The 131957-nt window shown below is 37.5% G+C and overlaps 7 protein-coding genes and 1 long non-coding RNA gene across 10 annotated transcripts; 4 read left to right on the forward strand and 4 right to left on the reverse strand.

The window, feature by feature from the left end:
- Positions 1 to 57848: 57848 nt before the first annotated feature.
- dsela (dermatan sulfate epimerase like a) lies at positions 57849 to 63326 on the reverse strand. The gene has a single exon (XM_082172863.1). It carries the CDS (start codon positions 62554 to 62556, stop codon positions 58978 to 58980), a length of 3579 nt encoding a protein of 1192 aa, XP_082028989.1. The 5' UTR covers positions 62557 to 63326; the 3' UTR covers positions 57849 to 58977.
- Positions 63327 to 63828: 502 nt separating this feature from the next.
- tmx3a (thioredoxin related transmembrane protein 3a) lies at positions 63829 to 74047 on the reverse strand. The gene is made up of 16 exons (XM_082172864.1): positions 73981 to 74047; positions 72642 to 72696; positions 72181 to 72220; positions 71943 to 72066; positions 71152 to 71197; positions 70990 to 71070; positions 70760 to 70859; positions 70414 to 70491; positions 70243 to 70309; positions 68756 to 68854; positions 68416 to 68473; positions 68281 to 68334; positions 68124 to 68180; positions 64649 to 64778; positions 64474 to 64542; positions 63829 to 64277 (listed from the first exon to the last, which is right to left on the reverse strand). Exons 1-16 carry the CDS (start codon positions 74015 to 74017, stop codon positions 64053 to 64055), a joined length of 1320 nt encoding a protein of 439 aa, XP_082028990.1. The 5' UTR covers positions 74018 to 74047; the 3' UTR covers positions 63829 to 64052.
- Positions 66664 to 67617, reverse strand: LOC309501008. Its single transcript, XR_014206754.1, has 4 exons — positions 67518 to 67617; positions 67092 to 67145; positions 66826 to 66894; positions 66664 to 66725 (listed from the first exon to the last, which is right to left on the reverse strand). It is a non-coding gene; the product is annotated as an uncharacterized lncRNA (long non-coding RNA).
- Positions 74048 to 74458: 411 nt separating the features above from the next.
- Positions 74459 to 103912, forward strand: tesk2 (testis associated actin remodelling kinase 2). 2 transcript variants are annotated; one of them, XM_082173872.1, is made up of 11 exons: positions 74459 to 74514; positions 78614 to 78910; positions 82829 to 82950; positions 86219 to 86267; positions 95704 to 95850; positions 97342 to 97424; positions 98188 to 98272; positions 98367 to 98450; positions 98601 to 98687; positions 99312 to 99453; positions 101936 to 103912. In XM_082173872.1, exons 2-11 carry the CDS (start codon positions 78686 to 78688, stop codon positions 102847 to 102849), a joined length of 1938 nt encoding a protein of 645 aa, XP_082029998.1. In that variant the 5' UTR covers positions 74459 to 74514; positions 78614 to 78685; the 3' UTR covers positions 102850 to 103912. The 2 variants fall into 2 exon arrangements, with proteins under 2 accessions (XP_082029998.1, XP_082029997.1); XM_082173871.1 differs by lacking the exon at positions 74459 to 74514 and adding an exon at positions 74521 to 75047.
- Positions 103913 to 104093: 181 nt separating this feature from the next.
- toe1 (target of EGR1, exonuclease) lies at positions 104094 to 108115 on the reverse strand. Its single transcript, XM_082173873.1, has 7 exons — positions 107595 to 108115; positions 107451 to 107491; positions 107264 to 107360; positions 107021 to 107179; positions 106672 to 106931; positions 106421 to 106583; positions 104094 to 104786 (listed from the first exon to the last, which is right to left on the reverse strand). The coding sequence occupies exons 1-7, from the start codon at positions 107706 to 107708 to the stop codon at positions 104142 to 104144; spliced, it is 1479 nt and encodes a 492-aa protein (XP_082029999.1). The 5' UTR covers positions 107709 to 108115; the 3' UTR covers positions 104094 to 104141.
- A 472-nt stretch (positions 108116 to 108587) lies between these two features.
- LOC309500607 (uncharacterized protein) lies at positions 108588 to 113039 on the forward strand. 2 transcript variants are annotated; one of them, XM_082172265.1, is made up of 5 exons: positions 108588 to 109355; positions 109478 to 109631; positions 110897 to 110941; positions 111090 to 111262; positions 111349 to 113039. In XM_082172265.1, exons 1-5 carry the CDS (start codon positions 109206 to 109208, stop codon positions 111721 to 111723), a joined length of 897 nt encoding a protein of 298 aa, XP_082028391.1. In that variant the 5' UTR covers positions 108588 to 109205; the 3' UTR covers positions 111724 to 113039. The 2 variants fall into 2 exon arrangements, with proteins under 2 accessions (XP_082028391.1, XP_082028392.1); XM_082172266.1 differs by lacking the exon at positions 110897 to 110941 and having other exon boundaries at positions 108595 to 109355.
- An 855-nt stretch (positions 113040 to 113894) lies between these two features.
- Positions 113895 to 116332, forward strand: selenop2 (selenoprotein P2). Its single transcript, XM_082172267.1, has 5 exons — positions 113895 to 114012; positions 114153 to 114401; positions 115074 to 115286; positions 115475 to 115583; positions 115659 to 116332. Exons 2-5 carry the CDS (start codon positions 114184 to 114186, stop codon positions 115911 to 115913), a joined length of 795 nt encoding a protein of 264 aa, XP_082028393.1. The 5' UTR covers positions 113895 to 114012; positions 114153 to 114183; the 3' UTR covers positions 115914 to 116332.
- A 1335-nt stretch (positions 116333 to 117667) lies between these two features.
- Positions 117668 to 121569, forward strand: elovl8a (ELOVL fatty acid elongase 8a; the record flags this gene model as incomplete). Its single annotated transcript, XM_082172147.1, has 8 exons — positions 117668 to 117681; positions 117853 to 117950; positions 118227 to 118414; positions 118576 to 118656; positions 118780 to 118836; positions 118937 to 119051; positions 120730 to 120857; positions 120946 to 121569. 8 exons carry the CDS (start codon positions 117668 to 117670, stop codon positions 121111 to 121113), a joined length of 849 nt encoding a protein of 282 aa, XP_082028273.1. The 3' UTR covers positions 121114 to 121569.
- Between the last annotated feature and the right edge of the window lie 10388 nt (positions 121570 to 131957).

A 131957-nucleotide genomic window follows, 5' to 3' on the forward strand; every position in this document is an offset into this window, starting at 1 on the left:
AAACAAGCATTCTTTTATCATTTTTTTCTTGTTACATTGTTTATAATTAATTAATTGAGGAATACTAAGAAGGTTGATGTCTTAACTTTAAAAAAAAAATTAATGAGGAGGAGGGTAGTAAATGACGTCCCTGGTCACAAAGACCATGCATTTAAGGGTTAATCTTTTTATTTTATTTTATTTTTTATAGTGTTTTTTCCATTTCCTGATAAGTACTATAGCGGTTTTAGACACACAGGGTTTCCGCCCGACAGCGACAAATTGTAAGTTCTGCATAATACTGCATAATACATTTTTAACAAGCAGAATAATACAGCATCATGATACACAGTCGCACTATTAGCTCTGACATTATAGTCTTTCGAAAGACAAAAACATGAACTTTAAAACTATTGGCTTTACATCGTCAAGTCAGCTGTCAAGCTGTAAGCTTATTGGGGAGCGAGGCCCTGTGCGGTACACTGTGCCTACACTTGGCACAACCCTTGAGACAGCTCTGGACAGTATAGTATGTAACAATCTACTGCTCTGTGTTTATTGTTGCTCATGGAAAGGCCAATTTAAGTCATCAGGGACAAAAGCTTTTAGTAGGCCTTAGATTTTAGTAGGCTTACTTCATATACTAAGCAAACGAATAAACAACAATGACCAAAAAGTTTCAGGATGACACGGTGGCAAGTTTGTATTCCTGTATAGACTTGAGATAAGTTAGTCTTTGATGGACTTGGAATTTAAAACCAATTTGCTTTCAGTAATGAGAATCTCCATTAGAAGCTCCAGCTTAATTGAGAGAAAGTGAGGGAGGAAAATAGAGGACTGGTGCAGTCAGAGAATGAGTCGAGGGGGGAGGGGCGCCGGCGACGGACACAGTCACATTTGCACATTAATTACCGGGCAGGTGCTGGCAGTCCGTTTTAATGGGCTGAGTGAAAGGTCAAGAGGGTTTAGCTGTCATTTTTTCCCTCCCATTAGATCCTTTTTGGTATTTCACAGTCTAACTTTCTCATTTAAATATATCAGCGTCGTATTAAGAGGTTAATGAACCGATTGCATGGGGAAGTTTGTAATCATAGTTTTATTTTGTAATCATGGTTTTATTTTTCAAAGGCAAACTTGGTCATTTTCTTATAATTAATTGAGCTTTACAAATGCAATCGAAATAGCGTGAACATGGGGTGTCAGCCATTCTCTCAGCACCTTATTTCACAGCTATTCCAGAACAATCCAAATTCTGATGAAATTCTGGCAGTACTGTTTTCATTTTAACAATGGAGCTTGAATCAAATCAGTCCTTGACACTCGAGCATGTACCCAGTAAAAACTCTTGGGTACCCATGACTCCCTTAGATGCATCTGCATTCTCTGCATGACAATGTTCCCGCATACAAATTGAAATTTCAAAATGTATCGTGTTAGTTGCTCAGTGGAGAGTACTGAGACTCTGGATGGCCAGACAATCTCATTGAAATAAGAAGGGCAAACTTGTTTTTGGGAACACTCAGAGCTTAATATGACACATTACAGCAATTATTTGATGTGTTTTCCACTATTAATAATTCAAGCACTGTCCTGCCGCTCTGAGATGCCAATCCATCATAAACAAAAGAAAACTCTCTGAGACGCCAGAGGGAAATTAGGATCTTTTGTTGCTCTCTAGCAATATTTCTAAAGCTAAACGCCACTCTACATACAGCGCCACACTCTAGCGTGGCCTGTTTTTCTTAACATCAGCGTTTTATTCTGCTTTGTCTTAGAGCGAGAATGCCATTTGGTAAGCAGGAAGTGTTTCATGAAATGCAGTGGAGGACAATAATTATGGTCCTTGAATAACAGCACTGGATGAAAGGCCTTTGAAAGGCTGACGAGAGTCCTCTCGGAGGTGTTTTGGATTGACGAGCGCTTTTGTTCACACAGAGGGAAATGCTTACACAGTGACATGGAATTCTTGCCAAATTCCAATTTATCGTCAAGGAATCCAAAATCCAGATCCGTTTATTGTATTGTTGTTTTTGTCTTTTCTTTCTTTTTGTTAAAGAGAACAACATACATGCTCTCTGGAATACTTCATTTTGATTGGTCTTGATTTGAAGGTCAAATATTTTTAAACAACCACCAGTTTTCCCTGGCAAACACTGAAAGACAGCACAACTATGTAGGAAACCGTTTTCCCCAATGAGGGTTCAGTTATACATTGCTGCTATGGACAGCATTGATTATTCTTAAATATTTGACTGCTATACTTTTTTTTGTTGACAAATATGTACTTGACTTTTATCTATGTTAATGTGTATGTTGTTCTGATTTTGTTCTGATTGAAAGGGATAGTTCACCGTAAAATTGGGGGATTTAAAAAAATATATCCTGCTCGTTCTTGTCCATATAATGGCAGTGAATAGTGACCAGCATCAAGTCTTTTAAAGAACGACGTGCGCATTCGTGAGACTATGTTTGCACCGCAATTCACTCAGTCTTGCCCCAGAAAAAGCACACAAGTGAGAAATCAAGATACACAACAAAAATACAAGTACCATCTTCTCTGAGGTGAAGAGTAATATAATACAAAGTGTAGTGTTATAGAATGTACATACATTTAAAAAAGAAAAAGAAAATGTAAAAAAACGTTGCAGGATTTACGATGCTGATGGCCGCTAAAATGTGACGTCATTAACGACAATCCTAAATTGTTGAACCAATGTGGTTTGAACGACAGTGCTGCAATGCGACCATGTTACGATGGTTTTGGAAAACACTAAGTCATGACAACGAGGACAGTTGTACATCGTACTTTGGTGGTTAAGCAATGACTTACGTTATTGTACGGGAAACGCACCCCTGGATGAGAGTTGACATGGATGTCTATTCCTGACACCCGTCTCAGTATAAAAGGTCGCCTTAGGTGAGTATTCTTAATATGAAGCTGGAGGAGTGGAGTGGAGTGGAGCTTTATGTGGGATGAGAGTCTGGATTGGCTAGGAATTCCCCATCAACCTCCTAGAAAATAATAAATGCTTTATCTCTGGAACTAACATTGTGCCATCCTTGTGAACATTGTCCTATGTACCTCCTGCCTTGGATTTAGATGTTTTCAGTTCTAGTGGATTGGGGTTGGGTGCAAGAGAGAAGGCAAACAAAAAGAACAGTGTATTGAAATGTTATCTCGCTGCCACATTTGGCTGGGGCCACGGTAATCCTCCAGAGTGCTAAACCGATCTTGCATTGTAATGAAACTCTAAGAACGACGTAATCTTCTCTCTGCTTGTGCACTGCAAGTCTTGGAGAACACAAGCCAAAGTCTGAGGAAGACAGAAGAGAGAAGAACCTTTCTGGTGGCATTCTTGAGGTAATTTCAATTTGAAACCTTCTGATCATGCAGATGTCTTCGGGAATTTAAGAAATTGTAATTCAGAATCATAAAAGATCACGCTTTTCAAAAGATTGTCGGGTAAAGACTTCTCTGCTGTGTCGTATGCCGGACTTCTCCAATCATTTAGTCTGCTTAAACCCTGCCACTGCTAGCTCATGTTCACCTGCCCCCACTTTTGAGTGCAGTGCTCACATCTCAAAATCCAATCAACAACCAAGTAGCCTATCTAAACTTTTTATTTATTTATTTATTATAATCCATTACACTTGGATGTACGTCACAAACCTAGGCTAATCAGTCTCCTGCACACCTGAAAATTACCATTATCTGAACATGGCTGCAACTAAACTTTGTTCGACTGTAGAATCATAGGTAACCACCCCTGAGATGCTGACTTTTGTTGTCGAATTCTGTAAGGTCTGAAAAGATGCTTTGACTTCAAATGATCATACCTGGTGGTTTTTAATGCAACACTATTACAACACTATAATGAGGTGTAGATGGTCTGATACAGTTGCTTATTTGCTTATGACACACACTTTTCCAGAAGGTAATGAAACATTATGGTCTATTTATACTGAACTGACTATTTTCTGCAAATAGCATGCTAGTCATTGTTCCAAGACTGCACTGTGTGCATTTATAATCTATAAGCATTGACTTTGTGAAACATTTTTAATTGTGTGAATACAGCTATTAACTGTATGTTGTTGTTGTTGTTTTTTTACAAAAATGATATTGATCCTGTTGTTTTCAAGCAGATGTTTGGACAACTTGCAAATTTTCCTCCCACCTTTTTCCAATTAGAAGGGAAACTTTGTCACTGGAGGCAATGCTAAGACAGCTAGGGCGATGCAACCATTATTTTTTCTCCAGAGGCATTGACTAACCTGAGGTCAGATGCTAAATCTCCATTATTGAGTCAGTTGGGGTGGATCACTGCTAGAGAGATGCAGGCACCGCCGAAAGACTGTCGAATGCACTCTGCAAACCAGCTTTCCGCCTTGCCTCTCGAGCTACAGCATCACACAGTTCTGTGAGCTGTCAACCGGACTGCTGTTCCTACAGCTTGACCACACTTCTGATTAGTAGTCCTGTCAATTTCCAACAACTTCAAACATAAAAAGCCTCAGGCAGCTTGTTGCAGACTGTGTATTTGTGTGCTTCTCTGTCTCCTGTAACATACAGTTACAGGAGATCTTGTGCAGCTGAAGTCAGGTGCTTGTTTCCTTCGCTAACATTCAGTTCTCTATCATTCTGCATTTTTCAATGCACTGGCCTAATGAGGTGTACATACCTCCTCAGGGGTGGAAAGACAGAAAAAAGTGGCATTTAAAAAATTCAAGTAGTACTTATACATAACTTTGTTTGCTTTTTGCAGTATATGTATACAAAATGTGGACATTTAGCTCAGTATTTGAATGTGCTTGTATGTTTTTTTTATATACTTATTTTAAAGGTGCATTGCGCAAGTCTCTGAGTTTTTGCAGAACTATGTCCCCTCTGGCGGCAAGCGAAACTGCAGCCAGAAGTGTGCACGCTCACGGACAAAAGTTTTCTTTTTTTTTATCTTACGTGGAGTTTGCGTTGGTGTTTGAAATGAACTACAAGCCGGTCTCTTAGAATCCATCTTCTACGGAGAATGGCGGCGAATACACAAACCTGCCAGACAGCCAGGTGAGCGTGCCGTGAACGCGCATGACGTCACGCCCAGTCTAAAATTCCGGCCCGAATCCCTCTTATTTATTTTACTTTACAGGATTATAGAGACAATCTCAGTGATCAGAGAAGGGCTCATTCAGCCCATCAGGCAATTGTTTAAGCATGTATGGGTTAGAAAACGGGTATTTTTAACAAGAAAAGTTGCTTAATGCACTTTTAAACATATACTTCACTTATAGTATTGTGTCATATACTTAGCACCATGCTAACCTCAAATTCAGTAGTGTGAGTCTTCCAAACGTATTGTGTTGCTGCATATACGTAGAGTATTTTCTTTTATTATTCGTGATTAGTTTTTTTCCCCAAACCAGTTTAGTGCAAAACCTGACCAACAGAAGAATGCATTGGTCATCCCAAAAATCATGGATAAATTGGATCACAACAAACAGTAAAAACTGTCTATCAGGATGTGCTTTCTTAAAACCCTTTCACACGTAAGTTTAAAATATTCTGCCTGACCCAAGCGACCGTTATTTAGAATGTGTCACTTTATGGTTTCCATGGTGATGTGTCATTGCTTGTCACGTGACACACCGCAGCAACAACAGAGCTGAATGAATGATGATCTGCTTTTATGTCATTTTTCCTTTTTATACAAAATATTCACAAATTTGTTAGATATGGCATGAAATATCTGATATTCCGATTGTCAAATATATGCAAGTGGAAGTGTTTTGTTGTTTAAACAACTTTATAACGATCGCGTTAGTTGAGCTGTATCTATGAGCTGTATGCGCGATGGGCGCCGCCATCTTAGTTTGTGCCGCAGACGCAGTTCAGAGAATCGGATCTGTTGGATTTACAACACGTGAATTCATCCACTTCTCCCGAAATACATAAAAGTAAGTGGCAGGTGAACTGGGAGAAGAATAGAGTAAACTTTAAAGTTAACGTTACTTACACAATGTGTACGATATGAATAAAACGAATTATAATGGAAAGGATTATTATTGCCTCTTCCTTTGACATCAGTGTGTATTTCACAAACTCTAACGTTAAATGTATTGTTTTTTTAGTACTTATATGTCTGAAACCTAAAATAAACATTATGTGGCTGAAAACACTGAAAAGTTGTGATATATGACACCTCTGAGCGCCTGTCTCTGGCTCAGCGCCAGCCAACGCTAAAAACATAGACAGTATATAATAAACTGGACACAGCGACCCCATTGGATTCAACGGAGACAAGTGAAGTCAAATAGAAGTACTAACTTCCTGATGGTCGAGCGTACTGCGCAGACTCAAACTGAGCTTGACGACGTAGATGTGACGTGAGCAACCCGTCTATTTACTAGTAGCTGTGCCGAGAGAAATCTGAATCATTACCTTACGAAACTTGCAGAGACGGAGAGTGTGAGTAGGAGGTGTCCATGAGCTAGAAGCAGGAGAAACTTTTGCCAAGTATTCTGATAAATTACTTTGTCATTTTGCCTCCACGTCCCCCCGATTGTGCATGAGCTTCTCCTCCTGTCCATACGGTAATCTCTCTACTGTGCGACAGAGAGTCGCGTGGTTATGACGCAATCGTTAGCCTATTTTTACAAAAACTGCTTCTACGGGGCCATAACGTAAGATACAAGGTAATGGGATCCTTTTATACATTTTCGTGTTTCTTTAGAAATAAATAATGGACAAATGGAGTCTTTAAACGCCTCAGATGTAAAGTTATTCGCTGTCAAAGTGACGCCAAAATGAATGGGAGTCAATGGGATGCTAACAGCAGGTGATGGTCCGCTACCCAATGGCGGCGCCCGGGGCTACTTCAAAATAATATGAAACCCTGCCCCCCTGGCTAAAAAGCACGTTTGAATTTAGCAGTTGATCACGTGATGCACTGACCGTTCTAATCACACCGGTGTGATCGTACGCTCCAGGGACCAGCCTAGACTGATCACACCGGTGTGATCGTATGTGCGAAAGGGTTAAGGCTAATGTTAGGTTTAGGGTAGGGTTAGGGTTAGATTTGTTTCAGTTTAGATTGTCAATTTAGATTGTCTTTCTTTCTTTCTTTCAGTCAGTAATACTCTTCTGTTTGTTTTTGTTGTCGTTCTTAATGATAGAATTCACCTGGTGCTCAATGTCTTCATCTATTCACATTCTCTCCTTCATTTCTTAATGACACAAACATTTATGTTATTGGATTTTTTTAACATCCTCTTTATGCTGATAAATATATTGTGGATTTGTTGCAGAATCATGTTAATTAGTATTGGTCAGGCCCTAAAGATATTTCTGCTTCAAAGCAACCATTATGAATTTTATCATGTAATGCAAAGTTGGCCATAGGAGTGTAAAATTAATAAAACAATTTAAGGAATTTACACTGGTTCAAACTAGGCTGCACTGTATGCTTGATTTATGTTGAAATCCTTAGGACACGGCTTTTAATAATGAGCCTTTTGTTTCGTAATCTGGCTCTGTTTTTTGTACATTCTCACCTCTTTTTCCTTACTCACAGGTTCATCGTCACGCTCTCTTCGCTGCTGCTTCCTTTCTGTGACCTCATCGACCTTTTTATCTGAAGTGACAATCTCTGTAGAAAACAAGTTTAATCTTTTCACAGAATTTGGTCTTGGACACTGGAAGTGAGCAATGACCCAAAAATTGCCCCATATAATCGATGAAGCTGTCCATACGTTGCATGCTTGCAGTATACAGCTTCGTTGATCATAAGAAGAGTGACAAATTGTTGTACAGGATAGGTTATGCAGAAAGCCCTTATATGGAGATGTATTTGTGCATGTATTATGGTAATTACCAACTGCACATGCGGCCCCATTTAGAATAATCTGGATTTATCCGGATAATAAAATGAGGGTGGGAACAAATTTGTGTGTCTACATCTGTTGTGAATTCATTACTATTATTAATATTGTGCATTTATAGCCTATTATTAATATATATATATAGACATATACAGTATATATTAAATACCTTTTCTGATCACAAGAAGGTCACTTTGAGATTGTGGACTGCATGGGGAAGGGGTTCGAGCCTTTGTGCACTTCACTGCACTCAACTCATTTCACCTTCTGGGCCAGATGATAAACATTTTTAAATAATGAAGGGCGCTCAGGGATGATCAGATTTTGGAAGTGATTTATGATGACGAAGGGGCAGAGGTGATGGCAGGGAGAGGGACGTCCTGTTTTGGCCAGGCATTGGCTCTTAATCACTCCCTGTAGTCAGATAATGACATGCATTATTTAACATCAGGCCAATATAATCCCACTTTCACAGCGCTCATGTTTCAGCTCTCCTGTGGCGCGTGCGGCACGTGCGGCGGTCAGTCCGTGTCTCTGATCCCTGCCTTATTAAATCTGTCCCTACAGCTCGGATGGGATTTAGTCTGACAAAGTGTGGTGCTGAAGGTTCTGCAACTAAAACTTTTCTGCTGAAATTGAACTCTGGAAAGGTGTTTTGTCAATCAAGGTTATGTTGGCTATTCCCCCTCTGCTTCAGTGCGAGTTTCAGACTTTGTCACTGATTTTAATGGTATTACTGGCATTTCAGTAACATTCTCTTGAACTTTTTGGTGGCACGTGTTTGCTGTTTCATTGCTAATCTGTATGCACACACAGTCCAGTGCAGGAAATAAATCTGTCTAACATGTTAAATGCAAAAATTTGGTGGTAGCAAGCACAAACCCACTGATTTAAGCACATAATGTTTATTTGAATGATATTACTCACTTGTGTTGCTGCAATGTACAGGTGTTTAGCTTTTTTGTTAGTAGTTTGTAGGGTAGCAAATAAGTTGCTTAACTGTATTTTTTTGGAAAAACCCTTCTAACATACATATAAGAAAGCATATGTATTGTACATAATTTGGGATGCAACTGACTTTATTCTGTTCCTGTATATTTCTCTGAATGCATTGCAACAATCTTAGTGAAACAACTCATTATATATGGTGGATTAAACTATAGGGACATCTCAACTATTAATATATTTATAATTCAGCACAAGTATCATTAAAAATTAAACAGTCTAATAATATGGATTGTGTAATATGGATTGTGACAAATTTGTTGTGTGTGTGCTATAGCTTGTGTATCTATTTTATGCTTATTAGAATATTGTCTCATTAGCCTATAACATGCCTAACTAATTTCAATTCAGTCACTTGTGAGGTTCAATTTTAGTCAGGATACTGCTTAGTAGACAGCAAAGCAGCTTTCTGGTGACAGAAGCTAATAAATGACAAAGAACTTCACTGACTCTCCAGTAGACGATATGGAAATTTCTTAATGACATAAACATTTATGTTATTGGGTTTTTTCAACATCCACTTTATACTAGTAAATATCTTGTGGATTTGTTGCAGAATCGTGCTGATTAGTATTTGTCAGGACCCAAAGTAGGACAAAGTTTTACTTCAAAGTAACCATTTTGAATTAGTTTATCATGTCGCAAGAATATTTTGAAGTACAGTAAATATTTGCGTATCTGCACAGGATTTTGCTAAGTAAACGAGTATGTTGTTGAATAACTATTCTGGCACACAAGTAACAACTCAAAGATTGCTGTAAATTGGTTGGTTTTCCCCCTGCTCATCCCTGTTTCTTTTGTGGCTTTGTTTATCTGTCCAAGAGTGGTGGGTTGGTGGGTGTGGTTTTAGTTTCTCATCATTAGGAAGGTAATGCTATCTGTCCAGACCTGTCTGAGCAGCAGAGCTCTAATTAACTATAATGGAAATGTCAATCACAGTAGGACGACAAGCTGTCCGCTGCTAGCCTATCTATTTTCAATTGCATTGCACTACCAGCAAACAATTCCATTCTAACCATTACAGGAATAGTTCACCAAAAATAAAAATTTTCATTTTTTTACTCTTCCACATGTCGTTTCAAACCTGAATCGCTTATCGGAATGGTGGAACACAAAAGGAGAAATTCAGAAGACTGTGCTGATCTCTCTTTTCCATGCAATTAGCTTCAAAAAGAATATAAATGTACCATAAAAGTGGTCATCAAATTAAGCCATAAGATAAGATTCACTAAACCTATTGCCATCCATGCTCATTCAAGAGAGACGTAGAAATGTACAATTCATTCTTTTTGGACAGATCTTTTCAGTGACTTAGTTTGGTTTACAAAGCCAGTGAGTCTTTCACAAGTCGGACTGATTCGGTTCCCAAGTTCAATTCACTGAATCAATGATCTGGTATCAGCAGTTAACAGTCCACTAGAGGGGAAGATTATTGGTGAATACAGATTTAAAATTCTCCATTTGTGTTCCACACAAGATATGAAGCCATATGAGTTTTGGAACGGCATGAGGGTGAATAAATGACGACTTTTCATTTTCATTGTTGGGTGAGCTATCCCTTTAATATAACTTTCAAGTATGCAGCACTGATCCAAAAATATTTATATATCATCTATTTCAGAGCAATAGCAAACACATACATTAGATAGCTCTCTCACAATAGCCTTGATTGTGATATTTGCTTTTCTCTGCATTCAAAATGGATCAGCAGCCAAGGAATATGCCTGAAAAAAAGTGTGAGTAATAACTTTAAGTAAAAAGGTTGACTCGTGTACTGTTCATGCGTAGTGTTATAACCCAAGGTTACCGAATCTGAGATTGACTTGCACATAATTTATCACATGCTTTGCAACTCTGCTAATTAGGGTTGAGGTCAAATAACTGATCTTATCAGGGAGAACTAATTAGTTGCTGGTTATGTTAGTGCATGGCAAAACAAACGACTCTCTTTAATGCATAGTACACTGTCTTAAACTGCATGGCTGAAGTTACCTCAGAATGCACTTTGTAAACGCACAATGCGAAAATGAGTCGAAAGAGTGCTTTGAATTTACATTTAAAGACTATGAAAAAGCAAGACTGGATATGACACAATATCTAGACGTTATTTATTTCCAATCTTCCAGAGTAGTTCCAGCCATGTGTCTTTACGGTATTAATATTAATATATTGAGTGTATGCGTCCGTCCGACCAGATATGTAGTATTCTAATCAAAACTATTTTTGCACTAAAACTTTAATATTTAAACACTATTTCTGTAAACTGGGCTGTTCTGAATAATTATTTTACAATTATTAACATTACTATTTACATTGGGTAGCCCTAGAAAGCCTACTATGCTTTTCTTTCAAATATATTAGGCATTTGTTTTGTCTGGATATATTCATACATTCAGTATTCATTATTTCATCATGGTGAATAAGTGGAGGGTGGCTGGTGCTTCACAATCAATTTGAAAGTTCTGTGCAATTGCCAATGGCGAAACATGACAAAAGAGTCATTATAAACATTGTTGCCATGGATGACGGCAAATATTAGAAAATATCTGACCACCAACTGCCCTTATTGACCAATCAGAATCAAGTATTCCAGAAAGCTGTGTAATAGACTCAAATAGCCATGTAGTTTGAAGTTTTGTAATGGTTCTGCCTTTGCGCTCATAGTATCCATATTCCTCTTTGTTCACAAAGACCTTTTAATCCAGCTGTGTTATGTTTTATAGATTAATCCTGAGAGAGGCTTCCTAGACACATCCTTTAATAAAAACGCTGGTGGGTCTGTCAGTTTTCAGACAGAAGCTCAATTTGAGCAGGTAAGGAGTTAATATAATCTGTCCTCACAAAGGGCAACGTGTGAGATGTCTGCATATTTATCTGTGTGTGTGTGTGTATCCGCTGTCTATCACTACACGTGTGTGTGTTTGCATTTCAATGTGCCTCAGGGGTTGAGGTGAGGACAGGGAGAGGTACAGGAGGTGCTCTCTATAAAGGGCAGCCTGGCCTGTGCTTGGGGAATGAGAATGACATGCTCAGGAGAGTGTGTAATTAAAGGGGCTGCCTACTCAGCATCACACATAACATTACACTCAGCTCCTCACTTAACGATTACTCGGCAAACAAGTGTGCAAATACCTGTCCATCTCTCACTGTTTTCCACTCTTCTTTCATGCACTGACCCAGGCTACAGATGACACCACAGGCACTGCAGTGGACCATACCGAGCTTGGCCTGGCCTAACTACAGAACAAGTGAGCACATTTGAGAGTGAGCACAGCGCTGTTGACGGCAAGTGGGGAATGATACTTCAATGTTACTTTCAAAATAGGCTCATTTGAAGAGCATGCTTCTACTTAGTTTTTTGTTTGCATATCTCCAGAAAAATAGCCATACATACAATTATGATTACAGGGGCAGATTATTGATTAATAAAGGTTATTTTCACACAGTTCCCTGCACAATACTAAGTTATGACCTCAAAACACTTTTACCATAGCACGATTCGTAAACTAATACATTTTGACATTTGGATCACGTAACCAGCGTCGCACGCATTGCTTTTCTGACATAGTGAACTTGCTTGGTAGTTCCCCTGGTACAGCGTTGCACTTGCGATGCAGATGGCTCTGGCATGAGTCCCATTAAACACTGGTTATAATAAAAGAGCTAAAAAATTTGTAGAAGAAAGCTAAACTGGCATGGTTACTTTAGAAAATGTGTTTTTATCTCAAATTTGATTTTGTTAACTCTATTGGTTAGGGTTAGTGTATAGACCTTATGTAGCCCCGCCCCTTTTCAGCGCTGCGCTCGTTGTCTTTTGACTTCCGGTCTGTATTTTCACAGTGATATTGCGTATTTATTAATGAACGGCTCGTTTTAAAATCTTCCCGGTCTACTGACATTTGTTAAGACATCTGCTTTAAACATTACAATCCTCATGATAACTTTCGTTAACTTTACATTAAGTAAATCCACTTCAAAAGCGAATTACTCCTGGACAGCAATGCCATAGGAATATACAGAACGACCGCAAAAACAGAAGTTCAAAGACAATATTCTAAAGATGGCGGCGCCCTCGTTTCTCTGGCGCATAAGGTCTATAGGTGGTACAAATGCGATAGATTTTTAGCGCGACTGTCTGTGTCATGTTCTGTTTGTTTTGGCTTTCACTCGTCACATGTGTTCCTTTGTTCTAGTTTCCCGCCACTCGTCAGTCACCACGGACACTAACTACATTAATCATTGCTGTCCGTCCTTTAGTTAACGTCTCTGTGTATTGAGTTCCTGCCTGTGCAGTTCATCGTCCGGTATTGTTTGTGTTCTGTGTTTGCACGCTTGTCTCGCTATTCAGTTCTGAGCTATATAAATAAAGCTTGTTGTTATTCGTCATCTCCTTCATCTTCCTTGGATATCTGTGACAGCCACTCACCGGACATATAATTTCCGAACTGCCGCAATACGTACTGCAACCAACGTAATAAAACATTGCCAGATTCATGTTCCTCTGTTTCTGACAAAACTGAAAACGCTTTTAGAGCCATTCACTTGACATGTGAAACGTGTATGAAGCAACTTAATATAATTTGCAGAAATGCCGCCATATGCACGTTTTTTCAATGATCCAATGGTTGGTGACTTTATATGGGTGGTAAGGGAATGATGAAATATCAAAAACTATATATATATATATACTATGTCAAATTTAGTGGGTGGCATAATATTCTCAGATGGCTTCAAATAGCAACATGTCTTTACTCATTACGTACTGTACAAGTTTATGAGTCAATAAATTCAGTAGAGATTCCGCTGCAAAAACCATTCTGGAATTGTGGAAAGGTGGATTGTGATGTTAACATAATTAATACAAATAATAAATTACTAGTCCGGTAATATACAGCTCACAATCAAATTTTTGTTTGCAGATCTGGAGAGAACAGATGTGGCTGGAAAATTAAGCAATGAGACTGCATCCGTAAAAAGAGCAATCTGTTGTTATTTGCTATTATTAGGCTTACAAAGCAATATGGTCAGCAATCCTGACATAATGAAAACTACCTGACATTTAACTGGGCCTAGCAGACACAATAAGGAAGCTTATATGAACTTAGCTGACTAAGCCTGATGTTTACATTTTTGAAAATAATTTCAACTGCTGTCATTGTTTTTATCCCTTACCCAGCTATGGAATAGTTTTACTGCACACATTTAGATAACACTGTCTACATCGCATGAAGAAATTGTTCTTTTTTGTTTATATTTCTTAAATACATGTACAAGTAGCATATCATTCATTTTAAATGATTTATGATTGTTTTCAAGCGATAATAACATAAATTATATATTTAATACATTCATGCATGTATTTTCATATATTATAAATAATTGTGTACTTTAAAGTATTCCAATTGTTACAAACCAAACATATTTAATTGCAAATTCTCTTCATTTGAGTTTCACTGTCTAATAGTGTTAATTTCTATTCAAAATTTAGTTCTTAGCTGTTATACTACAGTTGGTTTATATTTTCAAAGTGTTACCCAGGTTTGCTGTGGATCAATAGGTCTTGTGCAAACAATTTGCATCACTTCTTGTCTGTATAGATGTTTGTTATTAAATGTGGGGGAAAGGAGATCTCTTTATATTCTACTCTATGGTCCTCTGTTTGGATTCCTAATGACATGGAAGTTTAATGATTTCCTGTATAAAATAAAATGTCAGGATAATATTGCGGACAAAGGTAAGCCAGTCAATCTCTCAACAACCCCTACAATAATAGTCAACAAATGAAAACGTTCACTGCTGTTTCACAACTAAATAAATCTTGTTATAGTGGAAGCTAACTAGATCCTATTCTAATACTCTTGAGACTGACATTCAGTTATTTGAGAGAGGTTGCAGTGGCCGGGCTCTTTGTGTGCATGTTTCTCCACCAAACATAAATGTGAACTATAAGAGTTATTAGTGCAAAATTAAATATTACCCATTGTTTCTGCTTCCAATACCTGAGTTAATGACTCAATCCCTGGAACAACCTGGTAACATTGTACACTGTGTGGTCACAGACTTAATGCCGCCATCTTGAGGGTCCATTGGGACTGAGCTTTTATTGTTAGTTCTCCCAGCAGACCATGCACTGTTTGCCTGAACCCCACACAGGCTCTGTTCTCAGCTGGCTGCATAGGCTGGTAAGATTCTGTTTGCATTAATACTGACAGAACTTGTTGATTTGAACAGGTTATCCAACTCCACACAAATCTTAAAGTCGTGGTAGCTATCTGGTCCCATGTGATAACATCTGTGAAACATAATTCCATTAAAGGGAAAATAATCTGCGATTAAAATGTGCAAAATTCAGATGGTGTTATTTCTTCTAATTCATCTTTGATGATCGTGACATTTGATTTCTTAAAGACGTATTTTACAATGTGAATAATACCTGCCTGCAGAAAAGATTCAAGTTTTTACATGCTTAATGCTTTAAGACAAACCTTGTGCAAATTCATGTCAACACCATTGCTGAGTATTTTATCCTTAAAACTGCATTGAAAAAAAGACAGTCTCAAAAACGCGGTTTGAAATCGCTGGTGTTTCTTACGTCACAAACTACCTTGTAACCAATCACGTCAACATGCAGGCGGGCTTTTGCATATCATTAACAGCGAACTATAAGGGGAGTCTCAAGAGCAGCCAGACCAGGATATTTTTCTTTTGATATGAAAAATCTGGTAAATTTAGCAATATAGCGAGTGAATTATGTATATGATGTATATTACGAGGTTATGATGAACTATATGTCTTTCTCCACTGACGTTCTGAGTTGTTCAAAGCTTTGAATAATGTGGTCAAGTAAGGCTAATCATATCAATTACCGTGATGTGTCCGACGTAGAGAGCGATACATAAAAAAACATCAGCCTATCATTCTGATACATCGACTTGTAAACGAGCCTGTATAATTCACTCTTTCTCTTCTTCTTCTGAATCAGTTTCTGGTTCAAACATATTATATGACTGAATTAAAACAGTATTTCCACTTGCCATCATGCAGCTTTTACTACAGTAAAGTTGACGGGTGGATCAGGTATTCATCAAAGATGAACAATTTTCCCATAATATGTTTTTAAACTTCTGTAAAGAAATCTTAAAAAATTCTTAAAAAAAATCTTTAATGTTTCATGTTTAAATTAAAAGTTTAATGCTAGATTTCCAAAGTGACTCTACTGAACCTCATTATAATGTGTGATATTGTGCCTTAATAGTTGCCTCAGTCTACAGAACCAACCTTCAAATAATACACTATAGTTCAAAAGTTTGGGATCGGTACGATTTCTAAAATGTTTTTGAAATAAGTACCTTATGCTCATAAGGCTTCATGTATATGATCACAGATACAGTAAAACCTGTAACATTGTGAAATACTACTACAATTTAAAGAAACGGTTCTAATTTAAAATGTAATTTATTCATGTGATGGCTCAGCTGAATTTTCAGCATCATTACTCATTATCATTACATACCTTCAGAAATCATTTTTCAGGATGATAAATAGAAAGTTCAAAAGAACAGCTTTTATTTGAAATATAATGTTTTTGTGTCTAAATGTATAAGTCACTTTTGATCAATTTAATGCATCCTTGCTAAATAAAAGTATGAATTTCTTTGCAAAAAATAAACCTTTTGAATGGTAGTGTATTTCTATGCTAATTTTGTACCAGTAAACAAGCTTTTATAAATACATGCCAAATAGTGTAGCAATAAAACAAAACAAAAACACTCCAAATAAAGTTAGACAGTTTCAAACATTATTGATGAAACTTGTTTGCAGTATAATCAGCGCTTCTGATAAGTGCTTGGTAGACAATATCATGCTGTATGTTTTTGGACTTGTGAGTTTTCTCTCTCCCCCTTTCTCGCTCAGGTGCGTCTTTGGTTTCTCGAGGTTATCCAATAAGCTGGTGTGTGGTGGGCGTTCTGGCGCAGTATATAGCTGTCGTGGCATCATCCAGGTGGATGGATGAGGAGATTCCCCCTTCCATATGTAAAGTGCTTTGAGTACCCAGAAAAGCCCTATATATAAATGTAATTGTAATTTATTATTATTATTAATTATTAAACTCTTGGCTCAATTCTAAAACTGATGCTACGGCCACAACTGCACATAAATAGGCTATGACAACAGCCATATAGCACTAAGAGAACTCCTGCATAATGAACCCACAGGTAAATCTATAAAGACTACTGCTGAATTCTTCACATTCATGTAAAGGCAGGATGATTTCAGCTGTTTGCAGGACTGAAGGCCCTTATGAATGTGTCTTTCAGCAGTGCACTGCACTGAAGCATCCTTGTTAATGATATGCCAGTGCCAATAATTCCCCAACAACACTCTCGGTAGACAGTTGGATAATGAGTCGTTCTCTTGCCTTCCACAGTAGAACAGCTGTTAAGCTTCAACACTTGAACTTCCTGTTTAAGAAACTCTTAAATGGTTCCCTCTTTTCTGGACCACTTTTCTTGTCAAGCCTCGGACAGCAACATCTACACTACAAGAAATATACTGACAACAGTAACACACGAACAACCAAAAATCACTCTAGTGAAAAGGTGCTCATTACCACCATACCAGTGGTGTATATTTCTTATATGCTCTGCTCTGTTAGAAGTCGCTTGGCTGGGAGGAATGAGGAATGAAGAAATCCAGGGAGGATTTGCCGCCACTGCATCCTCAATAGTCTTTAAAAGGACTCATAAATGTGTTGAATTTATTTTGTTATTGAAGGGAGAAACCTTATTATATGTGTTCAAGGGGTGAATGCTTCCTGAAGGAAAACCCGAAGGAAAACCAAAGGAATGTGGATATCATATTAGGCTTACTAAATGTCAGTTTTTGGAATATCTTTTGATTTAGAGATTTAAACTCAGTTTCATTGTTCCCTGAGCCATATAAACTCACTCCGTGTGCAGTTTGAAGATAATTTTGGAACTGTTTCTAATAGCTTTGCATAATTTTAGTTTTAACAGCTAACTAGGTCCTCCTAAATCCAGAGGGATACATTTTGTACTTATTACAATGTGAAGGCAATTAATTGGGCTGTAAAATGCTTTTAATATCTCATGCTCATTTGAAGCAAGGTGGCTTTAAGAGAACGAATGCTCTGTTTGCTCTTATTGGAAACCTATGGAAAAGACTATGTTGTCAGCACAGTTGTGACACCACCTGCGTTTAGTTTGGCCTTGTCCAGGGTTTAACTAATGCTCTAAAGTGCACGGTTGGCAATATTCTCAGGGGAAAGTCACCGTGGCAATAAAAACATGAACCTTTATGGTCACACTGACCTAATTCTTCACACTGAATCAGCTCACTGCCACCGCTGAGGAAATGCGATAGCATCATGCTATGTTTGTAGCGCTTGCAGTGATACTGAAAAATCCCTGTATGCACAAGGCAAACTGATTGGTGACTATATGCAAATCGCATTTTTTTCTATCATTTTGAGTTGTCTATTCGGAGTCTCCTTTCTAAATCCACAGAAAAAGCAACGAGTCCAGAGAAAGGATTTACCACACACTCCCACCTATGACTCAGACAGTGGTATAGGAAGCTGTCAAAAGAGCAAAGCCTTTCTTAAAAAAACATTGGATATGGATATGAAAGTCTCCTAGACAGAGAAAAATGGTGTGTACTATGTTAAGACACTTACCTATTATTAGCTAGCTCTTCTCTTTCTTCCCTATATATAGGCCCTTGCTCTATATTATGCTAGAGATCTGTGGAAGTCTGTTTCTGCCTCGAGAGTACAACATAAAAAGGTTGTTGTGAGCTAAAGTTGAAAGGGAGATATAAAGTCACATTGTGAGATGAAGCGGCAATTATGAGAAATAGTAAATTGCATAGTTACAATAGCAAAAAAGAAATAAAGTACCAAATAAGATTTGCAAAATTGAAATTTTTTTTACAAATAAGGCGCAATTGTAAAATATACAGTTGCAACTATGAGAAATAAAGTGAACTTTAAAAAGTAATGAAGCCGTTACAAGAAATGCAGTCGCATTGTGAGCTATAAAGTCAAACCGGTGAAATATATGGTTGTGGATTATGTGAAATAAATCTGCAATGTTAGCTATTTTATTTATCTACTCTGAGGCAGAAACAGGCTTACATATTGACCACTCTCATATCACTGCATATCAACAGGAACATCAACACTTAAACAGCATGTTTCATCAGTTTTCCCCTCAGACTTATTGACATTCCTTTATCATGAACAGATTTCACACTTTGAGAGGACAGTGGTTTTGGAGGGAAAGACACACTTTATTACTACAGCATTAATATCCAATCCTGCGACCGTCCGTGCCAGCCGTGTTTTTCTACCTGGGATCCTTTCCCAGGATTTATGGGATCATTCACACAGAAAATGTGCACCATTAGGTTTTTCACACGCCGCAATTCAATCACGTCCTGAAATCCCCTCGCGGTCACCTCTCCCGGCGTGTGTCATTGTAGGTAGGTATTTCTCCCCACCACCACACCACCCCATACGAGTTAATTCCTTCTCGGACTCCAGCGGGAGAAAATCAGGCCTTGAAAAATCATTACTTTCCATAATCCCTGCCTTCCATACGCCACCACGCTAATGTGTGTATGACAAAAGGGGGGAGGGAATGAGAGCGATGTGCTGGAATAAAAGAAATTGGATTAGAATAAGTCAAGAAAAAGGGAGATCTGTCCCCAAAAATTGAATTCCAGGTTTTAAGTGCCCTTGCCTCGCCAAGGTCTTTCATTCCTCATATTCTAACTTTATTTTCCATCGCGGGGCTTTCCTTCTTTCTTACTTTTGACTAGAAAATGCACCTGTTCCTGCAAAACTCTCGGCTCTCTACTCAGACATTTTGTCACTGGCAGCCTGAAGATTAATGGCGCTCTTGACAGTGTGTCTGACTAGAAAACAATCTGGTTTGTATTAACCACACACCAAATTGATTTACCACAACCAGCTGATGGAAAGTCCTTGTCGTTGCATAAAGTTGAATGCAAAAAAATATGTTTTTGGGAAAACGTGAAGACATTTGACAGCACTGTTGACTGTTTAAACGTGAGGAGCATTTAGCTCAACAACCAGGACTACTTGACACACTGCTGGGAATATAAACACATTGCGGTCTCAGGTGTTTACTGAGAGAAATTGAAGCTTAGACTCTGTAATGGTCTTTGGCAAGCTGGAGCCGGTCGCATCGAGGTGGAGATGCAGTTCTGCAGGGGGGTAAACAGAGAGTACCGATAACCTCGACAAACCAAAGATGCACCTGAGCGAGAGAGGGGGAGAGAGAAAGCTCACAGGTCCAAAAACACAGCATGACACTGTCTTCCAAGCACTTCTCATAAGCCCTGATTATACTGCAAGCAATGTGGCCAAAATAGAGTCAGAAATAACAATGGCAATCAAAGTGTGCATGCACGTAGAGTGACTAGGTTTCAGCATTACTATGACAAGGGCACAGTGCACTTAATGTAAGTGGTGCCGCTCGGCAATTAAGACAGCAGAATGGAATCTCAGCAAAAGCCGAAGTGGAGAAAATTACGCCCTAAAGTGGTTATGATTCACTCATATATAACTGTCACCACAAGGAACTTTGGCGGCCTCCTTTGTCGTGCCAGATTTTAAGAGGAACATGAGCTGGAGTCAAAGACACTAATATTTTAGTGGGCATGCTTTCAAAGGTCATCGACCATATGTTGGATGCATCACCATCTCATCGTGTAAACAAAAAAAATCAACAATGCTTTTTTGGCTCTGTGTCAGTTTTTATGATGTTCATGCAACACTATTGATCTGTCCATTGAAGTGTATGACTGCAGAGGAAGTACCTGTTTTCATCAACCCATTACTTCACACCCGCACCACCTGTCATGCCCCCCTCTGCTGTATCAGGAAGGGAGTCTAATCATTATCACATGGCAAGTTTTACCTGCCTGCACTTCAGAATCTCAACTACACATCATATCACACAAACAACCAAGAAAGAGAAGAGTGGGAAGAAAGAGCATACAGAGATCGAAGGAAGTCATGCTTGGTTTTTTAAAGCACTATCTGGAACCAGTGCAGCAAATGGGATAGGCTTCAAATACTACAGGATGTTCTTTACTGAAAGAAAGTGCCCAGTGCCAGTTATTATATTTGGCCAGTAGTTACATATAAGAGTTCTATTTGAATGAGTTCAGTGTATGAATGCAGTTTGATTCTCTGGGTCAGTCACTGCACCACTGTATAAACATTTCACACTTATTAGTTGAATTTAACAGTTTACACAGACTTTTTAATGAGTCATGCAATTGGCTTGAACTATAAAAACAAAACAATACTAAACAAACAAACAGTTTTTTTTTTTTTTTTTTTTAAATACTTCTGACAAACAAAATGTTGTTTTAATATGAACAATCAGACAGATATATAGGCTTGCAGAACCTGATTTTACCAGATGCAACATGTTTCTGGATCAACATATTTTTTTGATCCCGAAACAACATTTAAATCAACCAATCAGATTTGAGGGACAAGGCTGCAATTTATACAAGTTTAGGCTGATAACCAGGGTTAGGTGCTTATGCATCAGTGTAATTCACCTATCAAGGTATGGTTAGGTTTAGGGGTAGAGATATGGTTAGGATTACATTTTCAAACAGGAATGTTGTTCCAGGATCAACAAAATATGTTGACCCAGGAATTTGTCTAACTCAGCAAAATCAGGACGTGCAGATAGGCTACTCTAATTGAAGTATAAGTTGTTTGTTCACTAAAATAGACTGGCTCATAAAAATACTTTGTTCAGAATCGGGTGACGGAAACTGGCTGCCTTCTGACTCACAGGGTCTCTACGTATTGTTCACTGTCTATTTACTGCATTCAAATTTGGAGCTCCCTAAAATGTCATCAGACACATCCCATCTGCATCAGAGGAAGAATGCAAAAACATCATTTGGTTCCAGAAATAAAAAAATAAAAAAAACCACAAAAATAGAACCAGTTTCCAACCCTACAAAACAGCGATATAAACTAAGTGATAGTTTATTTATTTACATTTAATCATAAAAAACAACATTCTCTATTTTTAAAGCAACATGCTGCTTACTATAACTCTTTAATTATTATTTGACCAATGAAATTATGAAGAAAAAAAATCCAGCTGAGGCTTTTTGTCTAATGATAAGAATAGTTAGAATGTCATAAAAGGTATGCATATCAAATATATATATAGTTTTTATTTCTATTATGAAAGCTCAGTGGTGTAGTTGCTAATTCTTCTCATTGAGGTAGGTATAAAGAAATACTGAGTGTCTCTCATTCTCATCTGGACACAGAAGAAAAGATACAGTATGTCTTAGCAACCATTGTGATAATACTCTTGCCGTCTTTGTGGTTGGTCGACAGACCGGTCAGTTTGCTCAAAGGACTGAATTTGTGGATCATTACCCACAGTGACCCGAACAGTCAAAGAAAGAGCATGTCAAGAGATGTGATGATTGTTCCACTGGACTGTGACTCGCGGCTCAAAATAAAATTTGATATTTGAAAGTCATGTATGCCTCTGTGTCGTACAATATGTTCAGCATTACTGCGTTTTGTGAGAACTGTCTCTTATTTCTGTATTTCTGGGAAGTACATCTAATATCAGTGGGACATAACCATGAATAAGTTCTTGAATAATTCTAACAATTTTTCTGAGAGATGTTGAATATTCAATGAAAGCTCTGTAGTTCATATCTAATTAATGCATTTGAACCTCATCTCAAGTTCTGTGTTTGATCTTATGCCATTTTGTAAATTTGGCTCCTCCGGAGACGTGCTTGCATGCTTGCTGAGTGCATGACTTGATAGTTCTCTCTAAGGTAGACATGAAAATGATCACATGCTTGATCGCAGAACGAGGTATGTTCTTATTTATTTAATTTTGTCAATTAATTTGTTTCATTGCCACTCCATTAAAATAGTCATGTAGGGGTCAGGGAGTACATGAAGTGTGGCGCTTTCGACTGTGAAAAGTCATAATGTGGTTCATGCGCTAAGTTTATGAGGTCAACCATTAGGATTAATTGTCCTGACTAATGATTTAAACAAGGATGCTAATTACCAGTTATTGTCCATTATGTCAAACACAAATGTAACCCTGATATATCGTCCCTCTGCTTTTTCCTCATTATACTTCACTCCTAATCCCGGAAGGTTTTTTTTTTTTTTTTTGGGAACGTCAAATTGTCTAGATGATACAGTATGTGACTTGGTCATCACAGTTGCTGGTGACTAGTTAGTTTGAACCTCAGCTCCTCTTAAGTGTTCTAAACATAAAAGAATAGCAGAGTCCACACCACAAATAACGAAAACGGTACAGAGAAACAATAAGAATCACTTTTAGAATTATAATTTTTTCCAGCTGAAGAACAATAAAAACATTGAGAGCCAATTAGAATCCATCTCTTTTAAAAATAAAGGTTCTTTATTGGCATCTGGTTCCATGATGAAAATTTAACATCCATGGAACCTTTCCAATACACAAAACTGCAGTGTGCGCCTAAACAGAACGTTATCATGTGTTGGTGTGAACGCTATTATAGTTGATGTTAGTTATCATCCTTGATGTGGACAGGCCTTTATAGGTCAGGTAGGTTGTATAACACTATTGTCAAAGCAGCCGGTATAGCCACACGCTGCTCTGTGACCAGCTGGAGGTACTTTAGCCCTACTTTCCATCCATACAAAAGAATTGCACCTGTGTTAACTTACAATGCACCTGAGCATGTTCATTGATTACCGCTGCACCTGCATCTACTAATCAACCCATTTCAGATCCTCAGGTGTCAGCAAGCACAGCCAAAGATCCCTAGTTGTGTCCTTCGGCTATACATGACCACCATCATCTTTCTCAGAAGCTCATCGTTTCACAAACACAAAGAAAACATTTTCAACTTTATCTTGAAGTATATTTTACATTGAAATGTTTAACAGAGAATGATTTAGGAATTTCTCTGAAATTTGTGTTATTATGATGTACTTTCTCACTAAAGTATGTGAATTATGGACATATTATTGTATGAAATTGAATATACCGAATTGAGATGATAAACGAAAGAGAAGGCAAAAGCTTATCTTTTATGAATCACGTAATGACGGATTAAAATAATACAACATGATAAATGTGAGCACAGTTATGTGGAGATAAAATACAAAACATTAAGCAGCATGAAGCTGCGATGAGGACAAAAACATTAATTTTCTGGATGAGTTTAAACATTAAAGCTTTTACAAACACAGTCAGCAGTCACAAATTAAACTGCTTCATAACTTAAGTTAAACTCCCTTAGCTAGCCAGTAATACAATTGTGATTTACACTTATACTTACACAAAATAATAGGATTCTTTTGTGTTGTTGTACTCTCACACAGTATTTCTCACATAGCAATTCTGTTGAACGGTGTTGGGGGTAACGCATTACAAGTAATATGATGGTTATTGTAGTTCTAGAATAGATGTGTGCAGGCATTTACTCATCTCACTTGCAAAAAAAAAAACAGATTCAGTATTACTCAAATTCAATAAAAAAGTGAAATGCAATCTCAGAATATTATGCAAACCTGCAATAATTAAATGTTAAATAACACAAATATACTCTATGTATTTAATCTCACTTTATTAACCAATGTTGCTGACCTTTGACAATCCAATTCAATCTTACCAATTCGAGTTTAATTTTTTAACATTTTTATTGCTGAAGTAAGTGTGTTGCACTTTCTTCTCCTGCATCCTATTCTTCTTCAATCTAGAATGGCAGAACAGCTTAAAGGTTTGTTTAAAGGTCTTCACCCTCTACTGTACATGTGTGAATTGTGCATTTCATTCAGCATGAGGTTTATTAATTTCACTTTTGATGTAAAAGGGCCTTTACATTTGACAAAAAATTTAACTTTTTTAGTTATTAAAAGACAACCAAGCCCAGCCCAGGTGAAAAAAAGCAACGCAAAAGTAATCTAACACTTTCCATTAAAAGTAACTAAGTAATGCAATTAGTTACTTTTAGGGAGTAATGCAATATTGCAATGCATTACTTTTAAAAAGTACTTTCTCCAACACTAGTGTGAGTTTATACACTTGCAGAGTTTATACACTTGCAGCAGGACATCGGCTTCCAGTAAGTTTATTCTATTTAGGGCCCGAGCACCGATGGTGTGAGGACCCTCTTGGAATTGCTCTGTTTATTATTATTATTCTTCTCCGCATTTAATTGCATTTTTGAGGGCCTAAACATGCTCGAAAACTCACGAAACTTTGCACACGCGTCAGAACTGGCGAAAATTTACATCTGATATAGGTTTCAGAATTGGGCGGGGCAAAATGGCTCGATAGCGCCACCTATAAAAGTTCAACAGAGTGCGCCTCCCGCTGTGTTCCACGTACGTGTACGAAATTCGGTACATATGTGTAATGACCTAATACCTACAAAAAAGTCTCTTGGAGCATAGCTCTAAACACAACAGGAAGTCAGCCATTTTCAACTTCCTCTCTGATTTTTGTGCACTTTTTGCCATTTTCAGGCCTCGTACTTTAACGAACTCCTCCTACAGTTTTAATCTGATCATCTTCAAATTTGGTGAGTGTAATCTTAAGGCCTTTGCGACGTTAAATTGCGAAGATCTTGAGTTTTCGTCGAAGGGCGGGCCCTCGGCGGCCTGACAAATTTTGATGTTTCGCCATGAAACAGGAAGTTGCTGTAACTCAGGCATGGAATGTCCAATCTGCCCCAAACTTCACACTTTTGATAAGCGTTCTGTCCTGAACACATGACCATGCTCATATTCAGTTACAGTCATAGCGCCACCTGCTGGCAACAGGAAGTGACATGTTTAACACTCTTGTGGACTCCTGATAACATATAAAAAAGTGCCAGCAAGTGCTAAACATGCTAACAACTTACTAGAAACATGCTAAAACATGCTAGCAAACACTTAGCTAAGTGCTAAAGCATGCTGTTACTGCAATTAAATAGGAATTTGCTGTAACTCAGGCACGGAATGTCCAATCTGCCCCAAACTTCACACGTTTGATAAGAGTCATGGCCTGAACACATCTACATGAGAATATTCAGTTATAGTAATAGCGCCACCTACTGGTAACAGGAAGTGTCATGTTTAACACGTTGATGCCGTTCTAGCAACATGTTAAAAATGCCATTGACTTCTAAAAATGCTAGAAACATGTTAAAACATGCTAGCAATACTTAGCTAAGTGCTAAAGCATGCTAATTCAATGAAACAGGATGTTGTTGTTACTCAAGAAGGCAATGTCCAATCTGCGCCAAACTTCACACTTTTGATAAGCGTTCTGTCCTGAACACATGACCATGCTCATATTCAGTTACAGTCATAGCGCCACCTGCTGGCAACAGGAAGTGACATGTTAAACACTGTTGTGGACTCCTGATAACATATAAAAAAGTGCCAGCAAGAGCTAAACATGCTAACAACATACTAGAAACATGTTAGCAAACACTTAGCTAAGTGCTAAAGCATGCTATTGCTGCAAATAAATAGGAAGTTGCTGTAACTAAGGCATGGAATGTCCAATCTGCCCCAAACTTCACACTTTTGATAAGCGTTCTGTCCTGAACACATGACCATGCTCATATTCAGTTATAGTCATAGCGCCACCTGCTGGCAACAGGAAGTGACATGTTTAACACTCTTGTGGACTCCTGATAACATATAAAAAAGTGCCAGCAAGTGCTAAACATGCTAACAACATACTAGAAACATGCTAAAACATGCTAGCAAACACCTAGCTAAGTGCTAAAGCATGCTATTACTGCAATTAAATAGAAATTTGTTGTAACTCAGGCACAGAATGTCCAATCTGCCCCAGACTTCACACGTTTGATAAGAGTCATGGCCTGAACACATCTACATGAGAATATTCAGTTATAGTAATAGCGCCACCTACTGGTAACAGGAAGTGTCATGTTTAACACGTTGATGCCGTTCTAGCAACATGTTAAAAATGCCACTGACTTCTAAAAATGCTAGAAACATGTTAAAACATGCTAGCAATACTTAGCTAATTCAATGAAACAGGATGTTGTTGTTACTCAAGAAGGCAATGTCCAATCTGCGCCAAACTTCACACTTTTGATAAGCGTTCTGTCCTGAACACATGACCATGCTCATTCAGTTACAGTCATAGCACCGCCTGCTGGCAACAGGAAGTGACATGTTAAACACTGTTGTGGACTCCTGATAACATATAAAAAAGTGCCAGCAAGTGCTAAACATGCTAACAACATACTAGAAACATATTAGCAAACACTTAGCTAAGTGCTAAAGCATGCTATTGCTGCAATTAAATATGAATTTGCTGTAACACAGGCATGGAATGTCCAATCTGCCCCAAACTTAATATGTAACATGCAATAAACATGCTAGCAACACATAGCTAAGTTCTAAAGCATGCTAGAAATGCTAAAGGAAGTTGTTGTAACTTAGGCATACAATGTCCAATCTACCCCAAACTTCACACGTTTGATAATAGTTATCTCCTGAACACAAGTCCATGCTCATATTCAGATATAGTCATAGCGCCGCCTGCTGGCAACAGGAAGTGACGTTTAACACTATTCTGGACTCCTAATAACATATAAAAAAGTGTCACCAACTGCTAAACATGTTAGCAACATACTAGAAACATGCAATCAAATACTTAGCTAAGTGTTAAAGCATCCTATTACTGCAATTAAATATGAATTTGCTGTAACTCAGGCATTCAATGTCCAATCTACCCCAAAATTAAAGGGTTAGTTCACCCAAAAATGAAAATTCTGTCAGTAATTACTCACCCTCATGTTGTTCCAACCATGTAAGTCTTTCGTTCATCTTCGGAACACAAATTAAGATATTTTTGATGAAATCTGACAGAATTTTGACTCCTCCATAGGCTTCCAGTGTGACCGAAACTCACCGGCCCAGAATAGTTATTAAAACATCGTTAAAATAGTCCAAGTAACTACAGTGGCACTACATTAAGTTTATCATGCGACGAGAATACTTTTTGTGCGCAAAAACAAACAAAAATAACGACTTTATTCCACTTTTCATTTCCTTCTCTCTGGGCCTCGTAGTGTGTTTGCGCTGCGCGTCTGTGTTGCACGTCATCACGCAACACACACATGACCGGCGTCGGCCAATAGTGAGCCTACGTGGTGACGTGTGACACAGACGCGCTGCGCAAAAACACTACGCAAACCAACTAGACATCCAGAGAGAAGGAAATGAATAGTGGAATAAAGTCGTTATTTTTGTTTGTTTTTGCGCACAAAAAGTATTCTCGTCGCTTGATATACTTAAGATTGAGCCACTGGAGTCACTTGGACTATATTAACGATCTCTTTAATAACTTTTCTGGGCCAGCAAGTTTCGGTCACACTGGAAGCCTATGGAGGAGTGAAACATGGCTCAGATTTCATCAAAAATATCTTAATTTGTGTTCCGAAGATGAACGAAGGTCTTACGCGGTTGGAACAACATGAGGGTGAGTAATTACTGACAGAATTTAAATTTTTGGGTGAACTAACCCTTTAATATGTAATATGCTAGAAACATCATAAAACATGCTAGAAATGCTAAAGGAAGTTGTTGTAACTCAAGCATACAATGTCCAATCTGCCCCAAACTCCACATGTTTGATAAAAGTCCTGCACTGAACACATCTACATAGCGATATTCAGATATAGACATAGCCCCACCTACTGGCAACAGAAACTGACATGGTTAACACAGTAATGCAGTACTAACCACATAACTATTGTGTACTAAGCATGCTAAAAACATACTAAACCTGCTAGCAACTACTATATATACCTCCTTAAATGCACATTGTCCAACCATGCTCTGTCTTCCTAAAGCCACCGGGTGGCGGCGGCACGGGTGCGAGGGCCCTTTCATCGCTGCTTGCAGCTTTAATTTTGTATGTTTTTGTGCACTGAGTGAACTCTTCCTCAAACATGAACATTACCTCATCAGCAGCTTTATGAGAGTCTGAGCATTCTGGGAAAACAAAATTCTCTTAGTGAGGTATTTTGCGGACAGAATAAACAGTTCTCAAAAGAAACAATTTTTTGTTTGTGTGTTGTCATTATTCTCAGAAGTAATTATTTTATTATTGTTAACAGAATCAGTAATGTTGTAGTGGAGACACTCAATCAGCGACATCACCAATCATGTATCCACACAGTTTGATCATCATTCATTAATGCATGTGGCTCATCCAGCTCGCTGTCGTAAATGACTAATCACGAGTAGATGGATGAGGAAAGGAGACTGCTATTTTCAGCAAATCACAAGACTGGGTGGCTTCTGAAAAAAAGAAAAGAAAAGAAAGGAGACATTTAGAACCTTATAAGGTTACAGAAATCTCCTGAGGTTTGGATCATTTGTGGTATTAATTAATGATTTTTTTTTCCTTTTCATGTTAATGCTAACTGTCACTAATTAATGGGTGGCTGTTTCCTTCCCTAATGAGAGTCTGGTGAAGTGATGCGGCCCCCCTGAAAAAAACCAGTGAGGTATTTTTTACTTGATAATACTGGTATATACTCATTTTTAAAACATGAAAAATTACACCGAATTTAAAGGAGGTGATTTTTGGCCTTAAATTAGATACTGCCATTTCTTTAAAATATTGCTTTAATTAATTTTCACTTTTAGAAATGCATTTAATATTCAGACCAAATGTACCCCACAGCGCTCATAATTTGGTCAGAAAATCTTCTAATTGTTGAATAAGAATGGCCTTGCAGATTCTGCTGTGGTTTGAGCTAAACCATTATTGGAATGACAACATTTGCACCTCTCAGCAATGGCAGCATCTGTTTAATCTCTGATGGTTTGTGTCCTCTGAATTGGTCGGAGTTAATTGCAGATTCACACTGAGGCAGAGTGGCTTCTTGTTGAATATCTAAGTGGGTCATTGTGTGTTTTGTTTTGTGGGGAGCACTACATCACTCGATGGGGTATGTGTCTGTGATAGCCACGGGGTCCCCTACAGATGATTTATGCGGATAATACTGTTGCTTGTAATAATAATAACAATGTTTTATTGGAATAAGAAATGAAAGTGGGTCAGCACTAACCGACTGATTCAGTGTCAAACCCAGGCATGCCTTCAGAGACCAGACGCATAAAGACTCATCCATCAATAACATCCACCTAAATATAGCTACTGAAATATAGCATCCTGTTCCTCTGCCCAAGAATGATGGAAGAAATATGGATTTTGCCTGCAACTGAGGTATTATTCATGAAGTCATACTTTGATTATATAACTCATTTTATAAAACCGTTGGTTCCTGCCTTTGAATTTCCTAGAGTGCTGATATGCAGTCCAACAGCACTGGGACTTTTCACTGTTTGTATCACTCCACTTGTCTGTGTTTGCATGCTTCAAACATGCTGTTAATCTGTACATTAGTGGTGGGATTTTTCCCATTCACCATTTTTTGGAATCATTCACTGAACCGATTCATTAAAAACACTTAAAGAAACAAGTAGCTGTGTCTTAAATGACATACACTATGCACCATATGCTGATAATAATAATAAAATAATATATGTAAAATATATACTAACAATATAAACCAACAATGTGTACTCTGCTGTCTAATGTGTCTAATGTCATTTATATGTCTACGTAATTAAACCATTGCATGAAGTGTCCAACATTCCATTCTTATTTTTTTTATTTAATTGCACTTTAAGTGCACTTCTTGTTGTTGGAATTTTCAGTGTGAACGACACACTACTCACACTATTTATACTAAAATGCACCTAGTGGCTTTATGAGTGAGTCTTTGAATCATTCACTTAACCCCATTCAGAAGCACCTGGCTTCGAGACGCAGCAGTCCTGCTTTGATTTTTCCGATTTTATTTCCTTTGAAGCCATTTTCATGGACAAAAGTGCAAATAGACAGCCTAAAAGGAAGGTTAATCAATATTATCCTACTTTTATTGAACTGTTGTATAAAAGCTGTTGCTTTGAATGCCAGATTAAATTGCATTGTGATTGAAACCCTATTCAGGCAGGGCTGCTTTTCACAGAAACTTCTTAGATTAATTTTAATATAAGCATCAGGGAAGATACATGTCTAGATTTCTCAGCTCATTTATGTGAGTTTATTTTAAGTAGCCTCTTCTATAAACTCATGCGAAAATAAGTTTATTTATAATACAATTATATCAAAAGCTAATTTATTAAAAAGACACAAGTCATACATGATGCACACAAGCACAGTACATAACCTTCTGTTATAACTACATCTAAAAACAATCAGTACACTCCCACCTCTGTAATAAATACTGAGTTAGTTCCATCTGAATCGGTATCTAAACTCACAAACATTGGGTGATAAGAATAAGTAAAACTAGTTGGGAAAACTAGTCCCATCCGAATACTAACTCTTAATGAGTCATTAGATAATACTTAATTGTAGGCATGTCTGTTGAATAATTTCTAAATGAATCGGTATCAAATCTCAGTGTCAAGAAGGACAAATTTGATCTTGTTATTGTTTGATTTTCATTCACTCCAGATATTTTGGACATATGTTCAATTCCCATTGCATCATGGGTTCTCATAGACTAAAGAGTAGGCTATCTGCATAGAGTCATTAATAATGGACAAGCTACATTAAATTTGTATTCCCTAGATGTTCATTTTTTTCTCTTATGAAGGTCAAAGTAGACATGATGCTCCATTTGACAACTAGTGCAAGACATTCATCTGTCTACAAAAGCCTGCCTGTGTGTGAATGCAGGCATGTGCGCATCGCTTCTGTTAGAAGTAGGATAGCTCGCAGGAGAGCAGCAGGAAGAGACTGGGAGTAAAAGGTTATGACAGACTCGTGAGGATGAAAGGGTCTAACCCTGTTAACAGCCCTACCTAAAGCCTCTAAATAAATGGAGTGAAAACTAGGTGACTAACTCAAGGAGGATAGCTTCTCTCTCTCTGCACCAGACCAGACAAGTGCAGACAGATGTATCACCAAACCCTCTCGTTTCATTAAACTGTCATCCCTCTGGCACAGCCCATCAGCTTCTTTGGATTAATTGTCTTAAGTTGTTGTCGCCGTGAACTGACTAATCTGAGTCATGCATGTGTTATGCTGATAATGAGTGCTTATAAACAGAACCTAGCTGTGGGAAGTGGGAAGAACTAAGCTTGCGTAGGTCCTCTGGGCAGTTGGGCTGCATCGCTCATGAGATCAACAATGGATATATGAATGAAGCTAAATAATCAAGGTCAACAGGCTCAGAGCACTGAGCACAGAGTGTGAAAAACCAATTTCATGAGGCCCTGATAGGAAGCTCAATTTAATATGGCGCACATGGCCATTGTGTAATAGTCTTAAGCCATCTATCACACTATGAACTTACTGTTTTGAATACAGCAACACATGTAAAGCTTGTCAATCCCAGCTCTCTGTCTATCCATCTATTTGAAGCCTACGGAACTGCGGTAACTTGCGAATGGTAAATGGCTCTCTCTTGACATTGTGGTCACGAAATGGTTGTGCTGAAATTGAGTAGGGCCTTTGCAACTCAACGGCAACATCAAAAAAGACAAGTGGAACCTCCAGGGAAAGGATGGTGGTAGGCTAGAGGTATTACTGACATCGCTCACCTTCCTTTGGTTCGACTTGATATTCAGTGCAAAATATTATGCACACAACATTTTATTACAAGCTTTGAGGCATGATCTTTTTTTTTTTTCTTTTTTTTTTCATTACCACATAATACATGATGTACCATAAAGGCGGAAAAGCACCATAAGGCTTTTTTGATTTCCATCAGTGTTTGGGGCAGGCTTACACAAGTCTGTGTTTAGATGTGTGTGTTGTACTGCACTCTTTTGTAGCTATAGTAAACACGCTTGGGGGGAAAACTAACAAAAGAAAAAGAGAGGAGAACTGGCTCAGAACTGCCTTTTTATAAAACATGAAATTGTTTGTGTTGCAGTGGCTCTGCTCCTCTGTGATACACATTTGGTGTACTTTAATAAAATAGAACACTCAAAGACACTTGTAATAGCAGCATGCTGGTCATGGTATTTCAAGTAAAATAATATTGTACTTTATTGTATATATATTTTCTCTCTTTTTGTCTTTTTGAATGTGTCTTTTTGAATGTGTCAGAGCTATTATAGGTTGCATGAACCAGTGCATGATCAATCATAAATGTATGTAACAAACCTCAGATACTCTGTCATCTGATGAACAGTTTAAAAGTCTCCAATGAAAAATTAGATTTGAATAACTAATATCTAACTAAAGCTGTAAAGAGGGTAAAATCATGCTATGTCTGGGCAATAATTTCTATTTTATTTTTATTGCTTATAACTGAACAAGACCAAATTTGTTATTTTTCTTCTTGTTCTTCCTGTTATTATAACGGGGGTGGGGGTGGGGAGGGGAGGGGTATTCCAGAAAGCTGGTTATGTGACATGCTCAGGTATGTTTTATATACATACAGTATATACATAATTCTCATCTCACACATTGTTGATCTGTATTTCGTGCTGTTCAGACAGAGTATTTTCAAAGTCGTAGTCACAAAGCTTAACACTAGTCAGCTTTTGTTGTCCTTGTCAGATAAAACCAGTGATTGAATAACCTAAAACCCACATTATGAAGTGCAGTTTTGCTTTGTTGGGCGTCTTGTTAGATAAATCAAGGACCAAATAACCACAAACCCACATTATGAAACAAATTTTTGTTTTGTTATGGCCAACCACGAAATCCAGATCTTTGTGTATATCAGTACTAAAGGTGACACTTGCTGTGGCAGAGCAAATATAGTTGAGCCTCCCTCAGGTGTAGGTGTATGTTGACCATGTCTGAGATCCTGTCCTGCTGTTTTCACAGCTAGCTCTAAAATCTATTAATTTAATTTTGCGGTGCAGCCTACACTCCTGTCAGGAGAAATATAATTAACAGGGTTTTGTTGCTGGTGTCTGAAACCATCTCTCTTACAGTCTAACTCACACATTTATATAATAAGCAGCCTCCTACATGACAGCTTGTGGTTGTGAATTATGACCATAAACAGCAGCCCTGTGGTTAAACTTCCTCACTGATATAATGAATGTACTCACAGAAACATGATAGCGTGTGGTCTTGAATTAAAGTGCTTGTTTCAGTCCAAAATCTGGTGTGAATAAACAAACTGGACAGGCTTTGTTCAGAGATGTAATCAGGAACACAGCATTATGGGATTGTTTTATGTGCTTGAACTGTGTTGATTTTTGTGTGCCATAATTGCTGTTACTGGTGAGCTGTAAGAAGTGCCCTGAAATATCAACACTTTCTTGAATTTCTCTATTGACTCCACCCACATATTTTCAGACACAAAGCTTTTGTTTTAGCCTGAGAGCTAATGAAGCTGGCTCATACATTTTTAGCATTTTATAATGTTAATCAAGGTTTCTTGCAACCAAAACAGTCTTGATTTAGTTTTATATGACCATTTTTCACCTTCTCCCTGACCCTTTACCCCAGTTCACACTTCCAGCGACTTGGCTGCCAATGTGACCTGAACTCATTCATTTTCAATGAGAGTTGGCAACATGACAAAGCTGAGAAAAGTGTAACTTTATTGTTTTTATAGTGCTTTGTTTTTAGAGCTTGACAGCCTTTGTTCACCATGAACTGTTGTTTTGTGGAAAAACATCTATGTGATGAATATAAAAAATAAAAATAAGATTTTCTGAAAAATAACATGCATTTGGAATGAGAGGGTGAGTAAATAGTGAGAGAATTTGCATTTTTGCATGATCCATACCAGCTTGAAAAATATTTCCTTAATGTGTTTAGGAACAATAGTATCTTCCTCATTACTTAACCATAATTAAGCTTCTGAACACCAAATGTAACTAATGTGTAAATGTGGGTGGTTCTGCTGATGTATTCATAATGTTTTCCGTTTTGAAGCTTAGGGTATGTTTACACGACAACGTTGTACTAAAAATAGATGACAACGTTTTCAAAACTATCCCTGTTTACACGGATCTGTGAAAATTACTAAAAAGGCTGTATTATGCATGCCAGGCCAGTAGCTGGCGATGTAACTTTGTTAAAGGATAACTGTTGCCAAAATGCAACCTAGGGTCTTTTTGTTAATCTACCCGAGGCAAACTTTCGTTTAAAAGTATAATTAGAATGGAAACGGCACTTTTAAGTTTGACTGTATTTTCGGTTTCGGTCAAATTGTTCAAAATCTTTCTTTTTAGTAAACTCTGTGTACACAAACAATATTCTCAATGCTCGATTTCATGTGTAGAGCCCCCGGTGATACTTCGAGCAAAGTTTCATGTTGTGTTGAGCCTTCTTAGTGTTTTAAAAACAGTGATATTTGATGCTATCATAGTAGTGCCCCAAGCACTCCCATTCAAAAGGTAATTTGACCGAAAACGAAAATACGGTCAAACTTAAAAGTGGCGTTTCCATTCTAATTAGGCTTTTAAATGAAAGTTTGCCTCGGGTAGATTAACAAAAAGACCCTAAGGTTGCATTTTGGCGACCGTTATCCTTTAAGAAACACTCCGTGAACACATAATACGCATGCTTGAGCATGTAATTTGCATTCGCATGACATCACCGTTTTCACAAATTCACGTTTTTGTTGTTTACATGGAGAGGGCACTGTTTTCAAAACCTTGCACTTTGAAACCCGTTTTCAAAAGCTTGCATTTTCAGGCCCCAAAAAAGCTGTTGTTGTTTAAAAAACGGCCAAAACGCATAAAAAGGTTTCAGTTTTCAGTTGAAAATGGTGTCGTATAAACATACCCTTACTTAAAACTCTTTCTTTTTATAAAAAAAAAAATTATGTCCAAGCAGTTTTTGAATTCCAAAAGACAATGTTTGCATTATAGATCAAGCTATTTTGCTTTAAAAAAATTATAATATGACACCTTTAAACACTCAAGCTCAGATACAGCCACATATACATGCTGGTGGAATGATCTGCCTAACTCTACCAGAGCTACTGAGTCCGTGGCCATTTTCAAGAAACGGCTGAAGACGCATCTTTTGCGGCAACACTTGATCCATTAATACTAACACTTTATGTTCTATTCTATATCTATTAAAAAAAAGAAAGTACTGCGTCAGATTACACTGGAAAGGGTCATAGCACTTGCATATTGTTGTCCTATTGTTAGTTTAACTGCTTCTATTGTTCTCATTTGTAAGTCGCTTTGGATAAAAGCATCTGCTAAATGAATAAATGTAAATATACTGTACTTTAGCAAAGCTTAAAACAGCAATTATTCACCTCCTGGAAGTCATTTCAAAATCAAACATGCTCATCAGGACATCAACAACTTTTTCCTATAAACTGCATCCAGAAACACATCTGGATATTTTACCAGCTGGTGCGATAACACTGTGCAGACATCTAGCACTGCTTGTCACATCACATATACATATGCATAGATTACAGGTGAAAAAGACAGCTTTGATATGATAACGAGTGTGCGCCACTGTAAGTGTCCCTTGTGTGAGTCACAGAGTATCGTTCATGCCAGTGCATTACATATTATGTTCATTTCCATTTCCACTTTAATTTGAGTTTCTCTTTGTATCTAGGAAATTCAATCCAAATTTTGGGAGACAGCCATCATGTTGGTAATTATGCTGAAGTCTGGACGTAATTAATTTTATTGGACCAGTTAATCGATTCCTGATGAAAAGGGAGATTAAACTGATAGCTCTCCTCTCCAGTCATCGGGGCTCCTCCCTCCCTGATTCGGGCACGCATACGCGCTTTGGCTAAGCCATTACTTCTAAATGAATCTGTAGCGTGTCGCTGGCTGTGAGCCAGAGCAGATAATGCTAAGACTGTCTCACTCCCAGCAGTCACGGCTTGATCTTTCGGAGAGCGACCCATTCGCATGACTATCAGTGGTGAATTCCTCATGCACAATGTCTAAACAGGTGTGGTGCATCTATTAATCAGGTGCGGGCATCAGTGTGCATGGCTCATAGTTTAATGCAGGTCATAATTTAGTTACTGGGTGAACCGGTGTCATCTTTCACGAGCTGTATGGTGAAGCAATATTGTGCTCCATTCGGTCTTTTCACATTGACTATGTGAACTAATTGGCAAAAGCGGCAATAATAAGGCCCCTAATGCGATAACATACAAATTAAACTTATCGCTCTGAATGATGAAGCACAAAGAGTCGCGAGGGAGCGAGCTAAATCAATTTAGGAAGAGTAGCGTGTTTGTGAAAAGGGAAGAAAATGACAAGGGAGATCACGGCGGCTACTGTTGGGGAAGTGCAGATCCTGTGCGAATGTGAATAAATCCGGCAGCTTGGTTTAATGATGAGAGACAGCATTCCGAGTGCCTTCTGGCAGTTTTGTATTACCTGCTAAAATGAGCTGACATTTGCATTTGAAAATCCTCCCTCCTGAAAAGATACAATTAATTCTCAACACCTAATGGTATTTGCTTGGCAAATCTGCGGTACGTCACGCTCAAATTTAAGCCCTCTGTTGAGTATCTTGGCAGTAGATTTGCTCTGAACATGCAAGTTTCCTGTCCAATCTTCCAAATGGAGCTCCTCGCAGACCTTTGTCTGAGGCAGTACACAAAATTTGATATTCCATGTTTGTCATTCTCATTGGAGGACTTTATGTATTAGTTCTTTTGTCAGGCTGTTCTCCAGGCACACAGGAGGTGATTCTTGGCCAGATTTAGCAGCATAGAAAAATGATGAAATGGCTGTGACATGTCAAGATGTTTCACTATTCTTGTAAACATCTGCTATCGGGCAATACAATGCCTGGCATGCAGCCTGGTTGTTTTCAGGGTTACGAAAATGGAGACAGCAATTCACCATCAGCCCATGTTGAAATGCCAGTAAACTTTTATTTATCTAATACGTTCAGTTGCTCAGTAATATTAGAGTGAATGGAAATTTGCATTTAGTAAAGCCTGCACCGATTGTTCTGCAGTCTTTGTTGGATGAAAGAAAATGAAGAGACTTTCAGAGACGATTTCTTAATCATTACAATTAGAGGAACTTTGAGAACCATATCTCAGTAGCACAGACAGTCAACAATAAGATTGTCACACACAAAAACTTCACACAATTTCTTTAAAACAAAAAAACTTTAATATCTCTTAAACAGTATATGGAAGTAGAAACATCAGAGACTTCTTTTGACAAGAACTATATATGCCGTTTACAAATATGCTTACACAGGTTGGGGAGGTTGTACCAGGTTAGAAAGGAGTTAGAAACTGGGATGAAAATAAATTATCATAAATTATCATTATGATTTGATTGCCAAATAACATTTACTCAAATCTTTTTCTGAATATTAATGTCATGTCTGAGCAGACAGAGAGGATAATAATAATAATACTCTTTTTTGTTTGTTTTTCTAACTAACTTTTTGACTTTGTGGAAGTTGTTATACAAATCATTAGACATTTTAAAAGTAAATTTGATTAACAAAACCCCTGGTAGTGGGGTGGGTAGAAACAACAGCACCCATTGCACTTGATGTTCATTTTCACAGTTTAAGATGTAGATTTCAAAACCACTATAAATTATAGTAGATCAATGTTGAAAAAATATTACATAATTATGAGATACATCACAGCACATAAAAAGCAAAAAACAAAAACAAATTAGGCCTACTAAGAAGCAACAACAAAAAAGTGTCTCTCTATTGTGATTTAAAATGGGCAAAATGTATTTGATGTCAAAAAGAGCTGGATGACATTTTAAATGGGTAAAAGCTGAAGCAGAAAATTTGCCTTTGGTCGAACCAAGTCTTATTATTGAGATCTTTTTTCGAAACAGTCACAAAGCCAAACCGAGACATGTTCTTCCTCTTCTCAAACAACGTAAATCTACTGTCTTAATCTGTCCAGAACTCAACTGCAAACAAAAACTGCTCTGTAGAACAACTGTCGCTACCGAATATACGAACACTGCTGCCCTCATGTTTTTCTCTCAACGTCATGAAAAACAGGACTTATAGTAGCCTAGTTCTTAATAAAGTCGGCGAGAGGGGCAGGATAGAATTATGGGACATTTCTGACTCCTCGACTGTTACAGCGCCAAAAAGGTGTCAAGCTGATATCGATGGCAAAGGTGCCCACGAGAACTATGAATAGCAAATACATTTCTGCATTTATACTCTGAATTTGAATTACTTCTGGCAGGATGAGGTTGCAAAAAAAATCACATCTACGGCTATCTGTGTCCTGGGTTGTAAGCGTGACACTGCTCTGTAATCCTGCCAATCCATATTCATGCATCATTCTGCCAGGTTCTATCAGGACGAATTCTATTACCAGAGCCAAGGAAGCAGAGCCTCAGTAATACATTTAGATAGATCATCATTATTATGTTTAAAACTTGAATATCTAAGTTTGTAATAGCAACATATATTGTAGTTTAAGCCTGAACGGTGATTGTCTTAAAGTATCTCAGCCCATGGCTTCATCTCTTCCATGTTGTGTGGTTAATACTGCACATAAAACGCATTCATGGGTCAATGGCATGATACAAATACATTAAAACAATTATAAACACTTTACACTAAATACAAAAAAACATCACTTCTATATGTTTCTAATTGTACCTTAATTGCTTTATTTAAACTCATTTTACTTTTTGGTCGGCATAATTTTGCCTATAATATTTTCACAAAACAGCTTCACTACTTGTCAATATTTAAAAACACATTTATGTGTCAAATAAAAGTCCTGTGGTCTAACCAACATGCAAAAAAAAAAAAAGGAAAAAAAGAATTGATACCACTGACAGGACCCCTGCAGACCATCTGTGTGTCAATATCAATAGGTCTCATAAAATATCAGATAACTTGACCTTTTATTAATGATTTATAATTCATTATTAATTCACAATTAATGACATTTATGAATTAATTAGTCATGATATTTGTAAAAAAAAAAAAAAAAAAAAAAAAATACTGATCCAAATATATTTACAGTAAACACTTTTTATAAATCATTCAAAAATGTACACAAAATATAGATATGTTCACACCATATCATAATTATCATAATTATGATTAAATATTTTCTAAATATTTGTAAAAAGTATTAACATCCTTGCTGGTAGTTTCAACTTGTAAGCTGGGAATTTTCTGAGAGCTCCTACTTGTACCATGTGAACGCTGGACAGCTCAAAGTAGAACATCACTTGTTTTCATCTCGAAATTACGGTAATTACGACATGACATGAATGCAGCATGTGTTTATTTTTACTTGATGGTTACAATTATGTTTTTAAGACTCATTAAATGTTAACTTCTTAAAAATGGTATAAAAGTTTTTCAAAACCATATAAAGCCAACATGAGTATAAAGAGATTACATTTCTAAACTAGGTTAGAACTGTTAAAAGATGTTTATTTATTGTTGACTCTCTTACAGTATGTGCTGTCAAGGTCAGCCTGCTGCAGAACTTCAGGACAGTGTTAAATATTTCTCCAACAGCTCAATATTCATTTGAGTTCTGACTCAGTCGTGACCGCCAATTGAAACTCAAACTGAGCTTGAGTCATGACAATGAAGAATCCCTCACACACATGCACAAAGTGACTTTTATCACCCAGCTAATTTTGTAGCATAAGCCTTTGTTATGTGCTCCAATTCAAGTGTGTATGTGGCTTGATTTTTTATTGCTTAGGTCTTTTTTCCCTTTTCTTCTAAAAAGCAATTTGTCAAGAGTATGTGATAGAACTGTTTATGAATAGCAGATCAAATTAGTGTAATCAACCTTGCGGCTGCAATGCATCCATTTGTATTCATACGGTACTCTATCTGTCGTTCATTGGGATGTGGCGGTGCTGCGAGGTTTGAAGTTGTCATGAATGGCAATGCATGCTTTATTTGTCACTAAGCTATAGCTGCTAGCATGTCTTACAAGCATATAGTCTGTTTTACAGTTAATAGATTATACACATTCTTCTCTACTAACAAACAGCAATTTGTGTTAATAGAGTAATTTAACAGAGCAAGCTGAATGAAAAATAAAACCATGCAGTAACTAGCACTTTGCAGTAGATATTCTTTTTCTGGTAACAAGAAGCGCATACATAATTAAAAATAAAAGGGCTATCATAAATGTGGTGTGGTCTGTTTTACTTAATAAGCTTCCAGAGGAAAATATGAATAATGCATTACAGTTTTTCTATTTCTCTTTGTCTCAAGGTACCGATGGATAATTCAATTACTTTTTGAGGAGACCAGACCCAAATAATGCAATTAGATTTTAATCAGCCACACAGAATACAAAACCTGTCATAAACTTGTAATGCTGTGCGATATTATATCAAATGCAAGTTCATTGTGAGGTCTATTCTGAGAAAACTCTGAAACATTATGGAATTAATCGGTCAATCGATACACCTAGCTGAGGTGCAAGACACGCAGGCTCTTGTTGCTCTTTTGTCTGAAGTCTGCAGAGATGAATGAATAGTGAAAGTAAGCTTTGTTTGTCATCCTAAGTTTTTTTCTTTCTTTAGCTTGCAAAAGTGCAGGCATGAATTAAATATGTCTCCAGCCACAGTAGGGGGTGGAAACCAGAAAAATTATAAGTTGTAAGAGCAGAAGCTGCACTGGATTGTAGGATAAGAGATGGTGTGAACTAATCCTGCTGACACAAAGTAAATGTTAACCAGAACAACTATGAGCCACATTATAAAATGTATAATGTTATATGTAACACTTTACAATAAGATCTGATTTGTTAATATTAGGTAATGTATTAACTAACATTAACTAACAATGAGCAATACATTTGTTACAGTATTTATTAATATTTGTTAACAGTAGTTAATAATAATACACAGTCGTTCATTGTTTGTTCATGTTAGTTCACAGTGCATTAACTAATGTTAAAAATACAACTTTTAATAATGTATTAATAATGTATTAGTAAATGTTGAAATTAAGATAAAATAAGATTATGAAATGCTGTAGAAGTATTGTTCATTCTTAGTTCATGTTAATTAAAGTAGTTAAAGATGATCATCAGATGCAAAATGCACTTTTATATGGTGTTTATAAATGTGTCTGCAGTGTGTGGACACAACCACCATATAATGAAAAAAAAAAATTGAATCCTCAAAAAACCTAAACACTCTCAATAATCAAGCCATTTGGATTTTCTGAGCAATGTGATGTCATATTGCTCATGCTCCGCCCACGACTACTGACGAACTGTCCCGTATTAGAATATTTCCGCCCTCAGCCATTTGTATACTGTCCGCCAAGGCAGGTTGTCAAGGCAGCACTTTATGTGTCTTGTGTGACATGCCCCATGGAAGAGAGGGGTGGGGTGAGCAGTTGCTCATTATCGTTTAAAGAGACATGCACCGAAACGGGTCGCTGTGAACAGAGCTGTTTTTGAGGAGGTAAAAAGGGTGTTGTTTTACACAACCACTGAGGAATTTGAACCAAAGTATGTTACAAACTTTACATGAAGACCCTAAAGAATCATACCAACTTGTGGAAAATGGGCATCCAATGACCCCTTTAACTAATGTTAACTAATGAAACCTTATTGTAAAGTGTTCCCATGTTATAAAAATGAAGTATATTACTGAGTGGAAGAACTAACTCTGATAATTAATTAGCAGCTGCAACAATAACATAATAATAAAAAACTATAATAAAAATAATGGACAACAAATTTCATAACTGATTGATTAGTCAGGTCTGTGTGCAAGGAGAATATCCACCAGTGACAACACTTTGCAATAATGAAAAACGCATTTATATAAAATGCATCTGGAAAATTGAGTGAACTGCAGCTTGGTTCAAACACTTTTCCCACAGCATTGACCCAGTGCTTCATATTAAGCACTTTAAACTAAAGTAAGCACATCGTTTAACGAGCTTGTCCAGTGCTTTACAGATGTGTGTGTGTTGTTTTATGCCTTCGAGACACGGTTTCCCAATTGCATAAGATACAATTTACGGTTATATCCTAGCTGTAAATGTTTGAAATTCCACAAGTGTTTTCTTTTTTCATAAAGGCTGTTCCTCCTTCTAACAAGCAATTATTCATCCAAATATACTTCCATACTATATAGTACAAACAGTAAAGCGAAAAGTACTCAGATGTCCTATTAATTCTTGCAAGATTCTGAAGTGTGCATCTGATGGAGACTTTACTATCCTGTGAGAGCATTGGAGAGATTTGTAAATGGCAGTATTTAGTGATGCACCTGATGGCGTAGTTCACATGACAGAGACAACATACCACACACTATAGCTGCATCTCATTTCAAAGGCTGCGTCCTCCGGAGGTCGCATGTGTAGGCTGAGCACTTCATAAAGGATGTCTTATTTCAGAACAGTAACCATTATAAAATTGACCATTATTCCAAGTGAAACATAAATTGTTGTAATTTCTTAATGACTTTGGAATGTAGTGGTCATGTTACTGAAATGATGCAGTCTCAATAACGTATACAGCATTCGAAATGATACGCAGCTTATAGATACGTAGATGCCATATTCAACCCCTCCAGACACGTTGACGTGTCTGCCATCTTGGAATGGTTAACATGACGCTGCTTATCATTCACACTAACAAACCAATTAGTTTTCAAAGAAAATGTCACAGCACTGTGCAGCCAATGACTGTAAAAACCACTGAGCTATAAATTCCAGACAAACTGGGATAACCTTTCAGAGGTGAGAATGTGCTGTTTTGTGTTTTTATGTAGGCCTATAACTCAAAAAGCAACACCCATGTGCAGAATTATCACATTATTGATAAACTAAATGTTGTGAAAATAATCTGCTAATGTATATTGCAGAAATAGATAGATGCCTTAATTATAAATACGCTGGTTTACTGCAAGTTTACTGCACTTTGATGTATTATTCTCATAATTTCCCTATAGCAGCTAATAAATAGGAAGTCTCGCACATTCACAGAAAACACCTTACTTCCGCGTTGAAAAATAAGGTTGGATAGCATCCCATGGAAACAGACACTCATGAGGCATCTATGTATTTATATATCTACACATTCATACAATATATAATGCACTGTTTTAACTGTCGCAAAGTAAGTTTTAAACCAAATGTAGTACCTATACAGTATATGCGATTTCTAATGCAGAGGGCAAGTGTGTGTTAAACTTCACATATAAACGAGCACCATCACAGGCATATGCATCAATCAGATGAAGCGCAACACTAATGAAGCACAATAGGCCTTTATCACAATTCCACATTCGAAAAAAGGAAGCTTCCAATAGTAGCGTAAAACAACCTCCACTGCAGCCTGTTTCAATGGCTGTGCCTATAGCATGGGATTGTTGTGATTTATTTATGTACAATTCAGCACAGATACAAAGACACCAACCTCAGTTTACAATCATTAAACGAGTATTGTGAAACAAAGAAAAATGGTGTCATGATATTCCAACGCATATTTTGTGATTTAAAGGGGACCTTTTATGCCCCTTTTTACAAGATGTAAGTCTCAGGTGTCCCCAGAATGTGTCCATGAAGTTTCAGCTCAAAACACCCCACAGATCATTTATTATACATTATATATTATGCATGTTTTAAATGCCCACTTTTGAGCGGAAGGAATAACATGCTGTTTTCATGCATGTATCTTTAAAATGAGCTGCTGCTCCCCAACCTGCTTTCCAGAAGAGGGCGGAGCCTACAGCTTGTGCCTCGGATACTCTGCCAACAACGAACAAAACATCTGTTTGGTTTTTACTATCATCTCTATCGCAGTCACGCTCATGTGACATTGCAGTTCTTCATCATCATGAAAGTGTAGTATCTGCATGGTTTTAAAGCCATATCAGTCTAAAACTTCTGATGAGTGGTTTTCTGAACACACACATCCGAAGCATGCGCACAGAGCTTTCTGACTTCAGATGTCAGACGGCGCATTGTGTGAATATTAAACTAAGTTCTTTTTCACGTGTGATTGCGCTTAAACTGTTAAACACACACACGGTTATGTCAAATAAAATTCACATGAACACAGTCGGTTATGTGTGTGAGCGTAAACAGCAAGCAAAGAAATCAAATGTGTATTAGATCTGTGTATTAGATCTTTGAAAGTAGCGTATAATAAGTAGCTACTGCTATATCAGTGGGGATTTCTTTAAGACTGCAAGGGAAGCTCGGCTTCCCCTATAATGTCAAAAAATTAATGGTCAAATACACTGTAAAAAATGTCTAACCTCTCCAAGTCAACATTTTCTAGTGACTGGTCACATCTAAATTTTTAAATTGGCCCAAGTGCAATTCTTGTTGCAATAGTCTGTTAACAATAGTCTGCTCAATGAGAAATAATACGTCAGACTAATTGAAAAATTTAGATGTTATCAGTCACTAGAAATTTTTGACTTGGGGATGTATTTTTTTTTTACAGTGTATGTACTATTGTGTTAAGATTGTATTGACTAAAAATGCGTTAGAACACGTTCATCTCGAAGACGAGTTCGTTCAGAATCAGCTACATATAGCAGGTCGGCTTACTCGGTTTCCTTCTCATCCTGTAGCGTCACAATGCATTTCCCTGTTGAAGCCTGGCGTCCATTGACTTCAATGTGGCTGCTTTGAACAGTTTTTTTCAGTGCTTCGAAACTGGACAGTCATTGAATAAATGCTGCGATTATGTCCCGCCCCCGGACGCTTAGCGTCTCTGGGGGTGAATGAGGAGTGGGCTGGCCTGGACTCCGGGCTTCTGCATGATGATTGGAGGGTCTGTCGAAAGACTGCATCTCCTTTTGATTGACTGCAATTTTGTATTATAAAAAGTCGCTGAAGCTATTCAAGCTCAGTCCCATCGCGGATTTTGCAAGTGTAGTCGAAAGACAAACTGCTGCAACCAATTTCTTGGTATTTGCTTGGCGAAATTGCTGGCCAATTTTCATCATACATTTCACACAATTATACACCACATTCCTTGTTTCAGTTTAACCTTATTCCCATATTTCCTCCGTCGAGTTTAATATCTTTTTTTTTAGATCGTTTGTTCATTCATTCATTCATTCATTCATTCATTCATTCATTCATACAGTAGACTAGCGTCGTAGGGGTGAACTTGCCAGCTAGCAAACTGCTGCTTCATTTTGTTGAAAAGGAACGTAGGGCAGAATTTACGGATAAATAAATGGACAATTTTTATGATGTAGGACGAAAATGAGCTTCCCCTCTTTGAAAGACCAGCAGCCGCCACTGTGCTATACTGTTAATATGAATCAAACAACAAAAGAAAAACAGAAAATCACTCACTGCCCTTGATTGAATAACTTAATAGTTTTAATAATAATACATTTCTTACTTGAATGCAGCTTTTAAAGCAGGGCTATACAGTTTCGGGAATTTCTTCGCTGTATTCTCGCTTTTTGCTCGCAGGTTTCTCTATAGAGCTCCTCCTACAGCTTCAGAATAGATATTTGACAACACTGTCGAAAAACTCGTTGGCGACTCTCAGATACCAGAGGCTAGTAGATCAACGACATCAAAGCAGATGGGACATTCTTTAAAACGTCTTCTTCATTCGGGTTCGAACAGCGTGAGGGAGCGCAATAATGACAGAATTTTAGCAGATTTTTTTTGCCGTAAAGCAATTCGTTACATCGCGATACCTGATATCACGCGATACTTCCTGACGCTGCGGCCGTCGACTCACCGGCTCAAAGTTGCAAGGGTGGTTTTTCGGCTCACAGGCGCTTGGGGGGTGCAAGACGACCACCATTCAACCCCCAAAAAAGTCATATAACTATTCCAATGACTCCGAAGCTGTTCGGTTAAGGTAAAAAAGTTACTTAGTTCACCTTTAAATGCTCTGGCGAGGAGGTAAACATGGCGGGGTCTATGCTATAATAGGGAGAGTCCATCAGCAGTCGTGGGCGGGGCCTAAGCATTTGTTACATCACAAAAGCTGCAGTTCTGAGACACTGCTTATGATTTATGGGGATTAAAAAAAGAGGAGTGGATGGATTTTTACCATTATAGGGTGGTTGTATACACACACTTCCGACACACATTTATGTTCAAACACCATGTAAACGTGAATTTTGCATAATAGGTCCCCTTTAAAAGTGCATGCGCAGTACTTCAGAGTATGGCCACCTTTTTTATTAAAGTAATGCGAGAATAGAATACAAACAACAAATCACTTTAAAGAGCATTCAAATTAGACAAAGCTTAAAATATTAATTTTGACTAAAAACTATTTTTGGGGGATTCAATTAAAGGTTTGGGAGAAACTTATTGTGTTAAATGTTCAAATTTGTTCATGTACTTACTTTAAGATGCAATCATAAATATTTAGATCAAATTGAAGATGTTCAAATAAAGGACTATTTTCAACCCATAGATAATTATTTAAAAATAACTGGTTTGATAAAGTCCCCAGATATGCAACATAATGTCGGCCCAGATCCGGGCCACATCTGGCACATAGGGATTTCACGCGTACCAGATGTGGGCTGGATCTGGGCTGACAATATGTTGCTGTCTGGGTCATATCCTCTGGGTTTGAGTGCAATGATTGGATAGCATTATAGACAAAAATGAGTGGTTAATCATAATAAATATAATGCAAAATAAACATAATAATATAAATATATATATGTGATATATATATGATACCTATTGTAAAGTCAAGTGCTAGCATACCATACAATCCATAAATTCGTAATATCTAAGTCCAGTGGTCAGGAAAAACTGCAGCAATGCCCTCTGCAGATGCCAATCATCATAATTATTATTTATACTGATACCATCGGATAATCCTCAAGAACATCTGTAGCATGAGAGATTTGTTCTTTGCTCTGTACAACATTTTCACTTGGGACCTTCAAATTTGTTGCACTAGTCAGTGAACCAAAAGGCTAGTGTGCAGCGCTTGAACTAGAGTGATGCTTAATTCTCTCAGGAGAATCCGTCTACCATGACAGCTTATATACTGCAACTGACAAACTCACGTCTTGCCCTGCACATCGTTTGAGGTCTTGGCAACACTGTGATGGATCCTGTTTTTCACTGATCAAGCCCTGAGGAGCCAACCCACAGCTCCCTTTTGATTCATAAAGGAATGTTTTTCGTGAGAGCAAACTGAAATTATACTTAATTATCAAGAAGAATTTTTAGCATCCTGAAGCATATTTAGACAAATCATAAATTTTGAAAAATACATGTAATTTGACTAAATTTCTCGATTTTGTGATTACATTTCTTATTATGAGATCTATAGTTCAGCCAAAAATGAAAATTCTGTCATTTACTCACCTTTGTGTTGTTCCAAACCTGTTTGAATTTCTTGGACATCATTCATTGTAAAAAACAAAACAAAAAACACTGAGACATTTTTAAAAATTTCTTCTTTTGCATTCTACAGAAGAAAGAAATGCATTTTATGAATCAACTATCCCCTTATTGAAAGGATGATGTGCCACATAATGATAAATGCCATATATATAGGCTATATGAAGAGTTCAGATCCAAAAGCCTCTACTGTAAGTGCCATCTGAAATTTTATTCTAGAATGATCATTTTTATCAAGCTCGTATATTTAAGTTCAGTAATTTCAATTAAATGACAATTAATAGGTAATTTTCATTGCCATTTAAGTGAAATTACAGAACTTAAATATAGGAGCTTGATAAAAATGATCATTCTAGAAGAAAATTTAAAATGGCACTAAGAGGCTTTTGCATCTGAACTTTTCATATATATATATATATATATATATATAAATGTGTATACGTATCTCCCTGCTAACCCTCAGCATATACCATTTACTTGTTGTACACCACACTCGAAGCAGCCTGCTGAAAAAGAGAGAAACACTGCATATGAAGGTGGAGGGAAAGGAGATGTCTCTCGTGAGAAGCAGAAAAGGAGGGGAATGTAAAGAAAATGGGAGTGAGAAAGGGGAGGGACGCACACAACAGAGTAAGATCGCCCCTGGCCCCCTCCAAGCTCTTGCTGGCATCTCACGCTTCATTAGTTTTCAACCATTATGAACAATATTTGTCATCTTCTTTGCCCCCTGGAGCTGTTAGTTTACAAGCCACCTGATAGAAATAAGTACAAGACTTCACATGGAATTACATGTGCCTCGCTTTTCTCCCTTTTTCCAAAGGCCATTTCTCTGTTTCCCCCATTTTTTATGTTCTGTCTCCTGCATGAATATTTTGTTGAGGGGATTTCGAGCATTTGCCCTGTGGTCTCCAGGGGTAACGTTTGCCTGAGCTGCACTGAGCGTTCTGCAGCGGAGGGATGTGACGGCCCTGTAGCAGCTCAATTACAGTATAATCTCTCTAATTAAAAGTGTAACCAACATGAAAATCGTCTCAGTTAAGGGTCAGACAGACAAACACCAATCGCTTCTTTGCTGGTGCCACATCAGTATGATAAGCATTACGTTGCGTTCATCAAATCTCACCACTGACATTTCTTGAGCTCTATTCATTAGTCTACATCAAAATTCCACCCACAAGAAGCTAACAGAGCGTATAGTGCCTTAAAACATAATTGATTTCATAAATAACTTTTCACTGTTAAAGGAGTTTCTCATGTAATGTGCTGTACTGTAAGATTGAGTGACCCAATGTGCGTGTGCTAACAGATGGAAACCAACTGTTCTCTGTATTTACTCCCTAAGCCTGAACGTATCAGATGATCAATAAGACAGAAAAGCCATTATTATCATATCACAGTTCATAAGATTATGCTCTTCAGCATAATATCTTCTGCCTCTACAAATTGATTGAGGAAATCTATTAGACCTGTCGCTTGGAGCTGCAATGAACTTATGAAAATGTATCTATTGGAATAGCAGCTTATCCTCTGGGGTTTGAGCACCATCTTCCAATGCAATGACACTTACTTGATTTACTCCGCACACTCGCTGTTGATTCGGGTTGTGAGGAACGAGGCATTTTAAGAGATGTCTTTACTAGCTTCATCTGCGAAATCACGTGCACTTCAAACTAATGTTATTTTGCTACTGGACCAAATTGGATTTAAAAAAGGGAATAAATTGCATAATTTCAAAATGAAGAACTATAATTTGGTAGTCCAAGACATAGAGGGCGAATTTCCTTTGCAGAGCTCTGAAAAAGGTGCAGCAACACAAATGGAGAACAAATTGGACGAAATATTAAAAAGGAAAACCATTGGTCTAGAATTGGAATTGTTCTATTAGCATGCTGAATAGTCCTCAGATTTCCAATCAAAATGTCATATAAGCAAATGCAACAGTCACAGTTCCAGAGAGAAGGAATAATGTAAAATTCATGACATATAGATCAGAAGACACATTAGGTTTTAATCTTCACTGTTCCACCACACAGCTATTGCTTTCATTCATGTTGTAGAGGATTCAAAAGCTGCTAACCTTATACGTCTATTTCTGAGCCTCATCTCATGCTTTTACATGATTTTGTATGAATATGGATTCATATTTTGAGCTAAAGTAGCACTTTAAACAATCTGGTTTTGAAAACATTGATCATTTTAAGAATCATTTGTTTACATGTAATAAGACAACGCATCCATTTTGATATGAAAGTGACAGAATAAAAATTGACAGTGAAACATGATTCCCCGCCAAACCGCGTACACCTGATGCAGCAACTTTTCTAACACACAAAACTAAAAGACCTGTGCCAGCTTTCTGTAACAATAAGACAGCTCGTGAAAAGATTTCATTTTCACATGTTGGGTGACTCATCACCTGGAGGGCCCTGAGGGCTGCAGAGCAGATAAAGTCCCAACCGTTACAGATGGGCTTTAAAGGAGTATATGAAACCCCATAGCAGGTGAACTGCTGGGTTCTGCAGGAGGCTCGGTTTTATCCAAATTATTCCTGCGGCCCATGATACTTGCACGAATTATGGTCGTAATTCCAGGCAACCTGTAAACAATCAGTGATTACAAATAAGCAAAAAAAAGAAATAAATAAATAATTCCATATTCCAGGATGACAATGTTAAGATTCATCAGGCTCAAATTGTGAAAGAATGGTTGGGAGGGAGCATGAATAATCATTTTCACACACTAAAGTATGAACTATCATTCAGGGCAGACGGCATTCAGAAGATACAACAGATTTTTCAGAAAAGTCTTGATCATGTTGATAATTTAGAGGTCTTAAGGTGTGGTCACATTAGCAAAAGTTTGGCAAAATGTATGTTGTCTATAGTTTTTATTTTTTATTTATTTAATTTACCTTTATTTTACCAGGAAATAACCCATTGAGATTCAGAATCTCTTTTTCAAGGGAGTCCTGGCCAAGACGGCAGAATAATAGTTCCATTTAAAAAATACATATACAAACATTTAACAGAAAAATAAATGTTGGCAATTTAACATCATCTCAACATAATCATCAGCAGCACTCAGTAACAGTACATGTGCAATTAGTACTCAAATAGTTCTTTATCCTCATTTTAAATTGTGTCATTGTCGGTAAATAGTCCAATTTTAGCTTATTCTGCAATTTATACCAGGAAAAAGGTGCAAAAACTTTAAAAGCACTTTCACAGAAGACAGTTCGCGTTCGTGGGATATCATACATGATTTGCCCATATGATCTAAGATTACATTTCCTGGTAGTGACTTTAAGAGTCAGAAGAGAACATAAGTAAGGAGGCAGTTTACAAAGTATGGCCTTAAAAAGAAAAATATACCAGAGTTCCAGCCTGCGATTGTGCGATTGCAGAGATGGCCAACACTCTCATACAAGTTGCAATGATGAGTACAAAAATTGGAATTAGTCACAAATCTTAGAGCTGCATGATGTACTGAATCCAGCATTTTCAAAGAAGATTTGTTTGCATGCGTAATTGCGTATATAAAATATCACCATAATCCAGCATTGACATAAATGTTGTTTGTATAAGTGTTTTTCTCGTACTAAAAGAGAAACAGCCTTTATTTCTATAATAGAAACCCAACTTTACTCTTAGTTTTTTTTTGTTAGACCCTCTATATGCTGTTTGAAGGACAAATTTTCTTCTAAAAGGAAACCAAGATATTTATAGACTGATACTCGTTCAATTACTTTCTCATCTAGTGTAGCAATTTGACAAGCATCTTCTGTTTTCCTTGATTTAGAAAAGCACATCATTTTAGTTTTATCAGAGTTTAGAACAAGTCTCAATTTCTGAAGATTCTTCTGAATAATTATAAAGGCAGATTGCAGATCCTAATAGCACTTGTCAAGGCTGGAGCAGAACAATACAAAACCGTATCGTCCGCATAAAAATGACACTTAGCATTTTTATAAATAGTAAATAAAATGGGACCCAAAATGGACCCCTGGGGGACACCATTTTGTATAAATAATAAGCACAGCTCAAACAGAAGTCACTTTCAAAACAAGCAGCTTTCTATTGGTCCTGATCGTGTGGATTCCTGTTGAATTTCAACCGTGAAAATTCACATAACCGTAAATGAGATCGCACCTTAAAAAATTTTCCTCAAAAAGCTTTAAAAAGGTTAAATATTTAAAAGCTAAGCATTAAATGTATAATGCCTATCATGTGTTAACGCGAGCATCAAAATATTGTGATAAGTTGCATCGAAAGTGGAAAGGTAGTTCATATTTTCAAACGCAGTTGGCAGGTTTGCTCGTAATATTGTGCATCAACAAACTTGTAGTGCGTATCCTTGTAATTCTGGTCTCCGTAAGCTGCGCAGCAGGCCGTGGTTATGCTACCCGCAGAGACAGTGTAGGACATGCAGTTTACTCTTTGAAAGGGAACAAAAACACAGTGAGATGGTTTAAGATGTATATGTCAAGGGGTTCTCGGGTCATTGTTGTTATCAACGCCAATACATGGTTTCCTGGCGTAAAGACACCTCAGGGAAGAGTAATAACTGCTTGAAGGCAAGGTTTAAGAGATAAATATGTAGTGTCTGTTTGCTGGGTCTTGTTTCTCCTTTAAATCTCCTTCATACAATGGATTATTGTGCCACAGACACAACATATAAAGCTGTTTTGTTAAATGAGGAACAAATGTTGGTTCCTCTACATTGATCCTCATTACATTTCACTCGCATGGCTGCAAAGAGAAACCGATCACCCCATCTACTATCTAACCTTAATGGCAGCCACTTCCAACATATGTGGTTAAAGCGGCATTATGGCTCCAAAGTGCAATATTCACGGGAAAGAGTGCTCCATATGAGTGACCCATAACTTTGATGTGCAGAGATTCCACTGACTGAGTGAGTGGATGTGTTCAGCACTCATCACAGGCTGTGATTGATAGGTACGCCGGAGTAGTTCTGGCCAGAGGAGTGCGGCTCTCACTCAAAAGACTGCCATACCACAGCATCTCTGTTTACTCTTATGATTTACTAACGCTGCTGCCGCCACTAGCTCCCAGTGCACTGCTGAGACCTGATGCTCTCTTCAAACTGAAAGCTTTTAGAGAGCTCAGTTTAAAGATCAAAAGCTTGTGATCCCTAAATTGCTGTGTGGTTGCTTTATAAATACTACCAACCGGTGCCTCTTTGTCATGACATTTTACATGTCACCAAATACAGTGGTTGTCAGTGTGACTCATATCTTGATGCTTAAAGTTGGCATGAAACAGAAGTTGAAATGATATTTTCTTCCCTATTGTGGCATATTAAAGTGAAATGGCTTCTTGAACAAGTAAAAATGAAGGGCAGGACTTGATTTTGTCCATCGGCAATTGATTGGATTTTTGTGGTTTACTATTGCGTGACAGGTTGCCCCGCCCTTACGGCAGTGAACACAGAGATGAGATGTCGCTACAAGAGGGAGTTATTTTGATTAAAGATTATGAGGGCACATCATTTGAAAAAAAAATTATAATGTGCACTGATAAATCAGTTATAATAAACACTGAAATATTCCATAAAAAATACGTTTTTTCCTCTATAATATTTTTGTCCAGACTTTATAGTGAAAATTTTATAATATATTTATACACAAAATCTGGAATAAAATCTGACAACAATATTATCATTGATATTTTGTTTTTCTCAAGCTTGAAAGCCTGGATCACCATTTACTTTCATCATATGAAAAAAGTGAGTGGCACATTCTTCATCTCATCTTTTGTGTTCCACGAAAGTCGTTCTGGTTTGGAACAACATGAAATAAATAAATGATGACACGAGTAATGATCCGTTGACACAGAACACGTTTTTGCATTCCACTGCACTACTTTTCCAATGCTTTTTTATGTAAACATGCGCTAAATGGACGTTTTTGACCATTGCGCTTGCATTTCGCGCATGACACAATGTTGTACAAAAGTTAAAATAATGAAAAACACATAAACATTCTGTCTGAATGGCCCAAAAGAGTGCTGTTGGTCAGATCTCAGTGCAATTGTGATTCGGACGTAGGTTGATGGTAATCACTGATGTCATAAGTGCTGATTTATGTTTCACCTTCCTCCATTATAGTGATATTATGATGCAATAGTGATTTTGAATTAATTGTTTGAGTGAATTATTAACTAATTTGAAAATACATTCACTTGTTTCTTTATTGAACAAATTTTTTTATCTTTTGAAAGAATGGGAAAGAATGGGAGCTCAATCAGCTCCCTAGTTCAGTCAGGGCACTGATCAGAGATTCAGCCGTTTTAAGGGCTTTCTCCGCAAAATCCTTCCAGTGCACTGAAACATTCGCTCCCTAAAAAGTCCCACAATGCATAGTGAAAACCAGGGAGCATTGATGGTCAATATGTTCCCTTAACAGAAGTTCTGAAGCGCAAAACACATAAATCAAGCAAGCCAACTCACTACACATATTGACATGCGATAGATGTTTTGAAAAAACAAACCGTTATTTAATTAAATTTCATCCTAAACATACATCATTAGACAGGTACTGAACACAATCTAGCTAACATTTATAATTACACCTATAACATTGCATGTATATGTAACAATCAAAGTATTTATCATAATGTACTTTACATTTAGAAAGAAATCAGTTCTGCTGTTGTTCATAAATACCAGTAGTACACTGGACAACAAGGACATTGTTTTGTCACCATCAGTGTCCCATTGTGTAGTGAGCCAAGGTCCTTACCTTACCAGTGCCCAAATTCGTGTACACAATATACTGATTCACAACCTGGCTAGGCAGCTGATTGAGACGCACCCAATAACTCACAACGACTTGTTTTGTTCCTGAATTAATCTATGTGTTTGAACAAAACAAGTGAATGACTTGAACTAAGTTGTTTAATTTCGATTATTACCATACAAACAATTTTTTTGTGTTTTATTTTATATCCTAGTTTGCCGAACCTGTTTCTTGTTAGAAAGGTTTGTGCAGATGTGTGTAACAGGAAACTGCTGTCAGATTGGATGGGCGACAGTCTTGAGTCTCTGGGGTCAACCACTGGTTTTGAGAGAGTGACACAGCAAAGCATTGTTGTAGCATACGAGCACAGGTGAGAGCTGGAGAGATCTTGATGAAATATTAAAGGCCTGTGAGCTGATGCAGGGCCAGGATGAGGGCACTCAGGGGGCACTGTCTCCTTAATTACTGTGTGCGGTGGTTTCACTATTTCATTTGGGAAAAATCCCAGATTGAGGTTATGTTCAAATTGCCCTTCTTCTGCCACAGAGCGAACTGGACTACAGTGCCCGAAGGAAACGGCTCCTGATTTAATTAATGCTTGGGTGTGTTATGCCCTATGTGAGTGGGGGGTTAGACGAGCCATTAGGTAATAATAATGGCCCCGATCTCAATTAAACAGCATACTTAAGAAACAATGAATACCAATCGATGACATAAAGTTGCAATCAGAAGTATTTACAGTCTAACCAGCTCTTCAACAGTAACGTTAATAAATATTTGCACATATGAATTTAAATATACAGTCCAAAAGCAGCTCTCAATGTGCTGAGTTTCAGAAAGATTGGCATGGTTAAAGACCCAACCATGGTTATTAGTGTTATTAACGTAATCCCTCTCTCCTCATGGTCTCCTGGAGCATTGATCCTCCAAAATGGAGTATGGATCCCACTTTATCCACTGTCTTACAACAGCTCTACCTCACCTTGTGTGTTCTGCCTGTCCCTTCAGACTCTAGATATTCAACGCTGTAATGATAATGTGGGTGCAGATGAAAAACATATCATGACTATGTGGTTTATTGTCTGCATGACCAGTATTTAAACGCATTGCATAAATGTTATGAATATGTTTTTTTCTACTATCATAATGATATTCTGGAAGCACATGCAGTAAAACTATTTTTTTTTTTTTATTCACAAAAGAAAGTGTTAAAGGTCCACTGATCTTCAGTACGCCAACAAAGCCTCATCACTCCGGTCCCCCTGGACACCAGCAGAAAATCCGTCAGCCCTAAAAGAGCTTGTTGCTGAAATTGATTAGCATTTAGATTGTATCTAGTTTGATTCAAAGGAGGAGAGGCTACAGATGGTTTGAAAGCAGCAGATTTAGAAGTAGATTTTGAAAACTGTCCGTAAATGGGTACATTTACATGCAACTCATTTCGTGGTTTTTTTTTTTTTTTTTTTTTTTTTTGCTTGTGTATCCTCCACCCCAGTGTTTTTAATAAGAAACCCAGTCTGTTATCTAAAGTCCTCTGAGGCCTGCCATTACTCACTAATCTTTTTTTTTAGTTCATAGTATTTATCAGTGCATTTATCAACTACATGAGAGATCCCTCTTTTGGGGGAAACCTAAACCATGAGGTTTGATCTCAGATACTAATTAATTAATATGATACATTTATTAATATAAATGTACCATCCACTAAAACCACATGACCATAAACCGAATTAAGTTCATTCATCTTCCCATTCTGAGCCCATGTGCATTCTTCATTGCAATGGATAATGCTAAAACATGTTCCTATCAGTATGCTCTTTCCAAGGGCTTGACATTAAGAAGAATAAATAGCACTGGTTTCACAACACCACCTAATTCATCAAAGTCGCTGCCACGGGTACATGCCCAGTGTGAATGATCAAACACTAGCCGGGCTTTTGGCTCATGCTGAAGGCACCGGTGCATTAGAAGGCACGAGAACTGTCTGCTAATGAAGAAAACTATCAATCACTTTCATGAGATGCGTTAGAAGGCTACGGATCTAGGGTTTCAATACAATAATCTGAAAACAAATACATTTTCTGGCAAAATGTAGTGAGCTACCTAGCATCAAGGCATGATTTGTTCATTTGAATGCATGAGCTGTTGCTGTAACTCTGTATTTAACCCACAGTCAGTGTTTGGCTCTACACATTTGCAAAGTATTAAGTTAGCACCTAGGAAACCACAGTAAGATTCACAATACATCGTACTGCTCAAGGCCTGACTCATCTTAGCTTTTTTAGTGTAAATGACAAGTATTTTGAAGTGTAAAAAGAAAACATGAAGTTGGCACCAATGAGCAAGCTCTTTTCAGTCCTTACATGATTTGCTGCTGATAGTAGTGAAGTACCTGCTACTGATAATACATTTCTGCTCAAGCAAAGAAGTTGTAGGATCTTTATTTATCTGCTGCCCTCTGCTGGCGACATTTTATGAATAATTCTAGCATTTGAATTGCAAGTAAAATCTTTCATTCCCCTCTTTTTTAAGGTCTGTTACTGACTATTAAACACAGTTTTATTACCAGAAGCCACGTAAGTATTTTTTAACCATTTATTTGTACTATAAACAAGTATGTGTACATTTATGAATTGCCACATTCAACTTGACACTATTAATATTGTTAAACAAATTTGACTTATATCTAGTTGCTTCTCAGTTCAAATCACACAGTGTTCATGCCTTTTACCATCTTTGCAGTTCAGTTTTTCAGAAACTGCTTCATGCCAGTTAAATAAAATGCCAATGCCATGCCAATAAAAATAAAAAACACACCATATAAACCTACATGATCAGACATATGGTTTAATGTAGGGACTGATTTTTTGAAAAACATTATACTTAATATTCTCCATACAGACTCTATCCTATGAAGAATTGCTTGCTGAGTTTAGTCCAGAAGCATGCTGGGCACAAAGGAATGACTCTGCAAATAACACCGCACACGCACACGCACACGCACACACACACACACACACACACACACACACACACACACACACACACACACACACACACACACACACACACACAGAGACACACACACACACACTAAAGCAGCCTTTGCAAATGTTTTAAAAAATATCACATAAATTGCTATTATTTTCCTCCATTTCAGTTATCCCACAGTGAGGCTTAAACTCCAAATGCATGTGGTGCCATGGAAAATCCATTTGCATTGTGGCTTTTAATACATTGCGCGTTAGTAGTCTCTTAAAACTGCATTAAAATATTTCACCATTAAGATGAGAAATATGATGTTTTGTGGTTTTACTTGTTTGGGTTGTTAAATGTTCATGAGCAACTGATATAATTTCAGAAAAGTAAGACAGATTTGCTATTGGTGTTTAGTATATAGTTTATATAGGAATGCAAAGAAACAACAGGGAATAAATATTCACATACAGTACCCAAAAAAAAGACATTTGATGTCAATTGATGTGACATGTCAATAAAGTGATTTAATTGTACAGTCACACAGTGAACACCTTTTTTGCAAATCTATAGACCTACACATGAACTGGCTCTTATAAATGCAAAAAATAAGGTATCTTGGTGGGAAAATAACTGAAAATGACATTGTTCACTCAAAATAGTATAATTAACAATAGCATGCGTCTCACAACTGAAAAAAGTGAAAAATACTGTTAACCGCCCATCTGGTGGGAAATACCATAATCTTGTCTTCAAGTCAAACTAAATGTGTTTATGATCCAAGATTTGCATCTGGTGCTCATCTTAAGTGTTGAGCAATCACTTTTTGTTCTTTAGCAGATATAGACAGTCTAAACTCAGTTTTGTCTGTATGATTTACCTATATAAACATTGCTTAAATATCAGGATAAATAAATCAGTGCACAAAACAATTGGGCATATGATGAACTGTTTGCAAAAGCAATATGATAAAGGCAAAAACATTTACAAAAAAGAATGACTGACTGTATGTCTTTTATAACCCAGCTTCTCCATCACAGGCCAACATGTATCCTCAATGAGTTTAATCTCATCTATGGCCATTTTTGTCTTCCACATGTTGATTTTGGCAGGTGATATATCTCCTTCATATATCAGATTATACAAATTTGTGGACGTGGCAAATGTCAGCTGGTTTAATGCAGCTGGTGCAATTGGTATTCCAATAAAGTTATGTATTGTTCTCGCCGTCTTTTCAGGAAAATATACAACGTCCTCGAATTTGACTATTAAGTAAGTGTGTGTGGGGAGGCTTCCGCTCACCTTGAGCCCTGCTGAATTGTGAGCCAGCCATAGCTGAGCTAGCAGCTGTACAGGGTTGGGATCTGGCTGGGAGAGGATCTTCTTTAAAGGAAGAAACTGTGAGTCCACTGTAGAACAGCCCTGATCCACACCATCAATGTTCTGCTTAAAAATGTTGGCGATGTGCCTTTTAATATTCTTACGCAAGTACAGGCTTGGCTTACTGCTGTAGAGCATTAGATAAATCCATGCACGTGGGTCTCTGACCACATGAACTGAGCGAAGTGAGCGACCTATGACCTCTTGAAGATACGGCAGCTTTAAGAACCAGCCACCACTGCCCATGCTCAGCACCGGCCGGGCATTTGGGTACTTTAATAGGTGCTGCCTGAGCTCTTGTATGTATCCGATGTCCAAACGCTTGCTGCTTCCTGTCCTTGTTTGCTCTGACAGCAGCATTCTTCTCTTTCTTTGACCTTTCTCTTTGACATTATTCGCTGTTTTGTCATTGCTCTGGTGCAACTGAATGTTCTGCAGGTGCATTTTCACATTGTGGACTATGGAGTGGAACCATCCCTGAATAACTCGAAATCGTCCATTTTGAGCATCTGCTCCAGACCACTCGCAAGCGTCCACCAGAGAGACGAAAGGAGACACGGGGAACCGCAGGTAGGTGGAAGGGATCCGGAGGTATACAAAGTCAGAGCTGTTATCAAAAAGGAGCTGAAGGATCTCCGCACCAGAGCCCGGCATAGATGTGATAGTGATGACGGGGAGGAGGTCGGGGACGCTAGAGTCTGTTCCATCATATATGCTGCTGTCTTTTGATTTGACTTTGCACGAGAGCTGTTCGCAGACGTAAAAAACAGACAAAAGTTCAGTCACCCACAAAAACAGCACACATATCAGAGTGCAATGAATTAGCATTTTGAACGACACGTGAAATTTCTTCTTTTTTATTATGAAAGCTAAAGCAAAACATAGAGTCAGTATCGCAGAGATGTTTACTGCCAATCCAAAGTCAAACACAAAATCTTTTGTGACTTGACTTGGCAAAGTTTGAATTCCCTGGCCAAACTGAACTATTCTTTGATTGTCTTCTGTTTTAGCAAAGCCTGCAAAGCCCAAGTAACTATGTCTAGCCTCAATGTCTTTGTAGTTTGTTACAACTGACACAACAGTCTCAGTGTCATTAAGAGTTACTGATATCCTTACTCCATTTTTACTCTTGTCTATGAATCTACAGTCCGAGACCTTGACGTATGGGCCATACATCAAGTAAGCAACTCTGGCGACAGGGTTCTCCATGGGAAAGGTCACGTTTAAGAACTGCGTCCATCTCTTTTTGAATTCCGCAGCCTGTTCTGCCTCTTGTATCCTGGCAACGGGGCTGGATCCTTGCATGTCCAGCCAAAACATTTTGTAATGTGCATCCCACACATCCATCAGAGCCCCATTGTATTTTCCAAACGATCTGTGAGGAACGTATCTGAAATCAATGTCTAGGTTGTGAAAAAACGCACTGAGGGAACTGAGAGGGGAGTGCTCGTGTTTCTCAATGTGGTCCAGCACGAATAATGTTTGAGAGTTAAGAAGCACAAGTGCCCGATACACACTCTTTAGCTTCATGGCGGATGAATAGGCTGAAGCAGACTCTCCACTCACAAACAACATGTCCTCATGCGACGAAGCTGCGATGACCTCCCCGGCGGTTTCCCCAACTTCCTTTTCTCCCCATCGTAGCCACTTTGAACATTCCCCCAACTGTCCTTCCCATGGCTGATTACACTGGCTGGTGGGTGAGGGGGAAAATACCAGCACATTGTTAAGATAGCTGTATTTAGGACCATACAAGGCTTCAGAGACAAACATCTGTCCATTTGGTGCAAAAGTGAAGGAGTTTTGATCAGGGTGTTCATGCCCTGGGTTGAAGTTCGTCCAGCCTTCTACCCAAGAATAAGGTTGGGCATGGACAATATCGTACACTGCTCGCCCTCCTAATTTTCCAGATTTAAATGACACAAAGGTATTACCCTGAGCTTGAGGTAACCCTGCCCCATACGTCACTACACCCCAGTTGGAGAAAACGTGCATGGTTGCTTTGTTAAAGTCAGGTGGAGGCGATGAATTTAACTCAGAGTCATACCATATGTACTCAGTATGCAAAGTAGCCCAGCGTTGGGCTGCTGATTGCATCATGGGTCCATCTTTAGGACGATGCTTCCTAATCTGCTCTGCCAGCCAGTTTCCCGAGCCATTTCGGAGCACGTATGCATCCAGAAATACAAGCTGGCTTTCAGGTCCATAGAACCAGTTGTAATTGGAGTCTGCAATGCCAACCGTTCGTTGAAATCCAGGAAGCAGAGTAGCGAAGTAAAACATGAAGTGAGCTCTGAGCCAGTTGTTCTGCGTGTTGTCTATCTGAAAATGACGCAACGCTAAGTAAACGTACTGAGTGATAGATTTTGCTGTGTAGCTACCATATGCAACACCCTCATCGAGAGAGCCATCGACAATGTGGCTGAGAAGGAACATGGTCTTTTCCATGTAGTTCACTGATATTTGCTTCCATATCATGGTCTCTGGGTCATTATGTTCCCCTGCCACAAGAGCGCCAATGAGAATGGCTAGTATATTTGTTGTCTGGTGGTTCTGTAGAAACTGTTTTCCCCATCCTCTGTGCTTGGAGAGCTCAAAAAGTTCCTCGGTAACGGATCGTATTTTCTTGAGATATCGCAATCTTCTCCGGGTGTCAAGAAAGGTGTAAATGAAATCATACGCTGTGGCAAAACCAGTGAGGGAGTGGGCAATCGGAACCTCATCATTTGGGGCACTGGACACCATCCAATCTGGATACTCCACCATTCTGTCCATGTACTCAATCAAAAACTGAGAGGCGGCAGCATCCTCAGGTTGAAGCAAACAGTACAGCGCAAGAGGTGGCAAATTGTTGCCATAAATCTCATTCCATTTCTTGCCGAAATCCTCGTGGTTCACCGGAGGCTGGTAAGCAGCTGCATTGGATAACATAACAGAAACTGCATTTTGAATCACTTTAAATATGTGTCTATGCGTGGTGGTGGACCTCTGTTTCATGAAACGCACCTCTGTCAGATCAAAGTATAGCTTGGGGTGAAGGTGTGCTGACAAGGTGGTATTGTCTGTTTGGCGTTCATTCAAAGACACATATCTGTCTGAGGCAGACGAAATTCCACAGAAAGTAAGTCCCACAGCCAAGACACAGAGCAGAACTGCAGACATCTGCATGTTCTCCATATCCATGATACAAGAAACAGATGTGGTGCTTTTCTTTTTGAAAGCTCCTCCTCCAAAGCACCCAAAAATTGTTATTACTCCAACTTAATTCACATGTAGAGCTGGAGATATTATTTTCATTTCAGGCAAAAACCCAAGTGTCTATGATACATAAATATGTAGCGAGTAGGAAACGTTCAGATTTCGTTGAGAAAACATGCTTTTAACTCCATAATAGTGTTGCGTCTAAACTAAAGCTTCATAAACCCACGCAAAACAAAATATCTTCCGCATTTATTTGTATTATTCAGCAGGATAATGTCAATATCATCTCTCGCTAATATTTACAACTACATCCGCGCTAAGTACCATAACGGAAATATCATAAAGAGAGGTGTCAAATAAACTTCCGTTTTCAGAATCCGTCTTTACAAGTTTGATCCGCTGTTTCCAGAGAAAGTTGCAGCGTTCGGCGGTAACTGTTCACACTCACAGCATGTAAAGTCACTGTTAACGCCTTTTACTCATCCTGTGACACGAGAAGCGAGATAATCCATTAATCCACTTTGAGGTGAAGGAAATTTACCGCTTGCTGGGACGTTTGTGGTGATGTTTTCTCATTTGTTTTGAAGCAGACATATTTGAAGAATCCATATGCTTTCAAGCCATTTCAGTGTCACTTTTTAGGTTTTAAGGTTAAGTTTCCTCCATTAAATTCTTCCATGACAGAACTGTCTCAGTGTTATAAGGCAAGTCGCTTTTTCCATCTTCCAAACTATAGTAGCCTACAACTATCACTTTTGGCATTTACCATTTTTAATATGGTCGATAGATGGCGTCGTAATATCACATTGTGTGGTTTTATATATTTCCGGTAATCATGTCGTTTTGTTTTACTGATTAAAATGCTATACTAATATAAAGTATAGTTTTATAGTTATTAATTATATCATGTAATTTAGCCACAAGTCAGAATATAGTTTGACTTTGAAGCAGACACAGGTCACAAAAATGGGTTGAGAACTCTTTCATAGCCTACTTAATACTTGGCCTTTTAAAAACAAAAAGAAAAGAAAAAAATACCCAGGGACCTCCAACATGGTACAGTAGAATGTTCAAATGAATTTGAACACAACTTGTTTACAGCATACATTTACATTTATGCATTTGGCAGACGCTTTTATCTAAATTTTTATAGGTATGTGCAATCCCCTGGAATCGAACCCACAACCTTGCATTGTTAACGCAATGCTCTTACCACTGAGCTACAGGAAAGCTTACATTTATGGCCATATAGCCTATGTGCTTTATTCATTTGATTTAAAATATGTATAGACTTGTTTCACATGATGGAAGCTTAATAAAATAAATTAAGTTGATTAAGTTATTTGAAGTTTATTTGATAAAGAAACCAACCACAATATCAACAATGCAGACTGGGAAAACAATTTATAAAAATGGGGAAAGCAGTATGACATACTATGATGTTACAGATTAACATGATCCTCAATAAACAGTCCATGTTAATCCTCTTTCTTCGCTTCAGAGGTTTTTTCTGTGCTGCCAGGCTGCAATTCTGTTGCCTTCTTTCCGTGTGCATCCAAAGCAGGACTGGCTGTAGCTCCTTCCTCAGGTTTTTCATCATTTGCTGGTACAGCAGTACATGTAGCCCAGATAACCATTACAGCTATGCCCACAGGCAGTCCACACACAAAACAGGAGAAGATCGGAGCTGTCTGGAACATTGACTGAGATCGAGGAGATTTATATTAGTTACTGGGACAACAGTAACCAAAATATTAGCCTCAAGTAAATATTTGATGAGGATGTGATCAGCCGTGTGCTTTGGTTTTGGTGCGTTAAGCGTTTGGTAAATATTTGGGAAAAATTTTTATAAGAGTAAATCTATCCTTCTGCTAAAATAATAAGTGTTGTCAGACTTACCACCACAGTAGACTTCGCTTTAAAGAAAATTCTCTTAGTGCACTGCAAAAACCCATTTCCTCCGAGTAGCTGGTTAAGGCAAATGGAATTTTATTAGAAAAGGCCCATTGTATTTCGCAAGAAGGAAGTTATATGACAGAAAAGATGGAGAAGAAAACACCTTCGCGCCTCATACCGAAGTGCTGCCATCCAGAACGCTGTTGAGAAAGCGAAGTAAATCCTCAATGGTCTTAATCTTACTTTCTGGTAGACAGTATCCATCAATGGTCATATTCAGCACAATTATGGAGGGGATCGCAACTTCTCTGAGAAGAAGAAACATATTAGTGGTGATTATACAAAAATATATGAGCACAGAATGGCAGGTAATATTCTGCCATTCTGTCATATCTCTGTAATATATATAAAATATATCATTTTGTATTCATCTGTGTCAGTGGCTTTAAATACAGTTCTTGCACTTTGCTCCTGCTGAAATCTGCACTGTTAGACTTTTCAAGGGTTTTTTACAGTAACTTACTGGCAACACTGTTGCCAGTAAGTTACTGTAATTAAGAGTTACAGTACCAAACCATATTTCAGTTTTGTGTAATACAGTGCATTACTGTAAAAACGAAGCTAATCAGTACAGTGCATTACTGTAAAAACGAAGCTAATCAGTACACTACTGTAATTATTTTTATTTGTACTAAATATAAATTAGATTTGATAATTTTGATATATGATTAATTTTATTTTTATCCTACATAAGTACTACTTTCATACAAACCAATTAGACAAAGTTATCACAAAATACCATTTTTTTATTTAAAACATTTCATATATATCACAAAATAAACATGCCAATGCTGGAAATGATGTGTGAAATTTTTACACATTAATGGGTGAGTTTAGGGATAATGTTTTTTGTGTTAATTTTAACTCATTCATTGTGTTAATGATTTTAACAAAGTAAATATGTCAGAGAGGTTAACACAAAGATGTGTAAACGTGTTAAATTAACACATTATGTGCTGTCCTTCACTGCAAACATTTTTGAAAACATACATAAAACCATAAACAAAACATTAGCATTTGACTAAATCAGGGTTCACCAATCTCGGTCCTGGAGGGCCGCTGTCCTTCAGAGTTTAGCTCCAACCAGCTCCAACACACCTGTTTGAAAGTTTCTAGTATGCCTAATGAGACCTTGATTGGCTGGTTCAGGTGTGTTTAATTGGAGTTGGAGCTAAACTCTGCAGGACAGCGGCCCTCCAGGACCGAGATTGGTGAACCCTGGACTAAATGAATGTAGTCATTGGTTGTTTAGCTTATACAAGTATTATAATGAAATATCAACCATTACATTCATAAAACTGCAGAATATAAATACATTTTTAAGCATTCAAAAAGGAAATGTCCAACACAGGACAAAACACAGTTCTTTTCACAATACATGACACATAACCCCACCTTCAAAATAATTTCACTTATTTCCAAAAATTTGTTGGATTCATGTACACTGGAGGCCAAAATAAGTATTTAAGTGTCTTAATGTTTTTGAAAGAAGTCTCTTTGATGCTCAAGAAACATTTCTTATTATTATCAATGTCTGACTGTCTACTCCATCTTTTCTACAGCATAGGAGTAAAAGTCATCATCAAAATAATCTTTAAAAAGCCAACACAATGTTTTTGTCCACCTTTGTGAATAAATGAACTTCTCCAAAGATTGGTTCCTGTTCAGAACTTGATTGACAACATCAGAGTGTTCCCTGGTCTGCATGCGTGCCCACAAACACAAATGTACTCAGTCCTTCAGAGGAGATCCCGGTTCCAACACTATATGAGAGAGAGAGAGAGAAAGAGAGAGAGAGTATTAGTGTCACATTATTTTTAACCTCCTTTTTTTGTTAATTTTTATTATTATTTTCACAAAAACTTAAGAATATATATTTGTAAACAGCTTTTGTCAATAAATAGCATACAAAAGAACTAAATAAAATTATGCCAGATTAAATTTTAATACTTACAAATCCTAAATTCTGTCCAAAAATGCTGAGATCCATAGAAAGAACGACTGAAATCGATGATTTTAGCCCATTTCAGCTTGTCTGCAGTGAAGGAGTCCCTGTTTGAGACAAATACACAGTAAGATACATGCAAGAAATCACTGTGTGATGATCGTTCTCCTTCCTACAGTAGTTAACCCACCTGCGTGCTGATGTTAGGACCTTCCTAGTCAGGTGGGACTGCAATGGTAGAGTCTTCTGGCTAATAAAATATCAAAATAATGCAAAAATATAAACTTAAGTTGTTTAGAATGCTAGATTTTGTATTAATGAATTAGTGAGAGTTTTACTGCAGTGCTTACCTGGATACATTTAATCTGGTGAGACTGAACAAAGACAATGGTCCATCTTCTGATTGGTTCATTTGCTGTCTAATAAAGTTAGACATAAGGCAAAGGTCACTTATTTGATATAAAGTTAGCCAATTTTATAGAGATTTTATAAGATATTGTAAGATATTGTAAGCTACTTAGTCTGCACCAGTGGCTCAAAAGCAATTTTCACATAGCGTATTGCTAATCATTTCAGCAAATTTATCTCAAAATATATCACAAATGGGCTGGCCTACCTCTGGAATCTTGCTGGAAGTCACTGGCGCGAATTGGCGCTTTGTTGCAGTTGCCTTTAAACACAAAAATGGAAGTAAATATTAAATTCCATTAAAAAAAAAAGTATAATATGGTATAGTTTGCAAACTAATGCTAAAACTATAAAGGTTCTCATCAGTAGGCCAACATTAGGCTATAAACAGAATTTCACATTAGTTTATTCACATTTATTGTTAATGTAAACGCGTTGCTCGTTGGCATATTTTAACTCGACAATTCAATAATCTAACAAAGTGTGTAAAATGAAACGTTAGCTCAGTTTACCATGGTAAAGTTCGTTACCGCCATGCTGACGACGAGTAACTTTAGGCTAACGTTAACGTTATAACATAGGTTAAACTGGGCACAATCCTGACAACACACACAGAATGTTTTTTTTTTTTTACCTTGCTTGCTGATCTCTCTCTCTCGGTGAAGTGAATTCCGTCTCTTCCCCGGGCCAGACACGAACGTCGCGATCCAACAAAAGACAGACCCCACTGATATTACACTGGATGCTCTGACGCGACACGACAAATCCCAGACAGTCAGTGTAGTGCATAGACTGTAAAAAATAGGTGTAGTGATGCGCCGCGGCCGTTATATTTCTGACTTAGTCCGATACGAGTCCAAGCGCTCGCGCTATTTCTGACAAGGGATAAACAGGTATGCATTTAAAGGTCCGGTCGCTTCAATGTGTCCAATATAGACAGCCTCTGGCTATTATAGCGTTGTAGACACGCGGTGTAAGGCAAAAATTAGGAAATAAAAAGCACGATGGAATGGTGCCAGCCAGAGAGGCAGTTACGTCAAATACAGTAGTATACAGCAAATTTAAAAAATACAGTAAGTCTCTGTATGTGGTGTTAGACGTCACAGAAAATTCCCATGATGCAATGGGAATCACAGTTATTTACTGTAAAGAGAAATAGCAGTATAATACTGGGGGATTTAAAGTAAATAACTGTAGAAATTACAGAAAAGTCTAACAGTGTGCGTCCAATTTAACTCACCCCATAATTAAACCGTTGATATATTCATTACCATCCATATAACCAAACTGGTACTCGCTAGGAGAAGAAAAAAACAATATGGCCTTTGTTAACAAATAATTTGATAAACTCAGATGTCAGGTGCTGTTTTTATAGTTCATATAAATTTGCTACCTACCTTTTATAATGATCTCTGTATTCAGTAGACAGCCTTTCCATCAGAGTTTTGTAACTAAAGAGAAATAATGGAGGGGAAAACTGGCTATTGGCATGGTTTTGATGTCTTCCGTGCACATTTTCTAATGTTACTTACCGAATGCTTTCTTCAGATGGATTTTTCTCATCTACTACTGCCAATGCCACAAGTTTACCTTTGAGGAAAGTGTGAGAAATGAACAGCGTCACAACAAATGATGTATGCATGGGAAGTTCACATAATCACAATATGTCAAAGCATCGTTTTCACACATAAATATTGTATCTGGGCAGAAAGTCATCATCTACTGTAGCAGTTTTGTTTTATCACCTAGTGGCAAAAAACATAGAAATGGTGTTAATTAATGACAATGCACTTTGTAAACTTGAATAGGTTATTAGGAAATAAGACAAATAAAATAAATACTATATATGTTCATATAGAAAGACAGGCTTACTTTGTTCTCCCATCTGGTACAGACTGAAACTATCGATTTGGAAGTAAGAGGGAAAACGTTCTCGATTTATCCAGGAAGACAGATCACCATCAAGAAATTCTATAGAAATGATCAAACAAGAGAGATTAAACTTTTTATTTCTTCATGTACATTTAATGTGTTCATGTAATAAATGTAGCTCTACACTTATTAAAGGTCACCATCAAGCCTGTGCAAACAATATGCAAAGTTAAACACTCAAAAATGTTTAATCATAATAAACAAATGATCTTTCATTTTATTATCAAAGTGTTTCTGTACAGTAACTGTGCGTTAAATTATGCAAAATACGTTACTTGCACACAGTCAAGTTGTTGACTTAAAGGGTGTGTACTGGATGATAGCCCAGACGAAATGTTCAGAATAAGCCACATGACAGAGGAGAGCTGGAACACTTTACTGTCTCTGTATTCTCATAATTTGGAATATAATGGTAAGAAACCATTGCTATATTTATAATGTCTTCTCAAAAATCTTTTCACTTGTTTATTATATACATGCAAGAACCTGTGGCAAGTACTTATAACAAAACAAGTACTTTTGTGTTTATAAACATGAATTCCAGCAATAAAGAAAATGTGCTTTCATATCAGATATATTGGTGTGCTGTGACCTGTAATAGTTATTTAACATTTTTGTGAACTTTTTTCACCTTTTATTGTCTGTTTATGCTTCTGTTTTTAGGAGGATTACCATCTGAACTATGTTATGAAAAGTGGCCATTTAATGTAAATAATGTCAGGTAAGCAATTCATAAGGACTGACTTCCCACTTGAAACAATAGCATGGATATCAGGAGTTTTTTAGCAGTGATAAGACAAGTGCGGGCTATAATTTGATCCTATATGCTCAATTGAAAAACAAAACAAAAAAAAACTTTTAGCATTAATTAAAAAATAAAATTCTGACCAAATCTGTATTTCTTTTTAGGCAATCAAGAAGATGTTAATATATAATATCTGCTGCAGAATCTACATTCTACACCTTGTCTTTAACCTTGCTCCATGGATGTGTTAACTATTAATATCGTAGAGGACTCGTCTGACAGCGCCGCGTTCTGGGTCCAGGTTCAGTGTGCTGATCCTTTCCTGCTAAACTTCTGGCTCCAAAAGACCTTCTTCAACAACGGGGAAGTCCAGCAGATCAACACCCTGAGGATAAACGGCTGCCATGGGCTAGTGTTTGTTTTGAGGGTGCTGCATCGTTCTTCACGCCTGCCTAATTCCCATTATTGGTGCCCTTTCCTAGTGACACTCTGCCTCGATGCCCTGGCATTTCACTACCACCTCCCCACTCTGCCCCAGTGGAACGGCACCCTTCGAGAGGCGATGAGAGGAAACAGCCTTGAACTCAGACGCTGAGCGACTATGAGATTTCGCTGCTTACAGATCCTGTTAGTTTCAGATATTCGCTTGGTAAAGTGATGCACTGCAAGTAGTACATCTTACCATTGTAGAGGTAGTACGTGCCATCTTTGAACACAGCAACAACGGGAACATCCTGCAGAGTGACTGCCTATGGAGAAAATCAATAATGGATCGATTTGGTTTATTTTCTAAGAAGTTGAAAATATCGGATTATTTTACAGAGGGATTTTCTCTGAAAAGTGAAACTTTTACCTTTGGAAGGATTTCCTTAGATGCAGAGAAAAAATAAGTGTGGACAATATACTCAGTTGCAGCTTTATAGTATTCCTTCTGTAAAAAAAAAAACAAGAAAAAAAAACTTGAATTATATTTCACTAGCAGTCGAATATGATCCATTCCTGAATGACTTTGCATGACTTGCCAATAAATATATTCACACAGTTTATTTATAAAACAAAAATAAAATACAATCTAATAGTAGTTGTGAACTCATGCTCTACTGTTCATTAATTTGCATTTCATTCCTATTCCAATGTAATTCAGTCAATCATTGTACATAATTCCTGTATGACAGGCATTCATTTTACATAATGTGTACCTTAAGAAGCGACTCCCCTCCAATGTAAACGAAGATAAGATCATGACGACTCATAACATGCTGGAACAACTGAACACTAGAGAGTGGTCTTACCACAGGACTAGATTGAATAAAAAAGGACAAGGGGATTGCATGAAGAGAATTACAACTAACTGACATAAGACTAAGGTCAGTGCAGAACACGAAAGACAAAATACAATTCATTATGGTGAGATTTACTCTAGAATTACCCTGAAACTCTATTGGTAAATTCAATAATAGCATCCTTTGTTCTTGGCCCTTTGTAGTCAAAAGACAGATCCCCTTTAAACCTTATGAACAAAACAAATAAAAAGAATCAAATACAACATGACCAATAATTTATGTATGATAACAAGTAGGCATTAACTCACAGTTTTATGGTTGGATATCCACGAATATTAAACTCTGAAGCAATGCCTAAAGACACAAGAGATCAAGCTTTTGTGTTTTATTTGCAAGAATTATTATTATTATTATTATTATTATTTATACATAAGTGGAGAAGCATTTCAGAGATAATAATGGTAGTACTCATACTTAAAAGATTGTCATTAGTTCACTGTAGCTATATCATTAGTAGATCTCAATTATTGTTAATTTGCTTGGATTTTTTTAAACACTAATCTAATCTAATCTAATTAATAACAGGGTTTATCAATGGTGGGGGGTAAAACAAAAGACATGGGCAACATTTTATTTAGCTAGAAAGCTTATGCGTGAACTTAATAAGAAGAAGATTATTAAGTCGGAATACAATGAACAACCTAATTCCAAGAAACTAAAAGGATTGCTGAAATGCAACTTATGCCATATGGCCATCTGGTTAACAAGATACAGACTCAATACAGACTATGTATACAGTTCAACGAACTGAGTCTCATGAACGCATGAGGCCTGCTTAACTAATCCCATTAAACAGCAGGTAAGCCAATCCTGCCGTTTAAGTAGCATACTAATTGGTTGCTAAGCAATGGCCTGGTGTGGCATTACCATTACTGTCATCTCAAACCAAGCTACAGCACTAGCTTTCATCTAAGGATCCTAAGGGGGGTATGGCATAAATGCAGTTTTTGGTAATCTTAAAAATGATTTTAGGTATGCATTCAGTGTAACCAAAGCTTTCCAACATACACACTTTTGCACACACATGAATGGAACCCACTTGTGTGCTCTGTGGTATCAATCTTGCCGACATTAACAGGAGAGCCCAGACTCTTCAGCTCTGCACCGACTTCATACCATATTGGCTCAAATGTGTGACAGTATGCGCACCATGGAGCATAAAACTGCAATACAAATTCATTTTAAAAAACCTTCATGATATCACACAGTTGGCATGTTAGAAATTTGCAAAACACACAGCATAAAATTGCATAAATTAGACTGCACTGTACTCTCACCTCCACCAGCCAGAGTTCATCCTGCCGGTATTCCTTAAACCTGTAAATGTGAACTGTTTAATGCATTCAATCAAACATTCATATCTATATGTCTGTTCATCTGTCTGTGTCTGTTTGTATGTATGTATATTATTAATAGAAATAGTAGGCTATAGCTAAATAGATAGACAGACACAATTATAAACAATTCTATCTATCTATCTATCTATCTATCTATCTATATATCTATCTATATATCTGTCTGTCTGTATGTATATTATTAATAGAAATAGTATAGCTAGATAGATAGTCACATATAAAATTATATAGTAGGCCTATCTATTATTATGCAAAATCATTAAGTGGCATTTCTCAAGATCTCAGTACATTGCATGCAACAAAAATAACTACGCTGCATTGACAACACCTACACTACTAAAGCACAATCAATTCCTTTACAATGTGAAGCACTTATAGCCTACTTGTCATCGAGTTCCTCCACGTATCCTGACACCACAGCAATGACCAAAAGAAACGCTATCACAAAAAATATAAATAAATGCAGTGACATACAGTTAGGCAATACGTGTCATTCAGTCATGTTAATAAGATTAGTATTTTGCAGTTTTATGTTGGCGAACATGGTTTCCAATTAGTAGGCGTGCATACCTGTAAGTATTAAGTTTCTCATTCTTGCTATCCTTGTATCTTGTCATTAACCGCGCAATGTCCTTTAATGTTACAGACAGCAGAGTCGGTGTTGGGTTAGTGACATAATCATCAGACTGGTAGTAGCCTAATAAGCTCTTGACCGACTGACTAGATTAACCCCATTGCCCCGAGGGGTAGGGACGCACAGATTTAGGCCACACACTGAATATGGACAAGTGGAAGGTTTCATCGCGCAACTAGTTTGAATTAGATTTTAGTCATGTATTTTCCAGCGTTGCCTACACCAAACACATGAAAACACTGTATCAGTCTACATAGACCTATTAACAACATGTTCTGCTGTTAAATGTTTAAAACTGTAAAAAAAAAAAAAAAAACTGTGTTTGATATCACTCAATGGCAATTGAATATATTCAGATAAGCCAGTTTACCAACTAAACCACAAACTCTCCCAATATTAGTCTTCTTATTGTTGTTGTCATTTTGGTCCCTCTTTATATTAGGTGTCTTAACTAGTATTTATAGTATATCCCAATAAATAAATTATTGTGTTTGTTTGTATCAAAAGACTTTGCTGCTATTGAGGTGGAATAAGTGTAATATTAGATGTTAGGGACAGGTTTTTAAGTGGTGTGGGGTCAACAAATTTGCCCCTTGGCCTCTGTCCATCATGGCCTCCTAATCATCTCCATATGTACTGATTGGCTTCATCACTGTCTCCTCTCCACCAGTAAGCTGGTGTGTGGTGGGCGTTCTGGTGCAATATGGCTGCCGTCGCATCATCCAAGTGGATGCTGCACATTGGTGGTGGTTGAGGAGATTCCCCCCTTCCACGTAAAGCGCGTTGAGTACCTAGAAAAGCGCTATATAAATGTAACAAATTATTATTATAACAGTGTAACTAAGAAATTATTTGCAGATTTTAGGTTACATGCAGGTAGTCTATTTTAAAACAGAAGTAGACCCACAATAAGTGCACTGTAGCAACTAATTCATGTAAATATTAGAACACTTTATATAAAGGGGGTTTATTATTATTATTATTAGTAGTAGTAGTAGTAGTAGTAGTAGTAGTAGTAGTAGTAGTAGAAGTAGTAGTAGGCCTATACAATTGACAACTATTAGGCTACATGAATCATATTGTTTTACCTTGAAGAATGTTTTCTCTGCCAAAAGATGGCGCCATAATCCATTTGGAATACAGCTTTATTGGAAGGCATAGCTGTGCTAAAATATAAGTGGGCATCATTACATTAATTCTATATACATAACAATTTACCCACAGTGGGTTAGTAATTTTCGAATTCCTAACGGAATAAATACTTAAAATGTTGTCAATGCATTTCCCCACAATTGTTTATTGTTCTTACAATTGTTTTCGATCCCATAATACAATGGACTGCATTTTAAAACACACAGAGATGTTAAGAACACGGCCTAATAACCATTACTAATGTGAATCTACTTTTGTATATGTATTTTATTATGCCACAGAATCAAGCCTATCATTGGACAACTGTACCTTGAGTAAACATTTTGATTCGCGGAAAGACGAGTCAATCAATCGAAATACCCGCCCACAGTGGTATCTGCCTCCCAGTGATTGGTTCAAAATAATACCGTTTAAGAAGTCTCTTGTATCTCTATGGCCGACGTTGACGTCCATCTCCATCAAATGAAAACGTAAGTTTGGTCCGTGGGGAGAGGCAACTGTTATGGAAGTGGCTGTCTCTTGAATATACTTCATTGTATTTTAACTCACCCTACGTGGAATTACGTATTTGGCGATTCACTGCTTGTTAAATTAGTTAGGAATATAGAAACCGATTTGAAGAGCCTGACAGGATATTGAAAGAAGGACTCCATAGAAAGAGCTCGCACTTTATTTATTTTCTCTTGACCGCTTCATGTTTGTGGACAGAACGACGAAACATACGCAGCTATCTACTTGTGCACGTTGAAAATTGTGTTTCTGTAGGAAAGTTTATTATAGTTGCGGTAAATTAAGTTTTAAGACGCTCACACAGAGCTTGTCTTGTTTAATTCTTAATATAGCCTAGCCGACGCTTGGTCAAAACAGTGAATTATATCTCCATGTTAATGGATTGTAGTGTATGGCCCTTGTTTGCTATTGCAAAATGCAATGGGACTAACGTTAAGTGAAGGCCTTTCGACCGCCAGAATATCTTTGCTTCACTTTCAAGCCTGATGACCAGGTAAGACAATTAACTTTGTGTACTATATTTCCTCTTGGTTTTAAAGTACGTTGATCGTGATACCCACGCGCGTGTATCAGTAAACAATTAAAAAGCGCTTTGGTGTCCACATGTAACAGTTTAATGACAGCAATGCAGTTGCACCTGATCACTATTCTCAGCGGTATTCTGGTGCTTATTGTTTTGCAGAAACCGAGTTCACTTTCGGTCAGCAGCTCAGCATCAATTATGCGATCTCGGATTGCAACACTTGCACTTCCGAGTTGTTTTTGCGTCCGTTTTCTTCTGCTTCCCTAGTAACTACCCACGCGCAATTAGTGTGTAAAGCAGTTTGCAAATTCACCCTGATTGCTAGGAAACGTTGCCATAGTTTCCTTAACGTAGGCTATGTGTTTTTATTTATTAAATGATGGGGATGGTTTGTAATAATTCAACAAAATCGTTCAATTGTTAATAAATCGTTAATGTAATTTTATATATTGACCCTGTGAAGTGAATTATGTGTTTAGACCTGTAAAGTGTCTTAAGTATGCTCGTTAATAGGCCTATTTACGTCTAAGCACTTCTTAGCAACATCTTGAGAAGATTTTGAGGTGTTAAGATGATTCGTGAAAAACACCTCCTTACTGTTTTCAACAGTGGTTAGGTATGTCAAATGCATGCTCAAAATGTGTGGTATGAGCTGAAAAATGTCTGTACAAGATGGTCAAGTCCTTCTAATTTCTTATTTCTAATCTTTGGAAGCTCAGACATGCTGTTGTTCACGCCATCAGCGAGGTCGATCTGTCTAATCATGTCATTTAAAATACCTGGAACCTGTAGATTGTGAAGGCATTACAACCTCTTTTGGAATTTGTGTCTTTTTGGCTGCTAGAGATCACGAGTCAGATACTAGAGTAGTGCTAGATCAAATTGAGGTCTTGTTGTGCAACGTTTATTTAGCTTACTGTCATTGTTGTTGTTTTGGTGGAACCCCTTTGTAGTAGCCTAGTGCATAATTTTTGACCCTGTGACATGCTTATTTCCAGGCTGAGAGGGTTATTTGTGGAAATAAGAGATTGGTATATAGGTCAAATCATGCAGTAAGTTGAACATTGAGTGTTTGCTTCCCTTAAGGCTTTCCCAACTGAAGGTCAAGTTTGAAATGAGCTCTGTGGAAAGTTGCCACTGGAATCATGATGAAAACAGCTGTTTTAGGGCTTGTCTTTAGTGGTCCAGTCCTTCTTACATACTCCAGCTCTGAACACACTGTAGTTTTGGTTGCTTTTACAGTTAATCACATAATTAAGTGAATGTTTATGGAAACAAAAAACAGAGGGACAGCCCACCTTTATTATTATTGAAGGTCAGCCATATGATTGGCTCCTTCATTTGAAGATCACAGGAGGAATCTACAGAAATGGACTGAGTTGATTTATCACAATGTAGTGAGTAGAGCCAGCTGTTGAGCAGCCTAGGGCCTGCGTAAATGTTTTGGTCCTTTTAAAGTGGCTTTTTACTGGGGTGTGGCACTCGACTGTGAGAGTGGGAAGCCAGTGTTTAGATCCTGGCAGAGTTTTGTATTATTTATTTATTTATTTATTTATTTATTTCCCTATTTCATTCCCAAGCTTATAACTTGAACGTTGCAGGGACAGTTTATTCCATATCCGTCCTCTGTTATATGTCTTTTTCTTTTCTTTTTTGTGATGAATGAGGGGAAATGAGTGTGAATGGTTTGATTCTGTGTTCTTTTACAGAGAATTTAGTCTAGGTGATTCATTTTCATTCCAGTGACTGGATATTGTTTGTTTGGATAGTGTAAGAAATTGAAAATGTAAGCCACTCTGCACTTTATCTGCACTGGGATCTGTCTGCTGTGCACCCTTTAATTTGAAAGATGCAAAGTTATTACTTTATTGTTCACCAGGTGTGTTTACTACCCTATGGTATTTTCCACGTGTATTACAATTATCTTAGATAATTGTGCAAAACAGTTCTTACTACTTTGCTGATAGGGATGTTCCTCAAGGGTCGGTATGAGGGCTGATTAAGGTTTTTTTTTTTTTAACTGGTTGGTACAGCTGTCCTAAGCCCGATACTTTATTTTGCATTATTTTAGGTGTCGTCCAGTAGGTCCAGTAGGGGTATGCAATTTCAAGTTTGTTTGCAAACCGGCTACTTACAAATATATGGTAACAATCGTAACATTAAACATTTGGGTCGGACTTGCATTTGTTTTTGTTACATACTAGTTTGAGGTACTACTAATGTTAGCATCCTCTCAGCCTCCATGGCAAATATACTGCTGTTCTCCACTAATGTTAGCCTGGATGCCAGCCGAACTTAGCACCGCCCACAACATTTGAGGTCGGGAAGTTCGGTCTGGACTTGATCGGTGGAGCAACTATGCTCGAACCAGAGCTGTTCGAACCAATCAAATGTTCAGGGTGGGCTTTATAAGATGATGGACAGATGATCAACAGTAACGTAATCATCCACGTCACCAAAGAGCGCTTGGGTTGAATTTGTTTACAACAAAGATGACTGCCGCTGGAGAATTGAGGTGTGTAGATTCATCCCGTTGCGTCTGTTATAGAAGATATCTACAGCGCATTAATTTTAAAAGAGGAACAGAGAACCGCGATCATTTGTCGATCGGAAAGATGAATGAAGAACATGCGTCACTTACTCCGTTGCTCTGATTGGTTGTAGGTCTATCCAATTGAGTGCAGAGGCATTTTCTTTCCTGGTTCGGTTGAAACACGTCCCATAATCACAGCCCAATGGAGCAGTATCAGACTCATATTCTAACTAGAATCTGAGTATGACGACGTCAGGCTACGCTAATGTAGCATCTATTCAACAAATTACTTACTTTATAATGATATGAAAACATGTACTGTATACATACTGTTTCATTGTCCCTTTTAAATCCACATCTGGTGTCCCACTCTATGCAGTGCAGCCTCGCGTGTCAAAACAAACTCCACGAGGCATCAGTGATGGTTTTTATTTCGCCTCTAGAGGCTGCTCTCGTACAGTATAATGACAGCGGACCCTTCTCAGCCGCTCCAGCAACGGACACATCCCGGAAAAAACTCATATTTTTAAATAAAAAATGTCCTAAATCGATCTTCCAGGGAAATTACTGATTTCTCTGTTACGTATTATCCAATCTTTTAGTCCACTTAAAAACTAATTTTCTTACGATCTACTGCAAATTCACATTCAGATCTGCCTCCATTCAATCAACAACTGATGGAATAAACTAAGTTTCCATCCTACATTTTCAATAATCTGTTTTACTCCAATGTACATCACAACACAGAAGAAAATATCTTCTGTTTCATTTTGTATTTCAAATAGAGAAAGAATATTTGTGTAATGCAGATCAAGATCAAGCTTTTTCATAATCTACTCTTCAGTCTACTGCTCATGTTGGGTTTCTGGTTTCCTTCACTACAGATTTCTTATATTTGAGTAAACAAAACATATTCGGTTGTAATAAGAATGGGTAATATAATGGGACATAGCCAACGTGCTGTTATTAACAATATTTTACGTATCTGTTTATTCCTCTGTAGGTCTGGAAAGGACCATCAAAAATGTGAACCGGTGATTGATAATCTACCAGATACATTTTTGCACCAGCAGCAATGGAGCGGAGCAAACGGAACTCCATTGCTGGGTTTCCCACACGGCCAGATCGGCCGGAGGACCTGGATTGTGGAGGAGGAGGAGCAGAAACCGGTCTAGCACCGCTGGACAGGGTGTGTCCCTCTTCTTACCGGGCCCTCATCAGTGCCTTTTCTTGCCTGACCCGACTCGATGACTTCATCTGCGAGTGGATTGGCTCTGGGTTTTTTTCAGAGGTCTACAAGGTGAGATGGTTGTCTGATGACAAATAAGTTATTTCGATTTCAGTTCTTAGTCACTTGCCCTTACCAAAGTCCACTTGCAGAGTTGAGTTCTGAATCGGAATCAGAATGAGCTTTATTGCGCAAACACTTCAGGATTTTATTTAATTTTTTTCTTCTCTGAAGCTCTTGGTACATGCATGCATGCATACATATGACACAAATAGGAAGAACATTACATTTAAATAAGACTAAGAAAAAAAAATAATAATAAAATGGTATATTTCTGAACAGAAGACTTATGTATAGATTTGTGCATTATGTAGTGTATATACAGCTGTATGTATGAATTTACATAATATCTAATTATTTTCACACTCTCTCAAGTACTGAGGTATGAATTATATAGAAAGGTAGTAATTGCTGTGTTAATTGTTTAAGCTGGAGATAGCGTTGGGGAAAAAACTGTTGTTATGCCTGGATGTTCTAGTGCACAGAGATCTGCCTGAGGGGAGAAGCACAGGTTGTGGCCTGGGTGAGAGAGGTCTCTGATGATGTTACCTGTCCGTTTCTTCACTCTGAAGATGTACAAGTCCTGAAGGTTGGGCAGCTGCACACCAATTAACTTTTCAGCTGTCCTCCTAACAGTCCTTTACAGTCTTCTTATGTCTGATTTGCCTGCTGAACCAGATAGTTATGGAAGTGCACAATACTGACTCAATAACAGCTGAGTAAAACTTTTTCTGTTGACAAAGAGAGCACAACTTTCTTTCTTCCTGTGAATATGCTGACATGCTTAATTATAGTCGTAAGTGAACATGAAATCGTTTTATTAGATGTTTTTTCAGGTGTTTTGATAACTCCTAGTTTTTACACATTAGGAGGTGAAAGTTGTGTAGCCTTTCTCAAAGATAGACATAGATTCAGTGGAAAAGGCCCTAAAGGAGGAAAAGAAGGTTAATCTTGTGATTCAGCTGATGAGCTGTCATCCAAGTTGTAATGTCAGCTTTTGTTTTGTAAGATTGAATGTTGTTAGCTTAGTAATGATGATAGAATACTTCCTATTGGACTACAATACTAAGTTAACTTGTGCAAATAATGAAGAGTATAGGGCTGATCAAGCGATGACAGTACTGATCCCTGTGGTGACGGTGAAGATGAAACATAGCGGTCGAACATTGAGAATGATTCTGTTTTCTGACTAGCTTTCAGTGTGGTAAAACTGGCTGTTTTAAGTCTATTTAAATACTGTTGGGCTTAAAGTGTTGCATAATTATTTTTTTTTTAATAAAGTAACATTGCCTAAAGTAGCTTTGCCTCTTCTTAACCCCTCCTGATTGCTCACTGGTTACATATTGGCAAGTATCGTGACAGTGAACATTGTCAAGTCAGAAAATTGCCATTGTTTTGTTTTTGTTGTTAACAAAAAGCATCTGGGTGTTGATTAGAGTTTGTAATGTATAATTGTTTAGTTGTTAAGACCTACATTGAGTACTACCCTTGATGCTGAGCATCAGTGGTATGGTAAGCTCTGAGGGTTTATATTCACTGTGAATAATTCAATGATGTTTTGAGGTCAGAAAAGCCCTGAGAGAAGAGTGCATCATCATGATGCCCATTACTAAGATCAATACTTCTGTCATAGCAGTGAAAGCAGGGTTTTTCCTGGGTCTTCGGTGGTGGCGGATGAACACGGTCATTCCACACACAATACAAAGTACCCAATACATGTGAACTGTGAGCTCAGTAATGACAATAAATCCAAAATGAAAAAAGCAAAGAAACAGTTTGTAATATTAACTTCCTATTTATTTATGAAATAGAAAATAATTAGTGTCAGGACAGATTGCACGTGAACCGATCATCTCTTCCGCTTAACTAGTTACAACACGAAATAAACATGAATAAACATCAGAAGGTTTGTTGAAAGATACAGTACAATTTCCCAAAATCTGTATCATGTCACACGCTCAGTGTTTCAACCGTGGAAAGGCGTCAATAAAACCGCTTGCAAACAATGTCACATTTACATCAGAAAAGCCATTAAATGTAAAAAAAAACGCCTAAGTCAGCTAGAAAAGTTAACTTAGAAAGGGGCATTTTGTTAAATATATTCACTTTATTGCATATTCATTGTATTTTACATGTTCTTCAATGTGTTTGAATAATGCGCTTTTTGATGGCCACCATTTAAAAGTTTATATAAAAAGTGAGTAGAAACATAATTGTCATTAAAAATGTATTATTATAAAAACATCCTTGTGTAATTTAAATGTAAGTAGCCTAGTACAGATCAATTAACTTTAACCTTTGATATTATAATGATGCACCTACTGGGTTTCCCTGTGTAGTTTACAGCAGTAGTTGAGAGAGATTGTTTTTCTTTGACGAAATTAACCATGTACTTTACCTGATAGGCCAATAAGTCAATTCCAATTGTGAAATTTCAATGCCCTGCCCCAGTGTCAATAAATGTTGTTGTTTTTGTTGTTGTTGTTTTTTTACTTTATGCAAATGTTGTCTTTTCCCTTTATTTTCTTGTCAGAGTGAACCTGAATACTTCATTTGCATGTTAAAATCACAAAATATTTCTCCTGGGGGAGGATGCCCCCAGACAAGAACAATATCGTTTGTAAACATGTCACCTTTTTCACCTCTACTGAGTTTGCAGGTCTGGACATTACTGGTCAGTGTTTTGTTGTATATATCCATTAAGAATATTACCTCCCTTCCCCACACAGGTGGCTGAGATTTAAAGCACAGTAAATGACTTTAGGATGGCAGGCAGGGGGTGTCTGCATGTGGCACAGACAGGGGTAATGCGCTGAGCCAACTACCAGCTGTGATGGGGGTCTCCAAGAACCTGTCTGGAAAGCTAATACAATAATAGCATATTTCAGTTTATTTGAACATGAGTTTCAATGTGTATCCATATGATAAACTCAAACAAACATCCTAAAATCTCTCAGCGCAATGGAGAATCCCTAAATAGTCATATTGCTCAATTTGCTAATCCGTCTACGTTTGAGGAACCGAAAATTTTTCCTAGGACACTGGATTTGTTGCATGATGGGCAGCAAGCTGTGACTTGATATTAGCAGGACAGATTGAGAGTTTGGGTGCCGTAGAGAAGGCATCTGGGTCCATGTCTGACAGGCGGCTCTCACTGTAGGTGGCCACATGAAACGGGCTCTTCCCAGGCTGCTGATCCCCGAAGTGCGATTGGTTACAGACTGCAGTACAGTCAGCACCATGCATTTAAAGTAAAAGGACATGCTCATAAAATGTTGCTATGTTAATACAGAATTCAATGTTTTGGTTCCCTAGCACTTAATTTTGAGTAATCCTTCAGCTGTGTTTTTGTCTTTCTGCATGCATTTTGAGGAAGTCAGCGTTTTACAGACATATAAAAAAATACAATTTATTTTTATTTTTTTTGCACTAATGAGGATATCCTGTGGTTGATATTTGTCTTTTTATTGGTCAGTGCGATGAAAGCACAAAAAGGAAACTAGGAAAACGGATATGCAGAAGCACATTTTAGAAATATTGAGAAACCCCCAACCATACATGGCCAATAGTCATTCATGCAGTCAGTGTTTGTCTATTCCATTCTTCACCTCGTGCTAGAATATTGGTTGTGTAATAAAGATTTTTAACAATGATCTTCTATGGTAATGTATGTCACATCCTATCTAAGTGGTATTGTTGGTCTAATGTTGTGGTTATTACTTTCTCCAATGCCCATAATCATAGTAGCCAGTGAGAAGCAATGGGCCAAGATGCACTGAACAAAATTCTTTGCATTCTTTATATTCCTTTAAGATGAACATTCAGAGCATATAATAACTTACATCCTCATTTAATTTTGTCGGTATGGCTTAGTTCAAATTCAGAGTAAGACTAATAGAACATTTCTCATTCGCTTTGTCTTTGTTTTAGGTGCGTCACAAAGCTTCGGACCAGGTAATGGCCCTAAAGATGAACAAGCTAAGCAGTAATCGTGCCAACATGCTGCGAGAAGTTCAGCTCATGAACAGACTCTCCCACCCCAACATACTCAGGTGCTTTCACACAACATATTTTACTTTCATTTTAACACCATTGTCACAGTGGGTTTTACCCACACAGGCCACGGGTTCGAGTATCAGTACCGGCAGGCAGGAAATGTATTGTGGGGGGAGTGAATGAACAACGCTTTCTTCCACTCTCATTACCCACAACTGAGGTGCCCTTGAGCACGGCACCTAACCCCCAATCGCTCCCTGGGCGCCGCAGCAAAAATGGCTGCCCACTCCGGGTGTGTGTTCACTGTGTGTGTGTGTTCTATACACTGCTGTGTGTGTGCACTTTGATGGGTGAAATGCAGAGCACAGATTTGTGAAAATGTGCCACCATACTTGGTAGGGCTGGGTAAAAAAATCGATTTCTCGATTTTAATCGATTCTCATTTTTACGAACCGATTAGTCTACCCTGTTTTCAGTTGAAGAATCAATGGAACATTGTAGCATGCCTCATATCACCATACGCTTTGTGCTTTGTTAATTTTGATATGAAACAAAGTCTCAGATTTTCAATTCTGTCCATTTTATTACGAAAAATAAACCGTTTTGGCACTGTTTAGTGTAGCGTGACAAATCGCTGTAGCGCCACAGTTCAAGAGAAGCGGCAGCGTGGAGCGCACGTGAACTGATCATCTCCTCCGCTTTAATACCAGTTACAACGCAAAATAAACATGAATGAACATTGTTAAAAGATACCGTACAACTTGCCAAAATCCATCTCATGTAATCACTCGTGTTTCAACCGCAGAAAGACGTCAATGAAACAGTTTGTAAACAGTGTCACACATTGTCAATTATGCATTTTTATAAACTATAATCACTCACGCGAATCTAGTTCGCCCTTAAGAGTGACCTCTGACCCAACGTATGACGCAGGATGTAGGAGTAGCGTCAGCTTAGGTGAGAGTAACACCTCTCACGGTTCAAACAAATAGGGCTGGGCAGCAAAGTCAAGCTCCTCTTCTCTTATATCGATATCTGACATTTCTCTTTAAAAATTCTCTAATTTGTGACCGGTGTTTTGTTTTGCTATATTCTCTGCGCTTTATGATGGATGGATGTGCTTTTTTGTGCTTCAAAATCCATAGTACCATTCACTCCCATTATAAAGCTTGGAAGAGCCAGGTTTTTTTTTTATATTACTCCGATTGTGTTTGTCTGAAAGAAGAAAGTCATTAACACCTGGGATGGCTTGAGGGTGAGTGAATTATGGGATAATTTTCATTTTTGGGTAAGCTAACCCTTTAAGACCACAAATTAAGCATTGCAACATAACACAAGCTACATATTGTTCACTCTAGCTAGAACTAGCGAGGCAGCACAGATACACAGGACGCATTCACTCAAGAGAGCGCAAAAAAAACAGAGCGCAGCTGAATGGGAAAGACCACTGCAACTATTTTAACTTGACACTGTTCATTAAAAACTTCTGTCAAGTCTGTCGCCACAAAAATGGTCTGATTGCTTATTATGATAACTATGGTAAAGGTAGCACAAAAGACAGGCTTTGAGGTGTTTTTCAGTCAGCGAGCCTTCGGCAATACCCGCCTTCAAATATCAAATAACACCAAAGCCTGTCATTTTTCCATAATTTTTTTTTTTTTTATTGTTCTTAGGAAATATTTAAGAATTTTTCAAGAATTGCACTCAGGAACATTCTTACGAACTTCTTAGAATTGATCTTAATTTAACAAGCTTGTAACTAAACAGGAAAATAGAAGTAACGTGTTTCAAAGAAAAACACGACTGCAGTGTTCATATAAAGATATATGATGTAGCTTAATATATATTAGGTTTCCTACTCTTTGAACAAGGTGTGTGCCTCGTTTTATGCACTGCCAGTGGCTCAAAATAAATGGCGTCCTTTAAATAGTGAGACTGTGGGAGTGTTGCTTTCAATATGAATCTTTCTCTCCTTTGTAATGGAAACGCAGAGATGACCTCTTCCTCCCCGTTCCACAGAAATTCATTAAAAATAGATGGAGTGTAACGACATCCTGAGTTTAGATTTCATTGAGATCAAAAAGCCTCCTCTTGGTTCTCCGCATCAGCTCAGAGTAGAACTTGTGAGTTTTGTCTGCTGAGCTAGCCCGCACCTGAGGATGAATGGGGAATTGGACCTGAGAATATAAGTAGTTCAGATGTGGTGTTTATTTTTTGGGGGTTTTTTTGTATTTGTTTTATTTACTCATGTTTAATTATTTGTTACATTTATTTATATTTTTTATTTATTATGTTATGTTTATATGACGAAATGCCACCTAGAGAATTTTTTGTAATGCTTGGCTAGTTTGTAAAGCAGAATGTGAGCTTGTAGGTGGATGAGAGAGAGAGGGGGTCTGTGTGTGGTTTACAATCACACCATTGTTACGTCTTAGTGAATGGGGGTGGAGGGACTGTAGCGCAGACAGGAGAAGGCTGAGGGGATCTTTGTTGAAGAAATCCCAACACAGACCCGCAATAAAAGCCAGGCCTGGGGTTTATGGGGCCATAACTTTGAAAACAGACAAATTTGTATCCTGTGTAATGACTCGTGTGAGGTGGCCATTCAGAGACATAGATACGTTGCGTCATGGCTGAGAACACATTAGTGAAAAGCTACTGCATGTCTATATTATGTAGGTCCCACACTAGACATTTATCTGGTCTGTATTTTTGTTCATGTTTTTGAAAGAAGTCTTTTATACTCACCAAGGCTGCATTTGATTGATTAAAAATACAATTAAATGTAAATGTTGTGATTTGTAGCATTATAAATGTCTTTCTTTACTGTCACTTTTGAGCAATTTGATGCATCCTTGCTGAATAAAAGTATTTATTACTTTCGAGGAAAAAAAAACGTCCTGACCACAAACTTTCGAGTGGTAGCGTAAGTGGCAGACATACAGAGATATTACTGTTTTGACACATTCATACATATGTTGTCTGACTGTCTCACATTTTATAGTTAGTGTTGATGTACAGTGCCATAAACCTGTCTGAGAGGTGTCATTTGTAAAAGCCATTTTTGACAAAAGAAATGAACGTAGAGCATAAATAAGTCTATTTAACAGTAGCCTCAGAGAAAGTCAGCATTGGCGTAGATGACAACAGCTTAGTCTAATGATATTGCTGAATTAGTGCTCATTCCATTGTGCATTGATTTAAAAAAAAAAATATATATGGAGGTTTTTTTTGGCATCCTTGAAAAATCTCCTCAAACTTGTAACTTCTACTGCTTTAGAGCATCTAACGTCAACCTCTCTTTTTGTTTTTGTGATGTTGTAGATTCATGGGGGTGTGTGTTCAGGAAGGTCAGCTTCATGCTCTCACAGAGGTAAGCGACATCAGCTCAGACTCAGCACTTTCTTTCACCACACATCTCTTCCATTGACCCTTCATCATGGGCAATAGGGGTGGGTGATATGAACAAAATCCTGTGTCACGATATGAGTCATCTTATTTCACGATAACTATACATCACAATATAGTTTATATAGTTTTGCTTTAAGTATGTTTTTTTTAGAATTAAATTTTTTTTATACAATTGAAATAATTATTGTCATCAGTTTCAATATCACAAACTAATACTGGCCTGAGTAAAAAAACTTACTGAAGTGTAAAAAAAAAAGCAAGCTTACTGAAGACAAGTAAAACAAAACAAGCTTACTGAAGATAAGTTAACAGTCAGTGAGAAAATAAGAACAAGGAAACTAATTACAAGCAATAGGAAAACAAAGTACAATAGAACAGACAAATGAAATGGGCCTACCTGAAAAAACTTCAAGCACTATAAATAAGAAATACTACATACATTTTATGAAGTAATCAAATGTATAAAAAACACTGCATAGTCTTCACTGTGTAAATTAAATATACTTTTTTTTTTTTAAGTTACAAAAGTGATTCAGTCAAGAGCAGTTTAACTAACATTGAGACAGCAGCGGGTTTATTAGGCTGCCGTCACTTTACGAGTGAATGCACGGATCCAATATATTATTACACGTATTTTCTTTCTCAACTGTTTACTTTCACTTAAGACATAAATGACTGTTTATGAGGACACTTGTAAAGATGGGCATTTTGACGCACAAGTATGTGTATTTGCCCATCCAAGCCGAATTCGGTGGCAAAAACAACTCTGTTCGGTATTCACACGCTCTCTGCACTGTGGCTTCATATGCACACGTCTCTCAGACAGCGCTCAGAAACAGTCTCTAAGACAGTTCTCTTTCGCTGCTTATTGCTCTTTAACGGTTTAAAATCAATTGATTTTAAACCGCAATGCTTAAAAACACATTCAAATGATAAGCTTTTGTGACCATGCAGCACAGCAACGTCATGTGAGCTTAACCGTAATGGAGACGATAGTCCAAAATCCAATACCGGTTGACAAATTGTGCCTTTGTTGCCTTTAATTGTGTCTACTGGTATATTGCCTAATGGGCAGTACGTAAAACAAGACTACTTTATCACATTGATGGCACTGCAACAAGATAACGTTTAAAACACAGCCTTTTGTACCAATAGCGCTGTATTGAATTTGTTCTTGAATAATACTGGAAAAAGTTGGTTTAAAGCCGGGTGCACACTGTGCGATTTATAATGGTCCTTTTACGATTATTTATTGTCAGACTGTACGAACATGATAATCGCTGTGTTGCCATGTCACACTGTAAGATCTCAGTTGTCATTAAAGGGGTCATATGATATGATTTTGTTTTCCTTTTTCTTTAGTGTGTTATGTAGCTGTTTGTGCATGTATAAGATCTGCAGAGTTACAAAGCTCAAAGTCTTAAACGCAAAGACATATTCTTTGTAAAAGTTAAGGCTCAGTCACGCCTTCTTAAAACGCTTCGTTCAAACATGAGTTTCATGACACAGCCCAAATGTATACACAAAGAAAGAAGGCGGGAACTTTTGTTCTCGCTGTATTATATTTCCTGCCAGCACCGACATATTGTGGAGACGCTGTGTTTTTCCTTGCGAAAGCCAAACTACTTTGTTTGGCCTTCCAAAAGAGGACACAATTAGAAAAACAGTGGTTAAGCTTTATTTACAACACTGTTCCAGAACATTACAACCAAAATATCCGACTCTGTGTTGCGCATTTTTCGGAGGACTGTTATCAGAACCTGGGAGAGTACAAGGCCGGCTGTGCACAAAGGCTGATTCTAAAAAGTGGGTCAATTCCATTTTTGCAAGTACAGTCTAGTACTTCTGACTCACAGACACAGCCTGTAAGTATATTTTCATATTTTAAGAATTTGCTACTGACTATTCAAACGCAAGTTTTGAGCAGTATAGAGTAGTGCTTGTATGTCATTTCTACGATCACAAATGCAGACATGGTTTTATGTTTACGTGTTCTCACCCCCGTAGTGCGGCATGACACGTAAAAAGACAGTATACTATAATCAGTAATTATGTCCCCAATTAAATAAAACCTTACCAATCTGACATGTTCTGGTCCAGTCACCCTGGCAAAGTTGATCAATCAGCTTGGTCATCTGCATTTTCTGGATCAGATTTGGTCTCAAATTGATAAGGTAGTACCGACATTATCACCTGTCATTATTGCTTTGGGAGCTGATGTTCCAAATATGGTAAGGGGCATGACATTTCGGTCACACACGTAAGGTATTCGGGCCAATCACAATGCACTGGATCGCTGGCCAATCAGAGCACACCGCGCTTTTCAGAACGATGAGTTTTGTAAAAATCAACGCATTTCAGAAAGGCGGGTCATAGAAGAGCAACAATAATGTACGGTATGTGTGAAATAATGACTTTTTTTTTACCTAAAACCACATAAAGACATTGCATTAAACCAAATACACAAAATAATGTTCTTTTTAGAACCATTTAATGTCTGTCAAGAGACGTTAAAAACGCACGCGCGCAAGAGCTTGTCCAGTGTTTTACATCATCAATCAATGACACTTTCGGTGACAGTGAGCTGCATTATATGCGGCATTGAAATGGAGGCTACAAAGAAATCTCTAACATTAATTTTGGTCATGGCTTGTCTTGAAAAACAAATGGCAGACAATTTGGCAGTCGTCGTAGAAGTCACACTGCAGGACTGTGAGTCAAATCTTCTGACACTGCCAGAATTTCGTCTGAGGTAAAATTTGATCGCAACAGTCATTAATCGGCTGTCGGTCAACATGTCAAACTAACAATCAATGACTTCATATTTTAGCCAAGGATCAGAGGAATCTTTTAGGATTTGCAAAATTTGTCTCAGACGGCAAAATCGTGGCCAAAATCGCAGTGTGCATCCGGCTTTAGGCCGTGTGTCCACCAAAGCGTTTTTACTCGCGGCTGGCGTGTTTTTTCAATTGTTTTCAATGGGAGCGCCGCATTTTTAAAACGCCATGAGCGTAACGAGGCGCTGAGCGTCTTTTTCACGCCGAAGCGCTGAGCGTTCGGTGTTTTTTACTGGTCGCCGAGAGTTGAAGAATGTTCAACTTTTGGTAAAACGCAGCGCTCATCACCGTCACTTTTTACCCAACCGTCCAATCACAGTGGAGGAGGGGCGGGACTAATACCACACCGACCAACCGCGTCCGCCACATGATTCTGCTTGTACAACGTCAACAGATGACAACAATAAGCATAATAACGGAACAAAATCAAGAGCCAGAGAAAATACATTACATTGTATTGACATTTTAATATAGAATCAACACAGAAACAAAATATGTGTGAAATGAGATACTAGTAAGACTTTCGCGGATATTCCGTATCATAACAAGCAAAGTGTCTCGGTCTCAACCGTCTCAACTGAAAAAAAACGCTGCGCTGCCAAAACGCTCTCAAGCGCCCACAGCTGAGCGTTTTTAGCAGAGCGCCTGGCGTTTTCAGCTGGCTAAAAACGCTTTGGTGGACACACGGCCTAAGTGTTTGCAGTGTACCTTGATTCCTAAATTGGTGGCATTTCCCCCTGTGAATCAAATGACTCACTATGACATTGAACAGTTTACTCTTTGTTTGCAGTGGCCCGAGGGGAAGTATTCTATTAGAGAGCCCACTGGCAGTCCCTTAAGGCATGATGTATTTTTTCCATCTCAAACTGTGTGAGTGTTTTATGCCTGTATGAATGCTGCAGTGCAATATAGTCCTATGCTGAAGATAAACATCGATTGCACAGGTAAGAAGGGTACATATTTGTGCAATGTGCATAAATCATTATCCTCCAACTTGAACCAGTTGATTTAGTTGGTGTGTGAGTGGGGTTTTAAGCAAAGCAATGGCCTTTTATGAAGGTTAAATGAAAGCTTTGTTTTTATAAAAACAAAAACAAAGATTAAATTGCAGGCATTGAGCCAAATGTTCTATCGAAAGACTGCATATGGGCCGGTTCACACAGAAAGCGTTTTTTTGCTTTGAAAAACGTGAGATGCAGGCTGTGGAATGGGGAAAAAAGATGAAGTCTCGAGATGAAGAAAAAAAAAGATTTTTTTTTTTACCTGATTGATTATTTCAGAGCTTTGCATAGCTAGGAAAATGTATTCAATATAAAAAAGGCCCATAAGTTATTTTATTGATAAATTAATAATTGTGTGAAAATTATTTATTAATAAAAAGTTTGAGAAATCACACTTTTGAAATTAGGCTAACTTGTACATCCAAGTTTTCCAAGACAGTGGAAAACCTGGTTCTTCATAAGAAAAAAAAGTTAGCACATGGTTGAGAGCCACTGCATTAGAGGAAGTCTTTTAAGAATAATGAAAATGCATTTCAAAAAGTCAAAAAGAATCAATCACCATCAAGTAGTTTTTAATGTAAAAAAAATAGCCTTTTAAATAAAAATGAATCGATTGGCTATCAACTCACCGATTTGCACCTTTAGGAAAACTGAATAGTCAAGATGAGTAAAATCTTTGCAACTGCACAAAAATTGTTTATACTGTAGTTCATACAATATACTATATATATATATAGATATATATAGATATAGATAGATAGATAGATAGATAGATAGATAGATAGATAGATAGATAGATAGATAGATAGATAGATAGATAGATAGATAGATAGATAGATAGATAGATAGATAGATAGATAGATAGATAGATAGATATATAATGTGTGTGACATGATGATACATTAGTATTTCCATTATAGTCTAATCTATTGCAGATCCCTTGTTCTTGCCGTAGCCCTGTGACCTTTGCTCTGCTTTTTTCATGCATGTTGACAGAAAGGGGTATAACTGCAGTTGTAATCACTGGCCTGCTGAGGGATTATACTATTTTTCAAAGCCACTGGGGCCTTATGTTGCTCATGCCATTAAGATTCCCCAGTCATTTTCCCCCCATAAATACACTTCATTTAAAGGATGCTGAGTGATTTGACAGTGTATTAAATGAGCTCTCTCATCACTCAACAGTTCTGAAATCAGCCCCGCAGGAAGGTTTTCATCCTCTGTTGTAGCCTGCATCAGCACCCAACCCACTCAAGGTTACAGTTTCACCAAGAGGATTTGCTCTATTTAGGCATGCACATCAATCACCTGGAGTACCTCTCAGCTTTAGACCTAAACTGGACGGTTCCTTTTTGTTCAGTTTAATCTGTCTGGCAGTACGTTGGATAGTCAACACTGATCAAATGGTGTGATGTAGGATTAGTTTTAACCCTTTGAGAGATGAAGCCAACAAATAGCAGAAGTAGGGCACTTCCAGAGGAAAGATTTCCTGACCTGGGTTCAGGATAGATGTTGGGCATGAGGTCAGGTCTGTAAGAAGAGTAAGAAATGGGATTAGATGGGGACAGCTAGCCGCATGGCGTGATTTGGCTTGGCTAACTGTGTGCCATGTACAAATGTGCAGGTCTTCATACATGCAAACACTTAGTGTAGCGTCTCGTAAGCCCCAAAAAACTGATTTGTATTAGATACTTACTATTTGTATTTTATACAGTGCGTCTCCCAGTAAGTAGTACAAGTTCTGCACATGTTGTGGTTTGGCTAACCGTCTGCTGATTGAAGTAAACGGAGCGAAAATAGACATGCCCAAATAGCTAAAGAGTGGGCCTTTATATTTAGCCCAGGATATCCAAGACTGTATGTCAATTTATGTTGTTCCTAAAACAACGAACAACTTCCCTCCTTATATCACTGTTGCATTATTTATGCATTTTCCTTATGCTCACCACAACTGCATTTATTTGATAAAAAAAAAATGCAACAATATTGTGTAATATTATTACAATTTCAAATAACTGTTTTAATAGTTTAAAAGGTCATTTAATTTTAAAATTTGAATGTTAAAATTTCAAGAATTTTCAGCAGCCTTTACTCCGGTCTTCAGTGTCACATGATCCTTCATAAATCATTCTATGTTGATTTGGTGCTCGAAACATTTCTTGTTATCAATGTGGATCATTTTTTTTCACGATTTTTTGATGAATAAAAAGTTGGAAAGAAAAGCGTTCGTTTCAAATTTCTTATTTAAAAAAAAAAAGTCTTTACTGTCATTTGATCAATTAAATTTGTTTGCCGAATATAAGTATTAATTCATTTTTTATATATATATATTATGTATGTGTGTGTGTGTTTTTAAAAAGTTTAAAGTCCCCCTGCAGTCAATACTTTTATCTTTGATCACCAAAATGACATATTTAAACGTTTTTGTTCCTTGAAAAAATTCGTCATGCCTTAAAATAGCTTGAATGTAACCCTACACCCTTGCCTCATTAAATATACGAGGTTCCATTAATATGCAAATGATCCCTGCCTCCACTCTCTCACACCAGCTCAGAGATTCACTTGTTGACGATCTCTCATTGACGTGATTGGTTACAAGGTCATTTGTAACGTCAGAAACACCAGCGATTTCAAACTGCGGTTCAAAGACCGTTTAAAAAAATACTTGTGCAATGGTGTTGATTTATGAATTTGAATTTATTCATTTGAATTTGTACATGTCTTAAAGCATATTTAAAACACCACATAGACATTGTCACCACAGGGGGACTTTAAAAGCATGTACACACACGAGATAAAGAATCCAGTCTTAGTAATTTAATAAAAGCTGTGATGCTTTACATAGACCAGATTGTCTCATGAGTGGCATCTTGTTGAGATCACCACCAGCTAAATACTATTTGCTTTGTCTCAGTAACCTATTATCAGACACTTTAGCTTGCAGAATAAATTACTGCTGCCTGCGAATTGTGCTTGATATGCCCTTTATATGTTTTGTTGCCAACATTCCATGTACAAAAGTGTTCACTCATCTGAGGACTGTGTGGGCTGAGTGTGCCATTTGGGACAGGGCTAAGTGCTCATTTTGTCAATTTGAAGTTCTAGGGAATTCAGATAATTAGATGTTTTGCTGGTGTTTTTTGTAAACCTTGATCTCAAGGTTATGCTGTATACAGCAAATTGTAAGAGCGTGACTAGAGAGTGACTTGTACCTCAAGATTTTACTTTTGCCTTTGAATGAGTCCTCAAACTACGAGAGCATAACCCATTTGGTCATTTTATTCAAGGGCCAAGGTGCAGGTCTATTGATAACCTGGCCGGGTCACGGCACCAAAGCTTAATGGAATAAAATATAAAGTCGGCAACACCTAAGCTCCAAAATTATCAAAAATATTTATTTTCAAGACAACTATCGCATAGCGTATGTTACGTTTCGAGCATGCAGGCTCTTCATCAGACAAATTGACTACAGATGTGCAACCCTTTATATCTCCAGGTGATCACATGTCCAAACATCATATTACTAACCAATACAAAACAAGAAAAAAAAAAAAAAGAAAAAAAAATATATATACACAAAAAAAATATCTAAAAAACTATGCGAAATACAACAGTATCATTATTAATATGCACTTCAAAAAACACTTTTCTTGATACCTGCACAAATACATCAAAATAATTAAATTAAAGTAATCACTCCAAAACCTTTGATGTATTACATACAAAAAGAAAAAGAAAAAAAGAGAAACACACACATATATATAACAATTCAAAGAAATGGACGAATATCAAAATCTTCATTAAGTCCTCTAGGGGACAACGTGTTTAATGTGAAAATCCAAAAAGCCTCACGCTGTAAAAGCAATTTATCAATGTCACCTCCACGACGTGGATACTTAACTACCTCGATGCCTATGTATTGAAGAGTAGAGACTGAATGTCTAAAAGCTGCAAAATGCTGTGCAACTGGACTTTTTGGATCGTGGTGTCTAATTGCACATCGATGTTCAGAAATGCGATTCTTCAAAGGTCTACTAGTCTTACCTATATAACATAAGCCACAAGGGCAACGCAGCATATAAATAACATTGGCCGTCTTACATGAAATGGTGCCTCGAATTTTGAAAATTTTTGTCGTGTGAGGATGTGTAAAAGTTGATGTCTTATATGTAAAATTACATTGTTGACAGTTACCACATTTATAATTACCATGAGGTATTTTATTCAAGAAGTGAGGAGCCGGTTTCAAATCCGCTCTAACTAACATATTTCGAAGGTTAGGTGTTTTTTTATGCACTAAACGAGGTGGTTTATCGAAGCATTTTTTAAGATTAGGATCACTCTCTACAATATGCCAGTGTTTAGATAAAACATTATTAACATCCTTAGTAACAGGCGAATATTGCATATAACAATTGAAACGACATTCCGTTTTTTTATATATTTTTTTATATTTTTTAACTAGACTCTCTTTTTGTGACACATCTTTAAAACGACTCGCTGCAGACTGAATCCACTCTTCTTTATACGATCGATGTCTAAATCTCTCTGATAAAATATGTGACTGCTGTTGGAAATCTTCATCACTGCTACAGATACGGCGAATCCGACTAAATTGAGAAATTGGTAACGAACGTTTTAATGACACCGGATGATAGGATTGTCCGTGCAAGATAGTGTTACGATCAGTAGGTTTTCGATACAAAGTGGTCTCAATGCCCGACGTAGTCTGAAGAACAAGCACATCCAAAAAGTTCATTTTCTCTTGATGACCAAAGCTTAATGGGAAACTGGAAGGTTCTGTCATTACTACTCGGCCATCTTGTCTGCCTGTTGATATCTCACCGCACTGACCACATACTAAGGTCTCCTCTGTTTAGTCATCCATGGCTAATTTTGTTAGCTAAATGTGGAGCCCTTTATCTGTCAGCACAGATCATTTCAGGCAGCCCAAAATTAGGACACAGTTGAGACCAGCGCCCTGTGGTGAATGCATCAGGCTCCTAGCGAGTAGCATGTGCACCACATTAACTAATATCTCAAAGACTTGTTTTAAAGTTAATCACACATAAAACATTCACAGCTGCAAAAGAATAGTTAATACGTCTCTTGCGGAATAATTGCCTAATTATTAGATGTTGCTTTCATGCAAATTCACTATGTGAAACAGAAGCACTTAAATGGCTTCTACTGGGCTCTGCTAATTTGCATGCTTTTGTGACTTGGAAACCATTCCACTTGAGAGTTGACATGGAATACTTTTACCCACAGGAAGCTGATAGGATTCACTTTTGTATTGTAAACACAAAGTAGCCTACTGTGACCATCAAAATGATTATAATCCCAATTATGCAAATATTAAAGTTGATTGATTTAATTGTTGCCCATGTTGTACATATCATCATATAATAATAATAATAATAATAATAATATCACATTCAAAGTCTTGTGCATTGCATTTTTGTTGTCCCATCATTCTAACTAATGTAACCTCATGAATACAATATGGGCCATTTGAGGATGTCAAAGAGGAAACATGTGGTATCTTCTCTTTTCTCAGTACATTAATGGTGGAAACTTGGAGCAGCTGCTGGACAGCAATAAGTACCTGAGCTGGGCCACACGGGTCAAGCTGGCCTTAGAGATCGCCATGGGCCTCAGTTACCTACACTCCAAGGGCATTTTTCACAGAGATCTCACCTCCAAGGTAATCATCACAATAAATACACTACAATGCAAAAGTTTGGGGTCAGTAAGATTTTGTCAATAAAGTCACTTTTGCTCACCAAGGCTTCATTTAGTTATTCCTTTAAAGCTACACTGTGTAAGATTTTCTCTCATCTAGCGGTGAAATTGTATATGACTATCAACTGAATATTACTTTCTAGCCCCTCCCATTCCGAGGGCGTTTTAACTCCTACGGTGGCCATATTATTCCAAGATTAACATGGCTTCCAGTTCGACTTCGACCATGAGTGTTCCTTCAAGTGATGAGGTTACTTTAGAAAACTATTACAAATTTCATTTAGTTATTTAGTCCGTTAACATGTAGGTTATAACCTGTATGTAAAACGAATAATAGTTTTACGTTTTCGTTATTTTGGTACCATTTCATTGCTAACATCAGCTATCAGGTTCCCAAACGAATGCAAGCTAATCTTAGTAAAGTATCAGTGCTATCGTTATTCTGAATATTGTACGGCAATGTTTACAGCGTAGGCTACATCATTTTCTCCATGAGCAGAGTTAGAGATCTGCCGGCAGTCGCGAGTAATCTCCCCCTCGCATTCGTCACGGTGCCACTGAGTGTAAAAGCGTGAAAGGCGAAGCTTGAATTTCCAGGTATGTCCCTCTTTGGCTAATGTATTTTCAAAATGGAGGCACAACATGGCTGCCACCATTCGAGCGACTCGCTCGTATGTATTCTGAATGGCAGATTCTACGCTTACGAGAATACTTGATTAGTTGGTGGAAGTAATTACATATGAATGAGCACACATAATTTTGAAGGAACAAAGTGTTTTTTACACTGTAGCTTTAAGCTGAATTTTTAGCAGTCATTGATCCTTCAGAAATCATTCTAACGTGCTGATTTGCTGCTCAAGAAACATTTATTTTCAGTGTGAAAACAATTGTTGCTTTTTTCAGGATTCTTTTATGAATAGAAAGTTCAAAAGAATAGCATTTATTGGAAATAGAATTATAAGCATCTTTGCTGTCAAATTTAATGCATATTTCCTGAATAAGACTACAAAAAAAATCTTACTGACCTCAAATATTTGTGAATGTTAGTGTAATGTTTTAAATAGTAATTACATTGCCTAATTTTATTGGCCTCATGATGGTAGGCAATTATTGGGTGAACTCAAGGTACACTTGTCCTGTGGGTTTAATGCTGTTACTTTATAAACAAGAAGACTATATCAGTCAACACTGAAACAGATGCTTTTAATTTAGTATTCACAATGCTCTTGTTGGTGGCATGCGCTGACATGCTGTCTCTACCTCCAGCTGTTGTGTTATCTTCTGGGACTTCCCATAATTATACACTGTGGGAATCACCCCTGTGGCTTCCTTGCTACATCATTACTTTCTGTTTAAGTGATTCTAATTAACTGAATCTCAAGTGTAAGGTATCCAGTGGGAGAAGTAATATGATCTTCTAGTTACTGTTTCTTTCCTTTTGATGTTCTCTCAGAACTGCTTGATCAAGTCTGACGAGAATGGCCACACTGCGATCGTCGGAGACTTTGGCCTTGCTGAGAAAATCCCTAGTCATGAGTGAGTAACAGGCAACGTGGGGACCTACAAAATGAGTAAAACATGCACACGTGATAATTTCACTCTGCTGCCTGTATGCTAATTATAGCAGTAGCTGCAGCTATGATTAATATGGCTTTTTCCCCATATAAAACAGTAAAGTGGGCATCCTTCTGTTTTGCTATGATTAATATGGCAATCTGAAAGGAAGCAATGGTGAGACGCAAGCAATGTGGACAGGGGATCTAATTTGGAAGGAACATACCGTCCAAAGCCAACTTTAAAGAGAGCTAATAATACCAAAGCGGTTCAAGACCCTTTCTTTCCCATGACCTCCTCACCACTAGTGTATTTTTAAAAAAAAATTTTAAGCGAATAGTTGGTTGGTTGCCTGAACAACTAGTCAATTAATCCCTCTTTTATTCGATTTCATCGAAAGATGAACTAAAGTCTTATGGGTTTGGAATGACATGAGTGAGTATGACCACTTTTTTGGGGGGTTACTCGATAAACATGGAAGACAGTTTTGACAGCTAAAGTTCTATTTAAAGCACTGCCGCTAAAAATATTGAATCTTTAAACATAGAATTGAAAAATTAGAAACTAGTCAAAGCTTTTTGAGTAGTCATGTTGTTGATCAACTAGGTACCCTTCTCGATCCAGCACAAAGCATTGCTTTCTCAACTGAACTTTCAGGTGCCATTAAAGTCATTGTAAGTGCTTAAGTGTCTATTTATATAATGTGTGAAAGCATTTTGACCAGACCACTATTCTGTGTGTTCAGTTTTGAGGGTGAGAAACTGTCTGTGGTGGGATCCCCATTTTGGATGGCTCCAGAAGTGTTAAGAGACGAGCCGTATAACGAGAAGGTTAGATTCTCGTCGGCACTCAGAACTATCACAAAGCTTGTTTCGTGCCAGCATCTATCAGGACACACAATCGTTTCTCTGTATTCATTTCTAGGCTGATGTATTTTCATATGGCATTATTTTGTGCGAGATCATTGCAAGGATACAGGCTGATCCCGACTACTTGCCCCGCACTGAAGTGAGTCCACAGCAGCAGTAATTCACTGTTATAAATCTCTACAATAAATGTTTTGGAGATAAAATTTGTTACTACATGACGTGTTTATGCTAGTCATTAAAACCTCTTTGTCCTAAGTATGACATTCACCCACTCATGTGCTCCTTGCAGAACTTTGGCCTGGATTACCACGCCTTCCAGCACATGGTTGGAGATTGTCCCCCTGACTTCCTTCAGCTCGCCTTCAACTGTTGCAATGTGAGAGTTTCTCTTTAAAAGAATCATTTATGTATTAGTAGTTTTTTTTTAGGGTGCACCAAATAATTTATCTATTTCAAACTAATTTTACCACATACTGTATTTTTTTTATTTATTTTTTATTTAAACGGGTTAATAACCAATTTAGATGGAAAGGATCTTATGCTGACTAGCTGAAGACGTTACTGTAGCTATACCCATTAATAGATACGGTACTTCCTTAAATTCCAGCACAGCGCTACAACAACCATAATGACATGGCCCTTCACAATAGATAATGCTTTACAATTATTTCAAACTAATCTTACCACATACTGTATTTTTATTTATTTTATTTTTTTCCCAATAGTTTTATCATGTAAACTACTGTTCAAAAGTTTGGGGTCAGTAAAAAAATTTGTTTGAAACATTAAAGCATTTTATCAACCCAAAACTTTAGAATAGTAGTGTACGTAATGTAATAATATTTCATATCAATTTATCAACAGACAAGCAACTACAACATGAAACTGCCCCACTGTAATATCTGTGACGTGCAACATTCTAGAAGTGAGAACATGGAGCTCCTCCAGATTTAGATGCTGATGCTTTTTTATGTTCTTGTTGCCTCCACATATTTCCCAGATGGATCCAAAGCTCAGGCCCTCATTCCCAGATTTAGTAAAGAGGTTGGAAGAAATCCAGATACAGCTGAAAGCTGATGACTCTGAGAGGGAGAGGATGCTTCTAACTGCTGGAGAGGTTGAGAAAAAAAACATGCCTAAAGGTGCGTGTTTATTCATGCAAAACGCATTTATTTCACTATCGATATTGATTTGACTAAACTGCAAATTGCCGAAATGATCATGAAAACTTCTGGTGTCCATTCCATACTATTTTATTCACTTTCTGGCACCAAACTTAAAGCTTTGATGTGCTTTGAACGCATCTTTGATGTGAGTTGCTTTGACAGAGGGCTAGTACATCCTGTCGCCCGCTGGGGCTTTGCTCATACCATCCAACACTCTCTTTCCATGTAGTATCGCAGGGCCAATGAGTTCTAAAAACACGGAGACTAGAAAACGAACAGGATTGGAGACAGTAACATTGTCTGTCTATGAGCTTTATGGATTGGATGTTCTTTCCTTATGGGAATTACTTATAATGCGCAGCTTTTTCTTTTTCTTTCTTTGCTTTGAAATCTCACAGTCTAGTTTCCAGTGCTAGTTCATATCCTGAACAAACAAGGAATAATTCTCAAAACAGTGTGTGGCTAGAAGAGATTAGAGGCTCATTGAAAGTTTCAGATAGATTACCATTCTAGTCAGATATAGATATATATTTTATATATACATTTATATTTATAGACAGAAATGAATACTTGTATTCAGCAATGAAGCATTACATTGATAAACATTTACAGTAAAGACATTGTTACAAAAGATTTCTATTTCAAATCAATGCTTTTCTTTTTACTTTGTATTCATGAAGAATCCTGAAGAAAAAAAATGTATCACTGTTTCCACAGAAATATTAAGCACTGTTTTCAACATTGATAATAATAAGAAATGTTTTTTGAGCAGTAAATCAGTATATTATAATGGTTTTTGAGGGATCATGTGACACTGAAGACTGGAGTAATGATGCTGAAAATCCAGCTTTGCCATCACAGGGATAAATAATTTTTTTAAATATATTAAAATACAAAGTATGTATTTTAAAATTGTAATAATATTTCAAAATATTACTGTCACTAGTGTTTGGTCAAATAAATGCAGCTTTGACTTGCATTAAAAAAATCTTCCTTACCTTCCAAACCTTTAAACTACCAACATTGTGTTCTGTTTCTTAAATGTTGTAATGAATATAGGCAGAGTTTGTATTCCATGTACTTATTTTCAGTGCACTGTATTTTGAGTTTTGATATGTTAAACCTGATTCATGCTATTTGCTTTGCAGATTTTGTCACCCCCTAGTGTTCAAGATTATTCCCTCGTGTGTGGGTTCTTTTTGGTGACTAGCAGAAATATTGTTTTTAAACGGGTTGTCTGAAGATTTCTTGCATCTGTCATTGGTTAGCCCCCCCTCAAACTCATGTCATTGGTTGAGCCAGTGTTGTTGTATCAGACTGGTCATTATGCTCACTAAATTTTGATGGTGCCATAGTGTTTACACTTGTCAAGAGAATCAATATATATCAGTATATTAGTTAATGCATTTGGTATCATCATGAACTAACAATGAACACCTGTTTTTAAAACATTTATTAATATTCACAAACTTACAGACTCCAAACTTTTGAAAGGTATTTTAATAATGTTTTTGAAGTTTTTTTTTTATTATTATTTATTTTTTGCTCACTAAGGTTGCTGTTATTTGATCAAAAATACGGTAATATTGTGAAATATTATTGCAATTTAAAATAACTTTATTTTGACACATTTTAAAGTAATTTATTCCTGTGAAGGTAAAGCTGAATTCTCAGCAGCCATTACTCCAGTCTTGTCACATGATCATTCAGAAATTATTCTAATATGCTGATTTGGTGCTCAAGAAACCTTTCTTGCTATTATTTTATTATAAATTAATGTTGAAAAACTGTCTTGCTGCTTAAAGATGTAAATTGTGGCCCTCTGGTGGTTAAACAAAGCATTTTGCAGGAGAATATTGTTTTGTTTTGCTTCGGCTTTACGTGATTGTGCGGATGAATATGGTTATCCTACTGCTCAGAAAACATTCACTACTAGGGTTAATAACCAGTTTAGATGGAAAGGATCTTATGCTGACTAGCTGAAGCTTAAACTTTAAATCTTTAAATGGGCTTAAAATAGTGAATCAGAGAAAGACTAAAACATGTTTTGGAAGAAGGATTGATGGTGTATTGATTTCAGGATTCTTTGAATAGTAAGTTTAAAAGAATAGCATTTATTTGAAGTGCAAATTCTTTTGTAGTAAATAAGTGTCTTTACTGTCAATTTAATGCATCTTTGCTGAAAAGTGTTAATAACTTCTAAAAAAAAGTTTACATTTAAAAAAATCTTGCTGTCCCCAAACATTTGTATGGTAGTGAAGGTTAATTAAGATATTAAAATGTATTAGTATACATAGAAATAACTATTAACAATGAACAATACTTTTACAACAATTATTTTTCTCGCTTGGATATTTTTACCTAATGCGCTGCCTAATGTTAACATATAGAATCTCACTGTAAAGTGTTATCATAGAAACACTCTAATGTGGTCTCACTTCTCTTATTGTTGTTCTAGGTCCAGGTGAAAAAGGTATAAAGAGGTTAAATCCTCTTGCTTTTCAGGACGACAAGATCCCACCCAAGTCCCCCCGTCCACGTCGCAACATCTGGCTTTCCCGTAGTCAGTCCGACATTTTCTCTCGTAAACCCACCCGCAAAGTGAACGTCCAGGACCCTTACTACAACCCAGGACCTAGAGGCTTAACACATGGGCTACCGAAAGTCAACCCTTTCAATGCCAGAGAGGACTTAAAAGGTGGCAAGATCAAGTTTTATGACATGCCCAGCAAGTCGGTCTTCTCGCTCATGTTTGATTTGCACGCACCTCACGGCAGTCAAAGCTCATACCAGCCTCAACCCAACATCAGCACTGGTGCCTCTGGCAACAACTGCTCCACCTCCTGGACGGAGCCCTGGCAGCTGCCCGGTCGGCAGTATCGTTCGCTCCCTGTCTCTCCCCGGCTGCCCCACTCAGAATTCTTATTCTCATCTCACACCATGTCCAGGAGCGAGGCCGGACAGCCCAGCAGTGAAAACCCCCAAAAGACGCTCAGCAGCTGGGCTAAGAAGTATGCTGTAACAGAGATCCCTCCATTCAAGCCGCAAGCCGACAAAGAGGAGGAAGTGGGGGCGGCAGAGGACTGGTCTCCTCGTGTACCCTCTGATGGAGGAGAAGCAGAGGCCATGGACTGCTCTAGTAGCAGAGGAAGCCCTGCGGATGATAAAGACACTGTCCTCAGCCAGATGCACAACGGAAGTCTCGGTGGCTTCTGCGAGGACATGGAGGCTGAAGAACAGGATGGCATGATCTCCAACAAGAACTCGCTCACGCTAAGCATGTCTGTGGAGCCTGAGGAACTCTGTCCGATAGTCCTCACAGCCTGCAAAGCCTCGTCTTCTGGAGGCCACATCTCTAGATGTGATATCTAGATAGTGTAGAAAGGAGTTTGGTCACGCAAACTGAGATTATATGCATTCAATATTTAATACGTTGTATATGTTGTTCCTTTAACTTAAGCTAAAAGGGGACTGAAGATGGGAGCAGGAAACAGGTGTGAAACACTGATCCGGTCCATGCGTTAGAAGTTAGCCATCACACTATGAAGAACTCAAACAGGGAGATACAATGGACGGCACTTCACACAGGGCTAATGATGAGACACGTTCTGTTTTTCTGTATAATATATGCTATATTGGTTGCACCACATTAGTTACCACAAAAGCAGTTTTGTTTTTGTGTTTTAAAGTTTGTCCACAAACTGTATCCAATGTATATTTAAGTGAGCAGCTTTGGCCATTTCAATGTGTTTCTGATTTTTTTCATAAGTTAATGAAAGGTGATTTGAGTCTTTTTGCACTGCGTGGGCCTGGCAAAAAATCCGCAGCAAACATTCCATGTCGTCTCGCATCTTAAAAAGCTCCCGTTTTTATCCTATGCTAACGGTGTGTGCCATGGTAATTTCAGGACAAGGACAATTTTCACACTTTGACATCTAAAAAAAAAAAAAAGTCCATGTCTGTATCTACTTAAAATCGTAATTGCACTTGAAATAAGTAAATGGTTTGAACTTTTTTTAAATCTGTTATTTGTCACTACATTTCTATGCAATAAATTTAACCAAGGCATGATAGTTTTATAGAGAGGATTTATTTTGATATTTATAAGGAGAAAAAAATTATTTTACTGTCTTCATTGTCCGTGAACTGTTTAAACTGTGTTGTTGTTGTTTATACGATCTGATGAATAGATTTCTGTACATGTTGACAATGGTCAGTTTTTGCTAGTTTATTTTTAACTCTATTTTTCTGCTTTCTCAGTCCTGACTGTTTTCTCAACACTTTTAGATTGTAGATTTGTAAATGAATGAGAAAGAGATGTATATTTCTACCAAAGACAGATCAGGACTTATTTTCCCCGTTTATATGGCTTTAATTGTTTAAATGCATGTGTGTATTCCCATTTGTTTAAAATAAATTCAAAATATCTTACTGATTTTTGTATTGTGGCTTTGCTTAATGTACTATTGTTCATTAACCTTGTTGCAGACCTAAACCATCATCATCCATACTTTAATGGCTTCTTCAAAATGCCTATCAAGTCTAGCACACTTAAGAATAGTTTAAATGTACATTAAATCAGACAGGAGAAAACAGGCATTATAAGGACAGGAAACCATAGGAAAACTTAGATTTTATTTGTCCATAAATTGAAAAATTAAAGTTTATGCATTTCCTTCGGCTTTTACAGCAGTGCTTTTCCCCCAGACATAGTCCATCTTGTGCACATGAGCCTTTGAAGACTTTGAGAAGGTGCTTTTAACTACATGTAGAGGAACAGACTTGCCACTGAGGAACAGCTTATTGAGACATGTAGGAACGAGAGGAGCAGTGCTGGATTCCTCTGTGTTTTTTGTCAGATTTCTGGCATAAGCAAAAATATAGCCAGTCATGAAAGCGTCAAATCCTGCTCTGTGAGTTCCTCCTTCGACTTTCTTCTGTTTTGGTCTATCAGGAGCTTCAGCAGGTACTTCTGGCTGAGATTCCTCATTTCCATTCTTGCTGGCTGTTTCCCCAGGTTCAATCACATGCGTGGCATCTGTTGGCTCAGCTCTCGTGGTCTCCTCCTGATGTTCAGGGAGGGCTGGTTCAGACATGGGCACTGCCTGGTCCAGCTCAGCTCCTTCAAAGTGCGATCTTTTCTCCTGTGGGGAACTGCATGACTCAGAGGCCCCTTTAGAATCTTTCTTTTTGTTCTTGCGCTTCCTCTTCTTCCTCTTGTCTTCTTTGATCTTCTCATCTTGCTGGATTATAAGATCTGTGTCATGTGACATGGTGCACTGAGAGCCATTAGGACACCATCCATAAGCCTAGCAGTAGAGCAGAGCAGAAAACATTAGCAATGTCATATCAAATTTCAGGAATACGACGATGAAGGGGGTGAGTTTAAGTGAAACCTCATTACTTTATTTAAATATCTACAGTATATGCCTTCACACATGCTCTTATTTTTAACATGAAAATGAAGGCTTCAAAATAGGAAAATAAAAAAGAAACAGACAGCTCTTATTCAAACAGAACAGATAGAGTTATGATGGAAATATTTCGCACTAAAGGCAAAAGTAAATGCGACACTTGATCATATTCTGTAAACAATACCAAACATCATTAAATGATAAATAAAAACAGTCTTATTTTATCCTCAGGAAAAAGTAAAATAACAGAGGTATCAATACTGACAATAAAAAGATGCCATTAAAGAAATGTTGGCCACACTTTCTTTTAAGGTGTACTTGTTACAGTGTAATTATACAAATAAGTACTGAGTAATTAATTAACATGTACTTGCTATATAATTAAGGTTGGGTTTAGGGTTAGTTGCATGTAATTATGCATAATTTACTGTTATTATTAGAGTAAGTACATGTAAGATGTGCAACAGGGACACTGTATGGCCCTGTTTACACCTAGTATTAAGATGCGTTTTGGTCGATCGGATCACAAGTATACGAGGGAGACATACCCGTTTAAACCTGGTGCTCGTGTCCAATTTTAACCACTTCTGTCCTGATTTCTTTGAGAGGAGGGTCCATGTATGTTTTGTTTTTTTTCCAGATCTTTAAATCTAATAAATAAAATTAGCTTGCGCAATTTACATAATTATGAACATGCCCGGAGACAATAGAGAATCATACAGAGAGCAGCAACTTTCGTTTCTGCTGTGATCCGCAAGACCTCAAGAGTGCGTGTTGGAATGGTGAGAGAACATTGTGCTTGATAAGTTTTTCGTCTTCAAACTAAACTTGGGGCTTCAGCTGACAAAGTTTAAATCTCGTCTGGCTAGCAAGCTTCCCATAAAGTTTACACGCTAGGTCAGTAGGCGGAGAGTTTCTTTGTATGACAACCTAGCAAAAGCGTATGTACGCAAAATTTGTTTCAAAAAGAACTGAAGATGTCCATTTTCTTAGGCCAGCCATAACTTTTGGCCGTGTGTGTGTGTGTGTGTGTGTGTGTGTGTGTGTGTGTGTGTGTGTGTGTGTGTGTGTGTGTGTGAACAACCGTGCAAAACGTTTGGGGTCTATACGATTTTTTTTCTTTTTTCTATGTTTTTGAAAAAAGTCTCTTATCACCAAGGCTGAAAAATATGTAATTTATTCCTATGATGGCAAAGAATTTTCAGCAGCGATTCTTCCAGTCTTTATTGACGCATGATCAGAAATGTTTAAATTATTCTAATATTTTAATACTGTCTTTGTGTAAAGCTATGTTGTCGTGTTATGTTGAAAAATGCTGTACAGTATAATATTTTTGAGGAAAACGTAATACTTTTTTCTTTGATTCATAGAAACAAAGCAATTTATAAAAAGAAACAGCATTTATATAAACCATTTATTTTAGTCACTGTTGATCAATTTAATGCTGAATTTCTTTCTTTCTTTCAAAAAAAAAAAAAAAAAAAAACCTGAGCGGTAGTATATAACCCCAGTGGATTTGAGGAACTCACCGAGAACTGAACACAGATGTTGAGGGCTCCATCCTGATTCTGGTTGTCCAAGCAAGGCCTGTAGTCGATGTAGCTCTCCATGTTGCCTGTATATTTACAAAACTCTAGGAACACACGACTCCCATTACCACCGCCTTCAATGTCTCTGCTATTTAGCAGCTTACTGTGGAGGAAAAGAAATACCTTAAAGTTTAGGGACTGAACAGACATGTAAATGTTTTACTTTTGGCATATTGAGGTATTACACATACCACTTCTTATAGGCATATTCCAGGTATGAGGCTGTAAGCCGCAGCTCATACTCTGTTGCATACTTAGTGTCATAGATGCCTGAGGGAAACATCTGGGACAGATCGGCAGTGAAGGTGCCCAGTCGCTCAGGTAAATGGGCATAGAAGCACTGGTACAAGAAGACCATGTCTATCAGCCCATTATGGACCACCAAGGGCTTGTTGGCCCGAAGCAGTTCTAAGAACAAGGACCGCATGTTTACCCCATGGGCATCACCATCCTAAAAGAAGCACAAAACACCTACTTAAGCCTGAAACCTGAAACCTATTCATCTTGATGAAACATTCTATCTTACAAGTTCATACTCACTTTATCATTACCCTTATGATAAGAAATGCCTTCAGCATATTGTTTGTTGAAGTCAAATCCATGTTGCACAAGAAACTTCACTGACTGAGGTTCAATGATGTATTCCTCTGAGCAAAGCAAGGTTAGATTGTAGATCTGGACCAGGTATGTGCTGTCAGCCTAGAAACAGGAAAAGCACAAGAATCAATGCAATGTCCGTTTACGTATTCAGAGGGAAAATATATGTTAATCAAAGATCCTTACTTTGTTGTCAAGCTTTTTATAACAAGCAAACCCCAATGAAAGTATCGAACGTGTGCGGGCTGCATGGCATATGGCTTTGTATCTGTCTTCAATGGATCTTTAAAGGCAAAAAAACATTACTTTTGTAATTACCACTTTCCCAGTCATTTATGATACTGGATAATAATATTTTAATCACACAACATACTCAGCCAGAAGAGCTTTCCTTGATCCAAGACCACTCAGTTCCTAAAAGAGAGCATACATGAATCATCTTACTCCATTCTGGTATTAAACACATTCATTTTCTCATTCGGTTCAGTTTTTCAATAGAGAATGCGTTTTATCTCACCGTATCAATGGCAATGAATGAAGATGTTTTAATGGCTAACACCATTGCTGCCCATAACTCCTTAAAATTGTTTCCCTGGACATCTATTACAGGGACTATCATTGAGGATGACATTTTAAGTGCACTGGATAAATTAACCAATACAACACATCTGCTGAAGACAGAGATTAACTTAATGGTCTTTACAAACTACCTCTCTAATCAAAGTCAACAAGTGAGTGCTCTACGTCACCGTTGTTATATATTTACGTAAAACAAAATGATGATGCCGTCAAAGCAGATAATGTAGACGTGCATAAAATGTCATTTCGGAGAGCAACAAAACATAATCGAATATATCTATAATGTGCCTGGTAGAATTATAATAATTGCTTGGCTTTCGCGTTTCTCCGACTGTTCCAAAATGTATTACTCTAAACCTCAAATTCGTAAATGTGTTCCCATAACTTTCATAAGTTCAATAGCCAGTGTGACATGTGAGTGTGTATATTTTCTTTCCGGTTGGAGTTTCTTCTACGTTTTATGGCGGATGGCGTAATATGCGTGTCCCCCACCTACTGGACTGGAGTGTGAAGCATTACTTTTTGAATAAAAAAATTAAGTATTATTACTATTCATGGATTTCATCAGGTCCCTTTCCACAGGTGTATTAATCAAGCACAATGCACTCTGCATTCATAATCTAGGTGCTTGATTTTATACACCTGTGGAAAGGGACCGGATGAAACCCATGAATTAATCACTTTAAAACAGTTCACAAACATTCACAAGTAAAAAATAACGCAAACTTTTTTTTTTTTTTACTGTAAATCCTTGAGAATTTCAAAACCAAAAAGTGGAAGATTATTTAGCTTATTGAAGAAATGTAAATTATCAGTAGACCATGATACATAAACTATTAGTAATTAAATTTGATTTATTTTCTATTATTATTATTATTATCTCTTTCTCATTTTATATAGGCGTAGTTGTGCTCTGTTTTAGGAACCTTATTGTTTTGTATTGCCTTTTTATAATTGTTAATTGCCATTTAAAAAAAAAACATAACGCAAAAGTCATAATATTACCTTCTGTAACCCTAATACTTTAAAACATTAGTACCTTTCAAACACGAGAACATAAAATAAACTTATGAAAACAATAAAAAAAAATGTTTAAAGCTTTTTATGTAACAGCTCACATGTTATCATTTTTGTTTTCTTTTTGTTCGTTGTCTCGCATTCTCTGAACTATTAAATGATGCATAAAAACTATTTACATGATGTGCATTTTCTAAATGTGAACGAATTTCATACAGGCAAAACTAAAGTCAACTCTCACATCATACGTCATCATGTCGCCTACCGGCGCCATTTTGGCTCAAACAAACTCTGCATTTCACTTACTAGTAAAATATTTTCGTTTTAAGTAATCGTATTTTCTACTCAATACATTAAAGAGACCGCCCGTAAAGTCATTGCTTACGTCTGCTAAAAACAACTGCTATCTCTTTTTCTGGCGTCTAACGTATATTTAATAATACACCTGCTAAGTCCTCTGCTAGCAAACCGCTACGTGTCATTGTTGTTTTGGCCAGATGGTAAGTTAAACATTTGGCGAACATAAATAAAAATGGGTGGATGCTCCGCTCCAAACTGCTCGAACTCTACAACTATTGGAAAGCAGCTCTTTCGCTTCCCGAAAGACCCCGTGCGCATGAGAAAGTGGCTTGTAAACTGTCGGCGTGATTTTGTACCAACTCCCTGCTCCAGACTGTGCCAGGCAAGTGAAAAGCATGCGAGTATTAAATTCTGCAGAAGAAAACAATTAAGTCATTCTTCTGGCATCCTCTTGGTATAACTATATATCTATATTCTTGCCATAAAGCTTTATTTCCGTGACAGGACCACTTTGAGGAAAGCCAGTTTGAAGAGATCGCCAGATCACCAGCAGGGGGAAGGAAACTCAAACCAAACGCAATCCCCACACTGTTCAATGTACCCGACCCTCCCTCTCCTGTCACCCCTCAAGTAGCGTTACCTGTTAAAAATGAGCCAGGTAAAGTTTTTTTTTGTCCCTAAAGGCACAATATGATGGGAAAAAATAGCTAGGCCTATTAGATGGGAGGAAAAATTATGTTTCAATGCTATTGTGTAATAAAAAATTAAACACTTGCCACTTGTATTGCGTTTCCCAGAGAAACTTTGCATTCGTCCACAAAACTTTTGTGTTCTCTAGCAAAAGTCTTGCATTTCCCTGAGAAACTTTGCATTTGATCACAAAACATGTGCATTCTTTTGCAAAAGTATTGCGTTCCCCCAAGATAGTTTTGCGAGCGAAGGTAAAGTATCTTGGGGGAACGCCATACTTTTGCAAAAGAATGCAAATGTTTTGTGATCAAATGCAAAGTTTCTCAGGGAAATGCAAAACTTTTGTGTTCTTTTGCAAAGAATTACATTTCCCTGAGAAATTTTTAATTTTTTTGCAAAGTATTGCATTTCCCTAGAAATTTTGCAGTTGCCCACAAAACTTTTGCATTCTCTTGCAGTGTTGCATTTCCTCTAGAAACTTTGCATTCGCATGCAAACCTTTTGCGTTCTCTAGCAAAAGTATTGCGTTACCCCGAGATACTTTGCATTTGCTTGTGAAACTTTCGTGTTCACTAGCAAAGTGTTACATTCGCCTGAGAAACTTGGCTTTTGTTTGCAAAACTTTTTCGTATTGTATATGATTATATGTATCGCTAGAGCCCGAGAAACTTTGCATTCGTTCATGAAACATATGTGTTCTCTCGCAAAGGTATTGCGTTTACCCAAAAAACTTGGCAGTCGGACACAAAACTTTTGCATTCCTTCGCTCGAGATAATTCGCATTCCCCCGAGATACTTTCCATTAACTCGGAAAACTTTTATGTTCTCTATCAAGTTTTGCAAAGTATTACATTTCCCTGAGAAGCTTGGCTTTGTTCACAAAACTTTTGCGTTCTCTAGCAAATGTATTACTTTTCCCCGAGAAACTTTGCATTTGCTCATAAAATCTTTGTGTTCTCTCGCAAAAGTATTGCGTTCCCAGAAAACCGTTGCTATGATCTGCTAATCTGCATTCAAATAGTTGTTCCTCCCACTTCATATTATGTTCATTACAAAATGTCTTTGCATTTCCATTACGAAATTGCGGGGAATGCAAACGTTTTTTAAAACCATTGAAATATATACATTTCAATACAAAGCAATACATTTTTTGCACATCGCCATCTCTTATTATATGTCCTTTATATTTGAGCCATTTCCCTGAAATTTTTATCAGAATTTTTTTTTTTAAAGCACTACAAATGTATGTATTTGGAAACCTTCGGTGTGAACGCATCTGTAAGTAATTAAAAATAATTTTGTCGTTTATTTGGTATCTGTAAAACTTTATACAGCACATCAGTAAGAATAGTGATGAAAAATTTTAAACAAAAAAAAACCTTTTAGGGGATTTTGTGTAAATGAATCTATTATGTTGTTACTGTAGTGGAAAAGGACTTGAACATGGGGGATCATGGTTATGCCCGCCGACAGCCCCCTGTGGATTCAGAGGAGGATGGAGTTCAGGGGGCAGAGGAAGAGCGACCCTGTTCTCTCTGCCAGCATTATAAAAGCAAGCTAGAGCAGCAACAGCAGCACACAGTCAGACTACAGAGAGAGGTAACATTTATTCTTATGAATCATAAGAGCGAATCATAATCGATTGAAAACACTGGTAACATTTTGTCATTTCTTTTTTTACACAGGCAGAGGAGATGAAGAAACGTCTTTACAAACTGAGTAAAATCGAAAAGGGGCTGCAGGTGTTCCTGTTTGAGGATCAGATTCGCGCCCTAACATTAGCCAAGCGTTCTCGGAGGGCAGTGTGGTCCCATGACACTTTACTGACAGCCCGAAAAATCCGCTGTGCAGTGGGGGTTAAAGGATACGAGTACCTCAGGGAACTGGGCTACCCCCTGCCTTCTTACAGGACGCTGTGCAATCGCCTGGAGCCCAAAATGATGGTGACCACAAGTATGCAGGACGAACTGGCAGAGCTCGGCCTGGGCATCATAACAGCGTGTGACAGTCCAGAGGGCAACGTCACGAGCGATGAAGGACTGATTGGTGTGATGACCTGAAACGGCACTAATGCTTGACTGTTAAACCAGCCAAAGGCGAAGCAACGGCAGGACTCACGGATGATGTTTGTTTACTGGTTTAAGTTATTTTGGGTTGTGGTTGTTGTTGCATTTTAAAACCATTTGCATAAATAACACAACAATCTGGAGCTGATTCAATATTACACGTGGTCTTTTCTCTAAGAAAGAAATATTTCGGTCTTGTTGCATCTGTCTGTGTAGTTGCACTCCCTTGATGCAAATTTTGCACCTTTTATGCATATTGAGAAAATCTGTGTAAATTGTTGGTGGAATAATTTCAGCTGTTTACAGAAACATGAAATGTGCCCTGAAATCCAAATGTTATCACTCTGAACCTGATTTTTGCTGCTGAGACAAAGATATTGGAAAAGATCTGGGGAAATGTCAAAATTGACGATATGACTGTCAAAATATCTACTTTAAATTGGTATATTGGTAGCGGTGCTATGTGTAAATCTGGTATATGATGCGTAGTGAAGGAGTGTAGTCGCTAAAAAGATTGCACATATTTATAGACCCAGCTGACCCACCACACAAATCATGCAGCTGCCAAACTGAAAGTCCTGTTCTGAATAATAAACTTCTGTCTGCAAACCAGAGTTTCTGGTTTTATCATATTAATTTAATCAGAAACAGCTTTGTGATGGGTCACTTGTCCTGACAATAGATCAACTGTGTGTCTTAAAGGGATAGTTCACCCACAAATCTATATTTTTGTATTTACTCACCTCCATGTTTTTTCAAACCTCTATGGACTTTCTTCTGCTGAACGCAAATGTTAAAGGATGTTGGTTACCAAACAGTTTTGGGTTGACATCCATTTTATGATTTTTTTCTAAAAGTATCTGATTTTGTGTTCCATAAAAGAAAGTCACAGGTTTATTTTTTCGGTTGACTATCCCTTTAAGAAAGTGTTTTATTGAGAAATTCAGAGAGCACATTATTAGGGGTATTTGAGGAACATGTAGGGTTTAAAGCACTTTAAATAATATTTTTTTTTTAATGGATATTTAGTACTAGGTGTTATAACAGTTGTTGTTTTGGTTTTTTTGTGCTCATTTCTGTTCAGATATTTTAAACGTGTACTGAAGGTTGTTGCTCCATGGATTAAAGCGTGTACTTTGTCCCAATCATTTCAAGGGTGAAACACTGCTGTTTGCCAAACTAGAATCAATTCCTCTGTCCATGAGATGGTGTAAGATCTTTCAAGAATGTTTTCTAGGGTGTCAATTTCAGATTGTTTACTTTTGTGTACATACAGCGAGGCCAGACATTAAAAAAATGCCTCTAATTTATGTTCTCATTTATTTATTGTGAGGCTGACATCCCTGTGAAAGGGAAAGGTATGAGCAGACAAGTAGATACTCATAGATTTGAATAATATTCTTGCTAAATTACTTTTCAACAAAGCTATATAGTAATTGGTGACTGAAGGATCAATTGCATCATTTGAACAGGACAGTAAATTTACAGACATCATGTTTTTCACATGATGTGATCACTGAATGTTTAGTTCAAGCAAACAGTGGCACAAACTGGCAGAGTCTCAAATACAACATTCGTGAACTGGGGTCGGTTGCATAAACATAGTCATTATGTTAAGACAGTGTCTTGTGACCCACTAGCAGTAGTCAGGGGCAGTCAGTCTAAGTTTTCGTATCAACTTAGACTCGTCTATGTTTTTATGTAACTGATTTAAAAAAGCTATGAAGAGTCTTAAAGAAAAAAAATGATGTCTAACTTGTCTTAGAGGTTTAAGCAACCTTATCCTTGCCCTAAGATTTTAAGACACTCCAGTATTTGCATTTCAATTGAAATCTTTCCTCATGTCATCTAAATTATCCAAGCGATCAGTCAAAGTATTGCATCAGTGTTGAAATGGCTTTTGGACACTTTAGATGTATAGATTCAAAGGGTAAAAAACACACATGACTTATCCAAGAATATATGGCATGATTTCCAACTTAATCGTGTTTTGCAAAAGCATACAGAAAGCTGTAATCTTTTATCAATTGATGTTATATATTATTCACCCATGGCAAAAATGTTGTTTAGTTTGTTATCAGCTAGTATGTATTTGTCTTAGATCACCCACACACATGAACGGAAACTTTGTAGTACACCAGTCCCCAATCCCCTCTTTTACTGGTTTGTTCTGTTTGTTGAGGGGGAGGGTTTGTCCAGAAGAGAACTTTAAAAGTGTGGACGGTCAACTTTTCCTCACTTCTGTATTTTTTGACTCGAAGAGGCCAAGGGACAGAGCTTCAGGTTTGTGCAACTCTATGTCCTCCTTCCCGTTTTGCTTTTTTGCATTCTATATGTGTATGGGATCAAATAAAGATGTGGAACTAATGACACATCAAAATAGTAGGCTATTTTAGGTTATTGATGATTGTGTTTGTTTGTAGCTGTTGCAGCGGGTGAAGTTCAGCTGGCGTGATGCAAGCTCTCTGGGCTCTGTGGTTGTCTGCTTTTCCAGCTCTTCTGGGAGCTTCACCACTGTTTGTGGAGAAAGAAAGCTCTGGCTCCAGAATCTGTAAGCCTGCCCCACAGTGGGAGATCGATGGCAAGACTCCGATGAAAGACCTTCTGGGAAATGTAGTCGTTGTGGCTCTTCTTAAAGCCAGCTGACACTTCTGTCTCACGCAGGCTGCCAGGTGAGAGTTCTTGTGCTGTGTCATTTTCTCATTCTATAAAGCGATGTCTTTCAGTTAGAGATGCTGATTTGTAAAGAATTTTTGGGGCAAATTTGAAACAAACAAGGTGCTAGAAAAAGACCCAATGATGACACTTTTTAATTTAAATGTAACAAATTTTACATTTTAAGATACAGAAACATAAGATACAGTAATACAATATGTGACTTTTAATGCTCCATTCTGAAAAAGGATGATGATGCAATTATTACAGTTATATAATTAAGCAGTTTTATCTTTATCTTTTTTAATGAATCTATGGAATATATTAATATATATATATATGAAATTTTTAATTAAAGCTTTATATATATATATATATATATATATATATATATATATATATATATATATAGATATATATAGATAGATATAGATAGATATAGATAGATATAGATAGATATATAGGATAACTTTTATATACTTTTGAATTTGTATCAATTTAAAAATAATTAAAACTTGTGTTTCATGCAAATGTATATAAGGGATACAACTGGCAGCCGTTTTGTTGACTGACCTTCCTCTTTTAAAGGGACAGTTTTTTTTTATAACGTCAGTGGTTAGTAAACAACAAAAATATAAATCTTGGTCAACTGAATCCTTGCTTGTGTTCTCCTCCTTTTGGTCGGGAAGGTTGGGAAACCTGCGTGACAAGCTGGTCCATGGCAAGCTGACTAACATATCATTCCTGGTCGTCAATGAGCAGGATTCGCAGTCCAGAGCCATGTACTGGGAGCTGAAGAGGAGGACGGCACAGGGCATCCCTGTGTACCAGCAGAGCCCACTGCAAAACAACGTCTGGGAGCTCTTGGAGGGAGACAAGGATGATTTCTTAGTGTATGACAGGTATGAACAAAACACTTCTGAATCCAGTACACACTATTATGACCAGTTTGACTAGTTTCCCTTTAGGGTCACATGGCTCTTTTAGTATTCATATGCCAGTTCCCCAGAAGAATGAACATCTGAGATATTTTTCTCAAGTATTGTTTATGTTGTTCATATTCATTCTTCTGTATTTCTTTTCTGCACAGATGTGGATATCTCACCTTCCACATTGTCCTGCCCTTCAGCTTTCTTCACTACCCTTACATAGAAGCGGCCATCATGGCAACATACCACAAAAATATGTGCAACTGCTCAGTGAGTGACAATATTCGACAATATGCAGCTTCAGAAAGTGCCATATTTATGAAATGTTTGCAAACTCTCTTTCAGCTAAATGCCAACTTCTCCATATCAGATGAGTCCACAGGAGAGAACAACCGGCAGGCTAACAATACAGAACCTGTAACTGTGCATCATCATCATCATCATCATCATCATCAACATGAGCATCATCATCAACATGAACATCATCATCACCATCATCATTCAAATAACAGAAACAGAACAGGTTATTCAGATGTGGCCAGCGAACCAAAAGAGCCAACCCAGCATTCTCATGAACATAGTCATGAACATAGTCATTAAAACAGATTTCTTTTTTTTTCAATAGCCTAATTGTTGAATTTAGATTTTTTAAGTTGTAAAAAATGTTGTTTGTTTATTGTTTGTAAATATGCAGAGCTGCTCTTGTGTCAGACCTTTATATCATTGACCTTAAAGGGGGATTTCAGTTGAATCTCATTGTTCTTAATGAAGTGTGCACTTTAAACCTGAGTCGGGGGTCTGCATACAGATGTTGAGCAAAGGAGTCATTAACACCATATCTGTTTTCCTCCTTCCTTTTAAGGAATATCTGATATTGCTTAACTAAAGAGTTTTCTTTGCTTATTATGTTAACTGCTTTGTATTTGTTAATATATTAGCTATAAGACATGTAATGGGAATGTGTTTGAGTGGTGTATGAATATAAAAAGCTGTATAAAATTCGTTTGCATCAATCAGCATATCCTCCTGAGAACCAGCAATGGAGTTTTTTCCTCTGTAGAGGTTTCTTTTGAGACCATATAAGACACAGTTTTAAGTCTGAATGTTCTGTAAAGAGCACAGTCTGGGCTTTTCAGAGATATCAAATGTTTGGAGGTAGGTTAACCATGACAACTCCCTCTCTTTGGTCCAATGACTGACACCGACTGAATTACTAAATTCAGCACTCTTATGGGAATATGATAATATTTTGTAATTATCATTCAATTCTGACTATTTTTCACATTGTTTGTCATAAATTAGTGGGGTTTCAAATCAGAATATGAAGTTCTATTATGAGACATGCATCAGTTTCATACATGAAGACCACTGTAGAGGACACCAGGACTTACAGCATGCTTATCAGGCATTTTAGGGAGACATAAGTAAAGGGAAGAAATTATATATCACTATGAAATATTATGAAAATGTTGCCAAGTTATTACTCTTGTTATAGCTACCTCTTTTTTCATTACATGTTGCCCAAAGAATATGCAAATTAGAGATAATTAATAGATATAGAAACACTGTAGGAAACACCATTTTTTGGCAATGTCTACATATTGTGTAAAGTAAAATAGAATATCGAATCATTCTCTAATATCTTTCATGCATAGTTGAGAATCTTTGTACATACATTTGTGCATGTTTGGTTCAGGTGGAAGTTTCCTGGAGCTGTCGTCCTGAAAACCCTCATTTACATTAAACGCCTATTAAATGCAGGCACTAGTAGGCCTATGCATAGCCTACAAAACGAATAATAGAAACATTTTCTAAACATCTTTTTCCAACATTATTCTCCTATCTGTTTTTACAAGTTATAGAAAAAAATAGCACCTTCAAATTGACTGGTAGGCCTATACCGTAATACGTATAGCCTACGTTCACCCTATTTAGTTAAATTATTTAGGCCTAGCCTATAGCCAACTTAAAAAGTAATTTGCAGGTTGTCACTTTATAAAACGAATTAAAAAACAATATTAATCGCGTATTAATTATGCTTAATTTATAGTGTCTAAACACAAAATGGTGAAATGGCTTGGTTATGGCACGCTGCTCAAAATAGCCGATGGTAGGCTATCTCTGTTAAAGAATAAAGTTGTCCAAGGGATTTTGGTAATCCGTCTTGGGGAGGATGCCATGTGTAAACTCCTTAACTCATCCTTGAGCCTTTGATTTATACTAAACGAGAGCTCTGTGTCGTTGACAACATCTCGTGTAACTTAAATAGCGGTCATAATTGACATTTAAGGCATTTACTCCTGAAGTTACTCCCAGCAACGAACTCTCGCGCTGTTCCTAAAGGCAACCGATAGATGGCGATGTTTAGGTATTACTGAATGAACGTCAAGCGCAATGGTAAGCCGTTTACGCTTAATTCATTAATGTAGCCTACCATTTCTCGGATAGGCCTATTATTAGTAGAGTGACTAAAATTAATTTTAGTTTGGTTTCGTTTGTTTGTTTTTTATTGTATTTTTACAATATGATACATTAACAGACACGTCTCATCTCCATTATTAATTGCTCAGGTGTCCGTATCACCGTCGACATGGCAAAGGCTCCAGATACTTTACCAATGGGTCCTAGAAAACGGAGGTATTTTTTCTAGAAATTGCATGTCCAATCTTTTACTTTAAATATGCTCTTTGTTATTTTTCATACGACACAAGCTAATCAGCAGTGTATAACACACAAGTAGTAGGTAGGCTACAACAGTTATGTTTTACACAGTTACACCGACACCGGTGGGCCAGCCTACATTTGACTAATTGGTCCTGACGAAACCAGTATAAAAAAAACTTTTCTAAACTACTTTAACCACTATATAAGGAAGTTTAACGAGGTAATTATGCAATTCGTTCTTTCCCACAGACAAGAGGACAGATGGATGGCTATTGGTTTATTCTCCCCTGCCTGTCTGTGGCATCTTCCTCTGTTACCTTGTCATCATCCGGCTTGGCCCGAAACTGATGACTTACAGAGAACCAGTTAACATAAAGGCTATTCTTATTATTTACAATTTTTCCATGGTGTGCCTTTCCGCTTACATGTTTTATGAGGTATGCGCTAGTGAACTAAACACAGTCTATGGAACTAACATAGGCCTATTTCCTATTCATTTATGAAATCTCATTCATTAATTTATTCATTCATTGTATAAATACATTCATATGTATGTATGTGTGTATAGCCTATGTATGTATGTTTGTTTTGCTTTTAGTTCACAGCATCATCTTGGTTGGCAAATTACAGCTTGCTGTGTCAGCCTGTGGACTACTCTGAAAACCCCCTTGCAATGCGGGTAAGCAAATTATTTTTATAGAAATAATTCGCATTTTTCCACACATCTGCAATTTTAGAATAAGAATTACCATTATTATAGTTATTGCCTTCCTTAATGCTGTGCAATTTTGATGCCATGCAGATGGCCAGAGTGTGCTGGTGGTTTTACTTCTCAAAAGTCATCGAACTTACTGATACTGTAAGTAAATTATCTAGTCCTTTGATATCAGATCACATTGTTAATGAATGTCTTATGATGATGTTTTATTACATTAAGAAGTAAATGTCATTATCATCAGATGTTCTTCATTCTGAGGAAGAAGAACAATCAACTGACCTTTCTGCATGTGTATCATCACGGCACCATGATTTTCAACTGGTGGGCCGGGGTCAAGTATGTTGCGGGAGGGCAGTGTAAGTGTTCTTACCTTGGAGAAAAACAGATTATTGTGTTTACATACAGCAGTCCACTTAGCACAATGCAACAATGTCATACTCTCAAACAAGACAATATACACGTTGTGTATACAGGTTGTGTTTAGTTTTTGAATAGAGGTGAATTTGACTCTTTAATCAGATTATAAAACTATAACTATTAGATTGCATTATTGTATAGCTCCAAAAGTCTGAGACAACATTTAAAATATAATTTAAACCTTGAAATAAACTTGTACAGAAGCTTCTATTGACGCCTAAAATGCTGATTGGATAATCTCAAATCATGCTGGAGAACATGATCTTGTTGTTTTGGAGTTCATTGAAGCAAATTCTGAAATTCATGTTAATTTTCACTCACAATTATGTTATGATTACACTATAATTTGTAATAAAAATATTAGAAGCATTTTTACTAGTGATCTGCTTTTGGACACCACTGTATTACAGTAATGTAATAAAAAACTTTAGTTCATCTCTCAAAAGTAAGTATTTATGTCAATGAACATATCAGTGCCATCAGAATGAAAAGTCCTTGTGTCATTGTTCACAAACAAGATAGTCAAAATGCTTAGTCATGTTGTCAATAAAACACTGCACTCTGTTAGTATTACCTGATGTAAACTATGGCAACAGTTTGGATGACAGTTACTGTATTCAAATGTACAAAGCTGCACTTCTTCTTTATGCCGTATATCCATTTCAAAAGTACAAATTTACACAACTGTACGTGAGTTATTGATTGAAAGAGACTGGATAGGATTCACAGTTACACTTTTACTAGTGGTCTGAAAAAAACACATAAAAAAAAACACACATTGCAATAGTATTGTGATATAGAAAAGAAAAAGAAATAGGGCCACAAAGGCGAAAATACAACATTAGAAAAGCAAACACAGGAAAGACCCCTTAGGCAGAACTTTCCTTTTGCATACAGCACTGTATATATGCTTGCCAAATGAAGGTTCTTGAGATGCAACTTTGAGCTATTTCAGAGAACTGGTTTCTCATTGGTTGATCTACATTCTCTTCATTAGTGAAAGTGCATAATTCATTAATTCATGGCACATTTACAAAAAGTCTAATAGAAATGTGTAGAAAATATGCTTGACAGTTTATGACAACTAGATCAACCATTTTGCATTTAATGACTTAAACGATGAACTAATGACTAGAAGTTTTGAGGGGAAAGACTATTGCACAGAGAACTATTTAATAAATTTTGAGCAACATGGCATTAGCAACTGATAATGTAGGAAACCGCAGACAATTGATCAATTGCATGAATGTACCAAAGCAATCGCAACTTGTTCAAAAGAATGAGAAACTGCTTTTATGATGTGCACAAGTGACTAGATGATGTGGAGGTTGAACAAGTAGTTTTGAGAATTTCATTTCTGATCTGAGAAATGCACCAAAGCGACTGAGAAAAACTGTAAATGGACATCTATTGGGGTTGATTTAGTTGCAGTGTCACTCTGACACCACTAGGTGATATATTGCTCTAGAAATAGACGATGAAAGTATTCTGAAATGTGTGTGGTATTTTCTTGATGTTAGGCAACTGATAAAATGACAAATATCTTACGGATGTTTGCTATTGCTTCAGGATGACAAGGCAGAGAATGATTTGCTAAAGATGTTCTCTCTTCCTCAGCATTCCTTATTGGCCTCATAAACTCTTTTGTGCATGTGGTGATGTATATGTACTATGGCCTGGCAGCACTGGGCCCCCAGATGCAGAAATACTTGTGGTGGAAACGCTACCTCACTTCCCTCCAGCTGGTGAGACTCTGTTATGATTTTTTTAAGGAATAATGCCTTAATATGAAGGATCAGTCACTTTTGTGCCTCTGTCTTTCTTTGTCCTCAGCTCCAGTTCTTTATTGTGACCATTCACACTGCGTTCAACCTCTATGCTGACTGTGACTTCCCTGACTCCATGAATATGGTGGTCTTCGGCTACGCCCTCAGCCTAATCGCTTTGTTCAGTAACTTTTATTATCAGAGCTACCTTTCCAAGAAGACAAAGATAATATGATTGCATGGAGATGGAACATACTTTGATTGTTTGAATAAAAATGTGTCATCCATTGATCCCTCAGACTGAATGTGGCGACTGTATCTGTCTTCAGGACTGTTTAATCCTTCCTTTATCTCAGATCCATTTGTCTGTGTATTCTCCCCTCCTCCAAACTAGTCCATACAATCTCTACACCCCCATCCCCCTCTGGTCATTAGGGATTGAGACCCTGCAACGCTCTAGTGATCTGGCCAAATTGAAATAAACCCGAGTCCACCTTCTGCTCCTCAGTCACTTATTTATCTAATCTCCCACTGTGACACTTCATTTGTTTTACCACTCATTGGTTCAGATCAACCAATCACAGTGTAGCTGGGGGGAGTGTCTTATTTAGGACCATGCCTTCTCTACTGCTGCCCTCTTCTATAGTACCATGTCTTAAGCCTATGCCTTTTTAAATATATGTTACCTCTAAAAGGCACAAACATTTATATTTTTATTAAGATATAAGATACAATATATATCTTAATGTATTTTATTATGGTTTTAAAATCTATTGAGAAACATTTAACATACTATTTAATGTGTTTACATTACTTACATTTATTACTAAAGATACAAGATATATCTTAATCTCCTACTGTCTGATAAGATAATGATAATGAGTGTGACTTTAAATTGAATTGGCCACAGGAAGTTGAATTGGATTTTGAATGCATTCTGGGAAATTAAGAATCTATCTATCTATCCATCTATCTAAAGTTAACTTTTTTTGAATTTCAATCCACTATATTTGTACATATTTACATTTAAATCAAATTGTAATTATGCATTATATTTGCTATCTCAGTTCAAATGTGTGAATTGAATTGGAATTTAAAGGGCATTCTCAAATGAATTCTGAATGGCGCACAAGCTTGCTTATTGCAGTGAAAACATTGATGGTAGCGAGAAGATTTCTCTTGAAAAATTGTTCCTGCCAGCTCTGAATAGCATGTGTAGGTCTACTCCAAAAATACTGGGCAGCACCCTGTCACCTGAGTGGCATGTGTCAAAACAGTGAAAATGTCCTTTCAGTGCAGGGGAAGGTAATGGCATGGAATTGCAGACTATTTTGCACTAGAACATTCTACTCCTGAGTAAAAGTAGATATTATAGACATATAAAATTCCAGTGCTCTTATAAATTGCCTCTTAAAAGTAATGCAGTTTTAATATTTGTTCTAATGATAGCATCTCAAAAATATAATTCTATTTGTAAGCAATATATTTGCACAGGCATAGGTTTGGGCCTCAAGTACAGCTTTAATGCAGTTTGAGGATTTCACTGCATCCGCATGAATATGTGAAAGCTCTCGCCTGTCTCTCATTCATATAAAAGCAGCACAAGCTTCTCTCCAACATGTCAGTCATCTGACAGAATGTGGCCAGGTTGAATTTCACCTGTTGAGATTTAAGTTCCCACAGTGCCATATTTGATGTAAAATGGCCACTCTTCATGCATTCCATAGGCCAGTGCAGTAAACAGACAGTTCTCAGGGTGCACCTCTAAATGTCACATTCCCTGCAAGATGCCAGAAGAAGGCCATCCTTTAATGTTGCTGTCACTTTAAGACGCATCCATTCTTTCCTCTGCCTCTCTTTGTTAAGGCATATAAAGAGCAAGAAGCGTATGTCTCTCATGCAGGCTGACAGAAATGTAAGTGCCTGAAGATGAATCTATTCACCTCCCTTAATTTTCTTTTGTTTTACATTTGACAATCACACATTTTTTTGGACGATTTTTTTCTGCTTTTTTCTGTATTTAGTTTATATAGTTCAGTATGAAGAGTTCAGATGCAAAAGCCTCTAAGTGCCATCTGAAATTTTCTTCTAGAATGATCAATTTTGTCAAGCTCGTATATTTAAGTTCAATAATTTCACTTAAATGGCAATGCAAATTACCTATTAATTGTCATTTAAGTGAAATAACTTAAATATACAAGCTTTATAAAAAATGATCATTCTAGAAGAAATTTTCAGATGGCACTTAGAGGCTTTTGCATCTGAACTCTTCGTATATTTACTGAAGAACACTCCATTTCCCAAAATGCATCACCTGTGTTGAATTTCTTTAAAGCAGCACTCAGTAACTTCGGGACTTCTTCGCTGTATTCTCACTTTTTGCTCGCAGGTTTCTCTCTAGAGCTCCCCCCCACAGCTTCGGAATAGATATTTGACAACACTGTCGTAAAAACTCGTTGTTGATTCTCAGACACCAGAGGCTATAGATCAACGACATCAAAGCAGATGGGACGTTCTTTAAAACGTCTTCTTCATTCGGGTTCGAACAGCGTGAGGGAGCGCAATAATGACAGCATTTTAGCAGATTTCTTTTGGCCGTAAAGCAATTGTTTACATCGCGAGACCTGATATCAGGCGATACTTCCTGACGCGGCGGCCGCCGGCCCGCCGGCTCAAAGTTGCAAGTGCGTATTTTCCGCTCACGGGCACCAGGGGGGTGCGAAACGACCACCATTCAACCCGAAATAAGTAATATAACAATTCCAATGACTCCGAAGCTGTTCAGTTAAGGTAAAAAAAGTTACTTAGTTCACCTTTAAAGTCAATTCCTCTTCCAGTTCAACTTCCTGTGGAGTGTTTCCAATTCAATTAAGATTCACACTCATGAACTGAAATGTAGCTATAGTTCGATTCATGTTTTGCACAGTTCTCGTGTGTAATTGATGTTGTTGAGCAAAATGTGAACTTCTACAAATAAAATTAACCAAGGACCTTATTTTACTGATGAATCTAACTGCTACAGTGTTTTCTTAGATAGGCCTACAATTCATTGTAGCAAGGTTTTAGGGCTACAAACTGAACCCCTCCATTATAAACCGCAGTGTTTTCCCTCTGCAGTGAACTTTTAATGTGGCGTCGTGTTCTGGCTGGGGTCAGTTTCCTCCACTAGCAGCCGAACTGTAATTAGTAATCACTCAGAGAGGGGCTGAGACCTCCTCACCGCTGCCGCTCGGTAATCACACATGTCCTGAGTACCAGCAAACGAACTGCTGATGATGATGCTTTAGGTACGGCACGCTTTTCTCACACAAAGAGGGTTAACAAGAAGGTTAGCAAACCTCAGCCACTGCCACACTCAGCTTGAGAAACTCCAGCAGCGGTCACAGCCACTACATGATCAGAGTGGTCTGGCGGACGGGGTGTCAGCGAGGTTGAGGGCTAATGTGAGGTCATCACACTGATGTTATTGTGTTTCATTTCGGGACAGCAGGATCTGCTAAGGATAGTAGTGAGGGTTTTATGGAAACAGTGCAAACATCCTGACCTGCAGACACACAAACATATGGGATGTTGTTGATAAATGTTAAGTGCTCTTTATCTAAAGACAGTAGACCTTAGAGTATACATAAGCATTTCAGTAATTATTTTGTTTTTGTTCAATTATGTAGACTGTGACATAATTGTCCTTTTCAGAGTTAATTAAAACCACAGACGATCCTTACAAAAAGTACCGTTATGATAATAGATACCATGGTACAAAATAATTACTATTCATATAGCATATGGTAGTATTATTAATATTATGAAAAGAAAATAATGTACACACATACAACTCTTAAACATGGCCTGATAAAAGCATGAATCAGTTGTCGAAGATCCACGGGATTGAAACATTGCAAAATAAACGCTATAGGAATATATTTCATTTATTTTTAAGTTACAAAAACATACCATGGTACAAACAATTATGGAAATTCAATGCAGCACAATGCAGCAAAGAGAGTTTATTATTGCTTTACATTTTATAAAAGTGTTTCATCTTATCCACAATACCATGGGAATACCCATTTGTATTTATCTATTTGACAATTTCAGCATTATGCTGAAATTGACCTATTATGCAGTTCTTCATTTAGAATATAAGATATATACAGTATGTGTTCAATGTATATATTACAGATCAGTTTGTCAGAACACCTGCTCAAGTTTCATTTGCTCTTTTATCACATTTCTCACATGGGAGGTTATTTTATGGTGCTTTGATTTTATGGTGAAGAAAGAGGACCATCTGTGTCTAGTTCCATTCATTAATTTATTACATTATACATTAGGGTACATATTAGACCACTAGTAAAACCATTATAAAAAAAAAAAAATAAAAAAAAAAAATTACCATGCAATATGACCATGATTTTGGAAAGGAAGCGGTGGTCTGTGGATGAATCCTCTCGAAGTATGTGCCACATGTTTGTGCAAAAACTCCAAATGCATGTATTGCACATGATGTGCTCATACTACATAGCCTGTGGATGCCGGGATCTTTTGATAAGGACACCGATTCTCTGTCTTGACTGTTTTTTGATTCACAGAAATTCCCATATTTTGTCCAAATGCCATGCTTTATCAGACTGCTGAAATCATGTGCAACTTATTTCCCTCTTATTCAGGCTTGAGGTCATCATTGTCATCAGGCAGATTGATCTTTTGTTCATAGGCTTCTAGAATTAATGTGACGATTAACTTTTGTGCCTAATGTTGTCAAAATAAAACTTAATAAATAGAATAAATAAATAAATAGACTACTTTTAAAAAGTTTGGGTTCAAAAAGTCATAAAATAAATAAATATTATGCTTACCAAGGCTGCATACTGTATGCGAGAGTAGGCGACTGCAGTGAGGGGAGGAGTGAAAAAAGTGTATCACGTCGCTCTCGTGATACTTTGATGTCATACACCGATCGGTCTGCGCACGTACACAAGTGCCGCTTCAAGTCGAACACAACACAAGGACTCAAGTTGAGGACAACTCAGTGAATTTCTTGCCCTTATTATGCGGTACACGCTCTATTTTCTTTAATCGAATTTAATTCAGCCTACATATTACTCATGATTATGATCATTTTATAATATGATTGTTTTTCATAATTCTGGTTAAAATATAGCTACGATCAGTCTTGATGTTCTTTAATGTCCAAAATAGCCTATATATAAACCTATATATAAACTCTACAACATCCAACCAAAAGCATAGGTTCCCATTACCAAAGGCAAAGACATTGATTAGACAATATTTGATATAGCTACAAGGAGGTGAAGATGTTGTGAAGGCTAAATGTTGGTATTTTCCTCACACAAAGACACCACAAGACCTGGAAAACGGCATATGAGATTTATGTAATATGTTTATGGTACTTCTATAGTGCTTTTTGACCTATTCATTCATACATTTTTCTGTTTGACAGTATTTTAAAGGCCTTTGTTTTGAAATGCCTCAACAAAAAATACAGTGGTGAGAAAACAGTAGTTAAAAAGCATCTGATCATGATGTGGTTATGTTTGCACCAGCTCTGCAATTCAGCATTCCAGTCAAATCAAATCATGTTTATTTATAGCACTTAATGCAATAGATTGCTCTAAATGAACCAGAGAAGATTTACACCTAAAAGACGGGATGGGGATGGAGCCTCAAAGCTCACCTAACTATTACGTAATCGATTCAGACCAACATAGTTCGAAGGGGTTTACCAGCTGGAGTAAACTTTTCCAGAAATGTAGATGTTAAAGATCTATGTTATGATTGTTCAGAATTCTCTTTTTGTGATCCACAGAAGAAAGTAAATCATATTTAGGTGTGTAAATAATGATTTTGTTATTGGTTCTTCTTTATTTGGTGCACTGTCCCTTTAATACCAGCAGCCACATTTATCTGATTACATGTGGTAAGCACACATACATCTCAATAATTGCAGTTCTAAGACTGCAAAATGTTGTTTTCAATACATTGAGCAGATGTAAGGAAATTGTGTGGGTCAGCTCTCAGTGGGCCTGGCCTTACGAAGGCCTGTTTGTGCCGGCCCAGTCGTTATCTTTCCCCCCTTTCTGCATTATTCACCATGAGGTGACCAAGGGGATGTCTCTCTCTCTCTCTCTCTCTCTCCATTTGAAATTTTGCCTTGCATCGAAGCACATTCTGCTTGACACAAAGACAAAGGACCTTGCACACATGTGCATCTCTCGAGTCCCAGGCAATATTAAAAATTAATGCTAGCATAATTTCTGTGGTTCCCAAGGAGCTGAGGAGTGCAGGCCCGCAGTCATCAGTGAGTTATGTGTTTTTCCCAATGGCGAAAAGATTGTCAAAATCAATTGTGTACGGGGCAGTGAGATATCTCAGTGTTTAAAGCAGTGTTTAAGAGCTTAGCAGTAGGCCAGAGAAGGGTTAATTGTAACACACTTTGAGTTTTCCTTTGGTTTTTCCTTTTACTTAAAAAGAAAAAAAAATTCTATTTGAATATAATTTAAAAAATGTAATTTATTCCTGTGATGACAAAGCTGAATTTTTAGTGTCCCATGATCATTCAGAAATCATACTTCAGTAATATGCTGATTTGGTGCTCAAGAAACATTTCTTCTTATATCAATGTTGAAAACGGTTGTGCTGCTTAATATTTTTGTGGAAACCGTGATACTTTTTTTCAGGATTCTTTGATAAATAAAAAGGTTTTGTCTTTACTGTCACTTTTGGTCAATTTCTTTTTTTAAAACACCTTTCTGAACAGTATGAACAATCAGATGTGCGTCCACATTTCTTTATATGCGTATGAACCTGCACGCCGACCGTTCTCTCAGTTCGCCAGCTGCAAGAGTGAGCAGATTCTACATTTAGCCAGCCATTATTTATGTACTGCGTAGACCCAGCCCCAGAGAGCACGGCAAGACTCTTTAACATCAAAGCCAAATGAGCAGGGCCTCCACTTTCCCGTAGGAACATGTTCTTTTGATTCTCTTCTATCTCTACCCCTCTCCTCCACACTCACTCTCTATGTGGAGTGTTTCCCCTCACCCCAGCGCCAGCTTCCAGGGTCACCTGACGCAGAGCAGGGGCCTGCCGAGGGTTGGCGTCTCCTCCCGGGCCTGCCGTGCCAGTGAATTACAGCGCCGTTCCACGTTATTAAACATGACACTCCAGCAAGATAATGGAGGCTTTCTTCATCCCCATTTGAAATCCTAATCTCATTTCTTTGATTAATAGGCGCTGATCTGCATATCAAGGGCTCTTGTTAATTTACTCCAGCAAAACCCCCATTTTTATGATGCACTTGCAAAAGAGATCGAGAGAGATTGTGAGGGGAGGTAGTGCCCATATCAGTGCTCCCAGTCTCTGCCCTCCTCCTCTTTCTCCTCATGCTGATATGATGCATGCGGAGTGAGATGAAAGTGCTGGGGTATAAACATGAGGGCAGCGCTTTTGAGTGATATGATGTCTTTTTGTGGATGCAGATCTCTTTTGGATCAGCACTGCAGGTTTTGCATTCCACGCAGAGCATTATGTGTGAAGAACGCCCCTCAATTCTGCTTCCTGAACATTTCAAATCACAAGGAAGAGTGCCTTCGTTTCATCACAGGCCTTTAGCAGTTTTCAAAGACCTTGCGCACATCTCCATTATTCCCTTTTATGTTATCTAGCAGTGCTTCTCACATTAACTCTCTCTTCCTGTATGGAACCTCAGAACTGGCCGAATGATGATGTTACTATATAACCTTTCCACAAATAAACTAGACACGCAGTTTTTGTTTATTAGTCTTACAGACATATTTTAACATCCAAAGTAATTTCATTCAGTGAACAGGTTGATGCAAGATTTATATACTGTATTAAATATAATTCATAGCAATGAATTCATAGTATATGTTTGTAAATGTGCAATATGTACATTTATTTTAAATGCATGAGGGAATTAAAGTGGCTAAAGTTTTATGAGTCCTGAGAGAATATCTTATTGTTCAAAAGTTTAGGGTCGGTACGAATTTTTTATGTTTTTGAAAGAAGTCTTTTATGCTTACCAAGGCTTCATTTATTTGATCATAAATACAGTAAAACCAGTAGTATTGCAAAAAATTATTACAATTTAAAAGAACTGCTTTCTATGTTAATATGTAAATTGTAATTTATTTCTGTGATGGCAAAGCTGAATTTTCAGCATCATCAGTGTCTTCTTCAGTGTCACATGATCCTTCAGAAATCATTTTAATATTCTGCTTTGCTGCGCAAGAAACATTTCTTATTATCAATTTTGAAAATAGTTGTGCTACTGAATATTTTTGTGGAGAGCTTGATACTTTTTTTCAGAATTCTTTGATGAATAGAAAGTTCAAAAGAACACCAATTATTTGTGTAAAAGTTTTTACTTTCACTTTTTTAACCATTTAAAGATGAATAAAAGTATAAAAGGACTCAAAACTCTTTATTTATATTTGTAAAGAATGTCATTTTATTTTAGAATTACAGGGAAAAATAAACTGGATAGAGACTTTTGAGAACATATTTTGACAGATTAAACGTCTTTGCTATCTTGTTTCCAATGTAAACGGATTTGTTGATTATAATGCAATCTTTTGTTTTGTTTTACAGGTTTTAGGTCTGGTTTAAACATGCAGATCTGTTCTAGATCGGGCACTTGTCCAGCACCAGCATGCTGTTGGTGCAAAAAAAGGCACGTATGACCTTTCCATCCCATTGGAGCCATCCAGTGTATGAGATGCCTAGGGCTCCTCAACATCTGATCCCCCACCTGAAGGCCTCGACAGGCAAGAACGGCCAATTATAACCCTCCTCACTCAAACAGGGGGTGATGCTCAAACTCAGTGGTTCCTTTTTTAGTCTACGGTCTCAGTGGCGCAGGGGAGACGTAACTGCTTGTTGGTATGTTCGCATGTCTGAGGAGCGGAAGGGCAGGAGCTGAAGCTTGTGAAGAATGCAGACGTGGTTGAGAGAAACTCTTCAACCGCTCTGAGACTTCCAAGCATGTGGAGAGACTGGTGGGGGAGGGATGCTGCCTGTCTTCTCCCCCCTGGAGGCTGAACTCCAATCTGAGAACTAACTATTGTTTTGCGTATCTTCATCTAGAGTACCGTGATTATCCCTCTCTTGCAGGAAACGTTACTACACTTCACCTATCAATGGTTCATCTTTCAAGTATGTCTCCATCTGAATGTTCTCTGATTTGTTTTGTTTTTCAGGTGCAGTGTAGAGAACTGGTAATGGTCATGCTGTTTGGCTGCTTTGCTGAGGAGAAGGGCCCTTGATAGCCAGATGAGACATTTATGGAACAATCAGGACAAAAGATGCTATTTGTGTCTTTACAAAAGGATTCTTAACACGTTACCTATTGTCACTTCCATTGTGAGTATCACAGAAATGCAGCCAATTGCTCTTTTTGAAAAGCATAAACAAAGTTCAATGTTCAGTCCGTCTTTGACAAGAAAGACCAATCTCAATTTTTTTTTGTTCACAAAGTGCCAACACCAATTTAATGGTATGCTAGTGTACATCTTAAAGATGAATTGCATAATTTCTGTAATTTTGGCAAGTGCAAAAATAATGACAGGTCTGCTAAATAGTCCCACTCTCAAACTCACAGCATTGGTTGAGTCTGTGTTGCTGGGCTGGTCGGAATGCTCAATAAATAATACATATTTTAAACAGTATAAATATTAGATGAAAAACTTAGAAATGGTAACCTTGGCAGTTGGCACCTTACTAAAATAAGTTCAAGTACTAAAATTACTAAAACTATAATGGTAATAAAAATAATTGCAAAAACAAAAAACAAAACAATAATAAACAACAAAACTAACAAAATTACTCAAACTTAAACTAAAATTAGAATGAAAATATAAATAATACTAATATAATACTGTTAATTCATTAGCATTTGGATGTAAATATGATTTCATGACATTTGTAATAAACTCCTGATAACCAACTCAGTGGCCACCTCCTAATAACTTATTCTGAGAATTTTTTTTAATTAAATTTAGTAAATAAAATTAGATTATTTTGATTATTTTATTGAAGAAAATACTCAACGTTTATTAATAAATTACACACTCCATGTTGTTACATAGAAATCCCCCTTTTCTATCTAGAGGTGCTGCTCTTTTACGTAGCAAAAACTGCTTTCAACATGTGGTGTAAAAGAGGTGTAAGAGCAGCTTCTTTATAGTTTTCTCTGCTTATTAAACTGGGAGAGCAGAAATTATTTTAACACCATAAAATAACACTTTAAAAGAAAATTCCCCTCCATAATTATCATCATCATCACCCACAGAGTTGCTGTTCAGTTCGCTGACATTCACATGAAAAAACGAGATGTTATTAAGATGCTTTTAAATGATGTACAGCTTTCCTTGTCTTCATATGTGGCTCATAGCCAGATGTATGATAAGGTAATTAACCAGCTCATTTCAGGAACACCTCAGAGGGAAGCCAGACAATGGCTAATTTACGGGTTAATTATTAAGATGGGGGAAAGGTAAACATCGTAAGAATCAATTTGCCAGCTCCCACTGCACTAAGTTCAAATCTGTTCAAAGATGCTTCACAGCAGACAAAACAACGGAAGGGCTGAAGATTGCTATGGAATAAATGGAGGGTGGGCTCTTCTGGCAGCACAATCACAATTATGTCTACTCTGACATCAAAATCTTGAAGGTGGTGTCATACGGCCAGGCGAAGCTGTCTAATAAATGATGCTCCTCTGAGAACAGATGTTACAGACTAAGTGCAATACAACTGACAGTCTTACCTCGTAAATACTGCCAAGAGATCTGTCGCTCCGAGATTATGCTTTTAATCAGACTCTTCCACAGCAGCTGAATGTTAGAAATTATAAACAGCTCTTTCATAGGCCCATTCTCGTGGCATTAAGGTGGTGATGACATTGTCAGATAAAGGTCTATTGGGGTTCTGTTTGATGATGCAGAGGCTGGCCACCTCGAGAGAAACCCATTTTTGTGATCTGCAAGTCTTGGAATTGTGATTATAATCACATTGCAGTATGTGAAAATAACCTGTTCA

The sequence above is a fragment of the Leuciscus leuciscus genome, assembly GCF_965113295.1.
Source record: "Leuciscus leuciscus genome assembly, chromosome: 6".
NCBI classification, from domain to species: Eukaryota; Metazoa; Chordata; class Actinopteri; order Cypriniformes; family Leuciscidae; genus Leuciscus; species Leuciscus leuciscus.

Coding starts and splice junctions, on each gene's coding strand:
- dsela (XM_082172863.1), bottom strand. CDS start 62,556: ATGGATATGGAGAACATGCAGATGTCTGCAGTTCTGCTCTGTGTCTTG.
- tmx3a (XM_082172864.1), bottom strand. CDS start 74,017: ATGGCGCCATCTTTTGGCAGAGAAAACATTCTTCAAG. Junction 72,697..73,980: donor CAGAGAAAACATTCTTCAAG/GTAAAACAATAT, acceptor TTTTTGTGATAG/CGTTTCTTTTGGTCATTGCT. Junction 64,779..68,123: donor ATCAACGGTTTAATTATGGG/GTGAGTTAAATT, acceptor TCTTCTTCTCAG/AGAAGTTGCGATCCCCTCCA.
- toe1 (XM_082173873.1), bottom strand. CDS start 107,708: ATGTCATCCTCAATGATAGTCCCTGTAATAGATGTCCAGGGAAACAAT. Junction 107,361..107,450: donor AGGAAAGCTCTTCTGGCTGA/GTATGTTGTGTG, acceptor TTGCCTTTAAAG/ATCCATTGAAGACAGATACA. Junction 106,584..106,671: donor GAATATGCCTATAAGAAGTG/GTATGTGTAATA, acceptor TTTCCTCCACAG/TAAGCTGCTAAATAGCAGAG.
- LOC309500607 (XM_082172265.1), top strand. CDS start 109,206: ATGGGTGGATGCTCCGCTCCAAACTGCTCGAACTCTACAACTATTGGA. Junction 109,356..109,477: donor CCTGCTCCAGACTGTGCCAG/GCAAGTGAAAAG, acceptor TTTCCGTGACAG/GACCACTTTGAGGAAAGCCA. Junction 111,263..111,348: donor CAGTCAGACTACAGAGAGAG/GTAACATTTATT, acceptor TTTTTTACACAG/GCAGAGGAGATGAAGAAACG.
- tesk2 (XM_082173872.1), top strand. CDS start 78,686: ATGGAGCGGAGCAAACGGAACTCCATTGCTGGGTTTCCCACACGGCCA. Junction 86,268..95,703: donor AGCTTCATGCTCTCACAGAG/GTAAGCGACATC, acceptor CTCTTTTCTCAG/TACATTAATGGTGGAAACTT. Junction 98,451..98,600: donor ACTACTTGCCCCGCACTGAA/GTGAGTCCACAG, acceptor TGCTCCTTGCAG/AACTTTGGCCTGGATTACCA.